This window comes from Chiloscyllium punctatum, chromosome 18 (genome assembly GCF_047496795.1).
Source record: "Chiloscyllium punctatum isolate Juve2018m chromosome 18, sChiPun1.3, whole genome shotgun sequence".
In the NCBI taxonomy this organism is placed as follows: Eukaryota; Metazoa; Chordata; class Chondrichthyes; order Orectolobiformes; family Hemiscylliidae; genus Chiloscyllium; species Chiloscyllium punctatum.
The window spans coordinates 82,011,757-82,155,935 of record NC_092756.1 but is presented as its reverse complement, the minus strand read 5'-3'; the positions used below and the strand labels follow the sequence as shown (position 1 = coordinate 82,155,935).

At 50.1% G+C, this 144,179-nt stretch overlaps 1 protein-coding gene and 1 long non-coding RNA gene across 3 annotated transcripts; both read right to left on the bottom strand.

Moving 5' to 3' along the window:
• Positions 1–12,325: 12,325 nt before the first annotated feature.
• Positions 12,326–16,096, bottom strand: LOC140488939 (uncharacterized). Its single transcript, XR_011963072.1, has 3 exons — positions 16,057–16,096; positions 13,865–13,917; positions 12,326–12,384 (listed from the first exon to the last, which is right to left on the bottom strand). It is a non-coding gene; the product is annotated as an uncharacterized lncRNA (long non-coding RNA).
• Positions 16,097–30,773: 14,677 nt separating this feature from the next.
• septin3 (septin 3) lies at positions 30,774–126,729 on the bottom strand. Of its 2 annotated transcripts, none has more exons than XM_072588581.1 (10): positions 126,683–126,729; positions 104,028–104,222; positions 96,236–96,364; positions 53,521–53,602; positions 51,487–51,624; positions 47,814–47,931; positions 41,395–41,490; positions 37,351–37,447; positions 35,715–35,766; positions 30,774–32,389 (listed from the first exon to the last, which is right to left on the bottom strand). In XM_072588581.1, exons 2-10 carry the CDS (start codon positions 104,188–104,190, stop codon positions 32,263–32,265), a joined length of 1,002 nt encoding a protein of 333 aa, XP_072444682.1. In that variant the 5' UTR covers positions 104,191–104,222; positions 126,683–126,729; the 3' UTR covers positions 30,774–32,262. The 2 variants fall into 2 exon arrangements, with proteins under 2 accessions (XP_072444682.1, XP_072444681.1); XM_072588580.1 differs by lacking the exon at positions 126,683–126,729 and adding an exon at positions 121,278–121,525.
• Positions 126,730–144,179: the final 17,450 nt, after the last annotated feature.

Sequence of the window (144,179 nt, the reverse complement as noted above, 5' to 3'; positions counted from 1 at the left end):
GAATAAATTCATGAATTAGCAATGTTTGGAGGGATATGGGTCAAGTGTAGGCAGGTGGGACTAGTTTAATTTGGGAACATGGTCGGCATGGACTGGTTGGACCAAAAGGGTCTGTCTGACTCTAGCAGTGGATGCTACAAATGCCAAGTTGGCTACAGCTTGTCTCGATGGTGTCAGTGATTCCTTGACATTTGCTTAGATTTTGAATCATCTCCACACCTCAGCTCAGGGAAGGATTATGATCAGCTGCAGAGCAAACCCAAGGTTCCATTTAAATGAAAGAGAAGTGGAGGTTGGAACTGTTTTAACTTACAGTGTACCTACATGTGTTTCCCATCCAAAATCTCACCTCAGTGGTTCAAATTTAATTCAGAGATTGGGATTTGCAGTTTGTGTGAGGTATAACAATCAGCAAACAGGGATGACTAGGGACTGGGACCATTATGAAGAAGTTCAATGTGTTTGTTACCTCATGGAGTGCAACTATAAAACGAAGGTGAGCTGCTTTCACAGAATCAGAGTTTTCAAGATGTTTGAAAGAACTCAGGGACTTGCATTGTACAGTATTCATCTCTTTGCTCATTTCTTATGCTACTATTTACACATTTCCCAGCTTCAAAACAAACCTCAGGAGGTTATAGATTGGCTGGTACGTTAGGCAGGCACAGGGCAGATGGAATCTGATATTGAGAAATGTGAAGTTTGGCTGGAGGAATGCAGAGAGGATGGCTGTGCCGATTTCACAGATTAACATGTGTTTTTTCCCCCAGTATTTATGAATGTGGTTAACAATGTGACAGTGGACAGATATCTCCCCCACTCCCAAGCCATACTGACTGGGAAACAGACACAATCCAAGGCACCACAGAGAACTCCCTGATCCCCTTCACAAAGGTGCTATGGGATAGATCATATAGGAGCAGAAATAGGCAATTCATCCCACCAGGTCCATTCCATTATTTGATCATGTCTGATGTGTTTCTCAACCCCATTGTCCTGCCTTCTCCCCATAACCCTTGATCCCCTTACCAATCAAGAACCTAACCACCTCTTTAAATACATTCAACGACTTGGCCTTCACAGCCTTCTGTGGCAATGAGTTCCACACATTCTCCGGCCTCTGACTGAAGAAATTCCTCCTCATCTCTATTCTAAAGGGTCGTCCCTTCACTCTGAGGCTGAGCCCACAGGTTCTAGTCCCTTCTATTGGTGGGAACATCTTCTCCTCATCCACTTTATCCACGCCTCTCAGTATTCTGCAAGTTTCAATCAGATCCCCCCTCATCCTTACAAACTCCATTGAGTACAGAAAAAAAAACAAGTCAATTAAACATCGCCTAAATGCAGATTCGCACAAAAAATGGGAAAATGCTGCAGAGGTTCAGCTTTCCCCGTCATTTTATTTAAACATCTAACTATTTGGCTTTTATGCATATGTATGTTTTAGTTTAGTAATGGGACACTTTCATTTTTATCTTTATCAATTTTTTATTTAATGTGATTTGGATCCTTGTTGCTTAGTGAATCTGACTTTTAACCCCTTGGGTGCAATTAATTACTCTGATTCCATCTATTTGTTTGTCTCATCAGTAAATTTGGATGTATTGCAGGTGGATCCCTTAGTAATTTACCAGGATGTTGATAGGAATGGAGTATAAGTAGAATGGAAAGACTGGGACTTTTTACCGAATTATAGACAATAGACAATAGACAATAGATGCAGGAGTAGGCCATTCAGCCCTTCGAGCCTGCACCACCATTCAATATGATCATGGCTGATCATTCCCAATCAGTATCCTGTTCCTGCCTTATCTCCATAACCCTTGACTCCACTATCTTTAAGAGCTCTATCCAATTCTTTCTTAAATGAATCCAGAGACTGGGCCTCCACTGCCCTCTGGGGCAGAGCATTCCACACAGCCACCACTCTCTGGGTGAAGTAGTTTCTCCTCATCTCTGTCCTAAATGGTCTACCCCGTATTTTTAAGTTGTGTCCTCTGGTTCGGCACTCCCCCATCAGCGGAAATATGTTTCCTCCTGCCAGAGTCTCCAATCCTTTCATAATCCTATACGTTTCAATCAGATCCCCTCTCAGTCTTCTAAACTCAAGGGTATACAAGCCCAGTTGCTTCAGTCTTTCCATGTAAGGCAATCCTATCCATTCCAGGAATTGACCTTGTGAACCTACGCTGCACTCCCTCAATAGCCAGAATGTCTTTCCTCAAATTTGGAGACCAGAACTGTACACAGTACTCCAGGTGTGGTCTCACCAGGGCCCTGTACAGCTGCAGAAGCACCTCTTTGCTTCTATACTCAATTCCTCTTGTTATGAAGGCCAGCATGCTATGGGAGGTTGTGGGATGACTTTATTGAGGTTTTAAAACCATGAGGAGCCTAGATTAAGAGAATGACAAGGGTCTTTTCGCTAGGATGGGGAAGTTCAAAACTAGAGGGGCACATTTAAAAAGGACATGAGGGGCAACGTTTTTACATAACTGGTGTGTGGAATGAACTTCCAGAGGAAGTAGTAGATGCAGGTACAGTTACAATGTTTAAGACATTTGGATAAATTCATGAACAGGAAAGGTTTGGAGGGACATAGGCGATGAGCGGGGAGGTGGGACTAATTTAGTTTGGGAACATGGTCAGTGTGGACTGGTTTGACTGAAAAGTCTGTTTCTGTACTTAATAACTCTACGAATCAATAACAATTGACAGTAGGATGAATTGGCTTAGCCTTTGATCCAAGATTTTTATTAAATTCAAATTTCACCACCATTCTCATGAAATCTAAACAGTGCCCCCAAAACCATAAGCTTGGGGAGTTCTGGATTACTAGTCCTCTGAAATTACCCTTCTCCCGCCATTTCCACTGGGTGGGACATTCATTTGGAAAACCAGTGCAGGTGCAATGGGCTGAATAGCCTCCTTCTGTGCCACAACAATTCTGTGGTTATTTATATATTTACTGTGTACCTTGGTTTAACACCTCCTCTGCCCTCAGCACTGACTGAATTTTACCGCTGCTCCATTTAGCAGGTTCCCACAATCTCTATTCACCGAGGTCTGCATTGACACCTCTCCGTATGAAGATGTGCTGTGGGTGCTTTGAATAAACAAGATATTAATCAAAAGAGTGCAATTTCCTGTCATATAGAAGTCTATTATCTAATTAACTAGTTTCACGGGGTCACCACAAACTACATTATCCACGAATCCTTAAAATTCAACTTTTATTCTGTTGGTTCCTGAAGATTTTTGAATATTTTTATCCTCCCTCTGTACCTTTATCTGACTTTTTTCTCCTTAATTTGTTGTCACATCCAAATAGATTACTGTTCTATTTTGTCTGGCTTTCTGTTGCTTTATGTCAGCCCAGCTACCTCTTGTTCTAAGTCCTGAGAAAAGCAGAAAAATCACTTTCTCCTTCGCTATTGATGCATTTTCTGTTCCCATTCCCAAATTCTGATGCTCATCATGTCTGATGCTGCGTTTTGGTTGGTCAAATCAGGGAAGGCACGGTGGCACAGTGGTTAGCACTGCTGCCTCACAGCGCCTGAGACCCGGGTTCAATTCCCACCTCAGGCGACTGACTGTGTGGAGTTTGTACGTTCTCCCCAGTGTCTGCGTGGGTTTCCTCCGGGTGCTCCGGTTTCCTCCCACAGTCCAAAGATGTGCAGTTCAGGTGAACTGGCCATGGGAAATTGCCCATAGTGTTAGGTAGGGGTATGGGTGGGTTGCGCTTTGGCAGGGCGGTGTGGACTTGTTGGGCCGAGGGGCCTGTTTCCACACTGTAAGTAATCTAATCTAAAAAAAAACTTAATGGTAAGGTCTTGGGGAGTGTCGCTGAACAGAGACGCTGGAGTGGAGGTTCATAGTTCCTTGAAAGTGGGGTCCCACGTGGATAGGAAAGTGAAGAAGGCATTTGGTATGCTTGCCTTTATTGGTAAATGCATTGAGTGCTGAGGTTGGAATGTCATGTTGTGACAGGATATTGGTTCGTCCACTTTTGGAACACTGCATACAATTCTGCTCTCCCTCCTTCAAACTTGTGAAAGGGTTCAGAAAAGATTTACAAGGATGTTAACCAGTGTTGGAGGGTTTGAGCTATGCGAAGAGGCTGAACAGGCTGGGGCTATTTTCCCTGGACTGCTGGAGGCTGAGGGGTGACCTTATAGAGGTTTATAAAATCGTGAAGAACATGGGTGAACAGCCTAGGTCTTTTCCTCAGGGTAGGAGAGTCCAAAAGTAGAAGGCATAGGTTTAGGGTGAGAGGGAAAAGATTTAAAATGGACCAAAGGGACAACATTTTCACATAGAGGGTGGTGCACGTATGGAATGAGCTGCCAGAGGAAGTGGTGGAGGCTGGTACAATTCCAACATTTAAAAGGCACCTGGATGGGTGCATGAATAGAAAGGGTTTCAAGGGATATGGTCCAAGTGCTGGAAAATGGGACTAGATTAATTTAGGATATCTGGTTGGTATGGATGAGTTGGACTGAAGTGTCTGTTTTTTTTTAGATTAGATTAGATTACTTACAGTGTGGAAACAGGCCCTTTGGCCCAACAAGTCCACACCGCCCCGCCAAAGCGTAACCCACCCATACCCCTACATCTACATCTACCCCTTACCTAACACTACGGGCAATTTAGCATGGTCAATTCACCTGACCTGCACATCTTTTGGACTGTGGGAGGAAACCGGAGCACCCGGAGGAAACCCACGCAGACACGGGGAGAACGTGCAAACTCCACACAGTCAGTCGCCTGAGGCGGGAATTGAACCCGGGTCTCTGGCGCTGTGAGGCAGCAGTGCTAACCACCGTTTCTGTGCTGTATATTTCTATGACTCTATTCTTTCATGTTTTTTCTGTTTGTTCAACTAATCTAATCGACCCCTATTTCGCTAACCCATTAGATTGAAGTTCTGATCTATTTCAATATGTTTTTAATCCACTTGTACGTTTTTTTAGCAAACTTTGTGGTGGACCAGCTGTGATGATACTATAGCTTTAAGAGGTCTGTTTTGTCCTGGATTTATAAAGAAAGGGTTTAAGGCAGAGGTGAAGAGATGTTTATCGAAAACTTAGAAAGTAAACAACTTGTGAAGCCTTGGGTTTTTTTTTTAAAAGTTGGAACAACAGGAGCAGCCTGATTTGGTAGGATCAAGCTCTCACTGAACCGGGATGTTTTAGATTTTGTGGCTTTTTCTCAGTAGCGGTTATTGCCGTGTCTGTTGCTACAGTATATCTCTCCCAGCGACACCCTTTCTTTGAGTTCTCTTGATGTATTTCCTCCTGCTCGAGTTGCGTGTGAAATAATCTTTGCCAAGGATGTGTTTATGGGATATTGCTATATTGGAACAGTTACTATTTCTATTCTGTTCAGCTTTCCAATAGAGTTGCAGCGTTGCCAATTCTTTTCTTTAGTCTTTCATTGTACTTTAACTAGAGTCTATGAATAAATTGTGTTTTACTTAACGTCAAGTTGTTTGACCAATCGAATTGCATCTGGAATGCAGCACCTTAGACTTACGTTTAAAGTAAGGAAAAGTTAGGGTCCACACTATCTTCTGGATATATTTTTAAGGAAGGTTTGGTCTGGTCCATAACACAGCAAAAAGAGAGCGAACAACAAATTCAAGCTGACTAAGAAAGAAGTCTCGAATGGAAACTCGAGATAGGAAATAAAACATTGTTTTACTACCAGACTCATGAGTTTGCTGCTATTGATGAATCTAAATGCCATCTGAGGAAGCCTGAGAAATCCATATCCCTAAATCTGCTATGTGTGTGATCCATTGTTCAAGCTGCAGATGCTTCTTTTGAAGTAAAAAAAAATCTCATTTATCACCAATCAGCCCAGTGCAAAAACATCTATACAGTAATATTCTGGCTGTTTGGCTGATGTTGTGGAAAGTTGATGGCCAACAACATTTATGTTTATCTTTATCTCCATATTATTTTCTATCTTTCTGTCTGTCTCTATATATCTCTTGTAACTCGTTGGATAGTTCATCTCTTATCTCTTTCACTGGAAGGAATTTTGGAAAATTTCCGAAGGATTTTCTCAGGTGCGATATGCTTTAAAAAAAAACCTGTAAACCCAATTATTAGAAAATAACACGACCACTTAAATGTTGCAATATCGCCCTCTCGAAATGAGCATTTCATCATTTTGATTAATTGCTTACTTTTTCTCTGAAGGTTCTGCTGACAGGAACGGCAGGAGAAAGGATGGATCCACTTGTGTTGTGACCGAAATTAACAGGGGTTATGCCCAGTTAATGTTGAACGCCACACTGGGTAACAGAAGAGTGACTGGTGGGACTGCCAAAAGCCAAACAAAGAGGCTTAACATGTACTGCAGTGTCACGCTTGAAGATGGTCTGGGAATATTGGAGATGTGTCAGTGCGAAACCATTGAAGCAACAGCGGCAAACCGTTCTGCAGAGAGTACGTTGTGGTCAAAAGGCAATTGTTAAAGCTGGTCTTTATTAACTCGTGCTGTCCGGCGACTATGACTCTAAATGGTTAGATAAGTCAGGACCATTAAACTCCAGTTACACAGGGTAGGTTATTGTACCACAGAGACAGGAAGGCTGTATCTGTTTGTCTCACGTGAACTTTACCTCCATCAGGATAGCAACATGGGCCTGTCCCTTGATATGTACCTGCCCAAATATTATAGAATCCCTACAGTGCAGAAAGAGACCATTGAATCTGCACCGTCTCTCCAAAGAGCATCCCCCCCTCCCCCCAAATCCTAACCCTGCGTGCGGTTATTATCATGGCTCACCTACTTAATGTACATATGCCTGAATACCATTGGGAAACTATTTTTATAGCATGGCCAATCCACCTAACCTACGCATCTTTGGGCTGTGGGAGGAAACCCCCCAGCACCTGGAGGAAACCCCCGCAGACACAGGGAGAATGTGTTACACAGATAGTCACCTGAGGGTAGAATTGGAGGAGTTGGGCTGCAGAATATGGGGGAATTGAATGGGGGGAAGGAGGAGGAGGAGGAGAAGCAGATGGGAAGTCCTGCAGGTTGGCAGGAACAGTAGAAGTGGATAGCAGTGGGTGACAGTGCCAGTTTTAAAAGTGCAAAGACATGTGACTTTGGGTAACTGCGCCACAGTGCCACCTATCTTGGAGGACAAGATCCCAGTTCAATCGTCTTATTGACTCTGGATTCACTACTTATCAGGAGCTGGTTAGCTTAGTTGGCTGGACAGATGATCTGTACTGTAGAGTAGGTACTATCAAGTCTGTGTTCAATTCCCCTTACCAGCAGAGGTTACCAGGAAGAACTCATTCTCGCCTGAGAGGTGGTGAGACCTGGGTAGCAGATACATGGAAACACCACTCCCTCTGAGACAGTCACCATCATGACTTGAACAGGTACTACCATTGCTTTGGGGTTGCTAGGTCAAAATCCTTGTCCTCTCCCTCCCTCACAGCATCGTGGGTCAACCTACACTACGTAGACCATAGCAGTTCAAGAAGACAGCGTTCCATGACCTTCCCAAGGGCAGTTAGGGATGAACAGCAAACGCTGACCTAGCCAGTAACACCTATCTCCCATTAAAGTAATATTTCTTTTTAAAATGGAGTACAAAGGAGTGACTCCATATCTGAGAGAGAGATTTATTTGCATCCAACTTCAGTTTTATAAATAAATAGAAGATATTTAATGGCTTGATTGACCCTCAATGAATTAGGATTAGCCTTCATTGCTGGTTTAATGCTAAGTGACCATTTAGAGTTATTCTAGGATTTGAAAGCTACACTAGTTTACCTAGAGAATGCTCAGGCAGTAGCTGGCTTGTCATTACATCACAAGCATGTGTGTTCACATCCTATTCCAGAGTCTTAAATCCAAATCAAAGTTAACCGTCCAGCGCAGTGCTGATGGGGATGCTGGGTTGTTGGAGATATAGCCTTTCAAGTTGACTGTAAATGTGAGGTCCCACCTGCATTCTGATCCCACTGCATAAGATGGGAGAAATGCTGTAGATGTTAACTCCAGTGTCCTGGCTGATAGTTACCCATTAATCGACAGTACATGCAAACCAGATATCTGGTCATCATCACATTGCTGTTCTTGGGAGCCTCCTGTGTGCAAATTGGCTTCTGCACTTCCCACATCACAACAGTGAGCACGCTTTGAAAGTACTTTGTATAAATGGTTTTAGGACATGATGAAAGGTTCTAGGTAAATGTAATTCTTTATTTTCAGTGACAGGGAGATTTGGGTTCCTCCCCTCCACCTGCCAAAAAAAAAGCCTTTGTAATGTCAATTTATACCTTAGTTTGCCTGTAGTGATTGGAATGAGGTTGGCCAGGTGAATCTCATTGGATATGTGTTACCTGATTGGGGCTGTTAGCCTGGGCCAGTCAGGGAGCCCTGGTTGACAGATATAAGCAGGTGTAGTCGTTAGGGCCGACTGCCTGCCCCTCTTCCGTGGTTACGTTAGAGCCCGGGTGTCCTTGGAGAAGGAGCATGCGGTGTCCACCGACACCCTGGAGTTGTGACTGGCCACTCGAGTGTTTCCTTCCAAAAGAAAAAAAAAGAAAAAAAAAAATATAAACAGGGGATTCACATTAAAACACAATATTGTGCACATACATTGCAAACAGTTAATAAAATGAAATTAGAGTTCATTCCAGTGAGAAACACAACTTAAAACAGCATATGCTTCTTTATCACTTGTGAAGTAGAATTATTGACATTTTTAAAAAAAAAAAAAAAATAAGCAGGTGTAGTCGTTAGGGCCGACTGCCTGCCCCTCTTCCGTGGTTACGTTAGAGCCCGGGTGTCCTTGGAGAAGGAGCATGCGGTGTCCACCGACACCCTGGAGTTGTGACTGGCCACTTGAGATTGGATCATTTTGTGACTGTGACTGTGACTGTGACTGTGACCGTGCAAGGACTGTTCCTGTTGCTGCTTGGGGCCTGCCTCACTGCTGCTGCCTGGGGCTTGCCTTGGGGGCCCTCCCCAGGACCTCCACCACTGCTGTTGCTGCTGTTACCTGAGGAGAGGCCTGCCTCTACTGCTAAAAAAAAATAAAAAAATAAGCAGGTGTAGTCGTTAGGGCTGACTGCCTGCCCCTCTTCCGTGGTTACGTTAGAGCCCGGGTGTCCTTGGAGAAGGAGCATGCGGTGTCCACCGACACCCTGGAGTCGTTCGGGGAGAGGTGGGCGCCGCAGGGAGTGGAGTGCATTATTTCCCCCTCCAACTCTATTTTGATTTAGTCCCTACCCTCCCCTTCACTGTTTGATCACACAGTGCTGCCCTTTGATGTGAAGGGCAGTGCTTGTCACTGGCCACTCGGGTGTTTTCCTTTCTTCCTGGTGGTGGAAAATTGAATAATGATTTGTGCACCTTGTGTCTCTCACTGTGTCTCACACCTGCACACACACAACATGGGGGCTGGGGGAGAAAATAAGCACTACCGCAGTTATGGCAGTAGTGTGGGGGTTAAATAAAAAAATAAACAGGAGACAAGGGCACTGCTTTCAAAAAAAGCAGCTGTATCAGGGGTCCTCCTTCATCTGGGCACTGGCTGTGAACTGCCTGGTCAGAGTCCTTGTACGTTGCACGTGTAAATAAAGGGTAACTTGGTGATGGGATACCAGCCTCCCCTGGAGTTATTTCATTGCCAAGCCCTAAAAATATATGGAATTTAATAAAATTCAGTTCAAGTAATGCAGACAGAATGGAAATTGTACCTAGGTGAGCTCTCTAACTCTCTATTTTCTATGCAGGAGTGTTAAAACTTTAACATTTGCAGTGAATAACAATGTTTTATTTCTTCTTTGCAGGGTTGAATGGCCTGGATTTGTTGATGTGGTGTTTGGGTTCAGTTATTGGGCTGTTAATAATAACACTGCTCTGCGTTCTCATTTACTTCAATTGCTGCAGACACAAAGGTACCTGTCTGTTTGGGTAGGGTGAGGGGTTGGGCAGCAAGACCCATGGATTGAAGCCACTGGTACTGGTCCAGAATTTCTTAAGCTAATTGTAGTGAGCGTATAGTTAAAAGTAATGTCTCTAGAACCAACTGTTACTGTGTGGAAACCAATTCTAACTTGCCTGGATCCAACTGCAAACCTACTGAAATCATTTGAGACCCACCAAGCCCACAACCAGTCGTAAACTCCTTCTGTTGTCTGCCAGAGACATTATCTCAGTACAAGCGTGAGGTAGAAGCTAGGGGCTTCCCTTTCTGGCTTTAGCATTGTCCCTCTTGTGATTAGCAAGTTCATTTCCAGTGTTGCCAGGCACCACTTTAGTTTCTGCTCCCTGAATTCTATTGGAATCGGGATAATCAGATTTGAGCTCAGATTTCAACCATTGCTTTCTTCTTGATCTTATTTATAATAGATTGTTGAGAAAACACAGGTTTGAGATTGTTCTTGTTAGAATTCTATTTTGTTTTTTCATGGGATGTGGCTGTAACTGGGCTGGGTCGGACCCTAATTGCCCCTTGAGAAGGTGGTAGTGAGCTGCCTTGTTGAAGTGCTGCAGTCTTTGGTGTGCAGGTAGATCTACAATGCCATGAGCGAGGGAATCCCAGGAGTTTCACCCAGCGACACTGCAGGAATGTCGATTTCCGAGTCAGGATAGTGAGTGGCTGAGAGGGGAATTATAGGGGTCTTCCAAAGTGTCTGCTTTCCAGAAGATAGTGGTTTTGGGTTTGGAAAGTGCTGTCTGAGGATGTTTGGTGAACTTCTGGAGTGCATCATGTAAATAGTACATACTGCTGCTACTGAGCATTGGTACTGGAGGGAGTGGATGTTTGTGGATGTCCTGGATAGTATTGGGCTCCTTGAATGTTGTTGGAACTGCACCCATCCAAGCAGTGGGGAGTATTCCGTCACATTCCTGACTTGTAGATGACAGACAGGCTTTGAGGGGTCAGGGGTGAGTTATTTGCCAAAGAATCCTCTGCTTTCACAGCTGTAGTATTTGTTTCGTTGTGTCCATTTCAATTTCTGATCAATGGTAACCGCAAGGGCATCGATAGTGGGGGACTTCAGTGATGGTAACACCATTGAATGTCAAGAAGAGCTCACTAAGTTCACTCCTGTTGGAGATGGGCATTGTCTGGCATTTGTGTGGCATGAATATTACTTACCACTTGTCAGCCTAAGCCTGGATATTGTTCAGGTCTTGCAGCATTTGGGCATGGACTGCTTCAGTATGTGAGGAGTTACGATTGGTGCTGAACAATGTGCCGTCACCAGTGAATTACCCCCAATTCCTTGTGATGGAGGGAAAGTCATTGATGAAGCAGCCGAGGATGGTTGGGCCTAGGACTCTACCCTGAGGGACTTCTTCAGAGATGTCCTGGAGCTGTGATGACTGACCTCCAACAACCACGGCCATTTCCATTAATGTCAGGTATATCTGCAACCTGTGGAAATACTTCCCCTGATTTTTATTCGCACCAGAATTGTCCGGGCTCTGTGATGCCACACTTGGTTGAATGCGACCTTGATGTCAAAGGCTGTCACTGTCCCCTCCCATCTGGAATCCAGCTCTTTTGTCCATGTTTGAACCAAGGCTGTAATGTGGCCTTGGTGGAACCCAAACTGGGCTTCACTGAGCAGGTTATTGCTGAGCAGGTAGTGCTGGATGGCACTGTTGATGACACCTTCCATCACTTTACTAATGATGGAGAGGAAGCTGATGGGCCGGTATTGGAAGGTTGCTTAACCTTTGCGGTAACCCAGTACCCAGAGCCATTTGTTTGATACCATATGACGTGAATTGGCTGAAGATCGGCATCTGTGATGCCGGGGACCTCAGGATATAGCTGAGATGGATCAACGTCCAGCAGAAGCTGGTTATAAATGCTTCAGTCCTGTCCTTTGCACAGATGAGCTGGGCTCCTCCTTCATTGAGCATGAAGGTGCTGAGTTTCAGTTCACTCAGACAGCCCAATGCACCATTACCTGCATGTTACAGTCTGGTAGAGGCTCCATCATGTGGCGAGCCAGGAGTTTCTCCTGCTCTTACCATCTGCCATTGCCAGTGTGCTGGGAGGATTTCCAACTTGATACTCCAGCTGTGGGATGAGCCCATCACCATCAGGTCCTGGGGTGGGACTTGAACCTGGAACACCTGGCTGGGAGGAGTGCAAGCATTAATTGGCGACATAGCAGGATGAGATATTGTAGAGATCATTGTAATTTCCTTGGACAATGTAATCACACTAGTGCCTCTTTGATACATTCAGGTGCAAATAACTTACGGTCAAATATTTGGACTCCAGCCTCACAGTTAACTGAAGTTGGTTCCAGGGTGAGTATGTCTTGAATTCTCTTTTGAGACCTCCCCACTCCCAAGTTGTTGTCCACCTTTAAGACACACCTGAAAACCCACATTAAAAAAAGATTCATTCATGGGATGAGGGCATCACTGGCTGAACCAACATTTATTGCTCATCCCTAGTTGCCCAGAGGGTAATTAAGAGTCAACCCCATTGCTATGGGTCCAGACTCTAATAGGCCATAGATGAGACAAGATGAGACCAGGTAAGAATGGCAGTTTCCTTCCTAAAGGATATCAGTGAACGAGGTGGGTTTTTCCCCTGACAATCAACAATAGGTTCATTGGACTCTTAATTCCAGATTTTTTTAAAAAGTGAATTCAAATTCCACCATCTGCTATGACAGGATTTGAACCCAGGTCCCCAGAATATTACCTGGGTCTTTGGATTAGTAGTCTAGTGCTAATACCACTAGGCCATCTCCTCCCCTTCTTTACTGTAAGTCACCTACTTATTCCAGCAATAAAAGCCATCGGCTTTAGTGCTCCCTGGTCCACCGGCAGATGAACTGGGCTAGCATAAGATAGTGCTACCAATGTAGAAACAGGGCTTACTAATGGTGTTAGTAGAGTCATAACATCATACAGCATGGAGACAGATCCTTCAGTCCAACACATCCATGCTGACCAAGTTTCCCAAGCTAAACTAATCCCATTTGCCTGCATTTTGTCCATATGTCTCTAAACCTTTCCTATTCACGTACCTGCCCAAATGTCTGTTAATTGCTGTAGCTGAACCTGCATCTGTCACTTCCTCTGATAGCTCATTCCACATATGAACCACCCTCTGTGAGAAAAAGTTGCCCCTCAAATCCCTTTTAAATCTTTCTCCTCTCACCTTAAAAATATGTCCTGTAGTTTTGAACTCTGCAACCCTCAGGAAAACACTCTTGCCAATCACTTTATCTATGCCCCTTTTATAAATCTCTACAAGGTCACCCCTCAACCTCCTACACTCCAGATAAATAAGTCTCAGTCTCTCCTTAAAACTCAAACCTTCTATTCCTGGCAGCATCCTGGTCAATCTCTTCTGTACCCTATCCAACCGAAGCTTACCTTGGGATGTCTAACAAGGCAGCCAAGTTGCAAAGTCAGGTCGGGCCTCAGATGGTTGCTATGGAGAGGGACGGAGTCAATAGCTGGGGAATGAAGTTTTTACCAGCTCAAAGGTTTTGGGCCTTCCCGATTTCCAAATGTTAGAAACTTGCGTTTATCGAATAACACGTGTCAGCCATGAGGTCTGAGATCATAGCGAGAATGGATGAGGCAGGAGAGATGGTGATGAAATATCAGCAATGTTATGACATCATAAACATGATGTTTTCAGATGGTGTCACTGAAGGGCAGGGTGTATGGAGGTCGAAGGTTAGAATCATTAAGGATTGCAGAGGTCACATGGCAAAGCATAAAAAGAATGAAATATCTGGTTATGTTTAGACAGATGAGGTTGAAACTAGGAGAGTGTTTTCCTGTCTCATTTGGTGAGAATCTTAGAATTAACTTTATTGTCACATGTACTCACAGTGAGAAGCTTACAAGTCGCCACTTGTGGCGCCATCTTAGGTACAAAGGTGCCTGGGTACAGAAATAAAAAGTTCAGAATACAGTCATAGAGTCATAGACTTATAGAGATGTACAACATGGAAACAGAACCCTTTGGTCCAACCCGTCCATGCTGACCAGATATCCCAACCCAATCTAGTCCCACTGGCCAGCACTTGGCCCGTATCCCTCCAAACCCTTCCTATTCATATACCTATCCAAATACTTTTTAAATGTTGTAATTGTACCAGCCTCCACCACTTCCTCTGGCAGCTCATTCCACACACGTACCACCCTCTGCGTGAAAAAATTTGCCCCTGAGGTCCCTTTTATATCTTTCCCCTCTCACCCTGAACCTATGCCCTCTAGTTCTGGACTCCCCCAACCCAGGGAAAAGACCTTGCCTATTTACCCTATCTATGCCCCTCATGATTTTATAAACCTCTATAAGGTCACCCCTCAGCCTCTGACGCCCCAGGGAAAACAACCCCAGCCTGTTCAGCCTCTCCCAATAGGACAAATCCTCCAACCCTGGCACCATCCCTGTAAATCTTCTCTGAACCCTTTCAAGTTTCACAACATCTGACAGTGGAGAGGCGTTTGCGGAGGATTGTGTTCTCAACCATGTCAAAGATTGTAGATGGGTCGAGAATGCCAAGAAAGGGAGGTTCCTGCGTTGGCTCTTGCTGGAGCCACTTATTCCTGCTGTCAGTGGTAATGTCACCTTGGATTCAGTGAGCAATAGTCCAGGGGAGGTTGTGGGTTTGATACCAGATCCAACAACTTGAGTATTGAATCCTGGGCTAGCGCCAAGGAATGCTACACTGCAGGAAGTAACTGTCTTTCAGGGCAGCTGAACACACTCAAAGGGGTGCGTAAAACATCCCTGGAGCTATTGTGAGGAAGGACAGTATCCTGGCCAATGTTTATCTCTCAACCAAAACCTAAAAACAGATCATTTTGGTCTCCATGGCATCTCAGTTTGTGGGATCTTTCTGTGCTCCTACTGGGCCTTGACATGGTGACCATCTGCAGGTCAAGAGGGGTGGTGTTGGCAGCTGTGGGCAAGCAGACCCTGGCTGGCTTACGAGCCTCTCCCTGTGGCTATAGACACACTGAAATATCAGATTGAGTGGAAAATACTTTTGAAATGTTCCAGCAGACACTTGGGGATGTATTTGCAACATTAAAGAGCCACATCTTGCTTTAATTTCAGAAACTCCTGCTATTTTTCTTCATGTGTGTGCCACGGTGTGTGTCTATTTCATTGTGTGTGTGTTTGTGTGTGTGTCTGTGTATCTGTGTTAGCGCATGTGTATGTGCGTGCGTGTCTGTCTGTGTTCGTGTGCATCTGTGTGCACGCATGCGTGTCTGTGTTACTGTGTGTGTGTGTGCAGTATGTGTCTGTGTATGTATGTTAACGCATGTGTCTGTGTGCGTGTGTGTCTGTGTGCATGGTAGTTCATTAGGAGGAGGGTAATATTTGACTGTGGCAAGAACCTGTGAATGCACATTCAAAGCCAGAGGTTAGAAGGTTGATTAGACACAATCTCTGATATATTTTTCTGGTCATAATTTACTTTCAGCTGGCACATCACAAAACACCAACTTCACTGATTACTTGTTCCCTCTACACACACAGTTCTCACTCAATTATCCCTTAATTAATAATGTCACCATCAGTTGTTCTCTCTGTTCTCGGGCATCCCTCCCAGACACTGCCAAATGAAAACAATGAACTCTTGTTAACATGGGCAGGCTGTTGTTTTACAGCTATCACATGGTTCTGGCCAAGCAAGAGCCTCTGTCTCTGGTCTGCCTGCCATCGTTACATCAGAAAGACTTACAGCTTAACCATTGACCTGGTTGTGGCCCAAATATGTCACACCGTCCAAGGCCATCAATGGGGCTTGAACCTGAGGTTTGTGATGCAGTGGGAGGAATGCTGCTCTGCAAGACCCCTTCCTTTTTGCTCATCACATGGAGTGTACTGTTTAAAGAAGCCCTTTAGCTAATTTGTCTGAATTGCTTTTAGAGTTACAAGAGTTCACAAAAACACACAACTGGCTGTAAAATGCTCTGCGAGGTCCTGTATTTGTGAATGGTCAGTCATTCTGTCTCCCTTTCTCGATGAGAACGTTTTCACATGCAATGTCCAGAAGATTACTTTACCTTATGTAGACCTTTAAATTCTCTATTTTCTCACAAGCAGCCATTCCCCAGGGACCAACGGTTACCACGAGAGCAACAGTTGCCAGGAGACCAACGGTTATCACCAGAGCAGCAGTTACCAGGGGACCTGTGGTTACCACAGGAACAACAGTTGCCAGGGGAGCAGAGGCTACCGCAGAAGCAGCGATTGCCAGGGGACCATAAGTTGCCAGGGGAGCAGTTACCAAGGCTTCCTGATTTGTCACCACGGCAGGCGTTGCTATGGCACAAACAATTGCCACAGACACAGCGAATGCCAGAGGAAACAGAAGTGCTTTACTCAGCCTTAGATCTGGTAGCAATGGACAAAAGAAGGAAGGAAAGATTATCTTAACCATGATGGAGGGGCCCTTATTTCAATGCTGCATCCTGAACTTGCTTCAGACTGTTATCAGGGACCTATTGTCCACCGGATGTTCAGAAGATTGCAACATCATGTAACTTAAGTTTACAATGCCCCATCACTATCTGTTCTCCTGCGTCCATTCCCACAATGTCTAATGTCAATTAACAGGAAATATAGTGGAGAAGGCCCTGCTCCCAGGCCTGTGTCATTGCTGTAAATTACAATTGTCAATCAAATTCATATGGCACCCTATCACCTAAGATTCCTTCACTAAAGTGTGGCAAGAATTGGTGTAGCAGCTCAACTGATGTCCATTTCCTGGATGAGCAGAGACTTTCTCTGATTAACTATTGGGAAAACTGAAGCCATTGATTTTGAATGGCAAGTGCATTCCTCTGCCCGGCAACAGTTTGAGACTAAGTCAATCTGTTGGCGACCTTGGGGTTACGTTTGACCTTGGGTAAGCTTCCAGCCTCATTTTTTTAGTGTTACCTTCATGATTGCCTATTTTCACCTCAGTAATGTCATACGGCTTTGCCTCTCTTTCAGCCCACTGATGCTGAAATCCACCTTTGTGCTTCAATACCTCGTGATTTGACCACTTCAATGCACTTCTTGACTGGGTGATCTGTGTCATCACTATGGCTCCAAGAGCAGGTCACTGGCTAGGAGTACTGCAGTAACGTAACTCACTCCATAGTCTCTCAAGTGCATGACATAATTACCCATTCCATTTCTGGCAACCAGTCTTTTGAGGATCCCACAGTGCAGAAGGAGGCCATTCAACCCATACCGACCCTCCAAAGCACATCCCACCCAGACCCATCACTGTCTTTCCCCGCATTTCTAATCCACCTGGTCCGCACATCTCCATAGACTACGGGCAATTTAACATGGCCAGTCCACCTAACCTGCACATCTTTGGACTGTCGGAGGAAACCCACACAGACACAGGGAGATTGTGCAAACTCCATACAGACAGGTGCTCGAGGGTGGAATCAAACCCATGTCCCTGGTGCTGTGAGATAGCAACGCTAAGCACTGAGCCACCGTGCTGCTGAGATCTGCCAAACATGCAAATCAGGTCTGTGAAGTCTGACCAATCTCTTCCCCAATAAATACTGGAGCCGATGTTTGAACGCATGTAAAATAATGTTCTGTGTTCACACAGGCCCAAATTAGCTGCAGCTTAACTAAAGAGAGAGCTGAGACTGTGTCTTTATGCAATAATAATTATGACATAACAAAGCTCTTGCTTTTCAACTTAGTTTTGTGGGCGGCACGGTGGCACAGTGGTTAGCACTGCTGCCTCACAGCGCCAAAGACCCGGGTTCAATTCCCGCCTCAGGTGACTCTCTGTGTGGAGTTTGCACGTTCTCCCCAGTGTCTGCGTGGGTTTCCTCCGGGTGCTCTGGTTGCCTCCCACAGTCCAAAGATGTGCAGGTCAGGTGAATTGGCCATGCTAAATAGCCCGTAGTGTTAGATGTAGATGTAGATGTAGATGTAGATGTAGATGTAGATGTAGATGTAGATGTAGATGTAGATGTAGGGGTATGGGTGGGTTACGCTTCGGCGGGGCGGTGTGGACTTGTTGGGCCGAAGGGCCTGTTTCCACACTGTAAGTAATCTAAAAAAAGGGAATGGTGTATTGAGCACGACCTGACTCATGAACAAAGGGATCTGGAGTCTAGCTGACTCAGTCAATGGGAACTGAGATCAGATTGATGCCAATAGCATGACTTCCCATTCTAGGTGAAAGTGAGGACTGCAGATGCTGGAGATTAGAGTGGTGCTGGAAAAGCACAGCAGGTCAGGCAGCATCCGAGGAGCAGGAAAATCGAGGTTTCAGGCAAAAGCCCTTCATCAGGAGTGGCTCCTGCCCGAAATGTCGAAACATCGGATGCTACCTGACCCGCAGTGCTTTTCCAGCACCACTCTGGATCCCCATTCTGGCTGGGGTGGATCTGAACCAGCCTCCCTGCCCTAGCTGAGGTAGAGATCACAACGCTCCAGGTTAGACCAGCTTTTGGGCGAAGTCAGAAGTTTCACGACACCAGGTTATAGTCCAACAGGTTTATTCAAAACCACAAGCCATTGGAGCACTGCTCCTTCATCAGGTGAAGGAACAGCACTCCGAAAGCTTGAGATTTCAAATTAACATGTTGGACCATAACCTGGTGTCATGAGACTTCTGACGTTGTCCACCCCAGCCCAGCACCAGCACCTCAGATCATATGTTTGGGCAAGCATCTAAAAAAGGTATCCTTTGCTTAACAATGGGAATCAGGGTTAGGCAGAAATGCAGAGTTGAGGCCTCAAACTGATGATTGGCCTACTCCTGCTTCTAAAGCCTATGCTCTGACAGACAGATTCCATGGTAACTGAAGCCAAATATTTATTTCATGTTTACTCCATATCCACCTAGAGTCAGTCAAAAACACAATGTAGACACGTTCTTCCACTTGACTGGGGAGCTACAATTTGTTTTTGTCAGGGGACCAACAACATGTAGAAGTTTACACAGTATCTTTTAGATTACAAAATGATGTCCCATGCTCGTTCACGCAGGAACGTTAGAAACTGAGCAGGGAGCAGTAGAGAGGTTAACAGTGAAAGGGTTCAATGAGGGTTAAACAGTTAAAAAAAGTGTCTTTTACTGAAATGAGATATAAACAGAAAATGACAGAAGATTATTAGACAGGATCAGGGACAAGACCAGGGTGAGGAGCCAGGCCAGGGAGTGGGTGATGAGAACAAGGATGTAGCCTAGGTTACGCCAGGTGCAGGATGGTTGGAGTGGAGGGTACCCTTGGTTAGGGGAGAATAATGTCTGATGCATGTTCTGTGGGAAATATGTGATTGTAAAGTAACCATATTAAAATTGAGTACATGACCGACAGTGTAAAGGAAGCAAGAATTTGCATCTCTTCCTGAGTTCAGTCTTAGACTTTTTAAGGCTTGGTTTCCAAGTGTACACTTGATTAAACAATTGTAACCTGTAGCTGAGTAACCTATAGCTGAGTAACCTGTAGCTGGATGCATTACAGCTTGGTATGGCGGCTTCTCTGCCCAGAACCATAAGAAACTACAGATAGTTGTGAACACAGTTTAGTCCATCACGCAGGCCAACCTTCTATCCATTGACTCTGTCTACACTTCCTGCTGTCTCAGAAAAGCATCCAAAATCATTCAGAGTCCCCTTCCACCCCAGTTTATAATCTCTTCCAACCTCTTCTGGCGGGCAGAAGATACAAAAGCTTAAACACACTTACCAACAGATTCAAGAACAACTTCTTCCCCACCGTTGTTAGACGTATTTGAAATCATAAGCTTTCGGAGCACTGCTCCTTCCTCAGGTGAAAATACTTATAATATACCTGTTGGCCTATAACCTGGTGTCATGTGACTTCCGACTTTGTCCAAGCCAGTTATACACCGGCATTTCTACATCATTAGATTTCTGAACGGGCCTCTCAAATTTCAAACCTAATGTTGATCATGCTTTTTGTGTAAATTCTCTGCAGCCATAACTTTGTATTCCTTGCTCTGTTCTATCATCCTATGATCTCTACGTTATGATCTGCCTGTACTGCAGTCAAAACAAAACTTTTCACTGGACTGATGTACATGTGACAATAATAAATCAAATCTAAATCAAGTTTGCTGGTGGTTCGCCAACTCGTATCACAACAACAATGGAGGCCAAAGTGGGAACTGTGCAGATGCTGCATTGATACAGGTATCTTCCTACATTTCTGGAACCCAACCCACCACACCCCTCAATAGAGACTGAAAAATAAAAGTCGAGAGGTGTATAATGGGTGAACAAAGTGATGCTTCTCATTTTGTACCATTGCTAAAGGTTAACTATTTCCCCTTGGTGAATTCTGCACAAAGGAAACCACATCTTTTAAGATCAGTGTTTTTGTGTCTGTTTATTGTTATTTAATTGTAGAAATTCCATTAGATTTCTGGACAATCCACTCCACTGTCGACAGTACAAGTGTTACGTGTCTCCACATTAAAAGCACATCCATTATAAATGCATCATTTTATCTGACAAATGAGAATTAAACAGGAACATACAAGAACTGTACAACATTTCATACACTTCATTTCAGACTCTGCAGAGCAAAGGCCTTGGGATTTGTCATCAGCTGTTTACACAAGTGATAGTTTAACATTTACTAAATTAAGAGTGATGTGAGCTTTATCACTGGGCATTGGTGGAGATTAGGACAAGCACCACTGAGTTAGTTAGCGACATAACGTCCGTCTGATATAAACTCAGTGTTCATTGTGGCTTCACAGCTGATCTTATCCTGCAACAAGCCTTTCTCACCCTTTGACAGCACAGTTAGATGTGATTCACATTTCACAGAGTGTGGAAACAGGCTGTTTAGCCCAGCGAGTCCACAGCGATCTTCTGAAGAGCAGCCCACACAGGACCAGCTCCATGCCCTATCCCTAGAACCCTGTATTTCACATGGCTAATCCAACAGATCCCTGGTCACTATGTGCAACTTAGCATGACCAATCCACCAAACTGGACTGTGGGAGGAAACCAGAGCACTCTGGAGGAAACCCACGCAGACATGGAGAGAATGTGCAAACTCCATACAGGCAGTGGGCCAAGGGTGGAGTCGAACGCGGGTTCCTGGCGCTGTGAGGCAGCAGCACGAACACTGAGCCACCATGCCACCCCAGTTGTACAAGATTCCAATTGTGTACCCACACATCCTATGGAGCAGACAGCTCCTCATTCAGACCCATGATGTAAAATCTCAATCCATGCTTTCAAAGCACTTAAATACAAAACACGCACGCACCGTTCTGTGGTTCATTTGCCGAGAAAGCTGACTATTATGGGCCCAATGCAATGACAGTGACAGTGATTAGCAAACAATTCTGTTTGATGGACAGGATTTTTCTGCACGCAGGGTAAATAATCTCTAATCAATTGTCACTCAGATATACTCAGTAGTGCCAGGTAGAGCGTGGCAAGGCCAGGAGGGCATCACGATTGGACACATGCCAATGAGGTTGGGACTCCAAGCAGCGATCTTTGTTTTGAGATAGATGTTCTGAACGGGCAGATCCCCAGTCACATATTTAACTGTAAATCTGGGGGGGGCGGGGTACAGCAACAAAATGCCCTTTTGCCACCTGATTCCCTCAGGACGACTGACAGCAATGGCTGACATCTACAGGACACAGCAGATGGTGACTGGCAAACCTCACTTTACAGAGAAACAGAAAATAGGTGGAGTAGGCCATTCAGTCCTTCAAGCCTGCAGCTGTACAGGACATTGGTTAGGCGACTGTTGGAATATCGCGTGCAATTCTGGTCTCCTTCCTGTCGAAAAGATGTTGTGAACCTTGAAAGGGTTCAGAAAAGATTTACCAGGATGTTGCCAGGGTTGGAGGATTTGAGCTACAGGGAGAGGTTGAACAGGCTGAGGCTGAGGGGTGACCTTATAGAGGTTTATAAAATCATGAGGAGCATGGATAGGGTAAATAGACAAAGTCCTTTCCCTGGGGTCGGGGAGTCCAGAACTAGAGGGCATAGGTTTAGGGTGGGGGGGGGGGGAAAGATATAAAAGAGATCTAAGGGGCAACTTTTTCACACAGAGGGTGGTACGTGTATGGAATGAGCTGCCAGAGGAAGTGGTGGAGGCTGGTACAATTGCAACATTTAAGAAGCATTTGGATGGGTATATGAATAGGAAGGGTTTGGAGGTATATGGGCTGGGTGCTGGCAGGTGGGACTAGATTGGGTTGGGATATCGGTGTGGACGGATTGGACCAAAGGGTCTGTTTCCATGCTGTACATCTCAATGACTCTATGACTGTTCAATAAAATCATGGCTGATCATGCAATCTCAATATCTCACCCCCCGCTTTCTCTCCAGACTCATTGATCCTTTTAGCCGCAAAGGTCACGTCCAGCTTCCTCTTGAATATATCTAATGAACTGACACCAACAGCTTCCTGTGGGAGAAAATTCCACAGGTTCGCAACTCTCTGAGTGAAGAAATTCTTCCTCATCTCAGTCCTGAATGGCTTACCCCTTATTCCTAGACTGTGACTCCTAGTTCTGGATGTCCACAACATCAAGGACCTTTATTCCGCATCTAACCTGCCCAGTCCCACCAGGTTTTATATATTTCTGTGAGACTTCCCCCTCCACCCCCACATTCTTCTGAATTCCAGTGAGTACAAGTCCAGTCGATCCAGTCTTTCCTCATATGTCAGTCCTGCCATCCCGGGAATCAGTCTGGCGAAGCCTCACTGGACTCCCTCAGTAGCAAGAGTGTCCTTCCTCAGACTAAGAGATCAGAACTGCACACGATACCCAAGGTGCGGCCTCACCAAGGCTCTGCATGACTGCAGCAAGACATCCTTACTCCTATACTCAAATCTTCTCGCTATGATGGCCAGCCTGCCATTAGCTTTCCTCACCGTCCGCATGCCAACCTTCAGCGACCTTCTGGGTTCTCCCAAAAAAGGCACATGACTCAATGCTGGAAGGACAACTCGATGGAAACCCATTACCACCTACTCTGAGCAACACTCACGCCCAAACATCTCAACATTTCAGATTCCTCAATTTTAATGGAACCATCGTTTATTGATTATACAATTAGTTGGTGCGTTAAGAGGATGTAGCAGCTGGAGTGAGAGTACGGACGTCACAAATTATTGGCTGGAAGAGGCCTAGGATTGATGAAATTGTCCTTGGATGCATTTAGAATTGAATATTTAATATTGCTGTACAACTCAGATTGTACAGGGACCATATTCATGACCTGTATCACAAAATCATAGTCATACAGCACAGAAACAGACCCTTTGGTCCAACCAGTCCATGTCGAACAGAATACCAAAGTAAACCAGTCCCCCCCTACCTGCTCCTGGCCCATATCCCTCCAAATCTTTCCAATTCATATACTTATCCAAATACTTATCCCATTCCTGATGAGGGGCTTATGCCCGAAGCGTCGACTTTCCCGCTCCCCGGATGCTGCCTGACCTGCCGTGCTTTTTCAGCACCACACTCTCGACACTTATCCAAATGTCTTTTAAATGTTGTAATTGTACCCACATCCACCACTTCCTGAGGAAGTTCATTCCACACATCCTCCATGTAAAAAAATTGCCCTCATGACTCTCTCCTCTGACCTTAAAAATATGCCCTCTAGTCTTGAAATCCCCCATCCTAAGGAAAAGACACATCCTGTTAACTTATTTATACCCCTTAATTCATCCATAACATAATCAAATTGGGGCATGCATCCTTTTAGAAATTATGATCACTTGATTTGGACATTCATGTGCATTTTCACTGAGAAACCTTCCTCAAATGTTGATGCAAATGCTTAATTAAAATTAAACATTTCAGTAACAGGCAAATTATATTGGTGTCTGTGTCTCTTTGCTGATCCAACATGCAGATGTCAAACTTTCCTGATTTGTGCCAAGTGCCAAGAAATTCAGTTCCCTTGGCGACGAGGCTGGGTAAATATTGGACTGGTCATGTAGATGCTAGATTTCTGCAATCTCCAATTAAGCAAAGTCGATATAAAAATGAGAACAATACATTTTTAAAAGTCGAAGGTATTAAGAGGAGAAAACATTCTGTCCAGATGCATCACAGTGGGATAGCAAATGCTCTGCCCAAGACTGAAAAACTACAGAGAGTTGTGAACACAGCCCAGTCCATCACACAACCAGCCTTCCATCACTGACTCTGTCTACACTTCCCAGGAAAGCAGCCAATGTAATCAAAGACCCCTCCCAACCCGGCTATAATCTCTTCTACCTTCTTCCATCAAGCAGAAGATACAAAAATTAGAAACCACGTACCAACAGATTCAAGGACAGCTTCTTCCCCGCTATCATCAGACTGATGAAACAGCCCTCTCATATATTAGAGTGATCTCTCTCTGCACCTTCTCTGTAGCTGTAACATTATATTCCACATTCTGTTCTATTACCCTGATGTACTCATGTAATGTATGACTTGTCTGGATAAAACACAAAACAACACTTTTCATTGTATTTCAATACATGTGACAATCATAAATAATTAGATTAGATTAGATTACTTACAGTGTGGAAACAGGCCCTTCAGCCCAACAAGTCCACACCGCCCCGCCGAAGCATAACCCACCCATACCCCTAACCTAACACTACGGGCAATTTAGCATGGCCAATTCACCTGACCTGCACATCTTTGGACTGTGGGAGGAAACTGGAGCAAACCCACACAGACACGGGGAGAACGTGCAAACTCCACACAGTCAGTCGCCTGAGGCGGGAATTGAACCCGGGTCCGCGATACTGTGAGGCAGCAGTGCTAACCACTGTGCCACCGTGCCGCCTACTAAGGCAGGTATATATGGAATTTGCTTTCAGTTGAACTGTGATCTTATTGATTGGTAGAACAGAGGCAATGGGTTAAATGGCTTCTTCTTCCTATGATTTAGGATAGCCCTCGTATCCAAGAAAGCACACCGACGCTTCTACTTCTCAGGAGGCTAGGAATTTCAGATCCCTGTAAAGACTCTTATCAATACTTATAGCTGCACCACGGAAGGAATTCTGTCTGGATGCATCACGGATTAGTACAGCAACTGCTCTGCCCAGGACCGTCAGAAACGACAGAGAGCTGTGAACACAGCCCGGACCATCACACAAACCAACCTTCCATCCACTGACTCCCGTCCATATTTCCCGCTGCCTCAGCCAACATCAACAGAGACCCCTCCCACCCCCCTCCCCTCCCTGGTTATAATCTCTTCCACCCTCTTCCTCAAATGTTGATGCAAATGCTTAATTGAAATTAAACATTTCAGTAACAGGCAAATTATATTGGTGTCTGTGTCTCTTCGCTGATCCAACATGCAGATGTCAAACTTTCCTGATTTGTGCCAAGTGCCAAGAAATTCAGTTCCCATGGCGACGAGGCTGGGTAAATATTGGACTGGTCATGTAGATGCTAGATTTCTGCAATCTCCAATTAAGCAACGTCGATATAAAAATGAGAACAATACATTTTTAAAAGTCGAAGGTATTAAGAGGAGAAAGCATTCTGTCCAGATGCATCACAGTGGGATCACAAAAGCTTAAAAGCATGCACCAACAGGTTCAAGAACAGCTTCTTCCCCGCTGTTATTAGACTGCTGAATGGACCTCTCAAATTTTTAATTTAATGTTGATCTCGCTCTCTGTGCGCCTTCTCTGCAGCTGTAACGTATTCCTCTCTCTGTTCTATTACCCTAATGCTCTTTGTATGGTATGATCTGCCTGTACTGCACATAGAACACAACTTTTCACTGTACCTAGGTACATGTGGCAATAATAAATCAAATTAGATCAATAATGAAAGACACGTTCTGACAGAGACGTTTTCCTGTAGCTCTGCCACACCCCAGTCTTGTTGACTCTGGTTCTCCTACAATAAAGCCACACCCCATGGTAACGTGGCTCTGACTCTAGAATTTCTTCGATTCACCGCCATTTCGTTACATCTTAATTTCCAAAACACCTCCAACTGGAAATTCTCCCCTCAACCCTCTTCACCTCCATCTCCTTCTGTAAAACTGTTCTTAAAACCCACCTCTCTGTCAACATTTTAGTCAGCCTTTCTGACAGCTCCTTTTTAGTTTGTTGTTGACTTGTCTGATTAACGTTTTTCCAAAATACCTTATTTTTCAAAGGTACTACATCAATAACTTGCCACATCCACATCACTTAATTCCACCAAGCCTTGAGTGTAAGGCCACTCTCATAATCTCTCATCTCTAACTCTTCACTTCACCTGGTTAACAGCTCAGTCTAAATGATATCATTTCTATGCTTAGTTAGAATTCCCACAGTGCAGATCGAGGCCATTTGGTCCATCGAGTCTGCAATTAGCCTCCAAAGAGTATCTCACCCAGACTCATCTCATCCCCGTAACCCCATATATACTGTGGCTAGTCCACCTAACATGCACATTCCTGGACACTATGGGACGATTTTAACTGGGTCAATCCACCGATGGTTTCCAATTTTTGTATCTTCTGCTTGATGGAAGAAGGTAGAAGAGATTATAGCCGGGTTGGGAGGGGTCTTTGATTACATTGGCTGCTTTCCTGGGAAGTGTAGACAGAGTCAGTGATGGAAGGCTGGTTGTGTGATGGACTGGGCTGTGTTCACAACTCTCTGTAGTTTTTCAGTCTTGGGCAGAGCATTTGCTATCCCACTGTGATGCATCTGGACAGAATGTTTTCTCCTCTTAATACCTTCGACTGAGAAACCTGCATTTTTCCAGCACCACTCTAATCTTGACTCTGATCTCCAGCATCTGCAATCCTCACTTTGGCTTAGTTCAGATTCAACCCCGTTGCTGTGAGTCTAGAGCCACATGTCAGTCAGACCCCAGTAAGGATGGCAGTTTCCTTCCCTAAGGGATATTAGTGAACCAGACGGGTTTTCCCCAACAATTGGTTTGTGTCATCATTACACTCTCAGCTTTCTGCTGAATTCAATCTCCATCACCAGCCGTGGTGGGATTTGAACCCAGGTTCTCAGCACATTAGCTGGGTTTCTGGATTAAGAGTCTAGCAATAAAACCATTAGGTCATCACCTCCTCTGAATGGGGAGTGTCAACAGATGGCGGAATTGACTTGATTTTGATTGGATTTATTGCCAGGTGCTGGCAGGTGGGACCAGATTGGGTTGGGATATCTGGTCGGCACGGACAGGTTGGACCGAAGGGTCTGTTTCCATGCTGTACATCTCTGTGACTCTATGTACCCAGATACTGTGTAAAGTATTGTTTTGCACGTTATCCAGACAAATCACGCCTGACATAACTCCAACAGATCAACAGAACAGAATGCAGAATATGGTTTTGCAGCTATAGAGGATTGACCCAGATGGGGTGGAGATTTGAAGCCTGCCTTCTTGCCTGACCCACAGTGGATGCCATGGAGCTGTGGGTCATGCCTGGGGTGAACTCAGGAAGAAGGATGGAGGCATTGGCAGAGGGTACGAGAGAGTTTTACAAAGCATCACAACTGGGAAAGGAAGGAAGACAAGGGGATGACTCCATTACCGTCTCTACAATTATGAAGAGATTTGACAGGGTGGATGGAACGATGGTTCCACTTATTGGGAGGAACAGAATTAGGGGACCATAAATACAGGATCGCCATCAATCAATCCAATGGAAGTCTGTGAATTTGCTCTGCAAAGGTAGAATCCAGTACCACATTGGCATGAATTATCTTGTGGCCTTTAAGGGGTTGCTAGTTAAGACAGAAGTGGAAAGAAATGCAAGGACATGTTAAGGTTGGATGAAAATCGATGGGAGGAGGCTAGTGCAAAGCTTCAATATTAGCATAAGCCAGTTGGGCCAAATGGCCTGTTTCTTTGCTAAAGTTCTACTTAATTTTCCGTGACATGACATTTACAATCCACATGTACAGAGCTTTTTCAACAAAAATTCAACCTAGTTTATCTTGCGTGTTGAACGATTTGCAGGTAAAGTGCAGGACATAATCTTAAACAAACCAAATCCGCTTTCTCAACGAGACCATGGCGAAAAACATCGATTATCAATGCGAAAATCCCGAACGAAGAACGAAACAGCAATGATATTATAACAAGCCATGACATGCAAACACAATCCTCAGCAACTGCCTACGTTTTAACAAAAATGAAGAAAAACTCAGCAGGGTCTGGCAACACTTTAAAGAGAAGGGAGACGCAGCCTTTGCTGACTAGGCCCAGCATTTATTGCCCATCCCTAATTGCCCAGAGGGCAGTTAAGATGCAACCACATCGCTGTGGGTTTGGAGTCACATGCAGGCCAGACCAGGTAAGGGTGGCAGATTTCCCTCCCAATGGGACATTTGTGAACCAGATGGGTTCTTGTTCACAAATTATCAACGGTTACTCGGACCTTCTTTTATACAAAAATGCAGATGTTATTGGATTAAAAGTTTCACCAAACACCAGGGGGAGGATTGAAACCCAGCTCATTGAAACATTGAAATCCCCAATTCCCCTTGCCGGACGATGAGAGAAACGGAATTAACGTTTCAAAGGAAACATGATCCTCCTTTGGAACCGAACTTCAAACTTTGAAACATTAGCTCTGTTTCTCTCTCCACGGATGCTGCCAGATCTGCTGAGTTTCTCCAGCACCTTCCTGTTTTTATTTCAGATCTCCAGCAAACGGAGGGTCTTGGTGTTTCCCAAACTTTTGATTTCTACAGGCGGCAATCTGACTGCGGAAGTGAGAATTTCTTTCACAGTCGCAAGTTGGTCAATACTTTTTGGTCACATGGTCACACTGCTCTGAGTAGACATTTGGGTTCAGACCCCTCACCTTGTGACGATAGGGCCGTGGGGTGGGAGAGGAGAGAGGTTTACACTTGTCCCCGATTTAGAAATTGCAGACACCAGCAGTATTGCAACCAGTGGGATGTCTGGGCGTGACATAGAGTCATCCAGCATGGAAACAGAAAACAGATCCTTGGTCCAACCAGTACATGCCGACCATAATCCCAAACTAACTAGTCCCACAGCCTGTGCTTGGCTCATATCCCTCCAGACATTTCTCATTCATGGACTTGTCTCATTGTTTTTTAAACGTTGTAACTGAACCCACATCCACGACTTCCTCTGAAAGTTCATTCCACACATGAACCACTCTCTGTGCAAAAAAACTTTTGCGCATGTCTTTTTTAGATTAGATTAGATTCCCCTACAGTGTGGAAACAGGCCCTTCAGCCCAACCAGTCCACACCGACCCTCCGAAGAGTAACCCATCCAGACCCATTTCCCTCTGACTAATGCGCCTAACACTATGGGCAGGTTTTAGCATGGCCAGTTCACCCTGACCTGCACACCTTCGGACTGTGGGAGGAAACCGGAGCAGCCGGAGGAAACCCGCGCAGGTATCTCAATCCTCTCACTTTAAAAGTATGTCCCAAGTCTTAAAACCCACCACCCTAGGAGAAAAAAGCCATCTGCCATTCACCCTGCCTATACCTCCCATGATTTTATAATCTCTGTAATGCCAAGTCTCATCCAGTCAGAAAAGCCCCAGCCTATCCAGTCTCTACTTATAATTCAAACCCTCCATTCCTTAGAAGAGAGGCAAGACAGTCAGGAATTCAGCTTTCCCTTTCGAAAATGAACGCAGCTATTGCCTTCAAAATCCAGCTTTCGTTTTAAAAAGACCACTAAGAAACCAGCTCTTTGTTTTTTGATGACCAATGGTAACAAATCATTGGTTAAAAGCACACATGCTACCCATGGCCCACTTTGATCACTGGAGAATATCCTGGTAAATCTCTTCTGAACCCTGTCCAGTTTAATAATATCCTTCCTATAACAGGGCGACCAGAACTACACACAGTACTTCAGAAGAGGCTTCACCTCACCTGGTTGACCCATCTCCCAAATGCCAATGGAGCTTACTCAGAAACTCTGCAGTGGGCTCTCCAATAGGGAGCTCAGAGCTAAATACGCCTAATTTGTCATCGGCAAAAGAACCATTGTAAAGAGGAAGGTGTGGCTGATATCCTTCTATCTGTCACTCATCAGGACACATGCAAATCCCAAATGATTACAACAATTTATACTACAGGAAAAACGGGCACTGAATTGTGGACAAATGGACTCTAAATTGGTCAAGGTGTTGCTGTATATAAAGCTATGGAGACCAATGGTACAATGAGGTGATCTCAAGTAAGAGTCTGCTGTCCAAACTCTCTGGTGAGCTGGTGTTCTGAGGGAGTTTGAGTTCTGCTTGGTTTGAGATGGAGATAGGAGGATGAGGAGCCAAATCCCTCGATTGCCATCGAAACAATCCACACGAGCCCCTCATCCCGCAGTGTGTTCCCATGACAGTGGCAACGTCTGGTAACGAGCCAAGGAGAACGAGGATATTCCCACACATCGTGGGGTCAGTGAGTTTTTAACCAGTTCAGCGATCAAAGTGGAAACGTGTTGCTGGAAAAAGCGCAGCAGGTCAGGCAGCATCCAAGGAGCAGGAGAATCGACGTTTCGGGCACCGGCCCTTCTTCAGGAATCATTCCTGAAGAAGGACTGATGCCCGAAACGTCGACTCTCCTGCTCCTTGGATGCTGCCTGACCTGCTGCGCTTTTTCCAGCAACACATTTTCAGCTCCGATCTCCAGCATCTGCAGTCCTCACTTTCTCCTCAGTGATCAAAGTGGGTCATGGGTAGCATGTGCGCTTTTAACCAACGATTTGTTACCATTGGTCATCAAAAAAACAAAGAGCTGGTTTCTTCGTGGTCTTTTGAAAACCAAAGCTGGATTTTGAAGGAAATAGCTGCGTTCATTTTCGAAAGGAAAAGCTGAAGAGGGTTTTGTAATTCCTGACGGACTTGCCTCTCTTCTAAGGGGATGTTATTTTTTGGCTGTGTTCCATCAATGCCCTCGAAGGCTTTCAGTCAGGTTTCTGATCAAGCGTCCAGATGGGAAATGTGGAAATTGGCATTTATGTCAAATTATAGATTTACAATAAAATCCTTCTCAATCCCAGAGAGTGCTTTCCTTTCATTCTCAGGGTGAGGGTGCTGCTGGCTAGTGCAGCATTTATTACCCACCCCTTAAAGAGCCAACCAATCGGTCTGGAGTAGGCCAGATTCCCTTCCCTGAGGAACATTAGTGAACCAGATGGATTTTTCCCCAACAATCCTTTCATAGTCATCATTAGACTCTTAATTCCACCAAATACCAGGGTGGGATGTGAACCCAGGTGGGTCACGGATTAAGAATCCAGCAATAACACCACTAGGCTATCACCTCCTTTTGCTGACTAACGCAACAGATTGATTGGTGTCAGCCTGGGTACCAGGAGACAGCTCTACCCTGCACTGGGGAGGAAGGTTAAACAGAGTCCTGAAAAGCCTCCTGAACTTTGGGTGGCACGGTGGCTCAGTGGATAACACTGCTGCCTCACAGTACCAGGGATCTGGGTTCAATTCCAGCCTCTGGTGACATTCTCCCCGTGTCTGCATGGTTCTCCTCCCCCAGTCCAAAGAGGTGCAGGTCAGGGTGGATTGGCCATGCTGTGTTTTTTAAACAGAGAGGGTTTTTAAACAGGTTAGGGGATGTGGTAGGGTAATCTTCAGGTGGGTCAGCACAGACTCGATAGGCTGAATGGTCTACTGCATTCCAATGTGTTAAACTGAATCATTCTTTCACAGGATAGGGGTATCAGTGACATCTGTTGTCTGGTTTACTGAGGCCAGTTAAGTATAAACACATCGCTGTGTGTCTGGAGTCATGAGCAGGCCAGTCTGGGTAAGGACAGCAGCTAGCCTTCCCTATTGGTGTCAGCGAGCCAGGCAGACTTTCACAAAGCCCAATGCTGGTTTCACCATGACTGAGATGACACCTCAGTTCCAGATTTACTCATCGGCTGGTTTTTAAATTCCACCCATGGCGGGGATTTGAACCCAGATTCCCAGAACATTAGCCGATTCTGTGACGTGACCAACCCTCTGACAGAGTCGAGTATGATAAAGTTGGGGCACAACGTGAGACAAGGAGCAAAGAATTTATCGGGATTCGAAGGTTCACAGAAACGGGTTCAGGTGCTGAAACATAAAGGTTAAATAAACTATTCAAGGTGTGTTATATCGATGGATGTCTGACGTGAGGGAGTGGCTAACCTTTAAAAGGGCCCCACTCCAGCAAAATGAGAGATCTGTGTTTGCTTGGTGTCAATTTTACAAAAATGAGATTTTACAGAAGATTGCAGGGACAGAGGGTTCCATCCAGCGAGTTCAGAGGTTACTCTCGTGCGCTTCGACTGTGTCATGGGCAAGATTTCCATTTTCGTTCAGCCTCTTGGCCCGATATGTCTCGTAGAAAATGTTGTGTGTCACCTCCTTCAGGTCCTGGAGGTGAGTCCTGTGGAGTGACAGAGAGAGAGCCACAAGGGAGAGGGGGCAGGGGAGAGAGAGACAGAGGGAGAGGGGGCAGGGGAGAGAGGGACAGAGGGGGAGGGGGCAGGGGAGAGAGGGACAGAGGGAGAGGGGGCAGGGGAGAGAGAGACAGAGGGAGAGGGGGCAGGGGAGAGAGGGACAGAGGGAGAGGGGGCAGGGGAGAGAAGGGCAGAGGGAGAGGGGGGCAGGGGAGAGAGGGACAGAGGGGGAGGGGGCAGGGGAGAGAGGGACAGAGGGAGAGGGGGCAGGGGAGAGAAGGGCAGAGGGAGAGGGGGCAGGGGAGAGAGAGACAGAGGGAGAGGGGGCAGGGGAGAGAGGGACAGAGGGAGAGGGGGCAGGGGAGAGAAGGGCAGAGGGAGAGGGGGCAGGGGAGAGAGAGACAGAGGGAGAGGGGGCAGGGGGAGAGAGGGACAGAGGGAGAGGGGGCAGGGGAGAGAGGGTCAGAGGGAGAGGGGGCAGGGGAGAGAGGGACAGAGGGAGAGGGGGCAGGGGAGAGAGGGACAGAGGGAGAGGGGGCAGGGGAGAGAGGGTCAGAGGGAGAGGGGGCAGGGGAGAGAAAGGCAGAGGGAGAGGGGGCAGGGGAGAGAGGGACAGAGGGAGAGGGGGCAGGGGAGAGAGGGACAGAGGGAGAGGGGGCAGGGGAGAGAAGGGCAGAGGGAGAGGGGGCAGGGGAGGGAGGGTCAGAGGGAGAGGGGGCAGGGGAGAGAGGGACAGAGGGGGAGGGGGCAGGGGAGAGAGGGGCAGAGTGGGGGGGGGGGCAGGGGAGAGAAGGGCAGAGGGAGGGGGGCAGGGGAGAGAGGGTCAGAGGGAGAGGGGGCAGGGGAGAGAGGGACAGAGGGGGAGGGGGCAGGGGAGGGAGGGACAGAGGGAGAGGGGGCAGGGGAGAGAGGGACAGAGGGGGAGGGGGCAGGGGAGAGAGGGGCAGAGTGGGGGGGGGGCAGGGGAGAGAAGGGCAGAGGGAGGGGGGCAGGGGAGAGAGGGACAGAGGGGGAGGGGGCAGGGGAGGGAGGGACAGAGGGAGAGGGGGCAGTGGAGAGAAGGGCAGAGGGGGAGGGGGCAGGGGAGAGAGGGACAGAGGGAGAGGGGGCAGTGGAGAGAAGGGCAGAGGGAGAGGGGGCAGGGGAGGGAGGGTCAGAGGGAGAGTGGGCAGGGGAAAGAGGGACAGGGAGAGGAGGCAGGGGAGAGAGGGGCAGGGAGAGGAGAAAGGGGAGAGAGGGGCAGAGGGAGAGGGGGCAGGGGAGAGAGGGGAAGGGAGAGGGGGCCAGGGGAGAGAGGGACAGAGGGAGAGGGGGCAGGGGAGAGGGGGGCAGGGAGAGGGGGCAGGGGAAAGAGGGACAGGGAGAGGAGAAAGGGGAGAGAGGGGCACAGGGAGAGGGGGCAGGGGAGAGAGGGACAGGGAGAGGGGGCAGGGAAGAGAGGGACAGGGAGAGGGGGCAGGGAAGAGAGGGACAGGGAGAGGGGGTAGGGGAGAGAGGGGCAGGGAGAGGTGGCAGGGGAGAGAGGGACAGGGAGAAGTGGCAGGGGAGAGAGGGGACAGGGAGGGGGGCAGGGGAGAGAGGGGCACAGGGAGAGGGGGTAGGGGAGAGAGGGACATAGAGAGGGGGCAGGAGAGAGAGGGACATATAGAGGGGGCAAGGGAGAGAGGGACATAGAGGGGGGGGGGCAGGGGAGAGAGGGGCAGGGAGGGGGGCAGGGGAGAGAGGGGCAGGGGAGAGAGGTGCACAGAGAGGTGGTAGGGGAGAGAGGGTCACAGGGAGAGGGGGCAGGGGAAGAGGGACAGGGAGGGGTGGCAGTGGAGAGAGGGGCAGGGAGGGGGGCAGGGGAGAGAGGTGCTCAGAGAGGTGGCAGGGGAGAGAGGGACACACAGAGAGGGGGCAGGGGAGAGAGTGGCACAGGAAGAGGGGGCATGGGAGAGAGGGGACACAGTGAGAGGGGACAGGGGAGAGAGGGACAGGGAGAGGGGCAGGGGAGAGAGGGACACAGTGAGAGGGGGCAGGGGAGAGAGAGATACAGGGAGGGGAGCAGGGGAGAGAAGGGCAGGGAGAGGGGGCAGGGAGAAAGGGGCAGGGGAGAGAGGGGGCAGGGAGAGGGGCAGGGGAGAGAGGGACACATGGAGAGGGGGCAGGGGAGAGAGGGGCACAGGAAGAGGGGGCATGGGAGAGAGGGACACAGTGAGAGGGGACAGGGGAGAGAGGGACAGGAAGAGGGGGCATGGGAGAGAGGGGACACAGTGAGAGGGGGCAGGGGAGAGAGGGGACAGGGAGAGGGGGCAGGGGAGAGAGGGACAGGGAGAGGGGGCGGGGAGAGAGGGGCAGGGAGGGGTGGCAGGGGAGAGAGGGACAGGGAGAGGGGGCGGGGAGAGAGGGGCAGGGAGAGGGGGCGGGGAGAGAGGGACAGGGAGAGGGGGCGGGGAGAGAGGGACACAGTGAGAGGGGGCAGGGGAGAGAGGGACAGGGAGAGGGGGCAGGGGAGAGAGGGACAGGGAGAGGGGGCGGGGAGAGAGGGGCAGGGAGGGGGTGGCAGGGGAGAGAGGGACATAGAGAGCGGGCAGGGATAGAGGGGCAGGGAGGGGTGGCAGGGGAGAGAGGGACACAGGGAGAGGGGGCAGGGGAGAGAGGGGCATGGGAGAGGGGGCAGGGGAGAGAGGGATAGGGAGAAGGGGCAGGGGAGAGAAGGACATAGAGAGGGGCCAGGGGAGAGAGGGACAGGGAGAGGGGACGGGGGAGAGAGGAATTAGGATGGAAATAGAGACATGCAGTAGGGCAAGAGGAAAGGAGGAGAATTGGGAGGTTCAACAGAAGGGGGGAGGGAAAGGTAGTTAAAAGAGAGAGATAGTGACAGAAAGAGAACAAAGGAGGGAAAGAGAATCATCACAGGAGGAGAAATCGATTGACCAGAGAGAAGGGAGGAAAAGAGGGCTCAGAACAAAATCAAAGTAGTAGATTTCAATAAATGTGGACGGGAAACAGAAAAGGTGGACGATAAAAAGGAAAGGAAGATAATTAAGGAGAGACAGAGAGCGTGAGATAAAGAGGAAAACAGGAAAGAACCAGCAGAACATTGTACAAAATAGCAGGAAGATGGAGAGCAGGAGAGTGAAAACATGAACAAGATCAATGTGAAAAATGTAAGATAAACAGTGCAGAGAGGGGACAGGAACAGAGATGGAGAAGGGAACACGTGGCACAGGATAAATAGAAAGATGTGGAGGGGGATAAAGAAAGAGGTTCATGAACGATAATAATAATAACAAACCAAGTCAATCTCACACGTGTCGGATATATCCTTACCTAACGATGAGGTCCCGGAGAAGTGGGAACTCACAATGAGTCACATTCTCAACTAGAAAGGAACAGAAAGAAACATCAATTCAGAAACAGCATGCCCTTGTTCTGTCACCTAATCTGATTTGATTTGAATTGTTATTGTCACAAGCACCTGAGTACAGTGAAAAGTTTGGTTTTGAGTGCAGTACAAGCAGATCATAACATACAAAGATCATCGGGTGATAGACCAGAGCGAGATAGACCACAGCTGCAAAGAAAGTGCACAAACAGCGAGATCAATCTTCCTTTATTGGTCAGAGTATTGAGTACAGGAGTTGGGAGGTCATGTTGCGGCTGTACAGGACATTGGTTAGGCCACTTTTAAAATATTACGTCCAATTCTGGTCTCCTTCTTATTGGAAGGATGTTGTGAAACTTGAAAGGGTTCAGAAAAGATTTACAAGGATGCTGCCAGGGTTGGAGGATTTGAGCTACAGGGAGAGGCTGAACAGGCTGGGGCTGTTTTCCCTGGGGTGTCAGAGGCTGAGGGGTGACCTTATAGAGGTTTATAAAATCATGAGGGGTATGGATAGGGTAAATAGACAAGGTCTGCTTCCCAGGGTAGGGGAGTGCAGAACTAGAGGGCATAGGTTTAAGGTGAGAGGTGCAAAATGTTAAAGGGACCTGAGGGCCAACTTTTTCATGCGTGTGTATGGAATAAGCTACCAGAGGAAATGGGACCATCATAACACTTAAAAGGTATCTGGATGGGTATATGAATAGGAAGGGTTTGGAGAGATATGGGCCAGGTGCTGGCAAATGGGACTAAATTAATTTGGGATATCTTGTCAGCATGGATGAGTTGGACTGTTTCCATGCTCCATGACTCTAAGTCCTGAGGATGTGGACAGCACAATAAACTGTGTGTCCCTCCCTCCCAATGAAGGATTTGAAGCTGCTTCCCTGTGTTAGTGCTGCCTGACCAACTAAATCATTACTCCATTACTTGTTTCCAAATTCAAGAGAAAGTAGATGTATTAGCTCTAATGGCTGTATTATAAAGAGCTTTGGCATCAATTTATTTCCAGGGCGTTTGAGGGATTGACCTGCCGAGTAGTTTGGGGATTGGTCAACAAACATCAGGACATTTACAACTCAATTGCGAAAGAGGTGACTCTGCCTTGTCACCCTGGAAATTTGTTATCCATCTCGACTCAATGAAAATCTGTAGTGTATGAGGAACTTCAGTTCCGAGTTAGATCGGGGATGCTGGGTTTATGCTTCCTTTGGGGAAGAGAAGATGGAGAGAAGATTTGAATGAGGAGGAGTCTGGTTCAAGTAGGTGGAGAGAAACTGTTTCCATGGGAGGGTGTACTGAAGGCATAGATCGACGGTGATTGTCAGGAGAGGTGTCTGTGATGTGACCAGTAGCATTTTCATGTGGTGAGTGGTTATACAGGGGCGAGGTCTGCCCTGTCCAGGGATGTGCAGGTTAGGAGGATTGGCTGTGGGAAAAGCAGGGTTACTGGGATCGGGTGTTAGGGGGAGGTACCTGGGGAGAGAGGTTGGTGGAAAGGGGCAGAGATGGGGAGGGTGAATCTCTCTGACCCAACCACAGCAGGTTTGTAAAAACAAAACTGTCCCAAGTCGCGGGACTCACCCTCAATGATGCCCCATGGGGTCTTCCTTCCTAACACCCTCTTCCCGTTGATCTGATATTCCGTGTCACTGCCAATGATGGCGAACGGCATGGTCTCCTGGGGGAAGGACACAACTCAATCAATCAGCACAAAGCTCATCGCTCCCCTCGCCCTTGCCCTCATCCTCGCCCTCGCCCTCACCCTCGCCCTCGCCCTCACCCTCACCCCCGCCCTCACCCTCACCCTCGCCCTCGCCCTAGCCCTCACCCTCACCCTCGCCCTCGCCCTCGCCCTCACCCTCGCCCTCACCCTCGCCCTCACCCTCGCCATCGCCCTCACCCTCGCCCTCACCCTCACCCTCGCCCTCACCCTCGCCCTCGCACTCACCCTCGCCCTCACCCTCGCCCTCACCCTCGCCCTCGCCCTCACCCTCACCCTCGCCCTCACCCTCACCCTCGCCCTCACCCTCACCCTCGCCCTCACCCTCACCTTCACGCTCGCCCTCGCCCTCACCCTCACCCTCACCCTCGCCCTCACCCTCACCCTCACCCTCGCCCTCACCCTCTCCCTCACCCTCACCCTCGCACTCACCCTCGCCCTCGCACTCACCCTCGCCCTCACCCTCACCCTCGCCCTCACCCTCACCCTCGCCCTCGCCCTCGCCCTCACCATCGCCCTCGCCCTCACTCTGACCCTCATCCTCGCCCTCACCCTCACCGTCACCCTCGCCCTCACCCACACCCTCGCCCTCGCCCTCACACTCACCCTCGCCCTCACCCTCGCCCTCACCCTCACCCTCGCCCTCACCCTCACCTTCACCCTCGCCCGCACCCTCGCCCTCATCCTCGCCCTCGCACTCACCCTCGCCCTCGCCATCGCCCTCACCCTCACCCTCGCCCTCGCCCTCACCCTCGCCCTCACCCTCACCCTCACCCTCGCCCTCACCCTCGCCATTGCCCTCACCCTCACCCTCGCCCTCACCCTCACCTTCACCCTCGCCCTCACCCTCACCCTCACCCTCGCCCTCGCCCTCACCCTCACCCTCGCCCTCGCACTCACCCTCGCCCTCACCCTCGCCATCGCCCTCACCCTCACCCTCGCCCTCGCCCTTACCCTCACCCTCGCCCTCGCACTCACCCTCACCCTTGCCCTCACCCTCACCCTCGCCCTCACCCTCACCCTCGCCCTCGCACTCACCCTCGCCCTCACCCTCGCCCTCGCCCTCACCCTCACCCTCGCCCTCGCACTCACCCTCGCACTCACCCTCGCCCTCACCCTCGCCCTCACCCTCGCCCTCACCCTCACCTTCACGCTCGCCCTCGCCTCACCCTCACCCTCGCCCTCACCCTCACCCTCGCCCTCACCCTCACCTTCACGCTCGCCCTCGCCCTCACCCTCACCCTCGCCCTCACCCTCACCCTCACCCTCGCCCTCACCCTCACCTTCACCCTCACCCTCGCCCTCACCCTCACCCTCGCCCTCACCCTCACCCTCGCCCTCGCCCTCGCCCTCACCATCGCCCTCGCCCTCACCCTCATCCTCGCCCTCACCCTCACCGTCACCCTCGCCCTCACCCACACCCTCGCCCTCACCCTCGCCCTCACCCTCTCCCTCTCCCTCTCCCTCACCCTCGCCCTCGCACTCACCCTCGACCTCACCCTCACCCTCACCTTCACCCTCGCCCTCGCCCTTACCCTCACCCTCGCCCTCGCACTCACCCTCACCCTTGCCCTCACCCTCACCCTCACCCTCGCCCTCGCCCTCACCCTCGCCCTCACCCTCGCCCTCACCCTCGCCCTCACCCTCTCCCTCACCCTCGCCCTCGCACTCACCCTCGCACTCACCCTCGCCCTCACCCTCACCCTCGCCCTCGCCCTTACCCCCACCCTCGCCCTCGCACTCACCCTCACCCTTGCCCTCACCCTCACCCTCACCCTCGCCCTCGCCCTCACCCTCACCCTCGCCCTCGCACTCACCCTCGCCCTCACCCTCGCCCTCACCCTCGCCCTCACCCTCACCCTCGCCCTCACCTCACCTTCACGCTCGCCCTCGCCCTCACCCTCACCCTCACCCTCGCCCTCACCCTCACCCTCACCCTCGCCCTCACCCTCACCTTCACCCTCACCCTCGCACTCACCCTCGCCCTCACCCTCGCCCTCACCCTCACCCTCGCCCTCACCCTCACCCTCGCCCTCGCCCTCGCCCTCACCATCGCCCTCGCCCTCACCGTCACCCTCGCCCTCACCCACACCCTCGCCCTCGCCCTCACCCTCGCCCTCACCCTCGCCCTCACCCTCTCCCTCTCCTTCACCCTCACCCTCGCACTCACCCTCACCCTCACCCTCGCCCTCGCCCTCACCCTCACCCTCGCCCTCGCACTCACCCTCGCCCTCACCCTCGCCATCGCCCTCACCCTCACCCTCGCACTCACCCTCACCCTTGCCCTCACCCTCACCCTCACCCTCGCCCTCGCCCTCACCATCGCCCTCACCCTCACCCTCGCCCTCGACCTCACCCTCACCCTCGCCCTCGCACTCACCCTCGCCCTCACCCTCGCCCTCACCCTCGCCCTCACCCTCACCCTCGCCCTCGCCCTCACCTTCACGCTCGCCCTCGCCCTCACCCTCACCCTCACCCTCGCCCTCACCCTCACCCTCACCCTCGCCCTCACCCTCACCTTCACCCTCACCCTCGCACTCACCCTCGCCCTCACCCTCACCCTCACCCTCGCCCTCGCCCTCACCATCGCCCTCGCCCTCACTCTGACCCTCATCCTCACCCACACCCTCGCCCTCACCCTCGCCCTCACCCTCGCCCTCACCCTCGACCTCACCCTCACCCTCGCCCTCACCCTCAACCTCACCCTCGCCCTCGCCCTCACCCTCACCCTCGCCCTCGCCCTCACCATCGCCCTCGCCCTCAACCTCGCCCTCACCCTCTCCCTCACCCTCAACCTCACCCTCGCCCTCACCCTCAACCTCACCCTCGCCCTCGCCCTCACCCTCACCCTCGCCCTCGCCCTCACCATCGCCCTCGCCCTCAACCTCGCCGTCACCCTCTCCCTCGCCCTCACCCTCGCCCTCACCCTCACCCTCGCCCTCACCCTCGCCCTCACCCTCGCCCTCGCCCTCACCCTCGCCCTCAGCCTTGCCCTCGCCCTCACCCTCACCCTCGTCCTCACCCTCGCCAGTCCCTCCCTCACCCTCACCCTCGCCAGTCCCTCCCTCACCCTCACCCTCGCAAGTCCCTCCCTCACCCTCACTCTCACACTCACCCTCACCCTCACCCTCGCCAGTCCCTCCCTCACCCTCACCCTCGCAAGTCCCTCCCTCACCCTCACTCTCACCCTCGCCCTCAGCCTTGCCCTCGCCCTCACCTTCGCCCTCGCCAGTCCCTCCCTCACCCTCACCCTCACCAGTCCCTCCCTCACCCTCGTCCTCACCCTCGCCAGTCCCTCCCTCACCCTCACCCTCACCCTCGCCCTCACCCTCGCCCTCGCCAGTCCCTCCCTCACCCTCACCCTCACCAGTCCCTCCCTCACCCTCGCCAGTCCCTCCCTCACCCTCGCCAGTCCCTCCCTCACCCTCCCCTCTCAGCAGCCCCTCACTCATCTTCCCCAGCCCCTCACTCACACCCCCTCCCTCACCAACTCCCCCCCTTCCAACGTGCGCTCGCCTTCTCCCCCCTGCTGACCAGTCCCGTCCCTCGGGGAATGGGGTAGCGAGTGAAATGGTAGGTCAGGCCTAGAGGGGTTTCTCTGGAGAACTTCCTCGGGGGGGGGGGGGGGGGGTGAACAGATAAGTGCGCACTTTCTGAGTGGGAGATGTAACAAAGCAATGGAGGCAGATTCATTGAAACATTCTGAGGCAGTGATATGCCGGGGGGAGGTGCTCCGATAAATCTGGATTGACCAGGAAACGTGGTCGGATGCCGGAACAGCTGCCTGGGGAAGGGGTTCCTGTGGAGTGGGAGCCCCCATGGCCTTGTTACCCAGACCCAGACCCAGATCTCCCAACACTATCTCCACACGCACCCACACAGAGCTCCGACTGGATCCCACTTACCCTGATCTTGTCGTTTTCCATCTTGTCTTCCATGTCCTCGTCAAACTCCCTCTGTGGGTAGAACTCAATGCCATTGCTCTCCAGCTCCTTCCGCACCTGGCAGGTCAAAGCAGAGAGCTTATAAAAAGCACACACCCGTAGGCAAACCCCCCCCTCAATCTCACTGAGTCACTGAGAGGTGCTCAGGAAGGGGCAAAGACGCAAAACTCAGTTTGCAAAAGAAACAGCGAGTCACAACAAATGATATTCTCCACTCTCTCGAGGGATAATTGCAGAATCAGACAGAGACCGTTCAGCCCATCCTGTCGGTTCCAGCCCCCTGATTGAGCAATGCACCCAGTCCCACTCTCTCGCCTTTTCCCCATGTCTCCTCCTGCCTACATTTGAGTTTAATTACCTTTACACTGCCTTGATTGAACCGGCCTCCAACACACTCCCAGGGGAACGCCCCAAGCCTGAACCACACATCATCCTCTTTCACAATCACTTTAGATCTGTGCACTCTGACTCTCGATCCTATTGTGAACTGGAATGGTTTCGCCCCAGCCCCTCTGTCCAGACCTTCAGGATTTGGGCACCTCGCGAAATCTCCTCTCAGCTCATCTTTTTCTTCAAAGAGAACATTCCTAACTTTTCCGATCAATCTTCAAAACTGAAATTCCTCGCTGTTTGAACCATTCTCGGATTCAAGATGGTGCCAACTCAGGATGACTCTTTGCGGGTGGCACGGTGGCACAGTGGTTAGCACTGCTGCCTCACAGCCCCAGAGATCTGGGTTCAATTCCTGCCTCAGGCGACTGACTGTGTGGAGTTTGCACATCCTCCCCATGTCTGCGTGGGTTTCCTCCCACAGTCCAAAGATGTGCAGGTCAGGTGAATTGGCCATGCTAAATTGCCCGTAGTGTTAGGTAAGGGGTAGATGTAGATGTAGGGGTATGGGTGGGTTACGCTTAGGCGGGGCAGTGTGGACTTGTTGGGCCGAAGGGCCTGTTTCCACACTGTAAGGAATCTAGTCTCTACAGCAGATCTTACTCTCACATTTCTTACAACGGGTCTGCACTTTTACACCTCAATTCTGTTAAACTTACAAACACTGCTCTCTTAAATCTACTTGCAGGTCTGAAGATGCCACATCATTAGACTTAGAGAGTCATAGAATCCCTACAGTGTGGGAACAGGCCCTTCGGCCCAACAAGTCCGCACTGACCCTCCGAAGAGTATCCCACCCAGACTCATTCCCCTACCCTATTACTCTACACTTACCCCAATGCATCTAACCTACACATCCCTGAATACAACGGGCAATTTAGCATGGCCAATTCACCTGACCTGCACAGCTTTGGATTGTGGGAGGAAACTAGAGCACTTGGTGGAAACCCACACAGACACGGGGAGAATGTAGGTAAAAACAATGACTGCAGATGCTGGAAACCAGAGTCTAGGTCAGAGTGGTGCTGGAAAAGCAAAGCAGTTCAGGCATAATCCGAGGAGCAGGAAAATTGACGTTTCGGGCAAAAGCCCTTCATCAGGAATACAGGCAGAGAGCCTGAAGGGCGGAAGCGTCGATTTTCCTGCTCCTCGGATGCTGCCTGAACTGCTGTGCTTTTTCAGCACCACTCTAATCTAGACACGGGGAGAATGCGCAAACTCCACACAGACAGTCGCCCGAGGCTGGAATTGAACCCGGGACCCTGGTGCTGCGAGGCAGCAGTGCTAACCACTGAGCCACCGTGTTGCCCAACTTCTGCATGGACCCCTCAAATTTCAAATCTAATGTTGATCTTTCTTTCTTTAAGTGCACCTTCGTTTGCAGATGTAACACTGTATTCCTGACTCTGGTCTATCATCCTGTGATCTTTGCCTGTATTGCACGCAAAACCAAACTTTTCACTGTGCTCAGGTACATGTGACAATAATAAATTAACTCAAATCAAACCTCATCTGCACCTCTCCAATACCTTTAAATCCTTCTCAATGTGTAGCACCGAGAACAGGACACAGTGCTCCTGCTGAGGTTGAATGTCTTATATAGGTGAATCAATAACATCCTTGCTCTCATACTCAATGACCTGATATAAAAAAAGCCCAAGATAACTAATTAAAACAGTCCAGAGACAGTATATTCCAGTCAGGGTGAAAGGCAAGGCTAGTAGGTGTCGGGAATACTGGATGACTAGAGAAACTGAGCTTTTGATTAAGAAAAAGAAGGAAGCAGATGTGAGGTAGAGACAGCAGAGATCGAGTGAATCCTAAGAAGAGTATAAAGGCAGTAGGAGTCAAATTATGAGGGCAAAAAGGGAACATGAGATAGCTTTCACAAGTAGGGTTAAGGAGAATCCAAAGGGATTTTATAAATACATTAAGGACAAAAGGGTAACTAGGGAGAGAATAGGGCCCCTCAAAGTTCAGCAAGGCAGCCCTTGTGTGGAGCTGCAGGAGATGGAGGAGATACTAAACAAATATTTTGTATCAGTATTTACTGGGGAGAAGACCTGGAAGATATAGACTGTGGGGAAATAGATGGTGATATCTTGAAAATTATTCATATTACAGAGGAGGAAGTGCTGGATGTCTTGACATGCATAAAAGTGAATAAATCCACACCACCTGATCAAGTGTATCCTAGAATCTGTGGGAAGCGACTGCTGGGCCTCTTTCTGAGATATTTGTATCATCGATAGTCACAGGTGAGGTGCCGGAATACTGGAGGTTGGCAAACGTGGTGCCACTGTTTAAGAAGGGCAGTAAAGACAAGCCAGGGAACTATAGACCAGTGAGCCTGACCTCGGTGGTGGGCAAATTGTTGGAGGGAATCCTGAGGGACAGGATGTACATGTATTTGGAAAGGCAAGGACTGATTAGGGATAGTCAACATGGCTTTGTGCTTGGGAAATCAGTAAGGCGTTCGACAAGGTTCCTCATGGTAGACTGGTTAGCAAGGTTATATCTCATGGAATAAAGGGAGAACTAGTCATTTGAATACAGAACTGGCTCAAAGGTAGAAGACAGAGGGTGGTGGTGGAGGGTTGTTTTTCAGACTGGAGGCCTATGACCAGTGGAGTGCCACAAGGATCAGTGCTTTGGATATGAACATAGGAGGTATAGTTAGTAAGTTTGCAGATGACACCAAAATTGGTGGCGTAGTGGACAGAGAAGAGGGTACTTCAGATTACAATGGGATCTTGATGAGATGGGCCAATGGGCTGAGAAGTGGCAGATGAAGTTTAATTTAGATAAATGCGAGGTGCTGCATTTTAGAAAGGCAAATCAGTGCAGGACTTATGCACTTAATGGTAAGGTCCTCGGGAGTGTTGCTGAACAAAGAGACCTTGGACTGTAGGTCCATAGCTCCTTGAAAGTGGAGTCACAGGTAGATAGGATAGATTTCCCATGGTATGGAAACCAGCCCTTCGGCCCAACAGGTCCACACTGACCGTCCAAAGAGAAACCCACACAGATCCTTTCCCTTATCCTATATTTACTCCTGACTAATGCACCTAACACACTGGGCAATTTAACATGGCCAATTCACCTGGCCTGCACACCTTTGGACTGTGGGAGGAAACCCACGCAGACACAGGGAGAATGTGCAAACTGCACACAGACAGTCGCCCGAGGTTGGAATCAAACCCATGACCCTGACACTGTGAGGCAGTAATGCTAACCATTGAGCCAATATGCCACCCAATAGTCAAGGATAGTGAAGAAGGTCTTTGGTATGTTGTTCTTTATTGGTCAGAATATTGAGTACAGGAGTTGGGAGGTCATGTTGCAGCTGTACAGGACATTGGTCAGGCCGCTGTTGGAATATTTTGTACAATCCTCGACTCCTTCCTATCGGAAAGATGTTGTGAAACTTGAAAGGGTTCAGGAAAGATTTACAAGGATGCTGCCAGGGTTGGAGGATTGGAGCTATAAGGAGAGGCTGAACAGGCTGGGGCTGTTTTCCCTGGAGCGTCGGAGGCTGAGGGGTGACCTTATAGAGGTTTACAAAATTATGAGGGGCACGGAAAGGATAAACAGACAAGGTCTTTTCCCTGGGGTGGGGGTGAGGGCATAGGTTTCGGGTGAGAAGGGAAATGTTTAAAAGGAACCTAAGGGGCAATGTTTTCACGCAGAGGGTGGTGTGTGTATGGAATGAGCTGTCAGAGGAAGTGGTGGAGGCTTGCTCTGTCTCCATGGATACTTCCTGACTCACTGGGATCGCCGGCATTGTTGTTTTCAGTACAGATCCCAGCATCTGCAATAACTTGCTCCTTCCATCGGAATAATGCCCTTTATTTTATTATATCGTGTTGCTGTTGTCTTTTGAACAATTTGAAATTGTTCCACACCGGCCTTCATTTTTCACCCGTCTGCCTACTGCACCAACACGGTTACATTTAAACATTTTAAAGATATCTGGATGGGTATATGAATAGGAAGGGTTTAGAGGGATGTGGGCCAAGTGCTGGTAAATGGGACTAGATCAGGTTGGGATATCTGGTCAGCATGGACGGGTTGGACCGAAGGGTCTGTTTCCATGCTGTACATCTCTATGACTCTCTGACTGTCAGCCTGCCCATTGAGCTGTGTGCAAATACGCAGATATGGAGGGGGTGTAGAAAATTAAAAATCACACAACACCAGGTTATAGTCCAACAGGTTTATGAGGAAGAACTAGCTTTCAGAGCGCTGCTCCTTTGTCAGGTGGTTATGAAGCAGGACCATAAGACACAGAATTTATCACAAAAGATCTGTATCCTCTGATCCTGCCCGACTAGTTACCTGATGAAGGAGCAGTGCTCCAAAAGCTAGTGTTTCCTAATCGACATTTTGGACCAAAATTTGGTGTTGTGCGATTTTTAACCAAATACACAGGTATTTGCTCCTGACTCCTCTCGCTAAAGAGTCATCTCGCCTCGGAACATGAGTGTGCTCTGTCTCCATGGATACTTCCTGACTCACTGGGATCACCGGCATTGTTGTTTTCAGGACAGATCCCAGCATCTGCAGTAACTTGCTCCTTCCATTGGAATAATGCCCTTTAGTTTATTATATCGTGTTGCTGTTGTCTTTTGAACAATTTGAAACTGTTCCACACCAGCCTTCATTTTTCACCCGTCTGCCTACTGCACCAACACGGTTGCATCTTGGATCAATCTTCACACCAGAATTGTTGATCTGGAACTTCTTGCAAACAGGGTTGGGATATTATTAAGCGTTCCGAAGAGATTTACCAGGATGTTGCCGGGACTAGAGGGTTTGAGTTATAAGGAGAAGCTGAATAGGCTGGGACTTTTTTCACTGGATCGGAGGAGGTCAGGGGCTGACCTTATAGAGGTTTATAAAATTATGAGGGGTGTAGTTGTGATGAATGGCAGGTGTCTTTTCCCTAGGGTGGTGGGGGGTTCAAGACTAGGGGGGATACTTTTAAGGTGAGAGGTGAAAGATTTTAAAAAATACACAAGGGGCAACATTTTTAAACAGTGAGTGGTTAGCGTGTGGAATGAGTTTGCAGAGGAAGTGGTGGATGCGGGTACAGTTAAAAGATTTAAAAGACATTTGGATAAGTATATGAATGAGAAAGATTTGGAGGGATATGGGCCAGGAGCAGGCAGGTGGGAATAGTTTGGGATTGTGATCGGTGTGGGACAAAAGGTCTAGTTCTGTGCTGCATGACTCTCTGACTCTCCCGAGTGTAACCATGACCGATTCTGATCATGGGTTTGGCGTCTGCAACATTTTACCAAGATCCTGAGCACGTTGATTAGAAACTTGATTAAACTAGCAGAAGTGTTAAGAGATAAGGGGTGAATATTCTGTGATCATTAACACCTGGGTCTGGGAAGATTGTTGGTAGATCGTGCATTGATACAAAACAGAAAGTTCTGCAAACGCTCAGCAAATTCATTAGCCTCTGCACAGAGACGGGAACAGAGTTCACCTTTCACACTAGAGACCTGACCTCAGATCTGGAGGATCTCAAGACTTATGACAGGTTTGAAACGAGTAGAAAGGCAGGGAAAAAAGACAAAAAAAGCAAAAGGAAAGCTCTGTTAAGGAGCGGTTAAAGAACTAAGGGTTTATAATCGCACCACAGCCAAAGGTGTCATGGTAACGGGACAGATGAAGTAATTGGAGATAGTACTAGAGGAGGTGTAAATGGCAACAGCAGAATCATTAATACTAGTAAATGAGGATGGAGACCATGATCTTAAATTTTTGGACTCGGCGTTGAATCTGGAATATTTCTGTCAAGTAACAATCTCCGCTCCTCGGCCTTATTGTGTTGAGTTTCCCCACTTTCGTTTTGAAGTGAACACCTCAATTCCTTTGAAAGGACCTCACCTCACCGCTCCATGTCTGCACTGACAGACAGAAGGATGGAGGTGGGGTGGGGGGGGGGGGGGGGGGGGGGTGGGTAAGGAGTCACTCACCCTCAGTTTAAACTCATGCCTCTCCTCCAGGGTCATCGTATCGGCCTTCGCGATGACAGGAATGATGTTCATTATTTTTCCAAGCCGCTTCATAAACTCGACATCCAGGGGGCGCAAGCTGCAAGGAGAGACACATTGGTCAGGTGGTTGTGGGGGGAGGGGTAGAGCAAGCGGTGGGGTGGTGGAGTGGGGGAGCAGGGTAATGTTTGAGGCAAGTGTTTCCCGCAAGGAGACGAGAGCCTTTTGGACCTCAATCTGAAGGCCTTGCCAGGCTAGACAGTGACTGCCTGAAGGCTCGACACCACCACCCCCCCCCCCACCCCACACACACACAGTGGAAACCTCCCCTTTGCAGTGCAGCGGTGGTGGGAGTAATTTATTCTGGTCCCCTTTGGTTCTGAGGTCAGTCACCTTGACCTAGTCATGGACAGTTAGGTTCTTTTGACATTGCCCATTTGAGTTGGGGGTCACCACAAGGCAGGTTGCTCAGCCTTCTCCATCTCCTCCTGTCCCACCCCCCGTTCCCCCCCTGCCACCATCCCCATTCATCTTCCAATCCCGCTGCATCATTCCATTCGACTTTAGGCCTCCCTTCATCCAAGCATCCCAATTCCATCATTCATATCACTATATTCCTCCTCTCTCTACCTCTCTCTCTCTCTCTTCACCAAATGGGGTGGCATGGTGGCTCAGTGGTTAGCACTGCTGCCTCACGGGACCAGGGTTCGATTCCAGCCTCAGGGGACTGTCTGTGTGGGGTTTGCACATTCTCCCCACATCTGCGTGGGTTTCCTCCGGGTGCTCCAGTTTCTTTCCACAATCCAAAGCTATGCAGGTTAAGGTGGACTGATCATCCCTACAGTATGGAAGCAGCGTGAGTCCATGCTGACCCTCTGAAGAGCGACCCACACCCCTACCCTCCCTACCTTATCCCTGTAACCCTGCATTTCTCATGGCTAACCCACCTAGCCTGCACCATCTTTGGACCGGTTTGAAGGAAATATCAAACTAAAATCCATGTTTACTCTCAGGGAGAGCTCGTAAAGTGATCTGGAGAAGAACAAGGAATTTCTCCCCAGTATTTCTCATGGAAAAAAGACACTGGAATGGAAAACTAGCCATGAAGTGTCAGAACAGGTCCTCTTGGCTGACACTGCCTATCCTTGCTCCCATGTTCCTAAATTGTCCCAGGCAATAAACATTCCTGAATGAGCATCATTAACAGAGTCATTACCTCACTGTCGTTGGCAGCTGGCTATGTCCAAGTTGGCTGCTGTGATACAACAGCCACTGAACTTTACTAGCTGCAAAAGATCTGTGGACGTCCCAAAGTCTCAAAAGGCTGTATGATAATGGCAACTTGTTTAGTTTAGCTGTGACAGTGAGGGTGTGAACTGAGCTTGTTGCTCTCTGACCTTAGTTAGAGACTGTAAGCATTAAGTTACCATCCAATCTTTCGTAACTGGCAATGTATATCAACTTGTCTGTGAGGGTTATACCCAGAGGAAGGGATTTCATCACAGGCCACGTGTAATTCCTGGGGGGGGAGAGTCAATAGGCCCAGCTGTAACCAGAGTCAAGATTAGGGCGGTGCTGGAAAAGCACAGCAGGTCAGTCAGCATCTGAGGAGCAGGAAAATCGACATTTCGGGCAAAAATCCTTCATCAGGAACCTTGACTCTAATCTCCAGCATCTGCAGTACCCACTTTCACCTCCACTGTAACTAGTAATGAACATTGGTGGTTGTGTAGGACACTGTGCTAACTCCAAGAGTGTGAATGGTTCATGGGAAATCGAATTAAAAAGTTATCTCCACGTGATCTCGAGTCTGGCAGCCCATTGTAAGTAACATCTAACTCCTCACCGCTTCCAAAAATTGCCACCGCAAAAAACAGATTATGACCACTGGCATACATCAGGTGGTATCGAGTCAGGGCTAAACTGGAACAGCCAGGGGTGATGTGGCACGGTGCCTCTCAGCACCAGGGTCCCAGGTTCAATTCCACCCTCGGGTGACTGTCTGTGTGGAACGTTAAAAATCCCACAACACCAGGTTATAGTCCAACAGGTTTATTTGGAAGCACTTCCAAATATAACCTGGTGTTGTGTGATCTTTAACTTTGTACACCCCAGACCAACACCGGCGTCTCCAAATCATGACTGTGTGGAGTTTGTACATTCTCCCCGTGTCTGCATGGGTTTCCTCCCACAGTCCAAAGATGTGCAGCTTTAGCGGGGGGATTGGCCATTGGGAAATTGCCCAAAGTGTTCAGAGGTGTGCAGGTTTGGGTGGATTGGCCATTGGGAAATGCAGGGACAGGGTTGGTGGATGGCCCTGGCTGGGATGCCCTTCAGAGGGTCAGTCTGGACTTGATGGGCTGAATGGCCTGCTTCCACATGTAGATGATTCTATGACAGGCTCACTCTGTGTTGGAGGCAAAAGTGAGGACTGCAGATGCTGGAAACCAGAGTCTAGATCAGAGTGGTGCTGGAAAAGCACAGCAGGTCAGGCAGCATCCGAGGAGTAGGAAAATCGATGTTTCGGGCAAAATCCCTTCATCAGGAATAGAGGCAGGGAGCCTCCAGAGTGGAGAGATAAAAATAGGGTGGGGGGGGGGGCTGGGGCTGGGGAGAAGGTAGCAAAGAGTACAATAGGTGAGTGGGGGTGGGGATGGAGGTGATAGGTCAGAGGGGAGGGTGGAGCGGATAGGTGGGAAGGGAGATAGGCAGGTGGGACAGGTCATGGGGATGGTGCTGAGCTGGAAGGTAGGAACTGGGGTAAGGTGGGGAGGGGAAATGAGGAAACTGGTGAAGTCCACATTGATGCCCTGGGGTTGAAGTGTTCCGAGGCGGAAGATGAGGCGTTCTTCCTCCAGGCGTCTAGTGGTGAGGGAGCGGCGGTGAAGGAGGCCCAGGACCTCCATGTCCTCGGCAGAGTGGGAGGGGGAGTTGAAATGTTGGGCCACGGGGCGGTGTGGTTGATTGGTGTGGGTGTCCCGGAGATGTTCCCTAAAGCACTCTGCTAGGAGGCGTCCAGTCTCCCCAATGTAGAGGAGACCGCATCGGGAGCAACAGACACATTGGTGGATGTGCAGGTGAAGCGGGAAAATCGGCGTTTCGGGCAAAAGCCCTTCATCAGGAATAGAGGCAGGAAGCCTCCAGGGTAGAGAGATAATGCTCCTCAGATGCTGCCTGACCTGCTGTGCTTGTCCAGCACCACTCTGATCTAAACTCTGGTTTCCAGCACTCCCGGGTTTAGGCAGGACCTGGTGGATGAGCTGAGCATCCAGTGACACAGTATTCTGACTGAGGCCCATTGTTTAAATATGGCACCATCATCACCTCACGCGTTGCACGTTTTCTCTCCTTCTGTGATGAAGTTAGGTGAGAGAGAGAGAGAGAAGGCTCTGGTCGGTCATACAGGGACTGGCGTAAGACCATAAGTGGGCCATTTGGCCCATCCAGTCTGCTCCACCATTAAATGGTTGATCTGATAATACTCAACTCCACTCTCCTACCATTAACCTGGTTTCCCTTGCCTGGTTACAAATCTGTCTCAGACTTCCTTACACCTTGTGAGCCGGCCTAGAATTCGACAGATTCACTTCCCCCGGGGAAAGAGGAAATTCCTGCTCTTCTCTGGGCGGAACATTCTGGAATGCAGGATACGTACGAGTGGCCGGTGGGTGAGATGAAGTACAGGCAGCAATGCACCCGGGTGTCTGGAATCCGCTTCTTCCGAGCGATGTTCGCCTCTTCCTTCAGGAATTTTTCATATTGTTCACTGATGTATTTCTCAATGGGCTCCCAGCTACAACAGACCAAGGGGACATCAGAAACTGCAGCCCAGAGATTCGAACCCACCTCACCCCTGACGCCAACCCTCTCTCTCCCTCCCCAACCCGCGGGGGGGGGGGCGCAGTTATGGGGTCCGTGTATTTGGTGTGTCCCAATCCAAAAACCTTTCGCATTTTTAACAGACAGGTTCATCGAGGTCAACACTTTAACCACAATCGCGGCGAGGAATTGCAGAGGGCGGGCAATAAAGATTTGTACCTTTGTGTCTTACCCCTAATGGTCCGTATATTAGTCACCTGAGAGGGCCAATCTCGGAATAATGGGAGCTGTCCCTGGGAGGGAGTCACTCTCGGGATAATGGGAGGTGTACCTGGGAGGGAGTCACTCTCGGAATAATGGGAGCTGTCCCTGGGAGGGAGTCACTCTCGGAATAATGGGAGCTGTCCCTGGGAGGGAGTCACTCACAGAATAACGGGAGCTGTCCCTGGGAGGGAGTCACTCTCGGAATAATGGGAGGTGTCCCTGGGACAGAGTCACTCTTGGAATAATGGGAGCTGTATCTGGGAGGGAGGCACTCTCGGAATAATGGGAGCTGCACCTGGGAGAGAGTCACTCTCGGAATAATGGGAGCTGTCCCTGGGATGGAGTCACTCTCGGAATAATGGGAGCTTCATCTAGGAGGGAGTCACTCTCGGAATAATGGGAGCTGTATCTGGGATGGAGTCACTCTCAGAATAATGGGTTCTGTATCTGGGGGTGAGTCACTCTTGGAATAATGGGAGCTGTCCCTGGGAGGGAGTCACTCTCGGAATAAAGGGAGCAGTACCCGGTTGGGAGTTACTCTCGGAATAATGGGAGGTGTACCTGGGAGGGAATCACTCTCAGAATAATGGGATCTATATCTGGGATGGAGTCACTTTCGGAATAATGTGAGCTGTATATGAGAGTGAGACACTCTCGGAATAATGCAAGGTGTGTCTGGGAGGGAGTCACACTCGGAATAATGGCAGCTGTCCTTGAGAGTGAGTCACACTCGGAATAATGGGAGCTGGATCTGGGAGGTAGTCACTCTCGGAATAATGTGAGGTGTATCTGGGAGGAAATCACTCTCGGAATAACGGGAGCTGTATCTGGGAGGGGGTACACACGGAATAACGGGAGCTGTATCTGGGAGGGAGTCACTCTCGAAATAATGGGAGCTGTATCTGGGAGGGGGTCACACTCGGAATAATATGAGGTGTATCTGCGAGGGAGTCACTCTCGGAATAATGGGATCTGTATCTCGGGATGAGTCACTCTTGGAATAACGGGAGCTGTACCTGGGAGGGTGTCACTCTCAGAATAATGGGAGCTGAATGTGGGTTTGAGTCACTCTTGGAATAATGGGAGGAGTATCTGTGAGGGAGTCACACTAGGAATAATGGGAGCTGTCCCAGGGAGGGAGTCACTCTCAGAATAATGGGAACTTTACCTGGGAGGGTGTCACTCTCAGAATAATGGGAGCTATATCTGGGGTTGAGTCACTCTCGGAAGAATGGGAACTGTCCCTGGGAGGGAGTCACTCTCGGAATAATGGGAGCTGCATCTGGGGTTGAGTCACTCTCGGAATAATGGGAGCTGTCCTTGGGAGGGAGTTGCAATGTGAATGTAGATATCGTCCTGACTACGTTCCAGGTATACACCACAGACCTTTCCCCTCAGCCATCTGCCTTTGTCAAACAGATATTCCACTTGCCATTCCCACAGGTGCCAGCCCTGACAATGAAGATGACTACCTCACACGTGACCTTAGCTCGCCTGGTAACTGTCCTCAACCTTTCAGATCAATGACACTCTGTAAAGACCTTTACTGAACACGCAGCAGGCAGGGTGTGGCAGTGAGTGTATCGCTGGCCAGACTGTTACATACCAGTTATCGTTGTTAATCTGGTCTCCGAAACCGGGCGTGTCGATCACTGTCAACTTCATCTTCACCCCCTTCTCCTCAATAACTGGAACAGAGGGAGATGGTCAGTGCACACCGGGATAGGGAACGCTGTGGTTAATAACCAGGGAGATGGTCAGTGCACACCGGGATAGGGAACGCTGTGGTTAATAACCAGGGAGATTGTCAGTGCACACCGGGATAGGGAACGCTGTGGTTAATAACCAGGGAGATGGTCAGTGCACACCGGGATAGGGAACGCTGTGGTTAATAACCTGGGAGATTATCAGGGCACACCGGGATAAGGAACACTGTGGTTAATAACCGAGGAGATTGTCAGGGCACACCGGGATAGGGAACGCTGTGGTTAATAACCGAGGAGATTGTCAGGGCACACCGGGATAGGGAACGCTGTGGTTAATAACCGAAGAGATTATCAGGGCATACCGGGATAGGGAACGCTGTGGTTAATAACCGAGGAGATTATCAGGGCACACTGGGATAGGGAAAGCTGTGGTTAATAACCAGGGAGATTATCAGGGCACACCGGGATAGGGAACGCTGTGGTTAATAACTGGGGAGATTATCAGGGCACACCGGGATAGGGAACTCTGTGGTTAATAACCGGGGAGATTATCAGGGCACACCGGGATGGGGACAGCTGTGGTTAGTAACCAGGGAGAGTATCAGGGCACACCGGGATAGGGAACACTGTGGTTAATAAACAGGGAGATTGACAGGGCACACCGGGATAGGGAACGCAGTGGCTAATAACCGAGGAGATTGTCAGGGCACACGGGATAGGGAATGCTGTGGTTAATAACCAGGGCGATTGTCAGGGCACACCGGGATAGGGAACACTGTGGTTAACTACCGGGGAGATTATCAGGGCACAGCGGGATAGGAAACGCTGTGGTTAATAACGGAGGAGATTGTCAGGATACACCGGGATAGGGAACGCATTGGTTAATAACCAGGGAGATTATCAGGGCACACTGGGATAGGGAACGATGTGAGTAATAACCGAGGAGATTATCAGGGCACACCGGGATAGGGAACGCTGTGGTTAATAACCAGGGAGATTATCAGGGTACACCGGGATAGGGAACGCTGAGGTGAATAACCGGGGGAGATTGTCAGGGCACACTGGGATAGGGAACGCTGTGGTTAATAACCAGGGAGATGATCAGGGCACACCGGGAGAGGGAACGCCGTGGTTAATAACCGAGGAGATTGTCAGGGCACACCGGGATAGGGAACGCTGTGGTTAATACCCAGGGAGATTGTCAGGGCACACCGGGATAGGGAACGCTGTGGTTAATAACAGGGGAGATTGTCAGGGCACACCGGGATAGGGAACGCTGTGGTTAATAATGGGGGAGATTGTCAGGGGACACCGCGATAGGGAACGCTGTGGTTAATAACGGGGGAGATTGTCAGGGCACACCGGGATAGGGAACGCTGTGGTTAATACCCAGGGAGATTGTCAGGGCACACCGGGATAGGGAACGCTGTGGTTAATAACAGGGGAGATTGTCAGGGCACACCGGGATAGGGAACGCTGTGGTTAATAATGGGGGAGATTGTCAGGGGACACCGCGATAGGGAACGCTGTGGTTAATAACGGGGGAGATTGTCAGGGCACACCGGGATAGGGAATGCTGTTGTTAATAACCGAGGAGATTGTCAGGGCACACTGGGATAGGGAACGCCGTGGTTAATAACCGGGAAGATTGTCAGTGCACACTGGGATAGGGAACGCTGTGGTTAATAACTGGGAAGATTGTCAGTGCACACCGGGAAAGGGAACGCTGTGGATAATAACCAGGGAGATTGTCAGGGCACACCGGGATGGGGAACGCTGTGGTTACTAGCCGTGGAGATTATCAGGGCACACTGGGATATGGAACGATGTGGTTAATAACCTGGAAGATTGTCAGGGCACACCGGGATAGGGAACGTTGTGGTTAGTAACCGAGGAGATTATCAGGGCACACCGGGATAGGGAATGCTGTGGTTAATAACGGGGGAGATTGTCAGCGCACACCGGGATAGGGGACGCTGTGGTTAATAAAGGGGGAGATTGTCAGGGCACACCGGGATAGGGAACGCTGTGGTTAATAACGGGGGAGTTTGTCAGGGCACACCGGGACAGGGAACGCTGTGGTTAATAACAGGGGAGATTGTCAGGGCACACCGGGATAGGGAATGCTGTTGTTAATAAGCGAGGAGATTGTCAGGGCACACTGGGATAGGGAACGCTGTGCTTAATAACCGGGACGATTGTCAGTGCACACCGGGATAGGGAACGGTGTGGTTAATAACCGGGGAGATTGTCAGCGCACACCGGGATAGGGAACGCTGTGGTTAGTAACCGAGGAGATTATCAGGGTACACCGGGATAGGGAACGCTGTGGTTAATAACAGGGGAGATTGTCAGGGCACACCGGGATAGGGAATGCTGTTGTTAATAAGCGAGGAGATTGTCAGGGCACAATGGGATAGGGAACGCTGTGGTTTATAACCGGGAAGATTGTGAGGGCACACCGGGATAGGGAACGCTGTGGTTAATAACAGGGGAGATTGTCAGGGCACACCGGGATAGGGAACACGGTGGTTAGTAACCGAGGAGATTATCAGGGCACACCGGGATAGGGAACGCTGTGGTTAATAACCGAGGAGATTATCAGGGCACACAGGGATAGGGAACGATGTGGTTAATAACCAAGGAGATTATCAGGGCACACCGGGTTAGGGAACGCTGTGATTAATAACCGAGGAGATTTTCAGGATACACCGGGATAGGGAATGCTGTGGCTAATAACTGAGGAGATTATAAGGGCACACCGGGTTAGGGAACGCTGTAGTTAATAACCGAGGAGATTATCAGGGCACATCGGGATAGGGAATGCTGTGGTTAACAACCAGGGAGATTGTCATGGCACACCGGGATAGGGAACGCTGTGGTTAATATCCGAGGAGATTGTCAGGGCACACCGGGATGGGGAAAGCTGTGGTTAATAACCAGGGAGATTATCAGGGCACACCGGGATAGGGAACACTGTGGTTAATAACCAGGGAGATTATCAGGGCACACCGGGATAGGGAACGCTGTGGTTAATAACCAGGGAGATTGACAGGGCACACCGGGATAGGGAACGCTGTGGTTAATAACCGGGGAGATTGTCAGGGCACACCGGTATAGGGAACGCTGCGGTTAATAATGGGGGAGATTGTCAGGGGACACCGGGATAGGGAACGCTGTGGTTAATAACTGGGGAGATTATCAGGGCACACCGGGATAGGGAACTCTGTGGTTAATAACCGGGGTGATTATCAGGGCACACCGGGATGGGGACAGCTGTGGTTAGTAACCAGGGAGAGTATCAGGGCACACCGGGATAGGGAACACTGTGGTTAATAAACAGGGAGATTGACAGGGCACACCGGGATAGGGAACGCAGTGGCTAATAACCGAGGAGATTGTCAGGGCACACGGGATAGGGAATGCTGTGGTTAATAACCAGGGCGATTGTCAGGGCACACCGGGATAGGGAACACTGTGGTTAACTACCGGGGAGATTATCAGGGCACACCGGGTTAGGAAACGCTGTGGTTAATAACGGAGGAGATTGTCAGGATACACCGGGATAGGGAACGCATTGGTTAATAACCAGGGAGATTATCAGGGCACACTGGGATAGGGAACGATGTGAGTAATAACCGAGGAGATTATCAGGGCACACCGGGATAGGGAACGCTGTGGTTAATAACCAGGGAGATTATCAGGGTACACCGGGATAGGGAACGCTGAGGTGAATAACCGGGGGAGATTGTCAGGGCACACCGGGATAGGGAACGCTGTGGTTAATAACCAGGGAGATGATCAGGGCACACCGGGAGAGGGAACGCTGTGGTTAATAACCGAAGGAGATTGTCAGGGCACACCGGGATAGGGAACGCCGTGGTTAATAACCGAGGAGATTGTCAGGGCACACCGGGATAGGGAACGCTGTGGTTAATACCCAGGGAGATTGTCAGGGCACACCGGGATAGGGAACGCTGTGGTTAATAACAGGGGAGATTGTCAGGAACACCGGGATAGGGAATGCTGTTGTTAATAACCGAGGAGATTGTCAGGGCACACTGTGATAGGGAACGCCGTGGTTAATAACCGGGAAGATTGTCAGTGCACACTGGGATAGGGAACGCTGTGGTTAATAACTGGGAAGATTGTCAGTGCACACCGGGAAAGGGAACGCTGTGGATAATAACCAGGGAGATTGTCAGGGCACACCGGGATGGGGAACGCTGTGGTTACTAGCCGTGGAGATTATCAGGGCACACTGGGATATGGAACGATGTGGTTAATAACCTGGGAGATTGTCAGGGCACACCGGGATAGGGAACGTTGTGGTTAGTAACCAAGGAGATTATCAGGGCACACCGGGATAGGGAATGCTGTGGTTAATAACGGGGGAGATTGTCAGCGCACACCGGGATAGGGGACGCTGTGGTTAATAAAGGGGGAGATTGTCAGGGCACACCGGGATAGGGAACGCTGTGGTTAATAACGGGGGAGTTTGTCAGGGCACACCGGGACAGGGAACGCTGTTGTTAGTAACCGAGGAGATTATCAGGGTACACCGGGATAGGGAACGCTGTGGTTAATAACAGGGGAGATTGTCAGTGCACACCGGGATAGGGAATGCTGTTGTTAATAAGCGAGGAGATTGTCAGGGCACAATGGGATAGGGAACGCTGTGGTTTATAACCGGGAAGATTGTGAGGGCACACAGGGATAGGGAACGCTGTGGTTAATAACCAGGGAGATTGACAGGGCACACCGGGATAGGGAACGCTGTGGTTAATAACCGGGGAGATTGTCAGGGCACACCGGTATAGGGAACGCTGCGGTTAATAACCGGGAAGATTTTCAGGGCACACCGGGATAGGGGAGGCTGTGGTTAATAACAGAGGAGATTGTCAGGGCACACCGGGATAGGGAACGCTGTGGTTAATAACCGAGGAGATTATCAGGGCACACCGGGATAGGGAACGCTGTGGTTAATAACCGAGGAGATTATCAGGGCATACCGGGATAGGGAACGCTGTGGTTAATAACCGGGGAGATTGTCAGGGAACACCGGGATACGGAACGCTGTGGTTAATAACCGAGGAGATTATCAGGGCACACTGGGATAGCGAACGCTGTGGTTAATAACCGAGGAGATTATCAGGGCACACCGGGATAGGGAACGCTGTGGTTAATAACTGAGGAGATTGTCAGGGCACACCGGGATAGGGAACGCAGTGGTTAATAAGCAGGGAGATTATCAGGGCACACCAGGATAGGGAACGCTGTGGTTAATAACTGGTAAGATTGTCAGTGCACCACGGGATAGGGAACGCTGTGGTTAATAACTAGGGGAGATTGTCAGGGCACACAGGGATCGGGAACGCTGTGGTTAAAAACCTGGGAAATTATCAGGGCACACCGGGATAGGGAACGCAGTGGTTAATAAGCAGGGAGATTATCAGGGCACACCAGGATAGGGAACGCTGTGGTTAATAACTGGTAAGATTGTCAGTGCACCACGGGATAGGGAACGCTGTGGTTAATAACTAGGGGAGATTGTCAGGGCACACAGGGATCGGGAACGCTGTGGTTAAAAACCTGGGAGATTATCAGGGCACACCGGGATAGGGAACGCTGTGGTTAATAACCGGGGGAGATTGTCAGGGCACACAGGGATAGGGAACGCTGTGGTTAATAACCCGGGAAGATTGTCAGTGCACACCGGGATAGGGAACGTTGTGGTTAGTAACCGAGGAGATTATCAGGGCACACCGGGATAGGGAACGCTGTGGTGTATAACCGAGCAGATTATCAGTGCACACCAGGTTCGGGAACGCTGTGGTTAATAAAGGGGGAGATAGTCAGGGCACACCGGGATAGGGGACGCTGTGGTTAATAAAGGGGGAGATAGTCAGGGCACACCGGGATAGGGAACGCTGTGGTTAATAAAGGGGGAGATAGTCAGGGCACACCGGGATAGGGAACGCTGTGGTTAATAAAGGGAGAGATTGTCAGGGCACACCGGGATAGGGAACGCTGTGGTTAATAACGGGGGAGATTGTCAGGGCACACCGGGATAGGGAACGTTGTGGTTAGTAACCGAGGAGATTATCAGGGCACACCGGGATAGGGAATGCTGTGGTTAATAACGGGGGAGGTTGTCAGCGCACACCGGGATAGGGGACGCTGTGGTTAATAAAGGGGGAGATTGTCAGGGCACACCAGGATAGGGAATGCTGTGGTTAATAACGGGGGAGGTTGTCAGCGCACACCGGGATAGGGAACGCTGTGGTTAATAACGGGGGAGATTGTCAGGGCACACCGGGACAGGGAACGCTGTGGTTAATAACAGGGGAGATTGTCAGGGCACACCGGGATAGGGAATGCTGTTGTTAATAAGCAAGGAGATTGTCAGGGCACACTGGAATAGGGAACGCTGTGGTTAATAACCGGGACGATTGTCAGTGCACACCGGGATAGGGAACGGTGTGGTTAATAACCGGGACGATTGTCAGTGCACACCGGGATAGGGAACGGTGTGGTTAATAACCGGGGAGATTGTCAGCGCACACCGGGATAGGGAACGCTGTGGTTAGTAATCGAGGAGATTATCAGGGTACACCGGGATAGGGAACGCTGTGGTTAATAACAGGGGAGATTGTCAGGGCACACCGGGATAGGGAACACTGTGGTTAGTAACCGAGGAGATTATCAGGGCACACCGGGATAGGGAACGCTGTGGTTAATAACCGAGGAGATTATCAGGGCACACAGGGATAGGGAACGATGTGGTTAATAACCAAGGAGATTATCAGGGCACACCGGGTTAGGGAACGCTGTGGTTGATAACCGAGGAGATTGTCAGGACACACCGGGATAGGGAACGCTGTGGTTAATAACTAAGGAGATTATCAGGGCACACCGGGTTAGGGAACGCTGTGGTTAATAACCGAGGAGATTATCAGGGCACATCGGGATAGGGAACGCTGTGGTTAATAACCAGGGAGATTGTCATGGCACACCGGGATAGGGAACGCTGTGGTTAATATCCGAGGAGATTGTCAGGGCACACCGGGATGGGGAAAGCTGTGGTTAATAACCAGGGAGATTATCAGGGCACACCGGGATAGGGAACACTGTGGTTAATAACCAGGGAGATTATCAGGGCACACCGGGATAGGGAACGCTGTGGTTAATAACCGAGGAGATTATCAGGGCACACCGGGATTGGGAACGCTGTCGTTAATAACCGAGGAGACTATCAGGGCATACCGGGATAGGGAACGCTGCGGTTAATAACCGGGGAGATTGTCAGGGCACACCGGGATAGGGAACGCTGTGGTCAATAACCGGGGAGATTGTCAGGGAACACCGGGATACGGAACGCTGTGGTTAATAACCGAGGAGATTATCAGTGCACACTAGGATAGCGAAAGCTGTGGTTAATAACCGAGGAGATTATCAGGGCACACCGGGATAGGGAACGCTGTGGTTAATAACCGGGGAGATTGTCAGGGAACACCGGGATACGGAACGCTGTGGTTAATAACCGAGGAGATTATCAGGGCACACCGGGATAGGGAACACAGTGGTTAATAAGCAGGGAGATTATCAGGGCACACCAGGATAGGGAACACTGTGGTTAATAACTGGTAAGATTGTCAGTGCACCACGGGATAGGGAACGCTGTGGTTAATAACAGAGGAGGTTGTCAGGGCACACCGGGATAGGGAACGCTATGGTTAATAACTAGGGGAGATTGTCAGGGCACACCGGGATAGGGAACGCTGTGGTTAAAAACCTGGGAGATTATCAGGGCACACCGGGATAGGGAACGCTGTGGTTAATAACCGGGGGAGATTGTCAGGGCACACAGGGATAGGGAACGCTGTGGTGTATAACCGAGCAGATTATCAGCGCACACCAGGTTCGGGAACGCTGTGGTTAATAAAGGGGGAGATAGTCAGGGCACACCGGGATAGGGAACGCTGTGGTTAATAACGGGGGAGATTGTCAGGGCACACCGGGATTGGGAACGTTGTGGTTAGTAACCGAGGAGATTATTAGGGCACACCGGGATAGGGAATGCTGTGGTTAATAAAGGGGGAGATTGTCAGGGCACACCGGGATAGGGAACGTTGTGGTTAGTAACCGAGGAGATTATTAGGGCACACCGGGATAGGGAATGCTGTGGTTAATAAAGGGGGAGATTGTCAGGGCACACCGGGATAGGGAACGCTGTGGTTAATAACGGGGGAGATTGTCAGGGCACACCGGGATTGGGAACGTTGTGGTTAGTAACCGAGGAGATTATTAGGGCACACCGGGATAGGGAATGCTGTGGTTAATAAAGGGGGAGATTGTCAGGGCACACCGGGATAGGGAACGTTGTGGTTAGTAACCGAGGAGATTATTAGGGCACACCGGGATAGGGAATGCTGTGGTTAATAAAGGGGGAGATTGTCAGGGCACACCGGGATAGGGAACGCTGTGGTTAATAACGGGGGAGATTGTCAGGGCACACCGGGATTGGGAACGTTGTGGTTAGTAACCGAGGAGATTGTTAGGGCACACCGGGATAGGGAATGCTGTGGTTAATAAAGGGGGAGATTGTCAGGGCACACCGGGATAGGGAACGTTGTGGTTAGTAACCGAGGAGATTATTAGGGCACACCGGGATAGGGAATGCTGTGGTTAATAAAGGGGGAGATTGTCAGGGCACACCGGGATTGGGAACGTTGTGGTTAGTAACCGAGGAGATTATTAGGGCACACCGGGATAGGGAATGCTGTGGTTAATAACGGGGGAGATTGTCAGCGCACACCGGGATAGGGGACGCTGTGGTTAATAAAGGGGGAGATTGTCAGGGCACACCGGGATAGGGAACGCTGTGGTTAATAACGGGGGAGATTGTCAGGGCACACCGGGACAGGGAACGCTGTGGTTAATAACAGGGGAGATTGTCAGGGCACACCGGGATAGGGAATGCTGTTGTTAATAAGCGAGGAGATTGTCAGGGCACACTGGGATAGGGAACGCTGTGCTTAATAACCGGGACGATTGTCAGTGCACACCGGGATAGGGAACGGTGTGGTTAATAACCGGGGAGATTGTCAGCGCACACCGGGATAGGGAACGGTGTGGTTAGTAACCGAGGAGATTATCAGGGTACACCGGGATAGGGAACGCTGTGGTTAATAACAGGGGAGATTGTCAGGGCACACCGGGATAGGGAATGCTATTGTTAATAAGCGAGGAGATTGTCAGGGCACAATGGGATAGGGAACGCTGTGGTTTATAACCGGGAAGATTGTGAGGGCACACCGGGATAGGGGACGCTGTTGTTAATAAGCGAGGAGATTGTCAGGGCACAATGGGATAGGGAACGCTGTGGTTAATAACAGGGGAGATTGTCAGGGCACACCGGGATAGGGAACGCTGTGGTTAATAACGGGGGTGATTGTCAGGGCACACCGGGATAGGGAACGCTGTGGTTAATAACGGGCGTGATTGTCAGGGCACACCGGGATAGGGAACGCTGTGGTTAAGTACGGGGGAGATTGTCAGGGCACACCGGGATAGGGAACGCTGTGGTTAATAACCGAGGAGTTTGTCAGGGCACACCGGGATCAGGAATGCTGTGGTTAATAACGGGGGAGATTGTCAGGGCACACCGGGATAGGGAACACTGTGGTTAATAACCGTGGAGATTATCAGGGCACACCGGGATAGGGAACGCTGTGGTTAATAACCGAAGAGATTATCAGGGCATACCGGGATAGGGAACGCTGTGGTTAATAACCGATGAGATTATCAGGGCACACTGGGATAGGGAAAGCTGTGGTTAATAACCGGGGAGATTATCAGGGCACACCATGATAGGGAACTCTGTGGTAAATAACCAGGGAGATTATCAGGGCACACCGGGATAGGGAACGCTGTGGTTAATAACTGGGGAGATTATCAGGGCACACCGGGATAGGGAACTCTGTGGTTAATAACCGGGGTGATTATCAGGGCACACCGGGATGGGGACAGCTGTGGTTAGTAACCAGGGAGAGTATCAGGGCACACCGGGATAGGGAACACTGTGGTTAATAAACAGGGAGATTGACAGGGCACACCGGGATAGGGAACGCAGTGGCTAATAACCGAGGAGATTGTCAGGGCACACGGGATAGGGAATGCTGTGGTTAATAACCAGGGCGATTGTCAGGGCACACCGGGATAGGAAACGCTGTGGTTAATAACGGAGGAGATTGTCAGGATACACCGGGATAGGGAACGCATTGGTTAATAACCAGGGAGATTATCAGGGCACACTGGGATAGGGAACGATGTGAGTAATAACCGAGGAGATTATCAGGGCACACCGGGATAGGGAACGCTGTGGTTAATAACCAGGGAGATTATCAGGGTACACCGGGATAGGGAACGCTGAGGTGAATAACCGGGGGAGATTGTCAGGGCACACCGGGATAGGGAACGCTGTGGTTAATAACCAGGGAGATGATCAGGGCACACCGGGAGAGGGAACGCTGTGGTTAATAACCGAAGGAGATTGTCAGGGCACACCGGGATAGGGAACGCCGTGGTTAATAACCGAGGAGATTGTCAGGGCACACCGGGATAGGGAACGCTGTGGTTAATACCCAGGGAGATTGTCAGGGCACACCGGGATAGGGAACGCTGTGGTTAATAACAGGGGAGATTGTCAGGGCACACCGGGATAGGGAACGCTGTGGTTAATAATGGGGGAGATTGTCAGGGGACACCGCGATAGGGAACGCTGTGGTTAATAACGGGGGAGATTGTCAGGGCACACCGGGATAGGGAATGCTGTTGTTAATAACCGAGGAGATTGTCAGGGCACACTGTGATAGGGAACGCCGTGGTTAATAACCGGGAAGATTGTCAGTGCACACTGGGATAGGGAACGCTGTGGTTAATAACTGGGAAGATTGTCAGTGCACACCGGGAAAGGGAACGCTGTGGATAATAACCAGGGAGATTGTCAGGGCACACCGGGATGGGGAACGCTGTGGTTACTAGCCGTGGAGATTATCAGGGCACACTGGGATATGGAACGATGTGGTTAATAACCTGGGAGATTGTCAGGGCACACCGGGATAGGGAACGTTGTGGTTAGTAACCAAGGAGATTATCAGGGCACACCGGGATAGGGAATGCTGTGGTTAATAACGGGGGAGATTGTCAGCGCACACCGGGATAGGGAACGTTGTGGTTAGTAACCGAGGAGATTATTAGGGCACACCGGAATAGGGAATGCTGTGGTTAATAAAGGGGGAGATTGTCAGGGCACACCGGGATTGGGAACGTTGTGGTTAGTAACCGAGGAGATTATTAGGGCACACCGGGATAGGGAATGCTGTGGTTAATAACGGGGGAGATTGTCAGCGCACACCGGGATAGGGGACGCTGTGGTTAATAAAGGGGGAGATTGTCAGGGCACACCGGGATAGGGAACGCTGTGGTTAATAACGGGGGAGATTGTCAGGGCACACCGGGACAGGGAACGCTGTGGTTAATAACAGGGGAGATTGTCAGGGCACACCGGGATAGGGAATGCTGTTGTTAATAAGCGAGGAGATTGTCAGGGCACACTGGGATAGGGAACGCTGTGCTTAATAACCGGGACGATTGTCAGTGCACACCGGGATAGGGAACGGTGTGGTTAATAACCGGGGAGATTGTCAGCGCACACCGGGATAGGGAACGGTGTGGTTAGTAACCGAGGAGATTATCAGGGTACACCGGGATAGGGAACGCTGTGGTTAATAACAGGGGAGATTGTCAGGGCACACCGGGATAGGGAATGCTATTGTTAATAAGCGAGGAGATTGTCAGGGCACAATGGGATAGGGAACGCTGTGGTTTATAACCGGGAAGATTGTGAGGGCACACCAGGATAGGGAACGCTGTTGTTAATAAGCGAGGAGATTGTCAGGGCACAATGGGATAGGGAACGCTGTGGTTTATAACCGGGAAGATTGTGAGGGCACACCGGGATAGGGAACGCTGTGGTTAATAACAGGGGAGATTGTCAGGGCACACCGGGATAGGGAACGCTGTGGTTAATAACGGGGGAGATTGTCAGGGCACACCGGGATTGGGAACGTTGTGGTTAGTAACCGAGGAGATTATTAGGGCACACCGGGATAGGGAATGCTGTGGTTAATAAAGGGGGAGATTGTCAGGGCACACCGGGATAGGGAACGTTGTGGTTAGTAACCGAGGAGATTATTAGGGCACACCGGGATAGGGAATGCTGTGGTTAATAAAGGGGGAGATTGTCAGGGCACACCGGGATAGGGAACGCTGTGGTTAATAACGGGGGAGATTGTCAGGGCACACCGGGATTGGGAACGTTGTGGTTAGTAACCGAGGAGATTGTTAGGGCACACCGGGATAGGGAATGCTGTGGTTAATAAAGGGGGAGATTGTCAGGGCACACCGGGATAGGGAACGTTGTGGTTAGTAACCGAGGAGATTATTAGGGCACACCGGGATAGGGAATGCTGTGGTTAATAAAGGGGGAGATTGTCAGGGCACACCGGGATTGGGAACGTTGTGGTTAGTAACCGAGGAGATTATTAGGGCACACCGGGATAGGGAATGCTGTGGTTAATAACGGGGGAGATTGTCAGCGCACACCGGGATAGGGGACGCTGTGGTTAATAAAGGGGGAGATTGTCAGGGCACACCGGGATAGGGAACGCTGTGGTTAATAACGGGGGAGATTGTCAGGGCACACCGGGACAGGGAACGCTGTGGTTAATAACAGGGGAGATTGTCAGGGCACACCGGGATAGGGAATGCTGTTGTTAATAAGCGAGGAGATTGTCAGGGCACACTGGGATAGGGAACGCTGTGCTTAATAACCGGGACGATTGTCAGTGCACACCGGGATAGGGAACGGTGTGGTTAATAACCGGGGAGATTGTCAGCGCACACCGGGATAGGGAACGGTGTGGTTAGTAACCGAGGAGATTATCAGGGTACACCGGGATAGGGAACGCTGTGGTTAATAACAGGGGAGATTGTCAGGGCACACCGGGATAGGGAATGCTATTGTTAATAAGCGAGGAGATTGTCAGGGCACAATGGGATAGGGAACGCTGTGGTTTATAACCGGGAAGATTGTGAGGGCACACCGGGATAGGGGACGCTGTTGTTAATAAGCGAGGAGATTGTCAGGGCACAATGGGATAGGGAACGCTGTGGTTAATAACAGGGGAGATTGTCAGGGCACACCGGGATAGGGAACGCTGTGGTTAATAACGGGGGTGATTGTCAGGGCACACCGGGATAGGGAACGCTGTGGTTAATAACGGGCGTGATTGTCAGGGCACACCGGGATAGGGAACGCTGTGGTTAAGTACGGGGGAGATTGTCAGGGCACACCGGGATAGGGAACGCTGTGGTTAATAACCGAGGAGTTTGTCAGGGCACACCGGGATCAGGAATGCTGTGGTTAATAACGGGGGAGATTGTCAGGGCACACCGGGATAGGGAACACTGTGGTTAATAACCGTGGAGATTATCAGGGCACACCGGGATAGGGAACGCTGTGGTTAATAACCGAAGAGATTATCAGGGCATACCGGGATAGGGAACGCTGTGGTTAATAACCGATGAGATTATCAGGGCACACTGGGATAGGGAAAGCTGTGGTTAATAACCGGGGAGATTATCAGGGCACACCATGATAGGGAACTCTGTGGTAAATAACCAGGGAGATTATCAGGGCACACCGGGATAGGGAACGCTGTGGTTAATAACTGGGGAGATTATCAGGGCACACCGGGATAGGGAACTCTGTGGTTAATAACCGGGGTGATTATCAGGGCACACCGGGATGGGGACAGCTGTGGTTAGTAACCAGGGAGAGTATCAGGGCACACCGGGATAGGGAACACTGTGGTTAATAAACAGGGAGATTGACAGGGCACACCGGGATAGGGAACGCAGTGGCTAATAACCGAGGAGATTGTCAGGGCACACGGGATAGGGAATGCTGTGGTTAATAACCAGGGCGATTGTCAGGGCACACCGGGATAGGAAACGCTGTGGTTAATAACGGAGGAGATTGTCAGGATACACCGGGATAGGGAACGCATTGGTTAATAACCAGGGAGATTATCAGGGCACACTGGGATAGGGAACGATGTGAGTAATAACCGAGGAGATTATCAGGGCACACCGGGATAGGGAACGCTGTGGTTAATAACCAGGGAGATTATCAGGGTACACCGGGATAGGGAACGCTGAGGTGAATAACCGGGGGAGATTGTCAGGGCACACCGGGATAGGGAACGCTGTGGTTAATAACCAGGGAGATGATCAGGGCACACCGGGAGAGGGAACGCTGTGGTTAATAACCGAAGGAGATTGTCAGGGCACACCGGGATAGGGAACGCCGTGGTTAATAACCGAGGAGATTGTCAGGGCACACCGGGATAGGGAACGCTGTGGTTAATACCCAGGGAGATTGTCAGGGCACACCGGGATAGGGAACGCTGTGGTTAATAACAGGGGAGATTGTCAGGGCACACCGGGATAGGGAACGCTGTGGTTAATAATGGGGGAGATTGTCAGGGGACACCGCGATAGGGAACGCTGTGGTTAATAACGGGGGAGATTGTCAGGGCACACCGGGATAGGGAATGCTGTTGTTAATAACCGAGGAGATTGTCAGGGCACACTGTGATAGGGAACGCCGTGGTTAATAACCGGGAAGATTGTCAGTGCACACTGGGATAGGGAACGCTGTGGTTAATAACTGGGAAGATTGTCAGTGCACACCGGGAAAGGGAACGCTGTGGATAATAACCAGGGAGATTGTCAGGGCACACCGGGATGGGGAACGCTGTGGTTACTAGCCGTGGAGATTATCAGGGCACACTGGGATATGGAACGATGTGGTTAATAACCTGGGAGATTGTCAGGGCACACCGGGATAGGGAACGTTGTGGTTAGTAACCAAGGAGATTATCAGGGCACACCGGGATAGGGAATGCTGTGGTTAATAACGGGGGAGATTGTCAGCGCACACCGGGATAGGGAACGTTGTGGTTAGTAACCGAGGAGATTATTAGGGCACACCGGAATAGGGAATGCTGTGGTTAATAAAGGGGGAGATTGTCAGGGCACACCGGGATTGGGAACGTTGTGGTTAGTAACCGAGGAGATTATTAGGGCACACCGGGATAGGGAATGCTGTGGTTAATAACGGGGGAGATTGTCAGCGCACACCGGGATAGGGGACGCTGTGGTTAATAAAGGGGGAGATTGTCAGGGCACACCGGGATAGGGAACGCTGTGGTTAATAACGGGGGAGATTGTCAGGGCACACCGGGACAGGGAACGCTGTGGTTAATAACAGGGGAGATTGTCAGGGCACACCGGGATAGGGAATGCTGTTGTTAATAAGCGAGGAGATTGTCAGGGCACACTGGGATAGGGAACGCTGTGCTTAATAACCGGGACGATTGTCAGTGCACACCGGGATAGGGAACGGTGTGGTTAATAACCGGGGAGATTGTCAGCGCACACCGGGATAGGGAACGGTGTGGTTAGTAACCGAGGAGATTATCAGGGTACACCGGGATAGGGAACGCTGTGGTTAATAACAGGGGAGATTGTCAGGGCACACCGGGATAGGGAATGCTATTGTTAATAAGCGAGGAGATTGTCAGGGCACAATGGGATAGGGAACGCTGTGGTTTATAACCGGGAAGATTGTGAGGGCACACCAGGATAGGGAACGCTGTTGTTAATAAGCGAGGAGATTGTCAGGGCACAATGGGATAGGGAACGCTGTGGTTTATAACCGGGAAGATTGTGAGGGCACACCGGGATAGGGAACGCTGTGGTTAATAACAGGGGAGATTGTCAGGGCACACCGGGATAGGGAACGCTGTGGTTAATAACGGGGGAGATTGTCAGGGCACACCGGGATTGGGAACGTTGTGGTTAGTAACCGAGGAGATTATTAGGGCACACCGGGATAGGGAATGCTGTGGTTAATAAAGGGGGAGATTGTCAGGGCACACCGGGATAGGGAACGTTGTGGTTAGTAACCGAGGAGATTATTAGGGCACACCGGGATAGGGAATGCTGTGGTTAATAAAGGGGGAGATTGTCAGGGCACACCGGGATAGGGAACGCTGTGGTTAATAACGGGGGAGATTGTCAGGGCACACCGGGATTGGGAACGTTGTGGTTAGTAACCGAGGAGATTGTTAGGGCACACCGGGATAGGGAATGCTGTGGTTAATAAAGGGGGAGATTGTCAGGGCACACCGGGATAGGGAACGTTGTGGTTAGTAACCGAGGAGATTATTAGGGCACACCGGGATAGGGAATGCTGTGGTTAATAAAGGGGGAGATTGTCAGGGCACACCGGGATTGGGAACGTTGTGGTTAGTAACCGAGGAGATTATTAGGGCACACCGGGATAGGGAATGCTGTGGTTAATAACGGGGGAGATTGTCAGCGCACACCGGGATAGGGGACGCTGTGGTTAATAAAGGGGGAGATTGTCAGGGCACACCGGGATAGGGAACGCTGTGGTTAATAACGGGGGAGATTGTCAGGGCACACCGGGACAGGGAACGCTGTGGTTAATAACAGGGGAGATTGTCAGGGCACACCGGGATAGGGAATGCTGTTGTTAATAAGCGAGGAGATTGTCAGGGCACACTGGGATAGGGAACGCTGTGCTTAATAACCGGGACGATTGTCAGTGCACACCGGGATAGGGAACGGTGTGGTTAATAACCGGGGAGATTGTCAGCGCACACCGGGATAGGGAACGGTGTGGTTAGTAACCGAGGAGATTATCAGGGTACACCGGGATAGGGAACGCTGTGGTTAATAACAGGGGAGATTGTCAGGGCACACCGGGATAGGGAATGCTATTGTTAATAAGCGAGGAGATTGTCAGGGCACAATGGGATAGGGAACGCTGTGGTTTATAACCGGGAAGATTGTGAGGGCACACCGGGATAGGGGACGCTGTTGTTAATAAGCGAGGAGATTGTCAGGGCACAATGGGATAGGGAACGCTGTGGTTAATAACAGGGGAGATTGTCAGGGCACACCGGGATAGGGAACGCTGTGGCTAATAACGGGGGTGATTGTCAGGGCACACCGGGATAGGGAACGCTGTGGTTAATAACGGGCGTGATTGTCAGGGCACACCGGGATAGGGAACGCTGTGGTTAAGTACGGGGGAGATTGTCAGGGCACACCGGGATAGGGAACGCTGTGGTTAATAACCGAGGAGTTTGTCAGGGCACACCGGGATCAGGAATGCTGTGGTTAATAACGGGGGAGATTGTCAGGGCACACCGGGATAGGGAACACTGTGGTTAATAACCGTGGAGATTATCAGGGCACACCGGGATAGGGAACGCTGTGGTTAATAACCGAAGAGATTATCAGGGCATACCGGGATAGGGAACGCTGTGGTTAATAACCGATGAGATTATCAGGGCACACTGGGATAGGGAAAGCTGTGGTTAATAACCGGGGAGATTATCAGGGCACACCATGATAGGGAACTCTGTGGTAAATAACCAGGGAGATTATCAGGGCACACCGGGATAGGGAACGCTGTGGTTAATAACTGGGGAGATTATCAGGGCACACCGGGATAGGGAACTCTGTGGTTAATAACCGGGGTGATTATCAGGGCACACCGGGATGGGGACAGCTGTGGTTAGTAACCAGGGAGAGTATCAGGGCACACCGGGATAGGGAACACTGTGGTTAATAAACAGGGAGATTGACAGGGCACACCGGGATAGGGAACGCAGTGGCTAATAACCGAGGAGATTGTCAGGGCACACGGGATAGGGAATGCTGTGGTTAATAACCAGGGCGATTGTCAGGGCACACCGGGATAGGAAACGCTGTGGTTAATAACGGAGGAGATTGTCAGGATACACCGGGATAGGGAACGCATTGGTTAATAACCAGGGAGATTATCAGGGCACACTGGGATAGGGAACGATGTGAGTAATAACCGAGGAGATTATCAGGGCACACCGGGATAGGGAACGCTGTGGTTAATAACCAGGGAGATTATCAGGGTACACCGGGATAGGGAACGCTGAGGTGAATAACCGGGGGAGATTGTCAGGGCACACCGGGATAGGGAACGCTGTGGTTAATAACCAGGGAGATGATCAGGGCACACCGGGAGAGGGAACGCTGTGGTTAATAACCGAAGGAGATTGTCAGGGCACACCGGGATAGGGAACGCCGTGGTTAATAACCGAGGAGATTGTCAGGGCACACCGGGATAGGGAACGCTGTGGTTAATACCCAGGGAGATTGTCAGGGCACACCGGGATAGGGAACGCTGTGGTTAATAACAGGGGAGATTGTCAGGGCACACCGGGATAGGGAACGCTGTGGTTAATAATGGGGGAGATTGTCAGGGGACACCGCGATAGGGAACGCTGTGGTTAATAACGGGGGAGATTGTCAGGGCACACCGGGATAGGGAATGCTGTTGTTAATAACCGAGGAGATTGTCAGGGCACACTGTGATAGGGAACGCCGTGGTTAATAACCGGGAAGATTGTCAGTGCACACTGGGATAGGGAACGCTGTGGTTAATAACTGGGAAGATTGTCAGTGCACACCGGGAAAGGGAACGCTGTGGATAATAACCAGGGAGATTGTCAGGGCACACCGGGATGGGGAACGCTGTGGTTACTAGCCGTGGAGATTATCAGGGCACACTGGGATATGGAACGATGTGGTTAATAACCTGGGAGATTGTCAGGGCACACCGGGATAGGGAACGTTGTGGTTAGTAACCAAGGAGATTATCAGGGCACACCGGGATAGGGAATGCTGTGGTTAATAACGGGGGAGATTGTCAGCGCACACCGGGATAGGGAACGTTGTGGTTAGTAACCGAGGAGATTATTAGGGCACACCGGAATAGGGAATGCTGTGGTTAATAAAGGGGGAGATTGTCAGGGCACACCGGGATTGGGAACGTTGTGGTTAGTAACCGAGGAGATTATTAGGGCACACCGGGATAGGGAATGCTGTGGTTAATAACGGGGGAGATTGTCAGCGCACACCGGGATAGGGGACGCTGTGGTTAATAAAGGGGGAGATTGTCAGGGCACACCGGGATAGGGAACGCTGTGGTTAATAACGGGGGAGATTGTCAGGGCACACCGGGACAGGGAACGCTGTGGTTAATAACAGGGGAGATTGTCAGGGCACACCGGGATAGGGAATGCTGTTGTTAATAAGCGAGGAGATTGTCAGGGCACACTGGGATAGGGAACGCTGTGCTTAATAACCGGGACGATTGTCAGTGCACACCGGGATAGGGAACGGTGTGGTTAATAACCGGGGAGATTGTCAGCGCACACCGGGATAGGGAACGGTGTGGTTAGTAACCGAGGAGATTATCAGGGTACACCGGGATAGGGAACGCTGTGGTTAATAACAGGGGAGATTGTCAGGGCACACCGGGATAGGGAATGCTATTGTTAATAAGCGAGGAGATTGTCAGGGCACAATGGGATAGGGAACGCTGTGGTTTATAACCGGGAAGATTGTGAGGGCACACCAGGATAGGGAACGCTGTTGTTAATAAGCGAGGAGATTGTCAGGGCACAATGGGATAGGGAACGCTGTGGTTTATAACCGGGAAGATTGTGAGGGCACACCGGGATAGGGAACGCTGTGGTTAATAACAGGGGAGATTGTCAGGGCACACCGGGATAGGGAACGCTGTGGTTAATAACGGGGGTGATTGTCAGGGCACACCGGGATAGGGAACGCTGTGGTTAATAACGGGCGTGATTGTCAGGGCACACCGGGATAGGGAACGCTGTGGTTAAGTACGGGGGAGATTGTCAGGGCACACCGGGATAGGGAACGCTGTGGTTAATAACCGAGGAGTTTGTCAGGGCACACCGGGATAGGGAACGCTGTGGTTAATAACCGGGAGGATTGTCAGGGCACACCGGGATAGGGAACGCTGTGGTCAATAACCACGGAGATTATCAGGGCACACCGGGATAGGGAACGCTGTGGTTAATAACCTGGGAGATTATCAGGGCACACCGGGATCAGGAATGCTGTGGTTAATAACGGGGGAGATTGTCAGGGCACACCGGGATAGGGAACACTGTGGTTAATAACCGTGGAGATTATCAGGGCACACCGGGATAGGGAACGCTGTGGTTAATAACCGAAGAGATTATCAGGGCATACCGGGATAGGGAACGCTGTGGTTAATAACCGATGAGATTATCAGGGCACACTGGGATAGGGAAAGCTGTGGTTAATAACCGGGGAGATTATCAGGGCACACCATGATAGGGAACTCTGTGGTAAATAACCAGGGAGATTATCAGGGCACACCGGGATAGGGAACGCTGTGGTTAATAACTGGGGAGATTATCAGGGCACACCGGGATAGGGAACTCTGTGGTTAATAACCGGGGTGATTATCAGGGCACACCGGGATGGGGACAGCTGTGGTTAGTAACCAGGGAGAGTATCAGGGCACACCGGGATAGGGAACACTGTGGTTAATAAACAGGGAGATTGACAGGGCACACCGGGATAGGGAACGCAGTGGCTAATAACCGAGGAGATTGTCAGGGCACACGGGATAGGGAATGCTGTGGTTAATAACCAGGGCGATTGTCAGGGCACACCGGGATAGGGAACACTGTGGTTAACTACCGGGGAGATTATCAGGGCACACCGGGATAGGAAACGCTGTGGTTAATAACGGAGGAGATTGTCAGGATACACCGGGATAGGGAACGCATTGGTTAATAACCAGGGAGATTATCAGGGCACACTGGGATAGGGAACGATGTGAGTAATAACCGAGGAGATTATCAGGGCACACCGGGATAGGGAACGCTGTGGTTAATAACCAGGGAGATTATCAGGGTACACCGGGATAGGGAACGCTGAGGTGAATAACCGGGGGAGATTGTCAGGGCACACCGGGATAGGGAACGCTGTGGTTAATAACCAGGGAGATGATCAGGGCACACCGGGAGAGGGAACGCTGTGGTTAATAACCGAAGGAGATTGTCAGGGCACACCGGGATAGGGAACGCCGTGGTTAATAACCGAGGAGATTGTCAGGGCACACCGGGATAGGGAACGCTGTGGTTAATACCCAGGGAGATTGTCAGGGCACACCGGGATAGGGAACGCTGTGGTTAATAACAGGGGAGATTGTCAGGGCACACCGGGATAGGGAACGCTGTGGTTAATAATGGGGGAGATTGTCAGGGGACACCGCGATAGGGAACGCTGTGGTTAATAACGGGGGAGATTGTCAGGGCACACCGGGATAGGGAATGCTGTTGTTAATAACCGAGGAGATTGTCAGGGCACACTGTGATAGGGAACGCCGTGGTTAATAACCGGGAAGATTGTCAGTGCACACTGGGATAGGGAACGCTGTGGTTAATAACTGGGAAGATTGTCAGTGCACACCGGGAAAGGGAACGCTGTGGATAATAACCAGGGAGATTGTCAGGGCACACCGGGATGGGGAACGCTGTGGTTACTAGCCGTGGAGATTATCAGGGCACACTGGGATATGGAACGATGTGGTTAATAACCTGGGAGATTGTCAGGGCACACCGGGATAGGGAACGTTGTGGTTAGTAACCAAGGAGATTATCAGGGCACACCGGGATAGGGAATGCTGTGGTTAATAACGGGGGAGATTGTCAGCGCACACCGGGATAGGGAACGTTGTGGTTAGTAACCGAGGAGATTATTAGGGCACACCGGGATAGGGAATGCTGTGGTTAATAAAGGGGGAGATTGTCAGGGCACACCGGGATTGGGAACGTTGTGGTTAGTAACCGAGGAGATTATTAGGGCACACCGGGATAGGGAATGCTGTGGTTAATAACGGGGGAGATTGTCAGCGCACACCGGGATAGGGGACGCTGTGGTTAATAAAGGGGGAGATTGTCAGGGCACACCGGGATAGGGAACGCTGTGGTTAATAACGGGGGAGATTGTCAGGGCACACCGGGACAGGGAACGCTGTGGTTAATAACAGGGGAGATTGTCAGGGCACACCGGGATAGGGAATGCTGTTGTTAATAAGCGAGGAGATTGTCAGGGCACACTGGGATAGGGAACGCTGTGCTTAATAACCGGGACGATTGTCAGTGCACACCGGGATAGGGAACGGTGTGGTTAATAACCGGGGAGATTGTCAGCGCACACCGGGATAGGGAACGGTGTGGTTAGTAACCGAGGAGATTATCAGGGTACACCGGGATAGGGAACGCTGTGGTTAATAACAGGGGAGATTGTCAGGGCACACCGGGATAGGGAATGCTATTGTTAATAAGCGAGGAGATTGTCAGGGCACAATGGGATAGGGAACGCTGTGGTTTATAACCGGGAAGATTGTGAGGGCACACCGGGATAGGGAACGCTGTTGTTAATAAGCGAGGAGATTGTCAGGGCACAATGGGATAGGGAACGCTGTGGTTTATAACCGGGAAGATTGTGAGGGCACACCGGGATAGGGAACGCTGTGGTTAATAACAGGGGAGATTGTCAGGGCACACCGGGATAGGGAACGCTGTGGTTAATAACGGGGGTGATTGTCAGGGCACACCGGGATAGGGAACGCTGTGGTTAATAACGGGCGTGATTGTCAGGGCACACCGGGATAGGGAACGCTGTGGTTAAGTACGGGGGAGATTGTCAGGGCACACCGGGATAGGGAACGCTGTGGTTAATAACCGAGGAGTTTGTCAGGGCACACCGGGATAGGGAACGCTGTGGTTAATAACCGGGAGGATTGTCAGGGCACACCGGGATAGGGAACGCTGTGGTCAATAACCACGGAGATTATCAGGGCACACCGGGATAGGGAACGCTGTGGTTAATAACCTGGGAGATTATCAGGGCACACCGGGATCAGGAATGCTGTGGTTAATAACGGGGGAGATTGTCAGGGCACACCGGGATAGGGAACACTGTGGTTAATAACCGCGGAGATTATCAGGGCACACCGGGATAGGGAACGCTGTGGTTAATAACCGAAGAGATTATCAGGGCATACCGGGATAGGGAACGCTGTGGTTAATAACCGATGAGATTATCAGGGCACACTGGGATAGGGAAAGCTGTGGTTAATAACCGGGGAGATTATCAGGGCACACCATGATAGGGAACTCTGTGGTAAATAACCAGGGAGATTATCAGGGCACACCGGGATAGGGAACGCTGTGGTTAATAACTGGGGAGATTATCAGGGCACACCGGGATAGGGAACTCTGTGGTTAATAACCGGGGTGATTATCAGGGCACACCGGGATGGGGACAGCTGTGGTTAGTAACCAGGGAGAGTATCAGGGCACACCGGGATAGGGAACACTGTGGTTAATAAACAGGGAGATTGACAGGGCACACCGGGATAGGGAACGCAGTGGCTAATAACCGAGGAGATTGTCAGGGCACACGGGATAGGGAATGCTGTGGTTAATAACCAGGGCGATTGTCAGGGCACACCGGGATAGGGAACACTGTGGTTAACTACCGGGGAGATTATCAGGGCACACCGGGATAGGAAACGCTGTGGTTAATAACGGAGGAGATTGTCAGGATACACCGGGATAGGGAACGCATTGGTTAATAACCAGGGAGATTATCAGGGCACACTGGGATAGGGAACGATGTGAGTAATAACCGAGGAGATTATCAGGGCACACCGGGATAGGGAACGCTGTGGTTAATAACCAGGGAGATTATCAGGGTACACCGGGATAGGGAACGCTGAGGTGAATAACCGGGGGAGATTGTCAGGGCACACCGGGATAGGGAACGCTGTGGTTAATAACCAGGGAGATGATCAGGGCACACCGGGAGAGGGAACGCTGTGGTTAATAACCGAAGGAGATTGTCAGGGCACACCGGGATAGGGAACGCCGTGGTTAATAACCGAGGAGATTGTCAGGGCACACCGGGATAGGGAACGCTGTGGTTAATACCCAGGGAGATTGTCAGGGCACACCGGGATAGGGAACGCTGTGGTTAATAACAGGGGAGATTGTCAGGGCACACCGGGATAGGGAACGCTGTGGTTAATAATGGGGGAGGTTGTCAGGGGACACCGCGATAGGGAACGCTGTGGTTAATAACGGGGGAGATTGTCAGGGCACACCGGGATAGGGAATGCTGTTGTTAATAACCGAGGAGATTGTCAGGGCACACTGTGATAGGGAACGCCGTGGTTAATAACCGGGAAGATTGTCAGTGCACACTGGGATAGGGAACGCTGTGGTTAATAACTGGGAAGATTGTCAGTGCACACCGGGAAAGGGAACGCTGTGGATAATAACCAGGGAGATTGTCAGGGCACACCGGGATGGGGAACGCTGTGGTTACTAGCCGTGGAGATTATCAGGGCACACTGGGATATGGAACGATGTGGTTAATAACCTGGGAGATTGTCAGGGCACACCGGGATAGGGAACGTTGTGGTTAGTAACCGAGGAGATTATCAGGGCACACCGGGATAGGGAATGCTGTGGTTAATAACGGGGGAGATTGTCAGCGCACACCGGGATAGGGGACGCTGTGGTTAATAAAGGGGGAGATTGTCAGGGCACACCGGGATAGGGAACGCTGTGGTTAATAACGGGGGAGTTTGTCAGGGCACACCGGGACAGGGAACGCTGTGGTTAGTAACCGAGGAGATTATCAGGGTACACCGGGATAGGGAACGCTGTGGTTAATAACAGGGGAGATTGTCAGGGCACACCGGGATAGGGAATGCTGTTGTTAATAAGCGAGGAGATTGTCAGGGCACAATGGGATAGGGAACGCTGTGGTTTATAACCGGGAAGATTGTGAGGGCACACCGGGATAGGGAACGCTGTGGTTAATAACAGGGGAGATTGTCAGGGCACACCGGGATAGGGAACGCTGTGGTTAGTAACCGAGGAGATTATCAGGGCACACCGGGATAGGGAACGCTGTGGTTAATAACCGAGGAGATTATCAGGGCACACAGGGATAGGGAACGATGTGGTTAATAATCAAGGAGATTATCAGGGCACACCGGGTTAGGGAACGCTGTGGTTAATAACCGAGGAGATTTTCAGGATACACCGGGATAGGGAATGCTGTGGCTAATAACTGAGGAGATTATCAGGGCACACCGGGTTAGGGAACGCTGTAGTTAATAACCGAGGAGATTATCAGGGCACATTGGGATAGGGAATGCTGTGGTTAATAACCTGGGAGATTGTCATGGCACACCGGGATAGGGAACTCTGTGGTTAATATCCGAGGAGATTGTCAGGGCACACCGGGATGGGGAAAGCTGTGGTTAATATCCAGGGAGATTATCAGGGCACACCGGGATAGGGAACACTGTGGTTAATAACCAGGGAGATTATCAGGGCACACCGGGATAGGGAACGCTGTGGTTAATAACCAGGGAGATTGACAGGGCACACCGGGATAGGGAACGCTGTGGTTAATAACCGGGGAGATTGTCAGGGCACACCGGTATAGGGAACGCTGCGGTTAATAATGGGGGAGATTGTCAGGGGACACCGGGATAGGGAACGCTGTGGTTAATAACTGGGGAGATTATCAGGGCACACCGGGATAGGGAACTCTGTGGTTAATAACCGGGGTGATTATCAGGGCACACCGGGATGGGGACAGCTGTGGTTAGTAACCAGGGAGACTATCAGGGCACACCGGGATAGGGAACACTGTGGTTAATAAACAGGGAGATTGACAGGGCACACCGGGATAGGGAACGCAGTGGCTAATAACCGAGGAGATTGTCAGGGCACACGGGATAGGGAATGCTGTGGTTAATAACCAGGGCGATTGTCAGGGCACACCGGGATAGGGAACACTGTGGTTAACTACCGGGGAGATTATCAGGGCACACCGGGATAGGAAACGCTGTGGTTAATAACGGAGGAGATTGTCAGGATACACCGGGATAGGGAACGCATTGGTTAATAACCAGGGAGATTATCAGGGCACACTGGGATAGGGAACGATGTGAGTAATAACCGAGGAGATTATCAGGGCACACCGGGATAGGGAACGCTGTGGTTAATAACCAGGGAGATTATCAGGGTACACCGGGATAGGGAACGCTGAGGTGAATAACCGGGGGAGATTGTCAGGGCACACTGGGATAGGGAACGCTGTGGTTAATAACCAGGGAGATGATCAGGGCACACCGGGAGAGGGAACGCTGTGGTTAATAACCGAAGGAGATTGTCAGGGCACACCGGGATAGGGAACGCCGTGGTTAATAACCGAGGAGATTGTCAGGGCACACCGGGATAGGGAACGCTGTGGTTAATACCCAGGGAGATTGTCAGGGCACACCGGGATAGGGAACGCTGTGGTTAATAACAGGGGAGATTGTCAGGGCACACCGGGATAGGGAACGCTGTGGTTAATAATGGGGGAGATTGTCAGGGGACACCGCGATAGGGAACGCTGTGGTTAATAACGGGGGAGATTGTCAGGGCACACCGGGATAGGGAATGCTGTTGTTAATAACCGAGGAGATTGTCAGGGCACACTGTGATAGGGAACGCCGTGGTTAATAACCGGGAAGATTGTCAGTGCACACTGGGATAGGGAACGCTGTGGTTAATAACTGGGAAGATTGTCAGTGCACACCGGGAAAGGGAACGCTGTGGATAATAACCAGGGAGATTGTCAGGGCACACCGGGATGGGGAACGCTGTGGTTACTAGCCGTGGAGATTATCAGGGCACACTGGGATATGGAACGATGTGGTTAATAACCTGGGAGATTGTCAGGGCACACCGGGATAGGGAACGTTGTGGTTAGTAACCGAGGAGATTATCAGGGCATACCGGGATAGGGAATGCTGTGGTTAATAACGGGGGAGATTGTCAGCGCACACCGGGATAGGGGACGCTGTGGTTAATAACGGGGGAGATTGTCAGGGCACACCGGGATAGGGAACGCTGTGGTTAATAACGGGGGAGTTTGTCAGGCACACCGGGACAGGGAACGCTGTTGTTAGTAACCGAGGAGATTATCAGGGTACACCGGGATAGGGAACGCTGTGGTTAATAACTAGGGGAGATTGTCAGGGCACACAGGGATCGGGAACGCTGTGGTTAAAAACATGGGAGATTATCAGGGCACACCGGGATAGGGAACGCTGTGGTTAATAACCGGGGGAGATTGTCAGGGCACACCGGGATAGGGAACGCTGTGGTGTATAACCGAGCAGATTATCAGGGCACACCAGGTTCGGGAACGCTGTGGTTAATAAAGGGGGAGATAGTCAGGGCACACCGGGATAGGGAACGCTGTGGTTAATAAAGGGGGAGATAGTCAGGGCACACCGGGATAGGGAACGCTGTGGTTAATAACGGGGGAGATTGTCAGGACACACCGGGATAGGGAACGTTGTGGTTAGTAACCGAGGAGATTATCAGGGCACACCGGGATAGGGAATGCTGTGGTTAATAACGGGGGAGGTTGTCAGCGCACACCGGGATAGGGGACGCTGTGGTTAATAAAGGGGGAGATTGTCAGGGCACACCGGGATAGGGAATGCTGTGGTTAATAACGGGGGAGATTGTCAGGGCACACCGGGATAGGGAATGCTGTTGTTAATAAGCAAGGAGATTGTCAGGGCACACTGGGATAGGGAACGCTGTGGTTAATAACCGGGACGATTGTCAGTGCACACCGGGATAGGGAACGGTGTGGTTAATAACCGGGACGATTGTCAGTGCACACCGGGATAGGGAACGGTGTGGTTAATAACCGGGGAGATTGTCAGCGCACACCGGGACAGGGAACGCTGTGGTTAGTAACCGAGGAGATTATCAGGGTACACCGGGATAGGGAACGCTGTGGTTAATAACAGGGGAGATTGTCAGGGCACACCGGGATAGGGAACACTGTGGTTAGTAACCGAGGAGATTATCAGGGCACACCGGGATAGGGAACGCTGTGGTTAATAACCGAGGAGATTATCAGGGCACACAGGGATAGGGAACGATGTGGTTAATAACCAAGGAGATTATCAGGGCACACCGGGTTAGGGAACGCTGTGGTTGATAACCGAGGAGATTGTCAGGACACACCGGGATAGGGAACGCTGTGGTTAATAACTGAGGAGATTATCAGGGCACACCGGGTTAGGGAACGCTGTGGTTAATAACCGAGGAGATTATCAGGGCACATCGGGATAGGGAACGCTGTGGTTAATAACCAGGGAGATTGTCATGGCACACCGGGATAGGGAACGCTGTGGTTAATATCCGAGGAGATTGTCAGGGCACACCGGGATGGGGAAAGCTGTGGTTAATAACCAGGGAGATTATCAGGGCACACCGGGATAGGGAACACTGTGGTTAATAACCAGGGAGATTATCAGGGCACACCGGGATAGGGAACGCTGTGGTTAATAACCGAGGAGATTATCAGGGCACACCGGCATAGGGAACGCTGTCGTTAATAACCGAGGAGACTATCAGGGCATACCGGGATAGGGAACGCTGCGGTTAATAACCGGGGAGATTGTCAGGGCACACCGGGATAGGGAACGCTGTGGTCAATAACCGGGGAGATTGTCAGGGAACACCGGGATACGGAACGCTGTGGTTAATAACTGAGGAGATTATCAGTGCACACTAGGATAGCGAAAGCTGTGGTTAATAACCGAGGAGATTATCAGGGCACACCGGGATAGGGAACGCTGTGGTTAATAACCGGGGAGATTGTAAGGGAACACCGGGATACGGAACGCTGTGGTTAATAACCGAGGAGATTATCAGGGCACACCGGGATAGGGAACACAGTGGTTAATAAGCAGGGAGATTATCAGGGCACACCAGGATAGGGAACACTGTGGTTAATAACTGGTAAGATTGTCAGTGCACCACGGGATAGGGAACGCTGTGGTTAATAACCGGGGGAGATTGTCAGGGCACACAGGGATAGGGAACGCTGTGGTTAATAACCCGGGAAGATTGTCAGTGCACACCGGGATAGGGAACATTGTGGTTAGTAACCGAGGAGATTATCAGGGCACACCGGGATAGGAAACGCTGTGGTGTATAACCGAGCAGATTATCAGCGCACACCAGGTTCGGGAACGCTGTGGTTAATAAAGGGGGAGATAGTCAGGGCACACCGGGATAGGGAACGCTGTGGTTAATAACGGGGGAGATTGTCAGGGCACACCGGGATTGGGAACGTTGTGGTTAGTAACCGAGGAGATTATTAGGGCACACCGGGATAGGGAATGCTGTGGTTAATAACGGGGGAGATTGTCAGCGCACACCGGGATAGGGGATGCTGTGGTTAATAAAGGGGGAGATTGTCAGGGCACACCGGGACAGGGAACGCTGTGGTTAATAACAGGGGAGATTGTCAGGGCACACCGGGATAGGGAATGCTGTTGTTAATAAGCGAGGAGATTTTCAGGGCACACTGGGATAGGGAACGCTGTGCTTAATAACCGGGACGATTGTCAGTGCACACCGGGATAGGGAACGGTGTGGTTAATAACCGGGGAGATTGTCAGCGCACACCGGGATAGGGAACGGTGTGGTTAGTAACCGAGGAAATTATCAGGGTACACCGGGATAGGGAACGCTGTGGTTAATAACAGGGGAGATTGTCAGGGCACACCGGGATAGGGAATGCTATTGTTAATAAGCGAGGAGATTGTCAGGGCACAATGGGATAGGGAACGCTGTGGTTTATAACCGGGAAGATTGTGAGGGCACACCGGGATAGGGAACGCTGTTGTTAATAAGCGAGGAGATTGTCAGGGCACAATGGGATAGGGAACGCTGTGGTTTATAACCGGGAAGATTGTGAGGGCACACCGGGATAGGGAACGCTGTGGTTAATAACAGGGGAGATTGTCAGGGCACACCGGGATAGGGAACGCTGTGGTTAATAACGGGGGTGATTGTCAGGGCACACCGGGATAGGGAACGCTGTGGTTAATAACGGGCGTGATTGTCAGGGCACACCGGGATAGGGAACGCTGTGGTTAAGTACGGGGGAGATTGTCAGGGCACACCGGGATAGGGAACGCTGTGGTTAATAACCGAGGAGTTTGTCAGGGCACACCGGGATAGGGAACGCTGTGGTTAATAACCGGGAGGATTGTCTGGGCACACCGGGATAGGGAACGCTGTGGTCAATAACCACGGAGATTATCAGGGCACACCGGGATAGGGAACGCTGTGGTTAATAACCTGGGAGATTATCAGGGCACACCGGGATCAGGAATGCTGTGGTTAATAACGGGGGAGATTGTCAGGGCACACCGGGATAGGGAACACTGTGGTTAATAACCGCGGAGATTATCAGGGCACACCGGGATAGGGAACGCTGTGGTTAATAACCGAAGAGATTATCAGGGCATACCGGGATAGGGAACGCTGTGGTTAATAACCGATTAGATTATCAGGGCACACTGGGATAGGGAAAGCTGTGGTTAATAACCGGGGAGATTATCAGGGCACACCATGATAGGGAACTCTGTGGTAAATAACCAGGGAGATTATCAGGGCACACTGGGATAGGGAACGCTGTGGTTAATAACTGGGGAGATTATCAGGGCACACCGGGATAGGGAACTCTGTGGTTAATAACCGGGGTGATTATCAGGGCACACCGGGATGGGGACAGCTGTGGTTAGTAACCAGGGAGAGTATCAGGGCACACCGGGATAGGGAACACTGTGGTTAATAAACAGGGAGATTGACAGGGCACACCGGGATAGGGAACGCAGTGGCTAATAACCGAGGAGATTGTCAGGGCATACGGGATAGGGAATGCTGTGGTTAATAACCAGGGCGATTGTCAGGGCACACCGGGATAGGGAACACTGTGGTTAACTACCGGGGAGATTATCAGGGCACACCGGGATAGGAAACGCTGTGGTTAATAACTGAGGAGATTGTCAGGATACACCGGGATAGGGAACGCATTGGTTAATAACCAGGGAGATTATCAGGGCACACTGGGATAGGGAACGATGTGAGTAATAACCGAGGAGATTATCAGGGCACACCGGGATAGGGAACGCTGTGGTTAATAACCAGGGAGATTATCAGGGTACACCGGGATAGGGAACGCTGAGGTGAATAACCGGGGGAGATTGTCAGGGCACACCGGGATAGGGAACGCTGTGGTTAATAACCAGGGAGATGATCAGGGCACACCGGGAGAGGGAACGCTGTGGTTAATAACCGAAGGAGATTGTCAGGGCACACCGGGATAGGGAACGCCGTGGTTAATAACCGAGGAGATTGTCAGGGCACACCGGGATAGGGAACGCTGTGGTTAATACCCAGGGAGATTGTCAGGGCACACCGGGATAGGGAACGCTGTGGTTAATAACAGGGGAGATTGTCAGGGCACACCGGGATAGGGAACGCTGTGGTTAATAATGGGGGAGATTGTCAGGGGACACCGCGATAGGGAACGCTGTGGTTAATAACGGGGGAGATTGTCAGGGCACACCGGGATAGGGAATGCTGTTGTTAATAACCGAGGAGATTGTCAGGGCACACTGTGATAGGGAACGCCGTGGTTAATAACCGGGAAGATTGTCAGTGCACACTGGGATAGGGAACGCTGTGGTTAATAACTGGGAAGATTGTCAGTGCACACCGGGAAAGGGAACGCTGTGGATAATAACCAGGGAGATTGTCAGGGCACACCGGGATGGGGAACGCTGTGGTTACTAGCCGTGGAGATTATCAGGGCACACTGGGATATGGAATGCTGTGGTTAATAACGGGGGAGATTGTCAGCGCACACCGGGATAGGGGAAGCTGTGGTTAATAAAGGGGGAGATTGTCAGGGCACACCGGGATAGGGAACGCTGTGGTTAATAACGGGGGAGTTTGTCAGGGCACACCGGGACAGGGAACGCTGTGGTTAGTAACCGAGGAGATTATCAGGGTACACCGGGATAGGGAACGCTGTGGTTAATAACAGGGGAGATTGTCAGGGCACACCGGGATAGGGAATGCTGTTGTTAATAAGCGAGGAGATTGTCAGGGCACAATGGGATAGGGAACGCTGTGGTTTATAACCGGGAAGATTGTGAGGGCACACCGGGATAGGGAACGCTGTGGTTAATAACAGGGGAGATTGTCAGGGCACACCGGGATAGGGAACGCTGTGGTTAGTAACCGAGGAGATTATCAGGGCACACCGGGATAGGGAACGCTGTGGTTAATAACCGAGGAGATTATCAGGGCACACAGGGATAGGGAACGATGTGGTTAAATATCAAGGAGATTATCAGGGCACACCGGGTTAGGGAACGCTGCGGTTAATAACCGAGGAGATTTTCAGGATACACCGGGATAGGGAATGCTGTGGCTAATAACTGAGGAGATTATCAGGGCACACCGGGTTAGGGAACGCTGTAGTTAATAACCGAGGAGATTATCAGGGCACATTGGGATAGGGAATGCTGTGGTTAATAACCTGGGAGATTGTCATGGCACACCGGGATAGGGAACTCTGTGGTTAATATCCGAGGAGATTGTCAGGGCACACCGGGATGGGGAAAGCTGTGGTTAATAACCAGGGAGATTATCAGGGCACACCGGGATAGGGAACACTGTGGTTAATAACCAGGGAGATTATCAGGGCACACCGGGATAGGGAACGCTGTGGTTAATAACCAGGGAGATTGACAGGGCACACCGGGATAGGGAACGCTGTGGTTAATAACCGGGGAGATTGTCAGGGCACACCGGTATAGGGAACGCTGTGGTTAATAATGGGGGAGATTGTCAGGGGACACCGGGATAGGGAACGCTGTGGTTAATAACTGGGGAGATTATCAGGGCACACCGGGATAGGGAACTCTGTGGTTAATAACCGGGGTGATTATCAGGGCACACCGGGATGGGGACAGCTGTGGTTAGTAACCAGGGAGACTATCAGGGCACACCGGGATAGGGAACACTGTGGTTAATAAACAGGGAGATTGACAGGGCACACCGGGATAGGGAACGCAGTGGCTAATAACCGAGGAGATTGTCAGGGCACACGGGATAGGGAATGCTGTGGTTAATAACCAGGGCGATTGTCAGGGCACACCGGGATAGGGAACACTGTGGTTAACTACCGGGGAGATTATCAGGGCACACCGGGATAGGAAACGCTGTGGTTAATAACGGAGGAGATTGTCAGGATACACCGGGATAGGGAACGCATTGGTTAATAACCAGGGAGATTATCAGGGCACACTGGGATAGGGAACGATGTGAGTAATAACCGAGGAGATTATCAGGGCACACCGGGATAGGGAACGCTGTGGTTAATAACCAGGGAGATTGTCAGGGCACACCGGTATAGGGAACGCTGTGGTTAATAATGGGGGAGATTGTCAGGGGACACCGGGATAGGGAACGCTGTGGTTAATAACTGGGGAGATTATCAGGGCACACCGGGATAGGGAACACTGTGGTTAACTACCGGGGAGATTATCAGGGCACACCGGGATAGGGAACGCTGAGGTGAATAACCGGGGGAGATTGTCAGGGCACACTGGGATAGGGAACGCTGTGGTTAATAACCAGGGAGATGATCAGGGAACACCGGGAGAGGGAACGCTGTGGTTAATAACCAGGGAGATTATCAGGGCACACCGGGATAGGGAACACTGTGGTTAATAACCAGGGAGATTATCAGGGCACACCGGGATAGGGAACACTGTGGTTAATAACCAGGGAGATTATCAGGGCACACCGGGATAGGGAACGCTGTGGTTAATAACCAGGGAGATTGACAGGGCACACCGGGATAGGGAACGCTGTGGTTAATAACCGGGGAGATTGTCAGGGCACACCATGATAGGGAACTCTGTGGTAAATAACCAGGGAGATTATCAGGGCACACCGGGATAGGGAACGCTGTGGTTAATAACTGGGGAGATTATCAGGGCACACCGGGATAGGGAACTCTGTGGTTAATAACCGGGGTGATTATCAGGGCACACCGGGATGGGGACAGCTGTGGTTAGTAACCAGGGAGAGTATCACGGCACACCGGGATAGGGAACACTGTGGTTAATAAACAGGGAGATTGACAGGGCACACCGGGATAGGGAACGCAGTGGCTAATAACCGAGGAGATTGTCAGGGCACACGGGATAGGGAATGCTGTGGTTAATAACCAGGGCGATTGTCAGGGCACACCGGGATAGGGAACACTGTGGTTAACTACCGGGGAGATTATCAGGGCACACCAGGATAGGAAACGCTGTGGTTAATAACGGAGGAGATTGTCAGGATACACCGGGATAGGGAACGCATTGGTTAATAACCAGGGAGATTATCAGGGCACACTGGGATAGGGAACGATGTGAGTAATAACCGAGGAGATTATCAGGGCACACCGGGATAGGGAACGCTGTGGTTAATAACCAGGGAGATTATCAGGGTACACCGGGATAGGGAACGCTGAGGTGAATAACCGGGGGAGATTGTCAGGGCACACTGGGATAGGGAACGCTGTGGTTAATAACCAGGGAGATGATCAGGGCACACCGGGAGAGGGAACGCTGTGGTTAATAACCGAAGGAGATTGTCAGGGCACACCGGGATAGGGAACGCCGTGGTTAATAACCGAGGAGATTGTCAGGGCACACCGGGATAGGGAACGCTGTGGTTAATACCCAGGGAGATTGTCAGGGCACACCGGGATAGGGAACGCTGTGGTTAATAACAGGGGAGATTGTCAGGGCACACCGGGATAGGGAACGCTGTGGTTAATAATGGGGGAGATTGTCAGGGGACACCACGATAGGGAACGCTGTGGTTAATAACGGGGGAGATTGTCAGGGCACACCGGGATAGGGAATGCTGTTGTTAATAACCGAGGAGATTGTCAGGGCACACTGTGATAGGGAACGCCGTGGTTAATAACCGGGAAGATTGTCAGTGCACACTGGGATAGGGAACGCTGTGGTTAATAACTGGGAAGATTGTCAGTGCACACCGGGAAAGGGAACGCTGTGGATAATAACCAGGGAGATTGTCAGGGCACACCGGGATGGGGAACGCTGTGGTTACTAGCCGTGGAGATTATCAGGGCACACTGGGATATGGAACGATGTGGTTAATAACCTGGGAGATTGTCAGGGCACACCGGGATAGGGAACGTTGTGGTTAGTAACCGAGGAGATTATCAGGGCACACCGGGATAGGGAATGCTGTGGTTAATAACGGGGGAGATTGTCAGCGCACACCGGGATAGGGGACGCTGTGGTTAATAAAGGGGGAGATTGTCAGGGCACACCGGGATAGGGAACGCTGTGGTTAATAACGGGGGAGTTTGTCAGGGCACACCGGGACAGGGAACGCTGTTGTTAGTAACCGAGGAGATTATCAGGGTACACCGGGATAGGGAACGCTGTGGTTAATAACAGGGGAGATTGTCAGGGCACACCGGGATAGGGAATGCTGTTGTTAATAAGCGAGGAGATTGTCAGGGCACAATGGGATAGGGAACGCTGTGGTTTATAACCGGGAAGATTGTGAGGGCACACCGGGATAGGGAACGCTGTGGTTAATAACAGGGGAGATTGTCAGGGCACACCGGGATAGGGAACACTGTGGTTAGTAACCGAGGAGATTATCAGGGCACACCGGGATAGGGAACGCTGTGGTTAATAACCGAGGAGATTATCAGGGCACACAGGGATAGGGAACGATGTGGTTAATAACCAAGGAGATTATCAGGGCACACCGGGTTAGGGAACGCTGTGGTTAATATCCGAGGAGATTGTCAGGGCACACCGGGATGGGGAAAGCTGTGGTTAATAACCAGGGAGATTATCAGGGCACACCGGGATAGGGAACACTGTGGTTAATAACCAGGGAGATTATCAGGGCACACCGGGATAGGGAACGCTGTGGTTAATAACCAGGGAGATTGACAGGGCACACCGGGATACGGAACGCTGTGGTTAATAACCGGGGAGATTGTCAGGGCACACCGGTATAGGGAACGCTGCGGTTAATAACCGGGAAGATTTTCAGGGCACACCGGGATAGGGGACGCTGTGGTTAATAACAGAGGAGATTGTCAGGGCACACCGGGATAGGGAACGCTGTGGTTAATAACCGAGGAGATTATCAGGGCATACCGGGATAGGGAACGCTGTGGTTAATAACCGGGGAGATTGTCAGGGCACACCGGGATAGGGAACGCTGTGGTCAATAACCGGGGAGATTGTCAGGGAACACCGGGATACGGAACGCTGTGGTTAATAACCGAGGAGATTATCAGGGCACACTGGGATAGCGAACGCTGTGGTTAATAACCGAGGAGATTATGAGGGCACACCGGGATAGGGAACGCTGTGGTTAATAACTGAGGAGATTGTCAGGGCACACCGGGATAGGGAACGCAGTGGTTAATAAGCAGGGAGATTATCAGGGCACACCAGGATAGGGAACGCTGTGGTTAATAACTGGTAAGATTGTCAGTGCACCACGGGATAGGGAACGCTGTGGTTAATAACTAGGGGAGATTGTCAGGGCACACAGGGATCGGGAACGCTGTGGTTAAAAACCTGGGAGATTATCAGGGCACACCGGGATAGGGAACGCAGTGGTTAATAAGCAGGGAGATTATCAGGGCACACCAGGATAGGGAACGCTGTGGTTAATAACTGGTAAGATTGTCAGTGCACCACGGGATAGGGAACGCTGTGGTTAATAACTAGGGGAGATTGTCAGGGCACACAGGGATCGGGAACGCTGTGGTTAAAAACCTGGGAGATTATCAGGGCACACCGGGATAGGGAACGCTGTGGTTAATAACCGGGGGAGATTGTCAGGGCACACAGGGATAGGGAACGCTGTGGTTAATAACCCGGGAAGATTGTCAGTGCACACCGGGATAGGGAACGTTGTGGTTAGTAACCGAGGAGATTATCAGGGCACACCGGGATAGGGAACGCTGTGGTGTATAACCGAGCAGATTATCAGTGCACACCAGGTTCGGGAACGCTGTGGTTAATAAAGGGGGAGATAGTCAGGGCACACCGGGATAGGGAACGCTGTGGTTAATAAAGGGGGAGATAGTCAGGGCACACCGGGATAGGGAACGCTGTGGTTAATAAAGGGAGAGATTGTCAGGGCACACCGGGATAGGGAACGCTGTGGTTAATAACGGGGGAGATTGTCAGGGCACACCGGGATAGGGAACGTTGTGGTTAGTAACCGAGGAGATTATCAGGGCACACCGGGATAGGGAATGCTGTGGTTAATAACGGGGGAGGTTGTCAGCGCACACCGGGATAGGGGACGCTGTGGTTAATAAAGGGGGAGATTGTCAGGGCACACCGGGATAGGGAATGCTGTGGTTAATAACGGGGGAGATTGTCAGGGCAAACCGTGACAGGGAACGCTGTGGTTAATAACAGGGGAGATTGTCAGGGCACACCGGGATAGGGAATGCTGTTGTTAATAAGCAAGGAGATTGTCAGGGCACACTGGGATAGGGAACGCTGTGGTTAATAACCGGGACGATTGTCAGTGCACACCGGGATAGGGAACGGTGTGGTTAATAACCGGGACGATTGTCAGTGCACACCGGGATAGGGAACGGTGTGGTTAATAACCGGGGAGATTGTCAGCGCACACCGGGATAGGGAACGCTGTGGTTAGTAACCGACGAGATTATCAGGGTACACCGGGATAGGGAACGCTGTGGTTAATAACAGGGGAGATTGTCAGGGCACACCGGGATAGGGAACACTGTGGTTAGTAACCGAGGAGATTATCAGGGCACACCGGGATAGGGAACGCTGTGGTTAATAACCGAGGAGATTATCAGGGCACACAGGGATAGGGAACGATGTGGTTAATAACCAAGGAGATTATCAGGGCACACCGGGTTAGGGAACGCTGTGGTTGATAACCGAGGAGATTGTCAGGACACACCGGGATAGGGAACGCTGTGGTTAATAACTGAGGAGATTATCAGGGCACACCGGGTTAGGGAACGCTGTGGTTAATAACCGAGGAGATTATCAGGGCACATCGGGATAGGGAACGCTGTGGTTAATAACCAGGGAGATTGTCATGGCACACCGGGATAGGGAACGCTGTGGTTAATATCCGAGGAGATTGTCAGGGCACACCGGGATGGGGAAAGCTGTGGTTAATAACCAGGGAGATTATCAGGGCACACCGGGATAGGGAACACTGTGGTTAATAACCAGGGAGATTATCAGGGCACACCGGGATAGGGAACGCTGTGGTTAATAACCGAGGAGATTATCAGGGCACACCGGCATAGGGAACGCTGTCGTTAATAACCGAGGAGACTATCAGGGCATACCGGGATAGGGAACGCTGCGGTTAATAACCGGGGAGATTGTCAGGGCACAACGGGATAGGGAACGCTGTGGTCAATAACCGGGGAGATTGTCAGGGAACACCGGGATACGGAACGCTGTGGTTAATAACTGAGGAGATTATCAGTGCACACTAGGATAGCGAAAGCTGTGGTTAATAACCGAGGAGATTATCAGGGCACACCGGGATAGGGAACGCTGTGGTTAATAACCGGGGAGATTGTCAGGGAACACCGGGATACGGAACGCTGTGGTTAATAACCGAGGAGATTATCAGGGCACACCGGGATAGGGAACACAGTGGTTAATAAGCAGGGAGATTATCAGGGCACACCAGGATAGGGAACACTGTGGTTAATAACTGGTAAGATTGTCAGTGCACCACGGGATAGGGAACGCTGTGGTTAATAACAGAGGAGGTTGTCAGGGCACACCGGGATAGGGAACGCTATGGTTAATAACTAGGGGAGATTGTCAGGGCACACAGGGATCGGGAACGCTGTGGTTAAAAACCTGGGAGATTATCAGGGCACACCGGGATAGGGAACGCTGTGGTTAATAACCGGGGGAGATTGTCAGGGCACACAGGGATAGGGAACGCTGTGGTTAATAACCCGGGAAGATTGTCAGTGCACACCGGGATAGGGAACATTGTGGTTAGTAACCGAGGAGATTATCAGGGCACACCGGGATAGGGAACGTTGTGGTTAATAACGGGGGAGATTGTCAGGGCACACCGGGATTGGGAACGTTGTGGTTAGTAACCGAGGAGATTATTAGGGCACACCGGGATAGGGAATGCTGTGGTTAATAACAGGGGAGATTGTCAGCGCACACCGGGATAGGGGACGCTGTGGTTAATAACAGGGGAGATTGTCAGGGCACACCGGGATTGGGAACGTTGTGGTTAGTAACCGAGGAGATTATCAGGGCACACCGGGATAGGGAACGCTGTGGTGTATAACCGAGCAGATTATCAGGGCACACCAGGTTCGGGAACGCTGTGGTTAATAAAGGGGGAGATAGTCAGGGCACACCGGGATAGGGAACGCTGTGGTTAATAACGGGGGAGATTGTCAGGGCACACCGGGATTGGGAACGTTGTGGTTAGTAACCGAGGAGATTATTAGGGCACACCGGGATAGGGAATGCTGTGGTTAATAACGGGGGAGATTGTCAGCGCACACCAGGATAGGGGACGCTGTGGTTAATAAAGGGGGAGATTGTCAGGGCACACCGGGATTGGGAATGCTGTGGTTAATAACGGGGGAGATAGTCAGGGCACACCGGGATAGGGAACGTTGTGGTTAATAACGGGGGAGATTGTCAGGGCACACCGGGATTGGGAACGTTGTGGTTAGTAACCGAGGAGATTATTAGGGCACACCGGGATAGGGAATGCTGTGGTTAATAACGGGGGAGATTGTCAGCGCACACCGGGATAGGGGACGCTGTGGTTAATAAAGGGGGAGATTGTCAGGGCACACCGGGATAGGGAACGCTGTGGTTAATAACGGGGGAGATTGTCAGGGCACACCGGGACAGGGAACGCTGTGGTTAATAACAGGGGAGATTGTCAGGGCACACCGGGATAGGGAATGCTGTTGTTAATAAGCGAGGAGATTGTCAGGGCACACTGGGATAGGGAAAGCTGTGTTTAATAACCGGGACGATTGTCAGTGCACACCGGGATAGGGAACGGTGTGGTTAATAACCGGGGAGATTGTCAGCGCACACCGGGATAGGGAACGGGGTGGTTAGTAACCGAGGAGATTATCAGGGTACACCGGGATAGGGAACGCTGTGGTTAATAACAGGGGAGATTGTCAGGGCACACCGGGATAGGGAATGATATTGTTAATAAGCGAGGAGATTGTCAGGGCACAATGGGATAGGGAACGCTGTGGTTTATAACCAGGAAGATTGTGAGGGCACACCAGGATAGGGAACGCTGTGGTTAATAACGGGGGAGATTGTCAGGGCACACCGGGATAGGGAACACTGTGGTTAATAATAGGGGAGATTGTCAGGGCACACCGGGATAGGGATCGCTGTGGTTAATAACCGAGGAGATTGTGAGGGCCCACCGGGATAGGGAACGCTGTGGTTAATAACGGGGGTGATTGTCAGGGCACACCGGGATAGGGAACGCTGTGGTTAATAACGGGCGTGATTGTCAGGGCACACCGGGATAGGGAACGCTGTGGTTAAGTACGGGGGAGATTGTCAGGGCACACCGGGATAGGGAACGCTGTGGTTAATAACCGAGGAGTTTGTCAGGGCACACCGGGATAGGGAACGCTGTGGTTAATAACCGGGAGGATTGTCAGGGCACACCGGGATAGGGAACGCTGTGGTGAATAACCACGGAGATTATCAGGGCACACCGGGATAGGGAACGCTGTGGTTAATAACCTGGGAGATTATCAGGGCACACCGGGATCGGGAATGCTGTGGTTAATAACGGGGGAGATTGTCAGGGCACACCGGGATAGGGAACGCTGTGGTTAATAACCACGGAGATTATCAGGGCACACCGCGATAGGGAACACTGTGGTTAATAACCAGTGACAGAATATCAGAATAAAGAGCGTGCGGTCAGGTTTGACCCAGTTCGAGTGGGTGTCTAATGTTGATTCACCACATCAGGGAGATTAGAGTTATGTGTGAATTTCGATATTGTGATTATTTCCATGGAAGCAGGGAAAGGGAAGAGGATGTTGAAACCATGAAGGAAGGTAGTTTCTCCGTTCGGTCTCAGGATCCCTTTTGTTTTCAGTGATTTAAACAGAATACCTCCCCCTGGTTGAGCACAATCACTCTTTAGGATTACTGGATATCTGTTGTCATGGTAACAAACGAATTGGCTGCACCATCTGCCACCTGACCCCAAATCTATCACACACTCTCACACTTGCACACTCACACATACTATCTCTCTCACGCGCACACACAGTCTCTTACACAAACACACACAGACACACATACACTCTCTCTCATACACGCATACAAACACTCTCCCTCACACACACATTCTATCTCACACTCACACAGACACATTCTCTCACACACACATTCACACTCAAATACACACACTCACACAGACACGCTCTCTCACACACACATTCACACTCAAATACACACACTCACAACAGACACACATACATCCCCCCACACACAGACTCTTACACACAGAGCCAGACATAAACATACATACACTCCCTCACACACACTCTCATACAGACACACACACGCACTCTCTCTCACATACACACTGACTCTCACACACACACACACACACTGACACATGCACACACAATCACACACACACTTGCACACACACTCTTTCACTCACACTCACACACCGTCTCACACAGGCACACTCTCTCACACACACACTCACGCACACACAACCTCTGACAGATACAAACACACACCCTCTCTCAAACAGACACACACTGTCACACACACACACTCTCTCGCACACAATACACAATCACAGAGACACACTCAGACACACATACACACACAAACATCACACATTATGAAAGTAAAGCCCGTGGAGATTGTCAACAAACGATTGAGGAAGTGCTCAGTGCAATCTTTATCTGAGAAGTATCTGTGCTGAATATTCTGCAACTTGTAATTCCTGCTTTTTAAAGGAAGATGGAAATATGAACCTGAAATCCTGGATTGCCCGGGGAAATACAGAATGTATTTCAACAACAAAAAACATGCAACTGTTAGTGCTGGCCCAAGTCAGAAGGAAGGTTAACAAATTGATGTAAAATCCTATTGCTTCTGATTGTTGAGATTAGAGAGTGTGCTGGTGATGTTTGCTGTTCTGTGGCAAGATACTAGGGATGCATTCTTCCTGAACTAGTGCCTTCTCAAAAACTGTGAGAACTAGTCAGAAATAAAATATCAGTAAGCAGTGCAGAGCGTTCCAAAACTGTGATTTTACAGCGATTTCAGAACAAGACATGGTTCAGCGAGGAAAGCTTTACCGACCAGCAGTTATCATCACCCCTTGTGCCTGACATTTTAAGCAGTCACAGGTCAAACCGACCTGAGTTAATGTTCGATGTTGAACAGTTGTTTTTCCATCTCGGTTTATTTTCTGCGCTTGCAATTAGGGAAAAAGGACCGTTTGTAAGTGACCTCACCGTGACTAACTGTTCGGATCTCCACAGTTTTAGGGACCTTCTCTTCCCGATTCCTGCCGCAGGATTTCCGACTGACTTGAGATTTGAACAAGGTGTTCACCAGCGTCGATTTTCCCAAACCGCTCTGACCTACACAGCAGGAGGTTAGCATTTTAAAAACAAATAGTGGATTGCAAATGAATGCCAATACCGATAAAAGTGTTACATGTTGGAGGAAGGATGAAGGAGATAGTATTGACCATGCTGTCAATGGGTGGCACGGTGGCTCAGTGGTTAGCACTGCTGCCTCACAGCACCAGGGTCCCAGGTTTGATTCCAGCCTCAGGTGACTGTCTGTGTGGAGTTTGCACATTCTCCCCGTGTCTGCGTGGGTTTCCTCCGGGTGCTCCGGTTTCCTCCCACAGTCCAAAGATGTGCAGGTCAGGTGAACTGGCCGTGCTAAATTGCCCATAGCGATAGGTGCATCATTCAGAGGGAAATGGGTCTGGGTGGGTTACTCTACGAAAGGTCGGTTGTTGGGCCGAAGGGCCTGTTTCCACACTGTAGGGAATCTTAAAAGAATCAAGCACAGTACTGTGGGTCAGTGGTTAGCACTGCTGCCTCATGGTACCAGGGACCTGGGTTCGATTCCAGCCTCCAGGCTGTCTGGGTGGCATTCTCATGTTTTACAGGGTGGGGGTCATGGAGGAGGGGGTACAAAATAGCAAGAGAACTGGCTCTAAAAGGGTACCTCCTTTCCTGATGCCAAGTTAGATTGATAAATTCTTAATCTCACAAGGAATTAAGGGCTACGGGGAGAATGTGGGTAAGTGGAGTTGAAATGCCCATCAGCCATGATTCAATGGCGGAGTGGACTCGATGGGCCGAATGGCCTTACTTCCACTCCTATGTCTTATATTCTTATGGTCTAAGTCCATTGACCAGGCAATGAAACTTATTATGGTGGTACAGGCTGTCTTAAAGGACATCCGACATTATTTTCATCCAACTGACCAATTACAACTGTACCTGCAAGGGGATCCCTCCCGCAGTCCAACGATATGCCGGTGAGGTGGGTTAGCCATGCGTAAATACAGGGTTATGGGGATAGGGTCTAGGTGGGATGCTTTCAGGAGGGTAGTGTGGACATGATGGGTTAAATAGTCTGCTCCCACACTGTAGGGGGTTTAATGAGGCCCAGGCATTGATCTCGATTCCCGAATCATTCCGTGGCTCCAGTTGTGAACAAGATGAAAAAAGTGCAAATAAAATAATCCGCCTGGCTTCCAGAAGAATAGAATTCCACCATGGGGAGTCTGGGCTGTCAAATCCATCAATGTCCTGATATCTGTGCCCAGTTTCTGAGGTTACGAGGGGTAACGAAAACATTTGTACCTCAGATGAAGCAACCAACTGGAGGTTGGCCTGCACCAGAGAGCTACTTTACCGAAGGGGCGGGGCTTTTACAGGGTGGGGGTCATGGAGGTGAAGGTTGGGCTGGGGAGGGGTGCTAGAGAAAAGCCAATTTTGACGGCATTAGGCAAGAACTTTCGAAAGCTGATTGGAGGCAGATGTTCGCAGGTAAAGGGACGGCTGGAAAATGGGAAGCCTTCAGAAATGAGATAACAAGAATCCAGAGAAAGTATATTCCTGTCGGGGTGAAAGGGAAGGCTGGTAGGTATAGGGAATGCTGGATGACTAAAGAAATTGAGGGTTTGGTTAAGAAAAAGAAGGAAGCATATGTCAGGTATAGACAGGATAGATCGAGTGAATCCTTAGAAGAGTATAGAGGCAGTAGGAGTATATAAGAGGGAAATCAGGAGGGCAAAAAGGGGACATGAGATAGCTTTGGCAAATAGAATTAAGGAGAATCCAAAGGGTTTTTACAAATATATTAAGGACAAAAGGGTAACTAGGGAGAGAATAGGGCCCCTCAAAGATCAGCAAGGCGGCCTTTGTGTGGAGCCACAGAAAATGGGGGAAGATACTAAACGAATATTTTGCATCAGTATTTACTGTGGAAAAGGATTTGGAAGATATAGACTGTAGGGAAATAGATGGTGACATCTTGCAAAATGTCCAGATTACAGAGGAGGAAGTGCTGGATGTCTTGAAACAGATAAAGGTGGATAAATCCCCAGGACCTGATCAGGTGTACCCGAGAACTGTGTGGGAAGCTAGAGAAGTGATTGCTGGGCCTCTTGCTGAGATATTTGTATCACCGATAGTCACAGGTGAGGTGCCGGAAGACTGGAGGTTGGCAAACGTGGTGCCACTGTTTAAGAAGGGTGGTAAGGATAAGTTGGGGCACTATAGACCAGTGAGCCTGACCTCGGTGGTGGGGAAGGTGTTGGAGGGAATCCTGAGGGACAGGATGTACTTGTATTTGGAAAGGCAAGGACTGATTCGGGATAGTCAACATGGCTTTGTTCTTGGGAAATCATGTCTCACAAACTTGATCGAGTTTTATGAAGAAGTAACAAAGAGGATTGATGAGGGCAGAGCAGTAGATGTGATCTATATGGACTTCAGTAAGGCGTTCGACAAGGTTCCCCATGGGAGACAAGTTAGCAAGGTTAGATCTCACGGAATACAGGGAGAACTTGCCATTTGGATACAGAACTGGCTCAAAGACAGAAGACAGAGGGTGGTGGTGGAGGGTTGATTGTCAGACTGGAGGCCTGTGACCAGTGGAGTGCCACAAGGATCAGTGCTGGGTCCTCTACTTTTTGTCATTTACATAAATGATTTGGATGCGAGCATAAGAGGTACAATTAGTAGGTTTGCAGATGACACCAAAATTGGAGGTGTAGTGGGCAGTGAAGAGGGTTACCTCAGATTACAACAGGATCTTGATCAGATGGGCCAGTGGGCTGAGAAGTGGCAGATGGAGTTTAATTCAGATAAATGTAAGGTGCTGCATTTTGGGAAAGCAAACCTTAGCAGGACTGATACACTTAATGGTAAGGTCCTAGGGAGTGTTGCTGAACAAAGAGACCTTGGAGTGCAGGTTCATAGCTCCTTGAAAGTGGAGTTGCAGGTAGATAGGATAGGGAAGAAGGCATTTGGTATGCTTTCCTTTGTTGGTCAGAGTATTGAGTACAGGAGTTGGGAGGTCATGTTGCGGCTGTACAGGACATTGGTTAGGCCATTGTTGGAATATTGCATGCAATTCTGGTCTCCTTCCTATTGGAAAGATGTTGTGAAACTTGAAAGGATTCAGAAAAGATTTACAAGGATGTTGCCAGGGTTGGAGGGTTTGAGCTACAGGGAGAGGCTGAACAGGCTGGAGCTGTTTTCCCTGGAGCATCGAAGGCTGAGGAGAGACCTTATAGAGGTTTATAAAATTATGAGGGGCATGGATAGGATAAATAGACAAAGTGGGAGTGCAGAACTAGAGGGGATAGGTTTAGGGTGAGAGGGGAAGGATATAAAAGAGACCTAAGCGGCAACAATTTTCACGCAGAGGGTGGTACGTGTATGGAATGAGCTGCCAGATGATGTGGTGGAGGCTGGTACAATTGCAACATTTAAGAGGCATTTGGATGGGTATATGAATAGGAAGGGTTTGGAGGGATATGGGCCGGGTGCTGGCAGGTGGGACTAGATTGGGTTGGGATATCTGGTCGGCATGGACGGGTCGGACCGAAGGGTCTGTTTCCATGCTGTACATCTCTATGACTCTATGACTGGCTGTAAAAGGGCCCCTCCCTTCCTGATTGGTTATAGAAAGTAAGGACTGCAGATGCTGGAGATTAGAGTCTAGATTAGAGTGGTGCTGGAAAAGCACAGCAGGTCAGGCAGCATCCGAGGAGCAGGAAAATCGACCTTTCGGACAAAAGACCTTAATCAGGAATGAGGCTGGAACCTCGGGGGTGGAGAGATAAATGGGGGGGGGGGGGGTAGTGCTGAGGAGAAGGAAGGTAAGTTGAGAGTGCAATAGATGGATGGAGGTAGGTGTAATGGTGATAGGTCGGAGGGGAGGGTGGAGCAGATAGGTGGGAAGGGAGATGGACAGGTCAAGAGGGTGGTGCTGAGTTGGAGGCTTGGAACTAGGATAAGGTGGAGGAGGGGAAATGAGGAAGCTGTTGAAATCCACATTAATCCTGTCTGGTTCCAGGGCCCTAAGGCAGAAGATGAGATGTTCTTCCTCCAGGTGTCAGGTGGTAATGGTTTAGTGGTGGAGGAGGCCCAGGACCTGCATGTCCTTGACAGAGTGGGGGAGGGGGAGCTGAAGTGTTCAGCCACAGGGGAGTGGGTGGGTGGGTGCGGGTATCCCAGAGATGTTCTCTGAAACGATCTGCAAGAAAGCGTCCTGTCTCTCCGATGTAGAGGAGACCGCACCGGGTGCAACGGATATAGTAGATGACATGTGCGGACATGCAGGTAAATTTCTAATGGATGTGGAAGGATCCTTTGCGGCCTTAGATGGACGTGAGAGGGGAGGTGTTGGCGCAGGTTTTGCACTTCCTGTGTTGACAGGGGAAGGTGCCAGGAGCGGAGTGTGGCTGGTGAGGGGCATGGACTTGGTGGGAATGGTCTCTCCGGAACGCAGCTAGGGGTGGGCAGAGATACATACCTCTGGTGTTGGGGTCCGATTGTAGGTGGTGGAAGTGGCAGAGGATGATGTGGAGGTTGGTGGGTGCGAGGAGAGGACTGGGGGTGGTGGGGGGGGGGTTTCTGTCCTTGTTGCGTTGGGAAGAGTGGGGTTCAAGGGTGGAGGTGTGGGAAATGGAGGAGATGCGCTGGAGGGCATCGTCAATCACATAGGAAGGAGCCATCTGGGACTTTCTGAGATGGGATTGGGAACAGATGTTGTGGAGGTGGAGGGATGGGGAATAAAGGATGGCGTTTTACAGGAGGCAGGGTGGGAGGAGGTGTCGTCCAGGTAGCTGTGGGAGTCGGTGGGTTTGTAGTAGATGTCCCTCCCTTCTGATGCCAAGTCCATTGATCAGGCAATGAAACTCACCATGGAGGTAGAGGTTGTTTTAAAGGACACCCGATTACTCATTATTTTCATCCAACTAACCAATAACAACCATTTTTTTTTAACTTAATCAATTTTCCACAATCTGAATCTAACTTGCAACTTTACCCTTGTTCACCCATGAAGTCCGGAGTGTGATGGAATATTCCCCACTGGCCTGGATGGGGGCAGTCCCAACAACACTCAAGAAGCTCGACACCATCCAGGACAAAGCAGCCCACTTGATTGACACCACATCCACAAACATCCCCTCCCTTCCCCCCCCTCCCGACGCTCAGTAGCAGCAGTGTGTACCATCTCCAAGATGCACTGCAGAAATTCACCACAGATCCTCAGGCAGCACCTTCCAAACCCATGACCACTTCCATCTTGAAGGACAAGGGGGAGCAGATACATGGGAACACCACCCCCCTGCAAGTTCCCCTCCAAGCCCCTCCCCAACCTGACTTGGAGATATCTCTCTGTTCCTTCACTGTCGCTGGGTCAGAATCCTGGAATTCCCTCCATTAGGGCATTGTGGGTCAACCCACAGCAGGTGGACTGTAGCGGCTCAAGATGGCAGCTCACCCCCACCTTCTCAAGGGGCAACTAGGGACAGGGCAATAAATACTGGGCCCAGCCCAGAGACGCTCACATCCCACAAAAATGAATCAATATAAGAGGTTGACCCACGGAACAATGGAGCACAAAAGGAGCCCATTCCACCCATTGTGTCTGTGCCAGCTCTTTCAAAGCTGGTTTGTCCCAGACCCTTAGCTTTTCCCAGTCCCCCGGACTCTCTCAGTCCTACAGATTCTCCCAGTCATTCAGCTTTTCCCAGGCCCCCCGGATTCTCCCAGTCCCCTGGATTCTCCCAGTCATTCGGCTTTTCCCAGTCCCCCCAGTTTGTCCCAGCCCCCCGGATTCTCCCAGTTCCCTGGATTCTCTCAGTCATTCGGCTTTTCCCAGTCCCCCTGGATTCTCCCAGTCCTACCCGGATTTTCCCAGTCCCATGGATTCTCCTTGCCCAACGGTTTGCCCCAGTCCCCCCGGATTCTCCCAGCCCCCTCCAGATTCTCCTAGTCTCACCAGTTTGCCTCAGTCCCCCCGGATTCTCCCAGTCCCCTCGGATTCTCCCAATCCTCCAGATTCTCCCAGTCCCCCCTGGATTCTCCCAGTCCCCTGGATTCTCCCATGCCCCCCGTATCTTCCCGGTCCCATGGATTCTCCTAGCCACCTGGCTTGCCCCATCCCCCCAGAATCTCCCAGTCTCCCCTGGATTTTCCCAGTCCCCCCACTTTGCCCCAGCCCCCTAGTTTGCACCAGATCCCGTGGATTCTCCCAGGCCGCCAGTTCTCCCAGTCCTCCAAGTTTGCCCCAGTTCCCCTGGATTCTCCCAGTCCCCTGGATTCTCTCAGTCCCCTGGATTCTCCCAGGCCCCCAGTTCTCCCAATCCCCCCAGTTTTCCCCAGGCCCCCGGATTCTCACAGTCCCCCTGGACTCTCCCCATCCCCTGGATTTTCCCAGCTCCACTGGACTCTCCCAGCTCCCCCGGATTCTCCCAGTCTCCCCAGTTTGCCCCAGTCCCCCCCGGATTCTCCCAGTCCCCCCCCGGATTCTCCCAGTCCCCCAGATTCTCCCAGTCTCCCTGGATTCTCCCAGATCCCCTGGACTCTCCCAGCTCCCCCGGATTCTGAGGATGTCACCTAGACAGGGGACGAAACGTTTGCAAGACAAATTCCCAGCTCGGCGAACAGAACCACAACGAGCACCCGAGCTACAAATCTTCTACCAAACTTTGATCCCTGGATTCTCCCAGTTACCCCAGTTTGCCCCAGTCCCCCTGGATTCTCCCAGTACCCCTGGATTCTCCCAGTCCCCCAGATTCTCCCAGTCCCCCCGGATTCTCCCAGTCTCCCCAGTTTGCCCCAGTCCCCCCCGGATTCTCCCAGTCCCCCTCGGATTCTCCCAGTCCCCCCGGATTCTCCCAGTCCCCCAGATTCTCCCAGTCCCCCGGATTCTCCCAGTTACCCCAGTTTGCCCCAGTCCCCCCCGGATTCTCCCAGTCCCCCCCGGATTCCCCCAGTCCCCCCTGGATTCTCCCAGTCCCCCCGGATTCTCCCAGTCCCCCCGGATTCTCCCAGTCTCCCCAGTTTGCCCCAGTCCCCCCCGGATTCTCCCAGTCCCCCTCGGATTCTTCCAGTCCCCCCGGATTCTCCCAGTCCCCCAGATTCTCCCAGTCCCCCGGATTCTCCCAGTTACCCCAGTTTGCCCCAGTCCCCCCCGGATTCTCCCAGTCCCCCCCGGATTCCCCCAGTCCCCCCTGGATTCTCCCAGTCCCCCCGGATTCTCCCAGTCCCCCCGGATTCTCCCAGTCTCCCCAGTTTGCCCCAGTCCCCCCCGGATTCTCCCAGTCCCCCTCGGATTCTCCCAGTCCCCCCGGATTCTCCCAGTCCCCCAGATTCTCCCAGTCCCCCGGATTCTCCCAGTTACCCCAGTTTGCCCCAGTCCCCCCCGGATTCTCCCAGTCCCCCCCGGATTCTCCCAGCCCCCCTGGATTCGCCCAGTCCCCCCGGATTCTCCCAGTCCCCCCGGATTCTCCCAGATCCCCCGGATTCTCCCTGACAGCCCTACATTCTTCATTAAGTCCATTCGAAAACTTCTGCGGAGTTTGCTTTCCTTTACGGAACAGCTCTCTGTAGCTTACGGCATTCACTGTGTTCGGAGGATGCTCTCCAGGGCTTAGCAGAATTTCGGGAATTCTGTCCTCTGTCGTGTGAGCAGGTAAAGAGAGGGAGCTTTGGGGAAGGTTAAAGGCAGCGTAGAGTACAATATCTCAGTTCTCACCCACGACCATGATGTTGAAGTCAAAGCCAGTCTTCATGGTCTTCCGCCTCATCTGCTCAATGATGGTGTCAATTCCCACGTAGCCAAGGAGCTGGGATCCCATTGCTGATGGTTTCATGGGAACGGCTGGCTTGGGTTTAGGATCCTGAACCATGTCCGACATCCCAGATCCAACTTTTTTATCCTCTTCCAAACCTAAGGAAAAATTGGAAATTGTGTGAATTCCACATCACCACAAGGTTTTATTGATAATCCACCCTCTCTTGGAATGCTCTGACAACTGGGAAACACCAGGGGCCTGGGAGAATCTGGGGGCCTGGGAGAATCCAGGTAACTAGGAGAATCTGGACGACTGGGAGAATTTTAAGGCCTGGGAGAATCCGGGGGATTGGCAGCTAAGATTGAACCACAGCCAATTCTACTCCGGAAACCCCTTAAAATGATTTTTTTCGCTAAATCTCTCTGCGGTTTCACCGCTCCCAACCTCCATCACTTCCTCCAGCCCCTACACCCTTCTCAATCTCTGTAACCCCCTCCATCCCGCTACACCCCCTCCCTATCTCTGTAGCCTCCTCCAGCCCCTACACCCCTCGCTATCTCTGTAACCTCCTCCAACTCCTACACCCCTCCCTATCTCTGTAACCCCCTCCAGCCCCTACACCCCTCGCTATCTCTGTAACCCCCTCCATACCCTATGCTCCCTCCCTATCTCTGTAACCTCCTCCAGCCCCTACACCCCTCGCTATCTCTGTAACCCCCTCTAGCCCCTCCACCCCCTCCCTATCTCTGTAACCTCCTCCAGACCCTACACCTCCTCCCTATCTCTGTAACCTCCTGCAGTCCCTACACCCCCTCCCTATCTCTGTAACCCCCTCCAGCTCCTACACACCCTCCCTATCTCTGTAACCTCCTCCAGCCCCTACTCCCTTCCCTATCCCTGTCACCCCCTCCAGCCCCTACACCCCCTCCCTATTTCTGTAACCTCTCCCAGCCCCTACACCCCCTCCCTATCTCTGTAACCTCCTCCAGACCCTATACCCCCTCCTTATCTCTGTAACCCCCTCCAGCCCCTACACCGCCTCCCTATCTCTGTAACCCTCTTCAGTCTGTATTAGAACAGAGAACATAGAAAAGTACAGCACAGAACAGGCCTTTAGGCCCACGATGTTGTGCTGAGACTTAATCCTAATGTAAAATATAGTAACTTAACCTACACACCCCTCAACTCACTGCTCTACATGTGCATGTCCAGCAGTCACTTAAATGTCCCTATTGACTCTGCTTCCACCACCACCACTGGCAACGCATTCCATGCATTCACAACTCTCTGCGTAAAAGAACCTACCTCTGACATCTCCTTTATACCTTCCTCCTAATATCTTCAAACTATGACTTCTCGTACTAGTCAATCCTGCCCTGGGGAAAAGTCTCTGGCTATTGACTCTATCTATTCCTCTCATTATCTTGTATACCTCGATCAGGTCTCCTCTCTTCCTCCTTCTCTCCAGAGAGAAAAGTCTGAGCTTAGTCAGTCTCTCTTCCTAAAGCAAGCCCTCCAGTCCAGGCAGCATCCTGGTAAACCTTCTTTGCACCCTCTCCAAAGCCTCTGTATCTTTCCTATAGTAGGGCGAACAGAACTGGACACAATATTCCAAGTGTGGTCTCACCAGGGACTTGTAGAGCTGCATCAAAACCTTGCGGCTCTTAAACCCGATCCCCCTGTTAATGAAAGCCAAAACACATATACTTTCTTAACAACCCTATCCACTTGGGTGGCAACTTTGAGGGATCTATGTACTTGCACACCCCGATCCCTCTGTTCCTCCACAATACCAAGAATCCTGCCTTTAATCCTATATTCAGCATTCAAGTTTGACCTTCCAAAATGCATCACTTCCCATTTATCCAGGTTGAACTCCATCTGCCATTTCTCAGCCCAGCTCTGCATCCTGTCTATGTCACGCTGCAGCCGGTAGTAGCCCTCGATACTATCGACGACACCTCCAACCTTTGTGTCATCTGCAAATTTACTAACCCACCCCTCAACCTCCTCATCCAAGTCATTTATAAAAACTACAAAGAGCAGAGGCCGAAGGACAGAGCCCTGCAGGACCCCACTCAACACTGATCTCCAGGCAGAATACTCTCCATCTACAACCACTCTCTGCCTTCTGTCAGCCAGCCAATTCTGAATCCAGGTAGCCAAATCTCCCTATATCCCATACTTCCTGACTTTATGAATGAGCCTACCATGGGGAACCCTATCAAATGCCTTGCTGAAATCCATGTACACTGCAGCCCCTGCTTGACTGTCGTCGACCTGTCTTGTCATCTCCTCAAAGAACTCAATAAGATTTGTGAGGCATGACCTGCCCCTCACAAAGCCATGCTGACTGTCTTTGATCACACTATGCTTTGCCAAATAGTCATAAATCCTATCCCTCAGAATTCTTTCCAACACTTTGCTGACCACAGATGTAAGACTGACTGGTCTGTAATTGCCAGTGATTTCCCTATTCCCCTTCTTGAAAAGAGGAACAACATTCGCCTCCTTCCAATCCTCCGGTACGACTCCCGTGGAGCGTGAGGAGGCAAATATCCTCACCAGCGGCTCAGCAACCTCCTTTCTCGCTTCTCGGAGCAGCCTGGGATAAATCTGGTCTGGCCCTGGGGACTTATCAATCTTTTAATGTTTTCCAAAATTTCCAGCACATCAACTTCATCAATCTTGATCTGGTCAAGACTGTGTCCCAGCTCCTCTAAGTTTTCATTTACAACAAGTTCCCTTTCCTTGGTGAAAACCGAAGCAAAAAACCAATTTCAGGCTTCCCCTATATCTGCTCAGACTCCACGCACAAGTTCCCTCCACTATCCCTGATTGGCCCTACCTTCTCCCTGATCATTCTCTTCTTCCTCACGTATGAGCAAAACGCCTTCAGGTTCTCCCTAATCCTCCCCATCAGGCCTTTCCCATGCTCCCTCTTGACATTCCTCAGTCCATTCCTGAGCTCCTTTCTAACAAGCCTGTAATCCTCTAAAGCTGTGCTAGATCCTTGTTTCCTCCACCTTACGTTAGCTGCCTTCTTCCTTTTGCTGAGAAGCTCCTCTGTTCTCGTCATCCAAGGCTCCTTAATCTTACCCCTTCCTACCTGTCTCAGAGGAACAAATTTGTGCATCACTCGCAACAACTGCTCCTTAAATAGTCTCCACATGTCTGCTGTGCCCTTTCTGTGGAACAATTGCTCAGTTTGTATTTCCCAACTCCTGTCTGATAGCGTCATAATTTCCTTTTCCCCAATTAAATGTCATCCTTTGGTAACTACTCCTTTCCCTCTCCAAGGCTATGGTAAATGTGAGGCAGTTGTGATCACTGCCACCAAAGTTCTCCCACTGCGAGATCTGACACCTGTTCTAGCTCATTGCCGAGCACCAAATCCAAAATGGCCTCTCCCCTCGTCTGTCTGTCGACATATTGAGTAAGGAAACCTCCTGAACATACCTGACAAAATTGGCTCCATCGAAACCATCTACACTTAGGAAGTTCCAGTCAATATTGGGAAAGTTGAAATTACCGATGCATTCCCTCCCTATCTCTGTAACCTCCTCTAGCGCCTACATCCCTCCCTATGTCCTTAACCTCCCCCAGCTCCTACACCCCCTCCCTATCTCTGTAAACTCCCCAGCCCCTAATCCCCTTCCCTATCTCCTTAACCTCCCCCAGCCTCTAATCCCTCTCCCTATCTCTGTAACCCCCCCACAGCCTCTAATCCCTCTCCCTATCTCTGTAACCTCCTCCAGCCCCTATACACCCTCCCTATCTCTGTAACCTCCTCCAGCCACTACACCCCCTCCCTATCTCTGTAACCCCCTCCAGCCCCTACACCCCCTCCCTATCTCTGTACCCTCCTCCAGCCCCTACATCCCTCCCTATCTCTGTAACCCCCTCCAGTCCCTACACCCTTCCCTATCTCTGTAACCCCCTCCAGCCCCTACACCCTTCCCTATCTCTGTAACCCCCTCCAGCCCCTACACCCCTCCCTATCTCTGTACCCTCCTGCAGTTCTGAAATGCTCTGAAACCAGGTTGAAATATAAACGATATCGGGGGTGATTTGACATGGTGGAGGCTGAGATGGCATTTCCCCTCAGGGAGTGAATCCATAACCAGGGGTCACAGTTCGGAAAAATATGGGACTGCGCCCTTTAAGACAGATGAGATGGAAATTCCTCTTTCCGAAGGTTATTAATCTGTTCCCCAGTGAGCAATACAGGCTGGATCATGGAATATAGTCAGGGCTGCGTCAGAGAGATCTTTGGTTGAGAGGGTGATGGGGTAGAAAAGGCAGGGGAGCAGAGTCAAGGATGAACTCCGAACAGCCCTGATCTTCTGCGATGGCGGAGCAGGCCGGGGGGATTGTGTGGCCTACTCCTGCTCCCATTTCGTATGACCCTATGACCTCTGTAATCCTCCCATTCCAGGCTCTTGCACATTTATAGTCATTGAGTCATAGAGATGTACAGCACGGAAACAGACCCTTCGGTCCAACCTGTCCATGCCGACCCAGATATCCCAACCCAATCGAGTCCCACCTGCCAGCACCCGGCCCATGTCCCTCCAAACCCTTCCTATTCATATACCCATCCAAATGCCTCTTAAATGTTGCAATTGTACCAGCTTCCACCACATCCTCTGGCAGCTCATTCCATACACATACCACCCTCTGTATTTCTCTCCATCCTTGGCCAGTCTACAGCCATATAAACTCTGCGCTTTTCTCCCTTTCACCTCCCTGCCCCCTCCATAAAAGTCCTGCTGCTCACGATCCCTTTATCTCACTCGTCAGGCTGTGCCTGATGTAACTTCCCGCAAAGCAGCCTGGGACATGCCACTCTCCTGGACATTCCACTATGGGTGGCACGGTGGCTCAGTGGTGAGCACTGCCGCCTCCCAGCGCCAGGGACCCGGGTTCGATTCCAGCCTCGGGTGACTGTCTGTGTGGAGTGTGCACGTTCTCCCCGTGTCTGGGTGGGTTTCCTCTGCGTGCTCTGGTTTCCTCCCACAATCAGGAGAAAGTGAGGGCTGGAGATCAGAGCTGAAAATGTGTGGCTGGAAAAGCGCAGCAGGTCAGGCAGCATCCAAGGAGCAGGAGAATCGACGTTTCGGGCATAAGCCCTGCTCCTTGGATGCTGCCTGACCTGCTGCGCTTTTCCAGCCACACATTTTCAGCTCTGATCTCCTACAATCCAAAGATGTCCAGGCTAGGTGGATTCCCCATGGGAAACACAGGGTTACAGGGATAGAGTAAGGGGATGAATCTGGGTGGGATGCTCTTTGGAGGGTTAGAGTGGACTTGATGGGCCAAATAGCCTCCTTCCACACTGTAGGGATTCTATGGTTAAACCTTCTATAACAATGCAGGTGGTTGTTGTTGTAGTAATTTGACTACCATATCCACAAAAGCACCGTTCCCATAAGCAGTTGTCTGTTCAGTAGAAGCGCTCATTGTGGAATCCGATCTCATCGATCTCTCTGCTCTGTTGTGACTCAGAGCTTCAGAAGTAAGTGAAGGTGACAGAAGGCATTTTGGACTGATAAAATTCATTCACCCAGCTCAGCTAACCCGCCCTGTCAAATATCTAATCCAGCCAGCCATGTGTCCAGCACAAATGATCCAACATCCAACTCTCCGATGACACCATCGAAAGTACAGTTGGAACATTCAAGATCCCTGCAGCTTCTGGGGGAAGTGATTAATATTGGGAGGTCATGTTGCGGCTGTACAGGACATTGGTGAGGCCACTGTTGGAATATTGCGTGCAAATCTGCTTTCCCTCCTATCGGAAGGATGTTGTTAAACTTGAAAGGGTTCAGAAAAGATTTACAAGGAGGTTGCCAGGGTTGAGGGGTTGATCTGTAGGGAGAGGCTGAACAGGCTGGAGCTCTTATCTCTAGAGCATCGGGGAATGAGGGGTGACCTTGTAGAGGTTTATAAAATTATGAGGGGCATGGATAGGGTAAATAGGCAAGGTCTTTTCCCTGGGGTGGGGGGAGTCCACAACTAGAGAGCATAGGTTTAGAGTGACAGGGGAAAGATATAAAAGGGACGTCAGGGGCAACCTTTTCACACAGAGGGTGGTACGTGTATGGAATGAGCTGCCAGAAGAAGTGGTGGAGGCTGGTACAATTACAACATTTAAAAGGCAACTGGATGGGTTTATGAATGGGAAGGGTTTGGAGGGACATGAACCAAGTGCTGGGACTAGACTAATTTAGGATATCTGGTCAGCATGGACGAGATGGACTGAAGGGTCTCTATGACTCATCCCTGAGATGTGGGCATTGCTGGTGAGGCTGAGATTTGTAGGCTCCGTCCCTAATTGCCCTTGAACTGAGTGACAGCTGGCCCGTCCGAGGGCAGGTAAGAGCCAAGCCCCTCGCTGTTTCTTCCTTTGTCAATCAAAGCTCATTGTTGAATGCCCTTTCCTTTACCAGGGTCGTCTAGATGACCCTCATTAACATACCGAACTTGGAGCAATTGTCAGTGCAAATACCTTTCATGGGGGAGTGATCGGGGGTTGGGGGGGCGGGAGGGGATCTGCAGCAAATGGGACTGACCATGAAATTCCGTGCTCTCGTACATTTGAGACCGTCGCACTCATAGACTGCCAGATCGTCACAAAATGAAAGTGATCAGCATGTAGTCAGCAGACTGTGACTAAATCAATCAGTGACAGCACACAGCGTTCCAACGTCCTCCAGCAGAGGAGTTCTCGAAACAGTTGGCACTCGATGAGAGGGGAGTAACTCTCCTCTGTGACAACATTCTCTCCCCTCCACCCACAAACCTCTCCCAATACACACACTCACACTCTCTCACACACACACACTCACACACACATACACACACAGACACACTCACACACACTCACTCACACACACACAGACACAGTCACACTCTCTCTCACACACACACATACACACACTCAGACACACTCACACATTCACACACACACTCACTCACACTCACACACTCACACACACACTCACTCACACACACACACATGCACACACTCACACACACACAGACACACTCACACACACTCACTCACACACACAGGCACGCTCTCACATATGCACACACACTCACACATTCACACACACACACACTCTCACACACACACATACACACAGACACACACACCGACACACACTCACATAAAGTCACACACACAGTCACACACATACACACACACTCACACCCACACAGACGCACTCATACACACACATACACACACTCACACACACATACACACAGACACACACACACATACACACAGACACACACACACTCTCACACACACACTGACACACACACATATACAAACACACACTCACACAGACACACTCACACACAGTCACACACACACAGTCACACACACTCACACACAAACTCACACTCACACAGACACACATCTGACACACACACACAGACACACACACACCCTCCCCTCCTCCCCTGTCCCTTCTTGGAAGCTGCCAGACCATTTCAAAGAGGAAAAGAAGCATTAAGAATGAATGAGAAAGGAGGTGGGCACAACAGCACAAAGGGATACGATAGGCTGGAAAGGGAAAACAAGGGCAGGAATCGGCTGCTTTGATTTGTAAGCTCGCTAAGACTGCTCTTTTCCAGCTCACCAGATCTGAAGAGCAATTCCTCCCGGGGCTCATTGCCAAGTGGAGATGTCCAATGTTAATCATACACTCTGAGTAACACTGCACATGCCTCACCACGTTCTGGTTCCTCTTTGCTGCTGAGCTCTCTGTCAGAGGACTGCCTCACTCCGAACTTTCTCAAACCCGGCCTTGTTTCCCAGTTGACCGTAAGCCCACATTCTGAGGCATGACGTTGTTTTTACCCTTTCATGGCATTACTGGCAAGGCCTGCATTTATTACCCGTCCCTAACTGCCCTTGAGGGACTGGCTTCCTAGGCTATTTCAGAGGGCAGTTCAGAGTCAACCACATTGCTGTGGGTCTGGAGTCACTTGTAGGCCAGACCAGGTGAGGGTGGCAGTTTAACTCCCTAAAGGGCATTACTGAACAAGAGTTGTTGTTAAAGACAATACCAGATTCAATTAATTAAGTTCAAACTCAGAGTCATAGAGACATAAAGCATGGAAACAGGCCCTTTAACCCAACTCATCCATGTTGAGCACGTTTTGCACTCCCCTACCCTGAGGAATTGGCTATTCACCGTATCTATGGTCCTCATGATTTTATTGACCTCGATAAGGTCTCAGCTTCCTACACTGGCGTTACCAGCAAAATGTGACTCCAGACCCACAGCAATGTGGTTGACTCTGAGCTTCTGAGGGCAGTTAGGGATGGGCAATAAGACCAGGCAGCGGAGACTGAAGAATTTTAAAAACGGGACATAAGAGAACATAAGAGGGAGGAAGTTATGGTTCAGTTCTAGAAATCCCCGGTTAGGCCACAGCTGGTGGGCAATTCTGAGCCAACCCTCCATCAAAGAGAGATGAAATGGTCCCTGAACTCCGAGGATTAAACTACAGGGAGAGAGGGGACAATCAAGGATCCTATTCCTCAGAGTTTTATTGTTGCTTAAGGAGGTAATAAATACATAAGGCAAACAGAGAGATTTTATTTCCACGTGTTGCAGACTATAGGTCGAGGGATAGAGACTACATATTAGACTCAGAGCTTTCAGTAGCAAAATGAGGAATCACTTCTACACACAATTATCCTCTGTAAGCAACAACTGATGCTAAATAAGAGGTAACTTGGAAATTAAACGCTGACAGACTGATACTAATTAAACTGGTTTAGAAATGCTCTAAATATAGAATATGCTGACAATGTGGCTGAGCAGAGGGTGAGGTATTGGTGTTTGAGTTAAAGCTTAATAATGCTATTGAGTTAGGTCACTGAGCAATATCACTGAAAACTGAGGGCTCTTGGAGCACAATCGCAGTGTCCCCACCTCTGGGCCAGAAGATCCAGGTCAGTTACCTTCTGTGTGTGTTATAATGGGCCGATTAAGAAAAGGTTATCACTGAAAACTGTAACATCTGGTTTCCTGTTCCTATGTTCTAAATGATGCTTAAACCCTCATCGTTACAGAGTCACAGCCTCATCGTTACTGAGACACACCCTCATCGTTACAGAGTCACAGCCTCATCGTTACTGAGACACAGCCTCATCGTTACAGAGTCACAGCCTCATCGTTACTGAGACACAGCCTCATCGTTACTGAGACACAGTCTCATCGTTACTGAGACACATCCTCGTTACTGAGACACAGCCTCATCGTTACTGAGACACACCCTCATCGTTACTGAGACACAGCCTCACCGTTACTGAGACACATCCTCATCGTTACTGAGACACAGTCTCATCGTTACTGAGACACATCCTCGTTACTGAGACACAGCCTCATCGTTACTGAGACACACCCTCATCGTTACTGAGACACAGCCTCATCGTTACTGAGACACAGCCTCATCGTTACTGAGACACAGTCTCATCGTTACTGAGACACATCCTCGTTACTGAGACACAGCCTCATCGTTACTGAGACACACCCTCATCGTTACTGAGACACAGCCTCACCGTTACTGAGACACATCCTCATCGTTACTGAGACACAGTCTCATCGTTACTGAGACACATCCTCGTTACTGAGACACAGCCTCATCGTTACTGAGACACATCCTCATCGTTACTGAGACACAGCCTCATCGTTACTGAGACACATCCTCGTTACAGAGACACAGCCTCATCGTTAGAGACACAGCCTCATCGTTACTGAGACACACCCACACCGTTACTGAGACACATCCTCGTTACTGAGACACATCCTCGTTACTGAGACACACCCTCACCGTTACAGAGACACAGCCTCATCGTTACTGAGACACAGCCTCATCGTTACTGAGACACATCCTCGTTACAGAGACACAGCCTCATCGTTAGAGACACAGCCTCATCGTTACTGAGACACACCCACACCGTTACTGAGACACATCCTCGTTACTGAGACACATCCTCGTTACTGAGACACACCCTCACCGTTACAGAGACACAGCCTCATCGTTACTGAGACACAGCCTCATCGTTACTGAGACACATCCTCACCGTTACTGAGACACACCCTCACCGTTACTGAGACACAGTCTCATTGTTACAGAGACACACCCTCATCGTTACTGAGACACACCCACACCGTTACTGAGACACAGCCTCATCGTTACTGAGACACACCCTCATCGTTACTGAGACACACCCTCACCATTACTGAGACACAGCCTCATCGTTACTGAGACACACCCTCATCGTTACTGAGACAAACCCTCATCGTTACTGAGACACACTCTCACCGTTACAGAGACACACCTACACCGTTACTGAGTCACACCCACACCGTTACTGAGACACACCCTCATCATTACTGAGACACATCCTCACCATTACTGAGACACAGCCTCATCGTTACTGAGACACAGCCTCACCGTTACTGAGACACATCCTCATCGTTACAGAGACAAACCCTCACCGTTACTGAGACACATCCTCACCATTACTGAGACACATCCTCACCATTACTGAGACACACCCTCACCGTTACAGAGACACACCCTCACCGTTACTGAGACACAGCCTCATCGTTACTGAGACACACCCACACCGTTACTGAGACACACCCTCACCGTTACTGAGACACATCCTCATCGTTACTGAGAAACAGCCTCATCGTTACTGAGACACAGCCTCATCGTTACTGAGAAACACCCTCACGGTTACTGAGACACACCCTCACCGTTACTGAGACACATCCTCATCGTTACTGAGAAACAGCCTCATCGTTACTGAGACACAGCCTCATTGTTACTGAGACACACCCACACCGTTACTGAGACACAGCCTCACCGTTACTGAGACACACTCTCATTGTTACTGAGACACAGCCTCATCGTTACTGAGACACACCCACACCATTACTGAGGCACACTCTCACCGTTACTGAGACACACTCTCATTATTACTGAGACACAGTCTCATCGTTACTGAGACACACCCTCATCGTTACTGAGACACACCCTCATCGTTACTGAGACACAGGCTCATCGTTACTGAGACACACCCACACCGTTACTGAGACACAGCCTCACCGTTACTGAGACACAGTCTCATCGTTACTGAGACACACCCTCATCGTTACTGAGACACACCCTCACCGTTACTGAGACACATCCTCATCGTTACTGAGAAACAGCCTCATCGTTACTGAGACACAGTCTCATAGTTACAGAGACACACCCACACCGTTACTGACACACATCCTCACCATTACTGAGACACAGTCTCATCGTTACTGAGACACACCCTCATCGTTACTGAGACACAGGCTCATAGGTACAGAGAGACACCCTCACCGTTACTGAGACACACCCTCATCGTTACTGAGACACACCCTCACTGTTACTGAGACACAGGCTCATCGTTACTGAGACACACCCTCACCATTACTGAGACACAGCCTCATCGTTACTGAGACACACCCTCACCGTTACTGAGATACAGCCTCATCGTTAGTGAGACACACCCTCATCGTTACTGAGACACACCCACACCGTTACTGAGACACAGCCTCATCGTTACTGAGACACACCCTCATCGTTACTGAGACAAACCCTCATCGTTACTGAGACACACTCTCACCGTTACAGAGACACACCTACACCGTTACTGAGTCACACCCTCATCGTTACTGAGACACACCCTCACCATTACTGAGACACATCCTCATCGTTACTGAGACACAGCCTCACCGTTACTGAGACACATCCTCATCGTTACAAAGACAAACCCTCACCGTTACTGAGACACACCCTCACCATTACTGAGACACAGCCTCATCGTTACTGAGACAGACCCTCATCGTTACTGAGACAAACCCTCATCGTTACTGAGACACACTCTCACCGTTACAGAGACACACCTACACCGTTACTGAGTCACACCCACACCGTTACTGAGACACATCCTCACCATTACTGAGACACACCCTCACCGTTACAGAGACACATCCTCACCGTTACTGAGACACATCGTCACCGTTACAGAGACACATCCTCACCATTACTGAGACACATCCTCATCGTTACTGAGACACAGCCTCACCGTTACTGAGACACATCCTCATCGTTACTGAGACACAGCCTCACCGTTACTGAGACACATCCTCATCGTTACTGAGACACAGCCTCATCGTTACTGAGACACACCCTCACCGTTACTGAGACACATCCTCACCGTTACTGAGACACACCCTCATCGTTACTGAGACACATCCTCACCATTACTGAGACACATCCTCATCGTTACAGAGACATAGCCTCACCGTTACTAAGACACAGCCTGATCTTACTGAGACACACCCTCATTAACACTGAGACACAACTTCATCATTAGTGGGTGGCACGGTGGCACAGTGGTTAGCACTGCTGCCTCACAGCACCAGAGACCCGGGTTCGATTCCCGCCTCAGGCGACTGCCTGTGTGGAGTTTGCACATTCTCCCCGTGTCTGCGTGGGTTTCCTCTGGTTGCTCTGGTTTCCTCCCACAGTCCAAAAATGTGCAGTTCAGGTGAATTGGCCATGCTAAATTGCCCGTAGTGTTAGGTGAAGGGGCAAATGTAAGGGAATGGGTGCTAGGTGGGTGCGCTTTGGCGGGTCGGTGTGGACTTGTTAGGTTAAAGGGCCTGTTTCCACACTGTAAGTAATCTAATCTAATCATTACTGAGACACAACTTCATCGTTACTGAGATACGCCTCATCGTTATTGCGTCACAATCACATCGTTATTGAGCCATGGCTGATCTTACCGAGATACAATCTCACTGAGATTGAGCCTGATCATTACAATGATGAGAAAATTCTGATGAGAATTGTTCTGATGGAACAAATCAGGGCAGTTTGAAATCTGTCTCGATCAGAGAGAACGAGAATGAAGAGTGGTGCTCGGGGAGTTACTCAGCAATGTAGGATGTGGGTGCCAGTAACTGTGAACTGTTGCAGTTCTGGATGAAATTCAGAAGCCTGGCAATCAAGAAATTTGAACCATAGAATCCCTACAGTATGGAATAAGGCCATTCAGCCCATCCCAACCCTCCAGAGTGCATCTCACCCAAACCCACCCCCTCAGCCCTGCATTTCCCATGGCTAACCCAGCTAGCCTGCATATCCCCAGACACTATGAGCAATTTGGCAGGGTCAGTCAAGCTAACCTGCACATCTTTGGACAATGGGAAGAGATGCCCACAAATATGTGGAGAACGTGCAAACTCCACACTGTCGCCCGAGGATGGAATCAAACCCAGGTCCCTAGTGCTATGAGGCAGCAGTGCTAACCACTGAGTCACCCATGGAGAGAAGGGGAGACATCCTTTCAACATTCACCCTGTCAAGTCTCCCCAGAATCTTAGTTTTCCAGTAAGATCACCGCTCATTCTTCTTAACACTAATGAGTACATGTCTAATGTCCTTGATTATATTCTGATCTCAAGAACACGAATGTAAGTACACAATTTCCCTATTTCCTATAAGGTAAAACATGATGCCACTTCCTTTGGCCCACCTTTTATCTTTGGGAGTTATTTTGTTCTTTTTGCTCATTGGTCCCAACAGTTCAGATGTTATCAGTAGAAGTGCAGTCTTCAATCTGGTGAGATCCAGCAAGTTTGCAGATGACACCCATAATTGGAGGTGGAGTGGACAGCGCAAAAGGTTACCTCAGATATAATGGGAGCTTGATCATAGAATCATAGAATCCCTACAGACATTCAGCTCAACAAGTCCACACTGACCCTCTGAAGAGTAACCCACCCAGACCCATTCCCCTACCCTATAACTCTACATTTCCCCCTTACTAACGCATAAACCTACATATCCGTGAACACTATGGGCCATTTAATATGGCCAATTCATGTGACCTGCACAGCTTCGAAAGGCCAATGGGTTGACGAGGGGTAGATGAAGTTAATTTAGATAACTGTGAGGTGCTGCATTTTGGAAAGGCAAATTCGGGCAGGACTTATACACTTAATGGTAAGGTCCTGGGGAGTGTTGCTGAACAAAGAGACCTTGGAGGGCAGGTTCATAGTTCCTTGAAAGTGGAGTCGCAGGTAGATGGGATAGTGAAGAAGGTGTTTGGTATGCTTTCCTTTATTGGTCAGAGCATTGAGTACAGGAGTTGGGAGGTCATGTTGTGGCTGTGCAGGACATTGGTTAGGCCACTATTGGAGTATTGTTTGCAATTCTGGTCTCCCTTCTATAGGAAGGATGTTGTGAAACTTGGTAGAGTTCAGAAAAGATTTACAAGGATGTTGCCAGGGTTGGAGGGTTTGAGATGTAGGGAGAGGCTGAACAGGCTGGGGCTGTTTTCCCTGGAACGTCGGAGGCTGAGGGGTGACCTTATAGAGGTTTATAAAATTATGAGGGGCATGGATAGGGTAAATTGGAAAGATCTTTTCCCTGGGGTGGGGGAGTCCAAATTTAAAGGGCATAGGTTTAAACTGAAAGGAGAGAGATATAAAAGGGACCTGAGGGGCAACTTTTTCACACAGAGGGTGGTACGTGTATGGAATGAGCTGCCAGAGGAAGTGGTGGAGGCTGGTACAATTGCAACATTTAAAAAGCATTTAGATGGGTATATGAATAGGAAGGGTTTGGAGGGATATGGGCCAAATGCTGGCAAATGGGATTAGATTTATATAGGATGTCTGGTTGGCACAAATGAGTTGGACTGAAAGTCTGTTTCTGTGCCGTATATCTCTGTGACTCTCATGGTGATGGCTCAACAGTTATGTTAAGAATTCATCTCTCAGTCAGAAATCAACAAGAGATTTGGGTAAACACTCACAAATGTGTTAAACAGAACAGTCCAAAAAAAAAAAGACCATAAAATGCACGAGCAGCAGCAGGTCATTCAGCCCATTGAGTCTGCTCTGCTGTTGAATGAGATCATGGCAGATTTGATAACTCTTCATTCTACTTTCATCCCTTTATCCCATCACACTCTCTATTCCTTTACTGAGTAAAAATCTGTCTTTCTCAGCCTTGAATAGACTGAATGACCCAGGCGTGGCGGTAAAGATTCGAACAGGTTCACTACTCTTTGAGGGAGGAAAATCCTCCTCATTCTGTCTGAACTGGATCGTCCCCTTATCCTGAGATTAATCCCTCTGATTCGAGACATTCCTACAAGGGGGAAATCATCTCTCCACATCTTCCCTGTCATTGTTTCAAATAAGCTCGCCTCTCATTTCTCTGAGCTCCAGGCCTCACCTACCCAACATCTCCTCTGAAAGACAATGCCTCCCTGTTTATCTTTAGGACAGGCAATGGCCTAGTGGTACCATCAGTATTAATCCAGAGATTCAGGAAATGTTTGGAAAAGGCCTCCACTACCTTTGGAGAGCTCTGGTAGAATTTTGTTTCTTGACCCATTGCTCTCGTATCATCAAGTCGGAGGTTACGGTGTGAAAATGGGAGAAACTCCAGGGAAGTGTGACATCAGAGCTGCAGCCATTGACCGGTCCATCCCCCACTAAGGTGTGGGCTTCATCGTTGGGGTCTTAAGGTTCTTCCTTTGTGAGCAGTGACACCATGTGACCGTTCATAGGCTGGATCACAGGCCAACAGCTTGCGTCAGGAATATGATTAGATCAGATTCCCTACAGTGTGGAAACAGGCCCTTTGGCCCAACCAGTCCACACCGACCCTCCGAAGAGTAACCCACCCAGATCCATTTCCCTCTGACTAATGCACCTAACACTATGGGCAATTTAGCATGGCCAATCTACCTGACCTACACAGCTTTGGATTGTGGGAGGAAACTGGAGCACCTGGAGGAAACCTACGCAGACACGGGGAGAATGTGCAAACTCCACACAGACAGTCGCCTGAAGTGGGAATTGAACCTGGGTCTCTGGCGCTGTGAGGCAGCAGTGCTAACCACTGTGCCGCCCACTGTGTCATCAGGCCTGTACAGATGTGATGGGCTGAAGGGTCTTTTCTGCATTCGATGATTCTACAATAGACCTGGGGCCACATTTGGATTCTGAGGGAAAGCAACCCTCAAGGTTGAAAATATTTTGCGGTAATCTAGGAGCATTATGGTGGCTCAGTGGTTAGCACTGCTGCCTCACATTTCCAAGGGATGCAATTCCAGCCTCGGGCGACTGTCTGTGTGGAGCTTACACATCCTCCCCGTGTCTGTGTGGGTTTGCTCCGGTTTCCTCCCACAGTCCGAAGGAGCACGGGTTAGGTGGATTGGCCTTGCTAAATTGCCCAGGGTTGTGCCATGGAAAATGCAGGGTTATAGGGTAGGGGGTTGGGATGCTGTTCAGAGGCTCGGGTGTGGACCCGATGGGCTGAATGGCCAAACTGTCGGGGATTCTGTACATTCACGCTTCGGAGCCTCGACAGACAAAGTCCAAACAAAAAGGCTTTTTTTTTTGTTTGTGGCAGTGTCCTTACCACTGTCACAGCTTGCATTGGAAGATAGGGAGGTGCAGTAACCCACCCCAGTCACGGTTAGGGAGTCCCGTGGGGAAGGAGCAGGGGCTCTGGGTGACGAGGGCACCCCTCAGCAGGAACCTGCCCTCAACGGAGCCAATTTGCAGAATCTGTTTGTTCACGGGTAGCGCCCATCGGCGCTTGGCTGCCCACTGACGGGCTTCCCTATGTGATCTCAGGTTTGTCCATCGCTTGTCAGTCACTTTGTGAGATGTTGAGACAGCCCTATAATTATTGTTCAAGAGCCAGCTGCCCAATGTAGACAATGCTCTCAAATCAGCAACAGCCTGTGAGCACTGCCGACAGTCTCTATTATACAGAATGCCTAACAATATCTGCTCCTGCACCTTGAAAACACAATCTTAAACATCATGATGGAAAGATTACCAGCCCCAAATAGTTCATTATGAAACACAATTCATTTCCAGAGTAGGATTTGTCTTTCTCTCTCCCCTCCCCGCGCCAGCAAGCGTTTCACTGAGCAAATGAATTAGCTGCTTAGGGAAAATATTACATAACAGCACCCACCACGAAAGCTGCAGGATCAGATTTGAGAGCTGGAGAGACAGAGAAGCGAGGCTGAATATACACCCCCAGTCAGCAGGCAAGACAGAGAGAACATGACAAAGAAATGGAGGAAAGGAATTGCTTACCTTTCCACATCTAGGAACGCTGCTCACACCTACAAAGGTTTCAGTCTGTGTGTGTGTGTGTGTGAGTGTGTGTGTGTGGTTTCCTTTTTCAAAACCGAAATTGCCTTCCCAGCGTCCAAACCTTTCAGATATTATATCGACATAAACCTGATATTATATTGCTGTGCTTCCTGGACCACAAGAGATGTTGTCTGACACTGGGTTTCACGTGACCAGAATATTAATTGATTCTGGCTCCGTCCTTACATCTCTCTCTCTCTCTATACCCTCCCCTCCCCTCCCTTCAGAGACACCGACTCCCTGGAACAGATGAGACCCCCAGCCTGAATCTGCAGTGAATGAGCAGACTCAGTACAGAGCAGGAGCTGGGTCCTGGTGCTGTATCATTCAGCAGTGAGCTGCAATTTTCAGACATCATTAACTCTCCATGATCAGGCGCCTCACTGCAAATTTCTTTCCTCTTTTTTCTATGCAATGTTACTGCACATTTTATTTCTCCACTGGTGTACGTTCCTCCCCCTGCTGTCAGCTCCCCCACTGGAGCTGAGGCCACTCTCACAGCTCGGTGGCAGGTCAGAAGCAGGCTATTTGACTGTTGTGGCGTCACCCATTGCCCCCTTCCCTCCTGATGCCACTGGGCCAGGGGCTGGGGATTCCCCGGGTAATGGCACAAAGTGACAACTTCTTTATTCTTTCGTGGGTGGCTGAGTGGTTAGCACTGCTGCCTCACGGTGCCAGGGACCCGGGTTCAGTTCCAAACTCAGGCGACCATCTGTGTGGAGTTTGCATGTTCTCCCCGCGTCTGGATGGGTTTCCTCCCACAATCCAAAGATGTGCAGGTTAGGGTGGATTGGCCATGCTAAGTTGCCCCATAGTGTTATCTGCATTAGGAGAAAGTGGGGTTGCAGATGCTTGAGATCAGAGTCAAAGAGAGCAGTGCTGGAAAACCACAGTAGGTCTGGCAGCATCCGAGGAGCAGGAGAGTCGATGTTTCGGGCCAGAGCCCTTCATCAGGAATGAGGCTGGGAGCCTCGGAGATGGAGAGATAAATGAGAGGGGGGATGGGGTGGGGCTGAGGGGAAGGTAGCTGAGAGTGCAATAGGTGGATGGGGGTGGGGATGAAGGTGATAGGTCGGAGAGGAGGGTGGAGCCGGATAGGTAGGAAGGGAGATTGACAGGTGGGACAGGCCATGAGGGCGGTGCTGAGCTGGAAGGTTGGAACTGGGCTAAGGTGGGGGAGGGGAAATGAGGAAACTGGTGAAGTCCACATTGATGCTGTGGGGCAGAGTGGGAGGGGGACACCCGCACCAATCAACCCCACTGCCCCGTGGCCCAACATTTCAACTCCCCCTCCCACTCTGCCGAGGACGTGGAGGTCCTGGGCCTCCTTCACCGCCGCTCCCTCACCACCAGACGCCTGGAGGAAGAACGCCTCATCTTCCGCCTCGGAACACTTCAACTCCAGGGCATCAATGTGGACTTCACCAGTTTCCTCATTTCTCCTCCCCCCACCTTGCCCCAGTTCCAACCTTCCAGCTCAGCACCATCCCCATGACCTGTCCCACCTACCAATCTGCCTTCCCACCTATCCACTCCATCCTCTCCTCTGACCTATCACCTTTACCCCCCACCTCCATCCACCTATTGTACTCTTGGCTACCTTCTCCCCAGCCCCACCCCCCTCCCATTTATCTCTCCACCCCCGGGGCTTCCAGCCACATTCCTGATGAAAGGCTCCTGCCCGAAAAATCAATTTCCCAGCTCCTCGGATGCTGCCTGACCTGTGATATTCATTAGTCAGGGGTAAAGATAGGGTAGGGGAATGGGTCTGGGTGGGTTACTCTTTGGAGGGTCAGTGTGGACTTGTTGGGCCGAAGGGCCTGTTTCCATACTGTAGGGAATCTAATCAGGTTGCATTGGCCATGGGAAAATACCCATGGTATCTGGGGGCGTGAAGGTTAGGTAGACTGGCCATAGGAAATGCAAGGTTAAAGGGACAGGGTTGGAGGGTGGATCTGGGTGGATGTTCTTTGAAGGGTCAGTGCAGACTTGAGGGGCCGAATGGCCTGCTTCCACACTATAGAGATTCAATGGGATGTGGGAATTGCTGACAAGGGGCCAGCATTTGTTGCTTCTACTTTATCCCTAGTTGCCCTTGGACTGAATGGCTGGCTCAGCGCATTTGGACTGGAGTCACATGTAGGCCCGGACTGGGTGAGGATGGGCTGTTTCCTTCCCAGAAAGAGACCAGATGGGTTTCTATGACAATGGATAGCTTCATCGTCACGATGACTGAGACTGACGTTCAATTGCAGATCTGTTAACTGATCTTAAATTCCACTAACGACTGTGGTGGGATTTAAAGTCACGGACTCAAGCATTAGGCCAGGCCGCTAGATCACGAGACCAGTGACATTATCATCATACCACCTTCGCCCCTTCCCAAATGGGACAGTAGATAAATGATTGTGTAATGGGGGTCTTCAATATGTTGCCATTCCGTCAACACAGACCCTACTCAACGACACGTATGACCAGATGATACCATTACCCACACCACAACGTGTCAGACTCACTCATTACTCACTGATGCTCCAACATAGGAGACCAAAGCAGAATGAATGACCACACTGCGTAAGGCAATAGCACCTAAAGTCAGTTACTTCTGCAAATGAGCATACCCTGTGCTCCAAAGATGTGCAAGTTAGGCGGAATGGCCTTGTTAAATTGCCCATAGTGTCCAGGGATGTGCAGGCTAGGTGGGTTAGCCAGGGGAAATGCAGGGTTACAGGGATAGGATGGGTAGGTGGGTCTGGGTGGAATGCTCTTTGGTGTGGACTCAATGGGCTGAATGGCCTGCTTCCTCACTGTGGGGATTCTATGAGGGATCAATACTAAGGACAACGTTCCTGATCGCTTTCAACTGGTGCCAAGGATTCTTTGAACTGAATTGAATTGAATTTATTGTCCCATGTACCGAGGCACAGTGAAAAGCTTGGTCTTGCGAGCAACACAGGCAGATCGCAGAGTTAAGGAGCATAGCTAAATAAATAATAGGAAAACAGCGGCAAAAAAACCCACAGGTACAGGCGAATGTTAAGAGTTTGTGAGTCCGAGATCACGAGACCAGTGACATTATGATCATACCACCTTCTCCCCTTCCCGAATAGGGCAGTAGATAAATCATTGGCTTTACTCAGCACATTCCTCAACCAGAGTCGGGAGTGTGGTGCTGGAAAAGCACAGCCAGTCAGGCAGCATCCAATGAGCAGGAGAATCGATGTTTCAGGCATAAGCCCTTCATCGGGATTCCATTCCAGATGAAGGGCTTATGCCTGAAACGTCGATTCTCCTGCTCCTGGAAAGCGGCTGTGCTTTTCCAGCACCACACTCTCGACTCTGATCTCCAGCATCTGCAGTCCCCACTTTCTCCACAGTACTCAAACCAATGGGTTTCGGCCCAGCCCATAGGCTAATGGTATCCATTATTTACCAGCGTAGCTCTGAACCTGGTCTGGGCCGTGTGCATGCATCCACCGACCTGCATCAACAGGATAAAATCGAACCTTTGTTACAGAAGGATGTTATTAAACTGGAGCGGGTTCAGAGATGATTTACCAGGATGTTGCTGGGAATGGAGAGTTTGAGCAATAAGGAGAGGCTAGAGAGACTGAGATCTTTTCTCACCAGCACATAGGAGATTGAGGGGGTGACCTTTGAGAGATTTATAAAATCATGAAGGTTATAGATGAGATGAATAGTAAGGGTGGGGAAATTCAAAATTAGGGTGCATATTTTTATTGTGACCGGAGAAAGGTTTCAAGAGACCCGAGGGGCAACTTTTTCACACAGCGAGTGTTTTGTGTGTCGAGTGAACGGCCACAGGAAGTGCTGGAGGCTGGAGGCAGGTACAATTACAAAATTTAAAAGACATTTGGACAGGTACATGAATAGGAAAGGTGAGGAGGGATATGGGCCAAACACAGGCAAGTGGAACCAGTTTAGTTTGGGAACATGGTCGGCATGGACAAGTTAGGCCGAAGGGTCTGTTTCCATGCTGTACAACTCTATGTCTCTATGTGTTCCCCTCACAAACTGGGAGAGCAGGTACGAGCCTATTTTCTTGCTGTCCTGCATTAAAGTGTAATGGGAGTCTTCATTATGTTGCCATTTCATCAACACAGACCCTACTCAACTACACGTATGACCAGATGATACCATTGCCCACACCACAACATGTCAGCCTCACTCGTTACTCACTGATGCTCCAACATAGGGGACCAAAGCAGAATGAATGACCACACTGTGTAAGGCAATAGCACCTAAAGTCAGTTACTTCTGCAAATGAGCATACTCTGTGCTCCAAAGATGTGCAAGTTAGGCGGAATGGCCTTGTTAAATTGCCCATAGTGTCCAGGGATGTGCAGGCTAGGTGGGTTAGCCAGGGGAAATGCAGAGTTACAGGGGTAGGATGGGTAGGTGGGTCTGGGTGGAATGCTCTTTGGTGTGGACTCAATGGGCTGAATGGCCTGCTTCCTCACTGTGGGGATTCTATGAGGGATCAATACTAAGGACAACGTTCCTGATCTCTTTCAACTGGTGCCAAGGATTCTTTGAACTGAATTGAATTGAATTTATTGTCCCATGTACCGAGGCACAGTGAAAAGCTTGGTCTTGCGAGCAACACGGGCAGATCGCAGAGTTAAGGAGCATAACTAAATAAATAATAGGTAAACAGCGGCAAAAAAACCCACAGGTACAGGAGAATGTTAAGAGTTTGCGAGTCCTTTCGGTATTCTAACAACAGGAGTATAGAAACTGTTTCAAAACCATCTGCTGTGTGTGTTCAGGCTTCTGTACCTTCTCCCCGTTGGTAGGGATTGTAGAAAAACATTCCCAGGGTGGGATGGATCTTTGAGAATGCTGGCGGCCCTTCCTTTGCAGCGGGCCTGGTGGACGGATTCTATAGATTGTCTTTGTGCCCGTTTCAGGACACAAAGCCAGCACTCCATCACATTGTGCCACCTAGCCACAGTGTAATGCCTCAGGTGGCACCTCCAGTGCTGAGCCAGATCGAAATACCAGTCAGAATGCCATGGTCAGGGACTTTTTTTTAACGATTCACAGTACGAGGGCATCGCTTGCTAGGGCAGCGTTTATTGCCCATCCCTAATTGCGCAGAGGGCAGTAAAGAGTCAACCACATTGGCTGCGGGTCTGGAGTCACATGTAGGCCAGACCAGGTAAGGATGGCAGCTTCCCTCCTTCAAGGACATTAGTGAACCAGACGGGTTTTTCCTGACAAACAGGTCATCATTAGACTCTTAATTCCAGAATTTTTAAAAATGAATTCAAATTCCACCATCTGCCGTGGTGGGATTCAAACCCCAGTGCCCAGCACATTACCTGGATCTCTTGCTTAACAAACTGCTGATAACACCACTCGACCATTGCCTTCCCCAGTGGGGCCTCAGTCGCTGACCTTTGCACTCTGAGGTAGGAGTCATGACCCACTCATGGTCAGTACGTAATGCTGCTGCAATGTTTGCTGTTGCTTGAGTCACTCAGTCATTAGAGACAAGCCAGGTTATGACTCAGACATAACAGGCAACATCTCTTACGCAGGAAGCAAGAAACAGTCTCTGTAGATTAATGAGATTGCGATATGCACCATAATCTATCAGTGACAGTGACAGTCATGTGCTCGAGTATGTGAAGAGAGAAAGAACAGTATGTTCTGTACTCGGAGTTTTGAATATATTCTCCTGTTAGTAAAAGGAGTTTGCTGTAATCCACTACAGTTAAATCATAGTTTCTCTTTGATGGAAGAAATTTACCAAATATATGTGCAAATGATGTGACGTAATACAGCTGTCTGGTTTGTATATATTTTAAGATCATTTATTTTAGGTTTGGGTTTTCTATGTGTTTGAAGATAATAATTACTTGTAAGTATTTCTGTAGCCATGATGATTTCTTTTACAACAACTTGTGAGAGCTTCTTTGGCTCAGGTGGGGTTTTATTTCGATATTTTACAACATGGCAAGGCAAACGATTATTTAGTAAGGTCCTTAGCTCTTAACTGCACTCTGGGTAATTAGGGGTGGGCAATAAATGCTGGCCAAGCTGGTGACACCCATTATGGGTGGCGCGGTGGCTCAGTGGTTAGCACTGCTGCCTCACAGCGTCAAGGTCCCAGGTTCGATTCCAGCCTCAGGTGACTGTCTGTGTGGAGTTTGCACATTCTCCCTGTATCTATGTGAGTTTCCTCCCACAGTCTAAAAATGTGCTGCAGGTCAGGTGAATTGACCATAGCGATAGGCACATTAGTCAGAGGGGGGGGTGGGTTACTCTTCAAAGGGTCGGTTGGGCCGAAGGGCGTTTCCACACTGTAGGGAACCTATTCTAATCCAGTGGAAATTTCTAGACTTTTAAGCTTAGGGCAAACACCCATAACTTGGAGGGAGAGAGACTTCTTTTTAAGTGTTGGGGCAGGTTGTGAAGTCCTTAGATTGAGATGGTTTTTGTAGAACAGTTGTGTCTCCAATTTCCCTCCAGTTCTGCAGTTTGCCATGGAGCAGGTACACAGACACAGGATGACATCTGTTGCTTCATTACATGTTCTGTAGATCTGACTTCTCACTGTCACTGCCTCCCCCATTTTCAAAATGAGAGTCCTTCAGTCCAACTTGTCTTTCCTAAATTAGACTAGTCCCGTTCGTCTGCGCATGGCCAATTTCCCTCTAAACCTTTCCTATAATGTACCTGCCCAAATGTCCGTTAAATGTAACTGTATTTGCCTCTACCCTCTTAACAAAATCCCCTGAAAGTAAAACACAGGTCACAGGACAATAAATTGTCAACTTAAAGACCAAAGCTGGCAATAGGAATTCATAATCCTATGTTTCGGTTTCTATCCAAGACGCGTTATTCTCATCTCGCCATCCAATAGTCTCAAGAGTTTTCCCCAAAAGAAATCATCATGGCTACAGAAATATTTACAAGTAATTATTATCTTCAAACACAGAAGATTAGATTAGATTCCCTACAGTGCGGAAACAGGCCCTTCGGCCCAACCAGTCCACACCGACCCTCCGAAGAGCAACCCGCCCAGACTCATTCCCCTACCTAATGCACCTAGCACTACGGGCAATTTAGCACGGCCAGTTCACGCTAACCTGCACATCGTTGGACTGTGGGAGGAAACCAGAGCACCCAGAGGAAACCCACGCAGACACGGGGAGAACGTGCAAACTCCACACAGACAGTCACCCAGGGCTGGAATCGAACCTAGGTCCCTGGTGCTGTGAGGCAGCAGTGCTAACCACTGAGCCACTGAGCCACCGTACAACCCCAGTTTCAATAGATAAATAATAGATTGATGATATTAAAGTATATATAAACCAGACAGCTATATTACATCATGTCATTTGTATATATATATTTGGTAAAATTCTTCTATCGAAGAGAAACTATGATTTAACAGTGGTGGATTACAGCAAACTCCTTTTACTAACACAGGAATATTTTGTAAACTCTAGTACAGAACATATTGTTCTTTCTCTCTTCACAGACTCGAGCACATGACTATCACTGTCACTGATAGATTATCGTGCACATCGCAATCTCAAGCGTTTTTGGCTTCGCCATCCAATCCTGAGCTTATTTTGAAGCACAAATTACTGATTTGCATCCAGGTTCTCATGTCCGGCTGCAATGATGCAAGTTAAAATAGGTGGAGGACCACATTTTTCATGAATATTATGGGACAAGAGGCCATTTGGCCCCCGGCAAGAGTCATCCAATTAGTTCAACCCCTTCGTCCTTCCACCAAGGCCTTTTATATTTATATTTCTACTTTCTTAGCTACTTATCCAACTTCCTTGAGAAAGTCACGAACAAGTCTACCCATTTCAGGCAGTGCGTTCCAAATCGTTTTAACTAATTATTCTCATCGCCCCTAATTGTTCCCCACATTAGCTTCTCACTCCAGCAGCTATAACCTCCCATTGTTCTTACTTTAATATATATCACCCTGATTTGCTCCATGTTCCAGTCACAGTATGAAACTCTCCGTATCCACGATGACTCTGGTTGGTAAACGTTGGGCCTGATACACTTGCCTTTCCCTTCACGACACCACTCCACCTCTTCCATTGCCCACGTCGACACAAAGCTGAATCAAAAAGTCTGCTTCATATCTCCAGTGCAAGAATCTGAAGTGATTTCAATGCTCAGTGTCCTATTAAATTGATTTTCCGAAAAGATCGTTCAGTTTAATGGGAAAAAAAACCAGCTTTCTTTTCTGTTTCAACAGATGCATGGTTGACATTTCCCACGGCTGAGCTCATTAGGAATGCTTTGGGAGTTGCTCAAACTGCAGAGCCACAGAATCTGAGGAGGGAACCTGTGTCGCATTTTGATTATCAGTTTTAAGAGGCTATAAAAGGATTATCTGTTTTTAATGTAGTTCGTGATATACTTTATCTTTCAACAGTTTAACCACTGGAGATGACTTTTTTCATGAAGGAGTGCTCAGTATAAATCGTGTTTCAATCAGAGCATTATTAGATTAGTAGAAGTTGAATTTTGTTCTCAGCTCCAATGTGATGTTATGTCCCTGATGTCTGCCCACTGGGTGAGAGACTCGGGGCATGAAGAGGGCTTGGGGTACGTGGAGCACGGAGGATGTGGGGTGCATGGAGAGGGCATTGGTGACAGGGTGGCATGAGAGTATCGGGGGCAGGAGGAACAATAGGGGACATGGGGAATATGATGGAGGCATATAGGGCGACCCGGGTGGTGAGAGAGGTGAAGGGTCACAGGCCTGGCACTGACCATTAAAACTGGAAGTGGAAGCGGGAGTCCCAATACTCTGGTATTGCCAGCTAACCCCCTTCCCTTGCTGTGTCAGGACTATATCCAGGTCAGAGTTGAGAGTATTTTGCTGGAGAAGGACAACTGGACAGACAGCATCTGAGGAGCAGGAGAATTGATGTTTCGGTCATAAACCCTTCATCAGGAATGACGTGTCGATTCTCCTGCTCCTCAGATGCTGCCTGACCCTCTGTGCCTCTCCAGCACCACACTCTCGACTCTGATCTCCAGCATCTGCAGTCCTCACTTTCTCCTATATCCGGGTCAGCACGGTGGCTCAGTGGTTAGTATTGTTGCTTCAGAGTGCCAGAGACCCAGGTTCGATTCCAGCCTTGGGTGACTATCTGTGTGGAATTTGTGCATTTTCCCTGTGTCTGCGTGAGTTTCCTCCCACTCTCCAAAGATGGGCAGGTTAGATAGATTGGCCGTGGAAAATTGCCTATAGTGTCCAAGGATGTGCAGGCTAGATAGTTGGCCAGGGTAAAGTTGGGTTACAGGGATAGTGTTGGTCTGGATGGGATGTTTTCCGGTGGTTAGGTGCGGACTTGATGAGCCGAATGGCCTCTTTTTCATTGTAGGGTTTCTAAGGCCTGGTTCCGTTTGGCTTCCCCCTTCCTGGACTGAAAGCATGGCTAATGGAGAGGAGTCTGCTGTGTACAGGAACCCTATGTATGGAGTTTTACACAATGTTTTAAAATACCTCCACCATCGTTTCTTCTCACAGCTTCTGTGGATCTGCTTACTGTTCCCTGAGTCCACACCCAGGCTTGATCAAATGAGCAAAGTGAGCATAGACTAGTAACCAGGTGCACATAATCAAACACAGAACAATTCAACACTACATTTCCAGAATGTAAGACCCTCAGATGGTTAAAACAGATCGGGACCGTGTTACAATGGAGGAAGTGGGCTGGGAAATTTCCAGAATAAAATAAAAACAGGTTGAGATGGTCAATATTGTAACCAAAGGGCAGGTATTTTAAAATCAACCTGTTCAGAGATGTTATTACACACCTCTGGAGCAGGTGGAACTTGAACCCAGGCCTCCTGGATCAGAAGGAAGGACACTACCACTCTGTGTCACAAGGCTGACCAGGGCAAGATGTCCCTGATTCTGAAACAAAACTGAGTGAGAGTGGATGAGACTCAATTACAACACGGTGGGGAAATAGGGAACATGAAGAGGGTGAAGATAAGGGGAAGGTGGAGACCTCTCAGGGTGAGCATCACGAGAGATGTCATCTTCAGACTTTACAACAAAAGACGAGACAGTCAGGGAGTAGTCTACACTTCAATACAGTGGAGTTAGGGAAAGCACACACTAATTAACAGAGAGGAGTGTTTAATGTTCGCGTGGCCTAACCTTCATGAAAATGTCTTCTCTTTGCCTCTCTTGGTGTTCGTAAACACTCAATGGGTTTTGAGTTGTCCTGCAGCTTCCTTCGACTGGCGCCCAGACCCAGTGGTGACCCAGCCTCGTTTAGGCTCGGAGCGACCCTTGACCTTCCTCGTTGCAGTCTTCTTTGGAGATGGGTGTACAGTGTTGGCGTGGGAAGTTCATCGTCTTGTTTGGTGCATTGAGACAAATCCGGTGATTGAGTGGGGCTCGGCTTGAGGTGATCTCTTAACCCTAATGTCCCTTCTGGCTGTGGAACCCTGATGTCCTGAGTGGGAACGAGGTTGTTGCATTTCAACTGGACACTTGTTGAGTGTTTAGCCGTATCTAATGATCCATGGCCGCTTGGAGGTACCCTTGTCTCTCTTAAGGTTCCTTTCGGATCTAACCTTGGAATGCCACTTTCAATCCTTGCGGATCGAGTTGGAATAAGGCTACAGGACTGCAATCCCACAATCCCACTGTGTGGCCATTCATCATCTTGACATGGCTTCCCATCCAGTGGACCTCTTGGATAGGGGTTCTGCAAGCTGTTTTGAGCTTTGGTCTCCTGACCAGGCTGTAAACTGTAACAGGGCCGTCTGATGCCTGGCGTTGAGTTCCACGGCGGGGAGGTGAAAGGTTCCCCTGGATCCTGGGTCGATGTTGGGACTCGGCTGTTGGGAAGGACAGAGCCCAACCAGAAATGAGAGTTTAGGCATTCCAACACCGTGGGTAGCCCCTCCGAGCGGCCGTCTGAATTGTCGGCCTGCTGGGAGATCTCCGTACGTTGTTCGGAGATGGTGACCGTCTGCACAGGGTGAAGCTTCAAGGCCACGTGCGGGTCCACGCGCCCGACCGGGTTGCGATGCAAGAAGGCCGAGGCTTTCTTCAACAGCTCGTCCAGGTCCATGTCTCGCCTCCGCGCGTCCCTAACGGTGAGATCCTTGTACCCCAGCACAGAGCTGGGCGCTCCCCCGTTGGCGGGTTGGCCACAAAGCGATCGGCCAACTGTCTCCCGCTGCGGGGGGCTCGGAGACCGCGTCGGGCACTTGGCCCGGCTCGGGGGCGAGCTGCTGGGTGGGGTCGGGTTCGGGGGTGGACTGGGCACGGCCTTTTCCTTGAAAGCGGGCCCAGGGTGTGGGCTGGCACTGCGCTGAGTGAGGCAGCTGACAGTGAACTTGCGCTTCAGAATAGGACTGAGGGGGCACTGCCCCATCCTCAAACCTCGCCATGGCAGTCTCTGGAACAGCCTGGGCGATGAGGGTCCCTCAGACAGCGGCAGGGATGGGACACTGGCGTTCACGGCCTGCTTCCTCACAAATGGCGGCGAAAATCCACAACGTTGCTCCATCATGGCCGGAACATCCCGTCACTTCTACAGGAAGGAAACAAAATGTTAAACAAAATGTTATCCCCTGCTTTTCGAAAGCTCGCTTTACGCCACTTCACTTTTACATTTCCCGCTAAGCGGAAGAAATCCGAAGAGGATTTTACGAAGAAAGGTGACATTTCTCCCGTATGAATTTACGTTTCTCCGCTTTTCACCATTACGAAAGGCTTCGTAGGAATGCTCTGCTTTCGGATGGATAGCGGGGGATATCTGGACTGAGGAGGATTCAAAACTGTCCGCATTTCGTACCAGGCACAGAAGGTCAGAGGTCGGGGAGGGACGGCATTTTTGGCCTGGGTTATGAATTCACCTCAACCCCAACCCCTCCCAACCCCATGTCACCTCAATCCCTCGTGCTGCAGCTCTGGTGCGGCCGCACTTGGGGTAGTGCGTACAGTCTGGTCACTACATTATAGGAAGGATGTGGAAGCTTTGGAAAGGGTTCAGAGGAGATTTACTGGGATGTTGCCTGGTGTGGAGGGTAGGTCTTATGAGGGAATGCTGAGGGACTGGAGGCTGTTTTCATTGGAGAGAACAAGGTTGACTTAATTGAGACAAAAAAGATAATTATAGGGTGGACAGTCAGAGGCTTTTTCCTCAAATGGTGATGGATAGAACAGGGGAACATAGCTTTAAATTGAGGGGTGATAGAAAGAGGATAGATTTCAGATGTAGTTTCTTCACTCAGAGAGTGGTAGGGGCGTGGAATGCCCTGCCTGCAGCATTTGTAAACTCACCAACTTTAAGGGCATTTAAATGGTCATTAGATAATCATGTGGATGAAAATGGAATAGTGTAGGATAGATAGGCTTCAGATTGGTTCCACAGATCAGCTCAACATCGAGGGCCGAAGGGCCTGTACTGTGCTGTAATGTTCTATGTTCTAAAATAACACAGTCTCTTCATAGGCTCAGGAAGGCAGCTCAACATCACCTTCTCCAGGGCACCTAGGAATGCGTAATAAATGCTGGGCCTACCTAGCAACACCCACAACCTGTCAGTGAGTTTTTAAAATCTGATGGAGGCAAGAGAAAATCGGCGTTCCTGGTGGAGGACGGGAGAGAATGGACTGGGTTATGTTCAGTTTCCTGCCTCTCCTGCTAAGAATGAGAGGAATTTTCCCTCGTGCACGATCTGGGCCCAATCCCTTCCGCACATTCCTGGGGAAATTCGACGTGCTCATAACCCAGACTGGCATCACATCCCCCCCAGCGGACACTGCTGTTATGTTCCTTCTGAACTGATTCCCTGATTAAGGTCAGAATTGCTTTTCAAATCCCCCTCCATCCCCATCATCACAGAATCCCCATAATGCAGAAAGAGGCCATTCAGCCCGTTGAGTCTCCACCAACCCTCTGAAGAGAATCCCACCCCTACCCTATAGCTGTAAACCCATATTTCCCGCGCATCCCTGGACACTCTGGGGGCACTTTAACATGGCCAAATCGCCCAATATGCACATCTTTGGACGGTGAGAGGAAACCCACACAGACACAGGGAGAACGTGCAAACTCCATGCAGACTGGAATTGAACCCGGGTCCCTGGTGCTGTGAGGCAGCAGTGCCAACCGTTGAGCTACTGTCCAGCTCAGCCTTTTCCAAAAACTAATATTTAATTTTCCTAACTGGGCTTTTACCAGGTTCAAATATTATTGCACTGAAAGAAAATGCTATTGGTTTTACGTAAGATTTTCCTCAGAGCTGGGCAGAGATGACACCAGATTCCGAGAGTACAGAAACCCAATTTACAGCGTTTTACACAATGCTTCAAAGTGTCTACACCATCCTCTCGGCCTCTCGTACCATCTGTCTTATCTGCTTACTTTCATCCAAGTCCACACCCAGGCTTGATCAAATGAGCGCAGATTAGTAACCAGGTAGACACAATCAAACACAGAACAATTGAACACTGCATTTCCAGAACGATCTTGAATGGTTAAAACAGGTCAGGGCTGTGTTACAGTGGAGGATACGGGAGAGGGACGGTGTGATTGAGGAAGAAAGCGAGAGAGAGAGAGAGAGGACACACTGCTAAGGTGTTGGGGGTTTTTAATTTGATTTGATTTATTGTTGTCACATGTACCGAAATACAGTGAAAAGTGTTCTTTTACAGATTGTACCATACAAAGTGCAGCAGGGTAGCAGACCCGTGGTGATTGGAACCAGGTTAACCTCATTAACTATGAGGTTTCTGACTGTGGTTGTTAACCTGGAATAATCAGGAAAGCCCTGGCTGACCAATATAACTAGGAGATTAGAATCCCCTCAACTGAGGACTGACTCTGAGTTGGCTGGTCACAGCTAGTGCACTGTGCACTAGTAAATAAAGGGTGACATGATGACAGGATCCAGCCTCTGTGCATTTATTTCAAGAACAGAGTTCAGTGTTACAGCCACAAAGAAATTGCAGAAAGAGAGACAGGGATCAGAATGAACATTTGTGAGGTCTGTTCAAATGTCTGATAACAGTGGGGAAGAAGCTGTTTTGAATTTGATTGAATGCAAAGCTTTATATGTTCAGCTCTTACTGAGACCGAAGTCCAGTTTCGGAAGAGGAAATATTTTTTGATGAGTCAGGCAAGACAGGGCCCTACACTCTCAGTTCAGGGTCAGCGCTGATTGTACGGGGCTAGGAGCTTGGAATGCATGTTGTATATGAGGGCCCGAATGGTCATTGCAAGACAAATGGTGGAGAATTCCTGGCCTGCAGCTGGACAGTTTGGCCAGGATATAGGATGAGCCAGGGGAAAGATGGGAATTCACGTCAGCATCAGAGGCCATTCAGCCCCCTAATCTGCTCTGCCATTCAACAGGATCATGGCTGATCTTCAGCCAGAAGTCCTGAATGGATGATTTGTCACAGCATCCTCATGAGGTCCCCAGATCAACCGTCTTCAACAGATTTGACTCATTGCACCTGAAAGGACGAAGCAGGTGAAGGTACTGGATACTGCAAAGGGAACTGACAAGGTACAGGCTGTGGGACTGAAGACTCATGTTCCCGAACCAGCTGTGCTCCTGAGTTCACGCTTACTTACAACTCTGCCTGAAAATGTGGAAACTCGTCAATGTGAATCCTGCCCACAACAAAAAAAAACCCAGAACAAATCCGATCAACCAATTCCCCATCGGCCTACAGTCTATTCTGGGCGGACTGAGGGAATATGTCATTGACGGTGCTGTCAGGTGATGCTTACTCAGCAATAGCCAGCTCTTCAACGTTCAGTTTGGTTTCTGTCAGAGCCCCTCAGCTCCTGACCTCACTACAATCTCAGTCCAGACATGAACATCAGAGGTTGAACTCCAGAGGTGACATGAGAATGACTGCTTTTGATATTGAGGCTGTAGAGTCATAGAGATGTACCCTTCGGTCCAATTCATCCATGCTGACCAGATTTCCCAACCCAATCTAGTCCCACCTGCCAGCACCCGGCCCATATCCCTCCAAACCCTTCCTATTCATATACCCATCCAAATGCCTCTTAAATATTGCAATTGTACCAGCCTCCACCACATCCTCTGGCAGCTCATTCCATACCCGTACCACCCTCTGTGTGAAAACGTTCCTCCTTAGGTCTCTTTTATATCTTTCCCCTCTCACCCTAAACCTATGCCCTCTTGTTCTGGACTCCCCCACCCCAGGGAAAAGACTTTGTCTATTTATCCTATCCATGCCCCTCATGATTTTATAAACCTCTATAAGGTCACCCCTCAGCCTCAGACGCTCCAAGGAAAACAGCCCCAGCCTGTTCAGCCTCTCCCTGTAGCTCAAGCTCTCCAACCCTGGCAACATCTTTGTAAATCTTTTCTGAACCCTTTCAAGTTTCACAGCATCCTTCCTACAGCAGGAAGGTCAATATTCCTAAAGTGGCCCAACCAATGTCCTGTACAGTCGCAACATGACCTCCCAACCCCTGTACTCAATGCTCTGACCAATAAAGGAAAGCATACCAAACACCTTTGATGAAGAGCGGCCTCGAGGAACCTAGCAAAAGTCAATCAGTAAAGCTCCCCGCTTGTTGGAGTCATACCAGGAATATAAAAAGATGGTTATTGGTGGTTGGAGGGTCAGTCATCTCAGCCCCAGGACATCTCTGCAGGAGTTCCTCAGGGGAGGGTCCTCGGGCCCAACCACCGTCAGCTGCTTCATCAATGACCTTCCCTCCATCAACAGGTCAGGAGCTGGGATGTTCGCTGATGATTGCATAATATGCAACACCATTTGCAGATCCTCAGACACAGAAGCAGCAAAACCTTGCACAACGTCCAGGCTTGGTTTGATAAGTGGCAAGTAACAATCGCACCACACAAGTGACAGATAATGACCCCTTCTTACAGGGTAGAGTTCCTCTATCTCTCCTTGAAGGTCAATAGCATTACCATCACTGAATCTGCCAGTACCAGCATCCTGCAGTTTGGATTGAATGTAATCATAACCACACTAGTCTTACAAATGCAGTGTCTCCAAATTCAGATCAGAGGGTAGGAATCCCGCAGTGAGTAACACATCCCATGACTCCCTAGAACCCATGCATCATCTACCAGGTACAAATCAGGAATGCTTCCCCCCCCCTTACCTGGACGGGTGCAGCTCCAACAGCACTCAAGAAGCTCCACACCATCCAGGACACAGTAGCCTGCTCCGTTGGTTACCAAAGTCTTGAGCGTAAACATCTTCTCCACCAAAAGCTCAGCCAGGGGCATCGTGCACCATCGAGAAGGCGCACTGCATCAACTCAGGGAGCCGCCTCCAACGGCAACTTCCGAACCCTCGTCCGATATCATAGTCAAAGGACAAGGCCAGCAGCCTCATGGGAAATCTGCAAGTGCGTTGTGTTTTACCACGGAATCCCCGACAGTGTGGAAGCAGGCCATTCGGCCCATTGAGACATCGCCAGCCCTTTGAAGGAGCATCCCACCCAGAGCCACCCTTTACCCTACATTTCCCATAGCTAACCCACAAATCCCGGAACACTATGGGGCAGATTCCCCACGGCCAAAATCCACCCTGACCTGCACATCTTCAGACTGTGGGAGGTAAACCGGAGCACCCGGAGGAAACCCGCGCAGACACGGGGAGAGTATTCAAACTCCACACAGACAGTCGCCTGAGGGTGGAATCGAACCTGGGTCCCTGGCGCTGTGAGGCAGCAGTGCTAACCACTGTGCCACAGTGTTGTCCATTGCATGAGAGAGAGTAAAACGGAGAGAGAAAAATGGTGATGGAGAGGGATAGAAAGGAAAAATAGGAAGTTACATTTCCATAGCACCTTTCACAACCACCCCACTGCAGGATGTCCCGAAACAACTGACTTGTGCACAGCAAAGACAGCAGCTGATTTCTGCCCAGCAAGATCCCACAAAAGGTGACGATGCAAATGGCATGTTTATTTTAACATAGGGTTAACTGCAGGATAAATATTGAGCAGGATGCTGGGGAGAATACTGTCATTCCTGACCCCTATGCCATTGGGCCATTTTATATCTGCCCAGGTAGGGGGTTGTCTGAAAGACTACGGTTTCATGGCTCACCAGTGAGGTGGCACCTCCAACAATGTGGCACCCCTCAGCAGTGACCATCCGATAATGCCCACTCCCTCAGTACTGACCCTCCGAAAATGCGATACTCCCTCAGCACTGACCCTCTGACAGTGCAGCACTCTCTCAGCACTGACCCTCTGACAGTGCAGCACTCTCTCAGCACTGACCATCCAACAGTGCCCATCCCCCTCAGCACTGACCGTCCGATAGTGCTCACTCCCTCAGCACTGACCCTCCGACAATGTGGCACCCTCTCAGCACTGACCCTCTGACAGTGCCCACTCCCTCAGCACTGACCCTCTGACACTGCCCACTCCCTCAGCACTGACAACTGGACAGTGCCCACTCCCTCAGCACTGACCCTCTGACAGTGCCCACTCCCTCAGCACTGACCATCCAACAGTGCCCATCCCCCTCAGCACTGACCGTCCGATAGTGCTGCACTCCCTCAGCACTGACCCTCCGACAATGTGGCACCCTCTCAGCACTGACCCTCTGACAGTGCCCACTCTCTCAGCACTGACCCTCCAGCAGTGCTCACTCCCTCAGTACTGATCCTCTGACAGTGCACCACTCCCTCAGCACTGACCCTCCGACAGTGCGGCGCTCCCTCAGCACTGACCCTCCAACAGTGTGGCACTCCCTCAGTATTGACCCTCCGACAGTGCCCATTCCCTCAGGACTGACCTTCCGACAGTGTGGCGCTCCCTAAGTGCTGACCTTCTGACAGTGTGGCGCTCCCTATGTGCTGACCCTCCGACAGTGCGGCACTCCCTCAGTACTGACCCTCCAAAAGTGCGGTGCTCTCTCAGCACTGACCCAACGACAGTCCCTACTCCCTCAGTACTGACCCTCCAACAGTCCAGCACTCCCTCAGCACTGACCCCCTGACACTGCCCACTCCCTCAGCACTGACCCTCCGACAGTGCCCATTCCCTCAGGACTGACCTTCCGACAGTGCCCGCTCCCTCAGTACTGACCCCCCGACAGTGCACCACTCCCTCAGGACTGACCTTCCGACAGTGCCCACTCCCTCAGTACTGACCTTCCGACAGTGTACCACTCCCTCAGCACTGACCCTCTGACAGTGCAGCACTCCCTCAACACTGACCCACCAACAGTGCAGCACTCCCTCAGCACTGACCCTCTGACAGTGCACCACACCCTCAGGACTGACCCTCTGACAGTGCCCACTCCCTCAGTACTGACCCAATGACAGTGCCCACTCCCGCAGCACTGACCCTCCAACAGTGCAGCACTCCCTCAGCACTGATCCTCCAACAGTCCCTACTCCCTCAGCACTGACCCAACGACAGTGCAGCACTCCCTCAGCAATGACCATCCGACAATGCACCACTCCCTCAGCACTGACCCTCCGACAGTGCACCACTCCCTCAGCACTGACCCTCCGACAGTGCGACACTCCCTCAGCACTAACCCTCCGACAGCGCAATACTCCCTCAGCACTGACCCTCCGACAGTGTGACACTCCCTCAGCACTGACCCAACGACAGTCCCTACTCCCTCAGCACTGACCCTCTGACAGTGCAGCATTCCCTTAGAACTGACCCTCCGACAGTGCAGCACTCCCTCAGCACTGACCCTCCAACAGAGCAGTGGTCCCTCAGTACTGAACCTCTGACAGTGTGGCACTCCCTCAGTTCTGACCCTTTGACAGTGTGGCGCACCCTCAGCACTGACCCTCCAACAGTGCGGCACTCCCTCAGTACTGACCCTCCAACAGTGCGGTGCTCTCTCAGCACTGACCCAATGATAGTCCCTACTCCCTCAGCACTGACCCTCCGACAGTGCAGCACTCCCTCAGCACTGACCCTCCGACAGTGCAGCACTCCCTCAGGACTGACCCTCCAACAGTGTAGCACTCCCTCAGCACTGACCCCCTGACACTGCCCACTCCCTCAGCACTGACCCTCCGACAGTGCCCACTCCCTAAGTACTGACCCTCCGACTGTGGGGCACTCCTTAAGTACTGCATTCAGTCAGCCTGGCTTCTGCACTCAGCTCTGTAGCCTAGTGACACCAAGCAGTGATATTCCGAGACAAAAACAAGGCTGTGGCCACAACAATAGGTGAGAGGATGGACCAGGATGGGCCGAAGTGGCTTGAGAAACAAATACACACTCACGCGCGCGCGCACACACACTCACACACACACACACACACACACTCACGCAAACATACACACACACACACTCACTCACACACACAGATACATACACTCACACACACACACACTGTCTCACACACGCACACACTCATGCAAACATACACACACACACTCACTCACACACACAGATAGACACACACTCACACTCACACACACACACACTCACGCAAACATACACACACACTCACTCACACACACAGATACACACACACTCACTCACACTCACACACACACTCACGCACATACACTCTCACACACACAGACAAACTCTCACACACACACACTCACTTGCACACACTCACACACATACACACACACAGAATTACACACACACACACACATAAACTCCCTCATATACTTACACACACTCTCTCTCACACACTTACAATTACACACACACACATTTCCACACTCTTTCTGTCACACACACACTCGCATACACACACACACTTACACACACACACACTTACACATACACGCTCACACTTACATACTGTCACTATTACACTTACACATGCACACTCTCTCTTATGCACACACACACTCTTTTACTCACACACTGTCACTGTCTCTCACACATTTACACTTACTCGTGCACACACACTCTCTCAGACACTTACACTCACACACACACTCTCTCTCACACACACACACACTCTTACACACACACTCTCTCACACACATACTCACACTCATCCCCTCTCACTCACACATTCATACACACACACTCTCTCACACACATACTCACACTCATCCCCTCTCACTCACACATTCATATACACACACTCTCTCACATACATGCACATACTCTCTCTCACATACTCTCACACACACAATCTCTCTCTCGCACACACACTAACACTCACCCACTCTTACTCATAAAATCACACTCACACATACTCACACACTCACACACAGACACACACACTCACACACACACTCTCACACACTCACACAGACACATACGCACACACAGATACACTTTCGCACACACTTACATATTAACACACTCCCACACACGCACACACAAATACACTCACACACACTTACACACACACACACAACACACTTTCACACGTGTACACATACACACACACTCACACGCACACACTCACACTTGCAGGCTTACACTCTCACATACATATTCACACCTACACACTTACATACACACAAACTTTCACACATTCACACTTACACACACACACATACACACACACACACACTCACACGGACACACTCACACGGACACACACACACACAGACTTACAAACTCACACGCACTTTCAGACCTACACACTCACGCATACACATAAACCCTCTCACACACGTACACAAACACGCACACTCACAGACATACACACACACTCACACATTCTCTCACATGCTTCCACAGTTTGTCTCTCACACACGCACTCCACACACTCCCTCACATGCTTACACTTACACACGTACACAATCACACACTCTCTCACACGCTGACACTTACACACACACACACACACACACCTTTAAGAGGACTGTTACTGACTTCAGAACCACAGACCGTTACAGAGGCTCAATCACAGACTGTTTGGGGTGCATCTCCTGAAGGCTGTACAAAGAGCATTGCTGCAGAACAGAGTCACCTCAAGCGGTATGGCACACCCACCTGCTTTTCAGCACTATCTCCCCTGCTTGGGATAGATCCCTCCATTAGGCAGATCCCTTCATGAGGTCGATCCCATTGGCAGATGCTCGGAGCACTGTCAGCTCAGGGGTTACAGAGAGAGGGCAGCAGCAACAGTGAGCAGCACTTTCACCGACCAGTGCCAGCCCTCCCAGCAGCCAAGGGACTGAAAGCCTTCATTGTGAAGGGACCACACTCCTCAGCATCTTCTCTGTCCTGGGAAAGCAGCAGCAATACCAGCCCCCGCACTCCCCAAGCCCATGTCCCAACAGAGATCATTCGCATAAACAATCCCTCTCGTTTCTCGTTCTTGTTGCTTTCGGATTCCTTTCGCTTTGCCCGCCTTCCCACCCACTCCCCTGGCCATCCTGTGCCCGTTCCTTTTCCTGGTTCCCCACGGTGGAACAGTGTAATTCCTGCTGACAAATTGGTCAGTGAGTGTGCAGGCAAGACAAAAAAACTACTGGGTGGGAAACACTGGGCTGACCCTCGAAGGGATGAGAATAAGAAGGAAATCAATCACGGACCAAGAGGACAATTTGTGAATGAGGCCAGAGCACATTGCTAGAGTGTTACATGGGTATGTGACACATCGAGGGATGTGCAGGTTAGATGTAGAACTGCCCATAGTGTCCAGGGATGTGCAGGTTAGATACTGAACTGCTCATAGTGTCCAGGGATGTGCAGATTAGTTACTGAACTGCACATAGTGACCAGGGATGTGCAGGTTAGATACTGAACTGCTCATAGTGTCCAGGGATGTGCAGGTTAGATACTGAAATGCCCATAGTGTCCAGGGATGTGCAGGTTAGATGTTGAACTGCCCATAGTGTCCAGGGATGTGCAGGTTAGATGCTGAACTGCCCATAGTGTCAAGGGATGTGCAGGTTAGATGTTGAACTGCCCATAGTGTCCAGGGATGTGCAGGTTAGATGCTGAAATGCCCATAGTGTCCAGGGATGTGCAGGTTAGATGCTGAACTGACCATAGTGTCCAGGGATGTGCAGGTTAGATACTGAAATGCCCATAGTGTCCAGGGATGTGCAGGTTAGATACTGAAATGCCCATAGTGTCCAGGGATGTGCAGGTTAGATGCTGAACTGCCCATAGTGTCCAGGGATGTGCAGGTTAGATGCTGAACTGCCCATAGTGTCCAGGGATGTGCAGGTTAGATACTGAAATGCCCATAGTGTCCAGGGATGTGCAGGTTAGATACTGAACTGCCCACAGTGTCCAGGGATGTGCAGGTTAGATACTGAACTGCCCACAGTGTCCAGGGATGTGCAGGTTAGATGTTGAACTGCCCATAGTGTACAGGGATGTGCAGGTTAGATGCTGAACTGCCCATAGTGTCAAGGGATGTGCAGGTTAGATGCTGAACTGCCCATAGTGTCCAGGGATGTGCAGGTTAGATGCTGAACTGCCCATAGTGTCCAGGGATGTGCAGATTAGTTACTGAACTGCCCATCGTGCCCAGGGATGTGCAGATTAGTTACTGAACTGCCCATAGTGTCCAGGGATGTGCAGATTAGTTACTGAACTGCCCATCGTGCCCAGGGATGTGCAAATTAGTTACTGAACTGCCCATTGTGCCCAGGGATGTGCAGATTAGTTACTGAACTGCCCATAGTGTCCAGGGATGTGCAGATTTGTTACTGAACTGCCCATCGTGCCCAGGGATGTGCAGATTAGTTACTGAACTGCCCATCGTGCCCAGGGATGTGCAGATTAGTTACTCAACTGCCCATAGTGTCCAGGGATGTGCAGATTAGTTACTGAACTGCCCATAGTGAGCAGGGATGTGCAGATTAGTTACTGAACTGCCCATAGTGAGCAGGGATGTGCAGATTAGTTACTGAACT

Excerpts from the sequence above, each read along its gene's own strand:
- septin3 (XM_072588580.1), bottom strand. Across the intron at positions 47,932-51,486 it reads ATCTCACCCACCGGCCACTC|CTTGCGCCCCCTGGATGTCG; the intron begins GTACGTATCCTG and ends CTCTCCTTGCAG. Across the intron at positions 35,767-37,350 it reads CCCATGGGGCATCATTGAGG|TTGAGAATGTGACTCATTGT; the intron begins GTGAGTCCCGCG and ends GTTCCTTTCTAG.